Raw genomic sequence first — 144179 nt, forward strand, 5'->3', positions numbered from 1 at the left:
AATATTTGTGTGCGAGCCAGATGCAGCCATCAAAAGAGCCACATCTGGCTCACAAGCCATAGGTTCCCAACCCCTGCAATAGCCACTGAGAAAGTAATTGTATGAGTATTTGAAGGAAAAATATTTCTCAAATGATGAACAAGAATAATTAAAAAAAAAAAGAATAATTTCTTAGTGTGGCCACTATGAAAAACAGTATAGAGTTTTCTCAAACAAATTAGAAATAGAACTACCTTATTACTCAGCAATTCCACTCCTGGATGTTTATCTGAAGAAACTCAAAACACTGACTCAAAAAAATATATATACCCCCCCTATGTTCATTGCAGCATTATTTATAGTAGCCAAGATATGAAAGCAATCTAAGTGTCCATCAAGAGATGAATGGACAAAGAGGAGTAGTAGTACGTATATAAAATGAAATACTACTTGGCCATAAAAAAAGAATGAAATCTTACAATTTGCAACAACATGGTTGAACCTAGAGGATATTATGCTGAGTGAAATACATCAGACAGAGAAAAGCAAACACCATGTGATTTCACTTATATGTGGAATCTAAAAAGCAAAATAAATAAACAGACAAAACAGAAACAGACTCATAGATACAGAGAACAAACTGATGGCTGCCAGATGGAAGTGGGGCTGGGGGGCTGGGTGAAAAGTTGAAGGGATTAAAAAGTACAAATTGTCAGTTACAAAATAGTCATGGGGATGTAACATACAGCATAGGGAATATAATCAATAATATAGTAATAACTATGTATGGTGTCAGGAGGGTACTAGCCTTTTCAGGGGGTCACTTCTTAAGACATATAAATATCTAACCACTGTACTGTACACTGAAACTGATACAAAGTAATCCTAAATGTAAACTGTAACTGAAAATAAAATGGTAAATAAATAAATAAATAAATAAATAAATGATTTTGCCTGAGAGCAGCCAGATTTCCTGATGATTGTGTGTGTGTGTGTGTCTGTGTGTGTGTGTGTCTGTGTGTGTGTGTGTGTGTCTGTGTGTGTGTGAAGTTATTTTTATTTTTAAAATCCTGCTTTTAAAACAACTCGTTGTCATTCAGGTTGGTTGTGTTGTAACAATTCAAGTGTTTAAATTTTCCCTGTGGTTTGGCCCAAAGATGCTGCCAGCCATTAGACCCATGTGTGCCACATGACTCAAAGCTTCAGCCAGGACCAGCTTTGGGCTGGGCCTAGCTGGGCGGTCCTTCCTGCTCTTTTCCAAATGCCTTCAGTTTCAGTACATTTCTCCTGAGCCTGAGATTGGCATGAGAATCAGGAGGCCTAGATACTTAGGTATCCTTACCTCCCTGGTTCTTCTTCTCCAGTATCTCACCAATGTGGTTCCAACTCTTATGCTGCTATCAAACATGAATTTTTAAAAACACTATCTGTTCACAATAATCTCCAATTAAAAATATTTTCCATCTTGCTGTTGTCTAAAATTCAGCAGTCCTCAATCCTTTCAAGATTCTGGACCAGGCCCTGGCCGGTTTGCTCAGTGGATAGAGCATCAGCCCTGTGTGCAGATGTCCTATGTTCAATTCCCAATCAGGGCACACAGGAGAAGTGACCACCTGCTTCTCTCCCTCTCCCTCTTCCCCGTCTCTCTCTCTTTCCCTCCCACAGCCAGTGGCTTGATTGGTTCTAACAATCACCATGTCACTGAGGATAGCTTGGTTAGTAGGTTGGTTGGTTGGAACATGTCAGCCTTAGGAGCTAAAAATAGCTAGGTTGAGCATTGGCCCTAGAGGGGTTGCCAGGTGGATCCCAGTTGGGGCGCATGCAGGAGTCTGTCTCACTATCTCCCCTCCTCTCACTTAAAAAGAAAAGATTTGGACCAGTTATTAATTTCCCACATCTAGCCTGACATGCAGGCTCCTTGCATTCTGACGGCCCCTTACCTTCCAGCTCTCTGCCCCTTGTCCATAAATGGTGCCAACACCTTCTTAAGTCAGAACTCTGGGAGTCATCATTGCTTTTCCTTTTCCCTCATTCCTCACTCTGGATCTATGCCCAAGTTCAGGCTTCTTTTCTTACCAAATATATTTTGTCTTTGTCCCCTTGGCTCCATGTCCACTGCCACCATGCTGATCCACCCAAGCACTCCCGTGTCTAATCAGGGCTGTTTTATGACTTTCAAGGGCTCCAGACACGTTTTGCCTTCATGGGCCCCTGCATCCGTGAAGGAGTATAGAGGCAAATATGATCCAAGCTGGAGTCAGTGGTATTTATTTATTATTTTATGAGTTTTATTCTGATTTTAAAATAAATTAAAATGAAACATTTTCATCAGCCGCAGGCTCTGTGCCCACTGTGCCTGATGTGTGAATGGATCCTGCTCCTAACGAATGCAACAGCCTCCTAACTGGCCCTCCTGTTTACCCTCCTCCAAATCTATTCTTCTCATAATACCCAGAGAGATTATCGTTATAAATTGAATTGTGCTGCTCCCCTGGTTAAACACCCCTGACCGTGGCCTTATAAGGCCAGGGACTAAAGGCTTTGCATTATTGTAGATACAAATAAAGCTTCTCACAGGAACACCCTCCAGACAAGTGACTGGTTATGTTTGATCTATCTTCTTCCACACTTTCTTCTATGATACATGGAAAACATATACAAAATATTCATGATATATACTAAATATGTACTGTTGGATGAGCCTATTTCCTTCTTCATTAAATAAATGATACCCTCATGTCATTCTTCAACCTGCCCTTTTCACTCAACAATAAGGCTTGGAGGTAAGTCCATGTTGATGCTTATAGATCTTTCTCATTTCTTCTAACTGGTTCCCCATAATTCATAGTATGAATATGTTATAGTCAGCCATTTCTTTCCTAAGGCCCATTTTTTACCTTGACAAATAATACAACAATGAATGTGCTTGCACATGTGTTTCTCTAAGACAGATATCTTGAAGATTCATGATTTGTAAGATGTGTGCATTTTTAATTCACTATTATTACCCCTAGTTTGCCCTTCAAGCATCCACACCACTTTCTACTCCTACATGCATGGCATGAGTGAGCCCATTTCTTCAGTTTTACCAACACTAACCATCTCTAACATCCTCCAGTAACTCTTGCTGAAAGGGCCAGCAAATGATGAGCTTTAAAAATCTGAATCTGTCCTTAATTCAATTTCACTTATACATTCTTTTGACTAGGTGTAGAAGATGGGTTTAAAGGTATTTCCCTTTTGCACAAAAAGAATATTCTCTATTTCCCTTTTCTTTCCAGGTGGCTGGTGAAAAATCTGAATGTTAATCTAATTTTCATTCTTTCCCTTTGGTAAATTTTAAATTTTTAATTTTGTCCTTAATATGCTAAAATTTCACTACAAGAAATCTAAGTATAATTTCTTGTATGCATCCCACTTGGGGTTTGGTAGTTTATTTAAGCCTGAGAATTTATGTCTTTTCTCAATTCTGGAAATGCTGAGATCAATTTGTTTTTCAAAGCTCTCTTCCTTTCCCTTCTCTTTATTTAGTTTTTAATGAAAATACTACTAGACAGATGTAAGACCTTCTAAATCTATACTTACTTTATGTTTTAGAAGATTTTATGTATTCATTTTAGGAGAACAGAAAAAGAGAGAGAGAGAAGGGGGAAGGAGCAGGAAGCATCAACTCCCATATGTGCCTGGACCAGGCAAGCCCAGAGTTTCAAACCAGCAAGCTCAGCATTCCAAGACGACACTTTATCCACTGCGCCACCACAGGTCAGGATATACTTACTTTATTTTTTTAATATACTTCTAATCTCTTTATTTGGGGAAATTCCTTAGCTTAATTTTCCAAATAATTACTTAATTCTTCATTATGGCCATTTAGATAATCATACTTATGTTTGCATTTTATTTTTAATTTCAATTATTATATTTAACATAATCATTTAATAATTTATAAATTATGAATGAAAAATAGTTGTTTTAATTTCACTGATTATCCAATTGCTTCTTTTTTTTTTTTTTTTTTTTTTTTTGTATTTTTCTGAAGCTGGAAACAGGGAGAGACAGTCAGACAGACTCCCGCATGCGCCCGACCGGGATCCACCCGGCACGCCCACCAGGGGAGAAGCTCTGCCCACTAGGGGGCGATGCTCTGCCCCTCCGGGAGGGGGGGGGGTCGCTCTGCCGCGACCAGAGCCACTCTAGCACCTGGGGCAGAGGACAAGGAGCCATCCCCAGCGCCCGGGCCATCTTTGCTCCAATAGAGCCTCAGCTGCGGAAGGGGAAGAGAGAGACAGAGAGGAAGGAGGGGGGGGTGGAGAAGTAAATGGGCGCTTCTCCTATGTGCCCTGGCCGGGAATCGAACCCAGGTCCCCCTCACGCCAGGCCGACGCTCTACCGCTGAGCCAACCGGCCAGGGCCTCTTTTTGCATTTTAATCTGATCTGGTTTCCAATCTTTCTTCTCTTCTTTCATAGATGTTATCCCTCTTTTAGCTTTCTTGAGACAGCTCACTTTAAACTCCTATTGCTATGGTTCTACTCTTATTGAGTTTATTCTCTCTTTTCCATATGCAGGCTTTAAAATATGTATATCTATTTGTTAATTCTAGTTTGACGACGTTTTTGTGGCGGTGGTTCCTACTTCTCCCCACATTCCTCCTGCTACGGCCCAGTCAGTGTCCAGCTTCCAGACGGGAAAGTGAGGCTTCCCGCACTGTCCGAACAGGTTCCGATGTGGCCTCAGCTCCCTATGATAGACAGCGTCTCACTTCCTGCCCTCCTTTTCCAGGCCTTTCCCTTTTCTCACCCACAGCTAATTCCTTTTCCTGATTCTGAGTGCAGCTTTTCATTTTTCAATCTCATTTCTATGTCTTTATTGTTATTTCAGTGAGTTGGGTATAGAAATGGGAAATTTTCACATGTATTGAAATCCAGGTAACATAGTTTCTCATTTGAAAACACTACCTCTTCGCTACCTTACTCGCCCTCATTCTATTCAACTTAAATACCACATCACCATGACTTTGCTGACCACTTTATATAAATTAGGCCCTCTATTAGTCTCTCTCATAGAACTTTGTTCTCTTACTATCAATACATAGCACTCATCACAATTTGTAATTATAGATTCAGTTGTTTATCTGTCTTGATGATGACATGACATTTAAAAAATTATTTATATGTCTATTATTTAAAAGCATTTATTGATTCCAAGGTTCAAAAAATATTATTCAGCCCCTTGAATTATTGCAGTGAAAGAATAACACAAGTACACAAAATTTACTCTATTATTTGACACATGCAATAATTTAAAGTATGTGTAAGAAACAAGGTAGTGCTATGTCTATGTTGGGTGATCAGGGATTATTTCCCAAAGAAGCTGACATGTGAGCAAGATATCAAAAAATAAATAGGAGGAAGTTCTACAGAGAGATGAGGAAAAGAATATCATTAAAGACCAAGAGAGCCAGGTATATATATGTATGCAGGCATCAGAGAGCATGATGGAATCTGGAATACACAGCTAGTTAGGTACCAGTTCTAGACATTAATATGTCAGTATGTTGAAGTGTGTTGGCTGTGCGGGAGTATATAGAGGTAAAGAAACAGTCCCAGATGACAGTATCGTGTCAGTGAGGATGGGCTAGATTAGATTATCTGCAGTAACAAACAATACCAGAAGCTCAGGGCCTTCACACAACAGTTATTTCTAACTCACACAAAGTCTGCCATGGCCCCAGGAAACTCTATGGGGCAGCTGTCCTCCACATGTTGGCTCAGCACTGCAGGTTACTTCAATCTCATGACGCCTCATGTCAACATGAGTCAGGGGTCAAATGCTATTCTAAGACATTTTTTATTTTACTCTGTAAGCAAAGGAGCACTCTGGAAAGTTTGACAAAGAAAGAGAACCAGTAAGACTTGTATTTTTATGAGAGTGGGACTGAAGGCAGAGAAACCAATTAGGAAGTTGTTGAAATAATTCAGTGAGAACTAATGAAGCTCTCCACTAATGCAAGGACATGGAAAACGGAGGATATGTGCAATGATGGATTTGATAGTTATGTACATGTAAATAAAAGATACTTATAGGTAAGTGATTGATGGGATATGAAAAGAAAGAAAACTCATAAATCAGGATGCCATCTGGCTTTGTTTTCTGATTTGATGGTGATTCATGCACATAGTTGGTACAGAAGAAGAAGCAAGTTGGTAATGAAAAGAACAACCTCTGTCTGTTGTAATCTTCAGTTGGAGGCAGGAACAGACATTTGATTTGTAAGTGAGGAAACATGGGGATATTTAGGTTACAGAAATAGGTCTCTAAGTGATCAGTATAAAACAGGATTTAAAACTGCAGTGGTGGAGTATATGAGAAATATTCAAAAGAATGATTAAAACTGAGTTTCTGAGCTTCCTGGTCTCAGGAAGGCCATCAAGCTCCTAAAAGTGTATGCCAAGTTTTAAGAATATGTGCATATTTAAATTTTGGGGGGAAGAAGGCCCATTTCACAAATATTTACTAAAGTCTTTGTGCATGTCAAAGACACTATTCTTAGTACAGGGAATACAGCAGTAAACAAGAAATACAAAAATACTTGTCCATTTGGAGATTGAGTTATTCTAATGGGGTGGAAAGCAAGCAACAGACAAATAAATAATTAAAATATAGTATCTTAAGTGGTGATTAGTGCCATGAAAAAGAATGAAACAGGATATGGGTAGAGCAACTATGGGCGGGAGTAGAACTAGAAAAAACAGAGTGATCAAGGGGGATCTCTCTGAAAAGGTCTTATTTATTTATTTATTTATTTATTTATTTTTAATAAATTTTTATTAATGTTAATGGGATGACATTAATAAATCAGGGTACATATATTCAAAGAAAACATGTCTAGGTTATCTTGTCATTAAATTATGTTGCATACCCCTCGCCCAGAGTCAGATTGTCCTCTGTCACCCTCTATCTAGTTCTCTGTGCCCCTCCCCCTCCCCCTAACTCTCTCCCTCCCTCCCTCCTGCGTCCTCCCTCCCCCCACCCCTGGTAACCACCACACTCTTGTCCATGTCTCTTAGTCTTGTTTTTATGTTCCACCAATGTATGGAATCATGTAGTTCTTGTTTTTTTCTGACTTACTTATTTCACTCCGTATAATGTTATCAAGATCCCACCATTTTGCTGTAAATGATCTGATGTCATCATTTCTTATGGCTGAGTAGTATTCCATAGTGTATATGTGCCACATCTTCTTTTTCCAGTCTTCTATTGAAGGGCTTTTTGGTTGTTTCCATGTCTTGGCCACTGTAAACAGTGCTGCAGTGAACATGGGGCTACATGTGTCTTTACGTATCAATGTTTCTGAGGTTTTGGGGTATATACCCAGTAGAGGGATTGCTGGGTCATAAGGTAGTTCTATTTGCAGTTTTTTGAGGAACCACCATACTTTCCTCCATAATGGTTGTACTACTTTACAGTCCCACCAACAGTGGATGAGAGTTCCCTTTCTCCGCAGCCTCTCCAACATTTGCTATTACCCGTCTTGTTGATAATAGCTAATCTAACAGGGGTGAGGTGGTATCTCATTGTAGTTTTGATTTGCATTTCTCTAATAACTAATGAAGCTGAGCATCTTTTCATATATCTGTTGGCCATTTGTATTTCTTCCTAGGAGAAGTGTCTGTTCATGTCCTCTTCCCATTTTTTTATTGGATTGTTGTTTGTTTGTTGTTGAGTTTTATGAGTTCTTTGTAAATTTTGGATATTAGGCCCTTATCTGAGCTGTTGTTTGAAAATAACATTTCCCATTTAGTTGGCTGTCTGTTTATTTTGATATCAGTTTCTCTTGCTGAGCAAAAACTTTTTATTCTGATGTAGTCCCATTCATTTATCTTTGCCTTCACTTCTCTTGCCATTGGAGTCAAGTTTATAAAATGTTCTTTAAAACCCAGGTCCATGAGTTTAGTACCTATGTCTTCTTCTATGTACTTTATTGTTTCAGGTCTTATATTTAGGTCTTTGATCCATTTTGAATTAATTTTAGTACACAGGGACAGGCTGTAGTCGAGTTTCATTCTTTTGCATGTGGCTTTCCAGTTTTCCCAAAACAATTTGTTGAAGAGGCTTTCTTTTGAAAAGGTCTTATTTAGAAAAAACTAAAAGAGCTGAAGGAGTGAACTGTGTGGCTTTATTGGGGGTGTTCCAGACAATCTAGCTTTCATTAGATTCTCAATGATTCACCAGAAAGATGAAGAACCATTTCCCTGAAGTAAGAAGAAAGAGAACCAAGAAACAGGTAGAATAAGAGCAATCCTCTAAGTAGTGCTAGTGATGGGTTGTGGGATTCAGAAAAGATGTAAAGCCAAAAGAATATGATCCATGGGAAGAAAATGGAGTGAGGTCAAACGACTGATGTCATGGCAAGGTTGAAGTCTTGATATAGGGTTACTGAAGGAGCAAAAGACCTAGAAAGATGGGAGATGGTAGCTAGAGAATAGGGTATTATGAGCTTAAGATTTCAAAGGCAGTTGTAGCTATGGGTATATTATTTGGTTAAGATGAAATGGAAGAAATCATCATTGAAAATGAGGAGGTCAATGAGTAACATAACTCAGGACGTCAGGAAGAATTGGAAAGGAAAAGTAAGCAATGGTGCCTTGTGCCTAGATTCTTAATAAAAGGAATGAAAGATATAGAACCAATAGATTAAAATGAAAGGTCATTAACAGCGATGAGTAGGGTGTGACAGAGTGATGGAAGAGCAGGCAAATTTGGAAGAAGGATGGAAAAGTAATGTTCATAAAATAGCCATAGGGAGTTAGGAAGGGAGAACCCTGACTTGTCTATGAGCTGACGCCTATCTCCTGCACTGTCTTACTTCAGCTCTCCATTGGCTTTTTATGGCCTAGTCAACCCCGACTGTGGTTTGATCTACTTGATCCATGTGGCCTTAGCATCTGGAGACCCTCTGGGAGAAATATGACCAAATATGAATAGATAGCAATTATAATTGATATAAAATGAACTTAGGTAAGCAAAAGTAAGAAAAGTGTGGATGTTGTATTAGTTTTTCAGGGCTGCCATAACAAAATACCATAAACTAGGTCACTTGAATTGCAGGAATTAATTTTCTCACAGTTCTGGACACTAAAAGTCTAAGATCAAGGTGTTGGCAGGTTTTGTTTTTTTTTTTTGAGACCTCTCTCTTGGGCTCACAGATGGCTGCCTTTTTGCTGTCCTCATGTGATCATCTCTTTGTATTTTCTGTGTCCTGATCTCCTCTTCCTATGAGAACACAAGTCATATTGGATTAGGGCTCATTCTAAGAGTCCCCTTTTAATTTAATCACCATTTTATTTATTTTTTATTTATAAATTAAATTTAATGGGGTGACATTGGTCCATAAGAACACATAGGTTTCAGGTAAACATCTCTATAGCATTTGAATTGTTCATTGCATTGTGTGCCCATCACTCCAAGTCAAATCATTTTTTGTCACTGTATATTTATCCCTCTTGACTCCCTTCCCCTTCAACCTCCTCCCTCTGGTAACCACTTCACTTTGTCTATCTCCATGACTCTGTTTTTGAGTGTTTTTTTAAGTGAGAGGAGGAGAGATAGACAGACAGACTCCTGCATGTGCCCCAACCAGGATCCACTCAGCAACCCCTGTCTAGGGACAATGCTCAAATCAACCAAGCTATCCTCAGTGTCTGGGGATGACACTCAAACCAATAGAACCACTGTCTGTGGGAGGGGAAGAGAGAGAGAAGGGGAAAAGAGAGAGGAAGAGAAGCAGATGATCATTTCTCATGTGTGCCCTGACTGGTGATTGAACCTAGGGCCTCCGCACTCTGGGCCAATGCTCTATTCACCGAGCCAAACGGCCAGAGCTGAGTCTCAGTTTTATATCCCAGCTATATGTGAAATCATATATTTCTAAGCCTTTTCTGATTTACTTATTAATCGCCATTTTAAAGGCCCTATATTCAAATACAGTTGTAATCTGAGATACTTAAAGGGTTAGGACTTCAACATGTAAATTGGGAGGCACAATTCAGCCCATAACAAATGGTACATGTCTCAAGTTCTTAAGAACCCCCAGGATTCTCTCTTATACATCATCCCCCCACCAAGATTGCCATGAGGAGAAACAACCAAGCAGAAAACCAAGCACCCTGTGTTACCAGCTGGGCTAGTACTAGGTTTACAGAATCAAGCTCTTCAGTGAAGCTTGGTTAAATGACAAGGTTCCCTTTGGTCAGAAGTTTAAATGGAGCATTCCCACCTCCTACTACTGTAGTTTAAATCTTTATCTCCTCTCTTCCCACCCTTTGGCCAGGTGCATGAGAAAAAAGGTTAAAGAGAAAACCAAAATTACCTAAAAGAAGTTGCAAGTTGTTTTTTTCACTGAATGAAATAAGGAAGGCAGAAAGCAGAAGTTGATATGTGTGCCCAGTTGACTCACTTTCACTGCCCACTGGCAAACTTAGACTCTGGCTTGGAGAAGAGTAAAGAAGACAATAGCAATCAAGTTAGGCCAAGAAGTGGGGAAAGGGGAGACATATCCTCTCTTATATAGAGACTAAAGGAGGTTCTAGAACCCATAAGCACATGAAGATTTTGTATCCCCTTATTTGACAATACTGTGTGGTAAAGAGCCAGGCTGTATTGGCCAGGCAAAAGTCACACACACACACACACACACACACACACAAACACACTGAGTTTCTTTTTAAAGTAGTTAATCTCAATAGAGTGGCCTACAACCTAATACAAAAGAGCAGGGGAATATGGAAATCTGAGTTCATGGCTCCAGTCCCCCATCTAATTTCTATGCAATTCTAGGCAATGCTTATTTCTCCTCCAGGACTAAATTACCTTATCTCAATGTTATTAATTATGTATATAAAATAGAGACGATAATGTATGACCTTTTCTGGTTATTTTGAGAATAAAATGAGTCATAACAGGGGATATATTGATATTTCTCTGTTTTACCTTCGAGGTCACCCTCTTTTCAAACTACTTCGAGATCTTCTAAACTTTAATCTAGTCTTAATAGTGGTTCAATAGACACTATTCCACACACTGAAACAGAGGTGCCATGAAGTGTTTGAGTAGGGATACGCTTTATAGAAATAAAACAAAACACCTGGTTCAACACTATCATTGTGAATTAGAAACTTAAAAGCCAGGAGAATATACAAAATCTCAAGGCTCCACCTTGGGATTGGGCAGGACGTGGCCTCCATTCCCAGCATCTTGGTTGACAGGCCAGTTCTCCACGGGTCCACCCTCTAGACCAGGCATGGTCAACAGTTTTTGCCCCCGGGCCAGATTAGAGAGAAAACTTTTTTCACACACTGAACGAAATATTAAAATTAAAAAATGTTAAATATAAAAATGATTTGTTTAAGTAAACAAAATTTTATTATGTAATTTATTTATCAATAAATATAAGTGAGTGAAAAGAATTTAATATACAATGTTATTTTAATAAAATATATTTTAATATAAATATAATTACATACCGTATAAATATCCAAACTGTATCGCAATCAATTGAAACAATATTTAATTAATAAAATGAGCTTGAAAGGGTTATGTCTCAAAACAATTATTTCATTTTACAAACAGCCTGGACAGGTTTTCAGTCATCAACTGCAGCTATTGTCTATGCTACAATGCCACTTGATTCAGCACACTTGACCACAAAAATAACGAATTGTTTGACCTTGGGTGCGCACTGGCAAACTCCGCCTAAAAGAATGTGGGTTTCACATTGCCACTAAATGTCAAATGGTTCATATCGAGTACAGACGAGTACAAAAGTTGTAAATCTTTATAATGGAGTTTTTTAAAAAATAAAGAAGTATCGCGAATCCATTCGACCAATTATTAGAAGTTAACCCTAGATTAGTCACATGCGGAATTCTTTTCCACATATCACTATCTTCATAAATATTCCGATTTCTAATAATAAAAGATGCTTCCGCTTCTGAGTAGCTGAGATTTTAAAGTAGTGGAGAATATTAAAAATTTAATCGTGGGCCGCATAAACTCATTATGCGGGCTGGATCCGGCCCGCGGGCCGTATGTTGGCCATGCCTGCTCTGAACTGATGCTTCCAACACATAGTCATTTCCCTTTACAATCTTTTTCATATGCATAATAAATACTACCTATATTATTATTTAAACTTTTTAATTTAAGTCAACTCAATTTATTTTTAACTAAAATCCACATATTTGAAAATATGATACTGCTATAAATGTAACTAAGATAATAAATAAAAATTGTTACATTTTAATCTCCACAGGACTCTGAACCTGAGAACTGACTTTTCTTATTAAAAGGAAAAGCAGCATTTATGGTATAATTGCACCTGGGGCTTTCATTCTTATAATATCAGAAGTGAAGGAGAAATTTAAAAGGCAGGACTTATTTGGCATACGATGGTGTAATGCCGGTGGCCAAGGCCAGGCAGGTCCACATTGGATTTGGGCAGACAGTAGAGGAATTGCAGAGCTGGAAAGCATTGGGCCATTACCGTTTACTAGATTCTCACAATAGCGGGTGAGCAAACAGGCAGGGGAAAACCGCTTCTCACAGCAGCAAGTGAACGAACGGAAAAATGGCCCCTGTCAGTGGCAGGCAAGCTGTCCCCCAAAGGAAAGCACCTGTACGTAGTCTTACATAGGCTGTACACACATGGCTCTGCCATATACTCGTGCACTAATCATGAAGAGCGCTAGCGAGCAAGTCTAACACAACTGTCTTTCCAACAGAAGGTGATGAACACTCAGGGTCAGATCATACAATCTCTATCCCTAACCCCTGTCTTCTTCATTGCCCACCTCTGCTATATAAACTGTAAAACCTTTGAAGGTCATGAATGCTGTAGGATCCAGCTCTGGCCTATGAGACATAAAGAGAAGTACGCCTGCGGTGTACTTACCTGTGGTGGCGCAGTGGATAAAGTGTCTTCCTGGAATGCTGAGGTCGCCGGTTCAAAACCCTGGGATTACCTGGTCAAGGCACAATGGGAGTTGATGCTTCCTGCTCCTCCCCTCTTCTCTCTCTCTCTCTTTCTCTTTCTCTCCTCCTTCTCTCCTCTATAAAATGAATAAAGTATTTTAAAAAAAAAGAGAAGTACGCCCAATGCTACCTTCTCCTCTTCCTTCTTTTTTCCTGTTTAGATATTGACATGACATCTGGAGTTACTGCAGCCATTTTGTAACCATGTGTTGACAATAAAAGTCCCCAAATCCTAAGGATGGCAGAGCAGAAAGAAAACAATGTTGAACACCTGCCCCAGAATTACCTACCTCCTTACTTCTTGCTATGTAAAGAAAATAGAGTCTGTCTAGTTCAGCATTAGTCCAGGTTTCCCTTATCACTTACAAACACAATCTTAACTGACCCAGTGCTTGTTCATTCCATGGGTATGCCTTCTGCAGTCAGCTTTGCACCACTGGAGGTATGACTTTCCTGCTTTGAGAGAAACTTCTGGAAGATGATTTGCATTAGTTTACTAAAGCTGCCATAGTGAAATTCTGCAGACTGGGAAGCTTAAAGAGCAGAAATTTATTTTCTCACAGTTTTAGAGACTAGAAGTGCAAGATCAAGACATTGGCAGGTGTTTTACAGAAGTTCAAGATTAAGGTGTTCTTTTGAGGCATCTCTTCTTGGCTCACAGCTGGCCACCTTCTTGATATCTCCTCACAGGTTTTTTTGTTTTATGGTTTTGTTTTTGTTTGTTTGTTTGTTTGTTTGTTTTACTGTGTTGTCTGTGCCCTAATCTCTTTTTCTTATAAGGACACCAACTTTATTAGATTGGATCCCACCCCAGCCCCATTTTAACTTAATCACCTCTTTAAAGACACTATTTCTAAATAGTCATATTCTGAAAATAAATACAGTCGTCCCTTGCCACATCATAGTTCACTTTTCACAGTCTCACTGTATCATAGATTTTAAAATTGTGTATATATATATAATTTTGTATCACAGATTTTTCACGATATCGTGAAATTTTGCAGTATATAGGTATTTTTATATATTTATTATTTTAAATATTTTTGCAGTAAAATAAATATTTTCCAGCCTAAAAAAATTGAAAACAATATAAAAAATATAAAAAGCATTAATTAAACATATTAAAAGAATATTAAATCAAAATAAAATACGTAGTGAAAAGCAGATGAGCTGTAATGCTCTTTTTGGCTGTGCAGTACATTCATCTCATTGTCATACCTTCATCGTCATCAGTACTGCACAGCTAATTCATTATCATCTTCATCATTCAAGTTGTAGTATATTTACTGGTGAGTATCCATATAGAACTTTATATGTTGTTAAAATTACATAGGTTTAAGAGTGTAGAAAGTGTTTAAGAGCACAAGAACTGTTTATAAGAGTGTGGGAAAGGTTAATAACAGTGTGGGAAAGGTTTATAAGAGTGTGGGGAGGGTTTATAAAGCCTTAATATATATAAAAAAATAAAATAAATATAAGGTCACTACTTTGCGGATTTTCACCTATCATGGGGGTTCTGGAAGCTAACTCCCATGATAGATGAGGGACCACTGTAAATAAATAGTCATATTCTGAGGTGCTATGGCTTAGGGCTTCAACACATGCATTTTGGAGGAGCATGATTCATCCATAAAAGAGCCTAGTGGTTTATTTTTTTTAATAGAGACTATTTTTCCTTCCCTGAAATTTTGTAGTCACATAACAACATGGCTCATTCAAAGTCCACGGGTAGGATCAGGAGTTTTCACTGAGGGGGAAAAGTCCTGAATTTAGGGTCAGGAGGCCCAGCTCCAAATACTGGTCATCCTCTTACTGATGTACTTAATCTCTCTGAACCTCAGTGTCATCATCTGTAACAAGGTGGCAATATTACATGTACCAATATATATATGTGGCAGTAACTGGCATAAATTAAGAATATTTCATCAAATCTAAAATGCCATCAATTATAAGATGCACCATTTATGCTATATGTACCCAAAATGGCAAGATTGTGCCATGGGAGTCATGGAAGTTTTAAAATTACAGATTTAGGAGCCTCACTGAAAAGTCATGAATCTGGGATGAGGTTTGGGAATTGGTATTTTTAAGTTCCCAAGATGATTCTAGTAATCCAATAGGCTCTGAAGCAATGGCTTTCAGCATACTGTCAATCCATGTGTTAAATAACCCACATTTTAATTCTAAGCTATGATCTTTGGGGCTACTTATTAGATTTTATATATTCTATAGGAAACTTGGATATCAGACTTTGCCAACAAAAACCCATTGCCCAAATTCCTTACATTTTCTAACACATTCATGGAATTCCAGAATGTCCTGTCTCACGAGTTGCATATAATAAATACTTCAGTGGAACATGTAAACTAAGTCCTTTCTAGTGGTAGGAATGCTGTAGCATTTACTCTCTTTGTAGTAGTCTGATCCCTAACCCTGACTATAACCTGGGGACTGAGTCAACATCTGCCATTCTATACTTTTATGATTCTAAAGGACATATTGTTAGTGCCTTGTATGCATATTTTTAAACTTTTTGGTGAAACATTTAAAAAAATTAGTTAAATCCGCTTTAAAATTATTGTTCTGAATATCTATGTTTGAATCCCAACTAATGTGATGCTGTTATGACAACAAATAAAGCCAGCGCCAAGATTAGAGGACAAGCCTAACCTGTGGTGGCACAGTGGATAGAACATCAACCTGGAGTGCTGAGGTCACCAGTTCAAAACCCAGATTTGCCCAATCAAGGCACATATGACAAGCAACTATGAGTAGATGCTTCCTGCTGCTCCCCTACCCCTTTTTCTCTCTCCTCTCTCTAAAATCAATAAATAAAATCTTTAAAAATAAATGACTAAATAAATAAATGTGATGTGGAATCTTAGATGGAATCCTAAAAAAAAAGGAATAGAATTAGGCAAAAATTAAGGAAAAAGAAAAGATTAGAAGGCCACTCTGGACTCTTCAACTTGCTTCATAGGTCATTAGCAACCCAGCTGACCACCTGCACTCCAATAGCATCCCTTAGTGCTCAAGCCCACATTTATATGAGTTCATGATCTCAGCAGAGTTCAATCCCTTGATTTCACAGTGGAGCAAACTAATGCCTCTCTTCCCTCTCCCCTGGTCAAGAACCTAGGTGACCTGCCCAAGGTCACATACAAGTTAGCCTACCAGTATGAAGCCCAACTTTTAGACCACTTCCTTTCCATTCCCACATCTGTTAATGATCCCATGGGGAGTTTTTATCAAAAGCACAGGACAGTATCCCCAATGTAGTCCAATCCAATGGGAAACGTCCCTGATGCCCACCCAGATCATTCCTGGGCCACATAATTCTTGTTTTTATGCAGATTTCATCAGAACCTTGGCTCACTCCCAGGGAGGCACATATCAGGTCTGCTGTATATTGGCGGAACTTTGGCTTAGAACATATTTCAAATGCCTTCCATTAAACATTGGCAGCCTTGAACAAACATGGCCAGGAAATTATTCCAAGAGGCTCAATTGCTCTATGACGTTTTACAAGGAGAATCTGATGGCTTTCCCTCCCCAAGCTCTGCCCTCCGTGCCCAGGACAAATGACTGCATTTCCCTGTAAGTGTCCTAAATTCGGAGAGGGCCAGCTCAGCTACAGCCTGAATGGAGGGAATGTCTTTAATAGGCAGGGCCCTCTGCACAGCACAGTGTGCCTTGCGCCAAGTTCTTTCTCCTTCAGTTTTAAAATCCTTGTGTATTCCAAGAGAAATGTAGTCCATGTGTTTCTGATTCATTTACACTTAAATCATTACAATGTTTTGTCAGAGTTATTTGATGTCTAAGGAACCTGTAAGTCTGCTTAATGGGACTTTTAAAGGGTCGTTTTTAGTTTTTCTCCCTGAAACACAAAGCAACATTTTGTTGAAACGGTGCCTGAGGACAAACCTCTTCTCTCATCCCATGTATTTGCACCCACATTCTCGACCACAGCCTCTTACTAATGCCAGGCTGGGCAAGGCTGACATTTGAAAGTGTTAAAATAGTGAAACTGGAGAGAAAATGGAGCATGGAGAATTTCAACGAGATTCAAGCCACTGTTTCCTAAAATGTGTCGAAGCACGGTTGACAGTGCTTGCGTGTGCCCCTTGGTCAGAGAGGGTGGTAGCCCTTTCTCGGGTACACTGCTGGATAGCTGAGAAAGCATTCCACAAGTATAATCTCATCTTCAGCACAGCTGGCTTAGGCAGAAAGGAAAGACCATAACTACGTCTGACTGAGTCTAACACTGTTTACCAAATGCCTGAAATTGCGTTTCTCTGTGAATGTTGTGCGTACTTGAAACGTCATGTGCATTCTGATCCATTAGTGAGAAGCAGTACAATATGAGAAGTGAGGGCTTAGATTGTTCTCTCATTGCTTTCTGGCTGTGTGACCTTGGGTAAGTTAATTAGTCTCTCTGGGCAGTTTCATCAGCTGTACAATGGGGACACTATTCCTAATCACCTATATATATAAACCAGGCAGAGAAAGACAAATACCATATGATCTCACATATATGTAGAATCTAATGAACACAATGAACTGAAGAACAAAATAGAAATAGAGGCATGGACACATGGAACAGATGGACAGTTATCAGAGGGGAGGGAGGGGAGGAAACTGGATGAAAGGTATAGCCAAAAAAAACCCCATATATATACATAACACATAGATGCAGAAAATAGGGTGGCGATAGCCAGAAGGAAGAGGGAGGCGGAAGTAGTGGGAGGGGACAAGTGGGGGGAGGGAAATGAGACGGAAACAGACTTTGTTTGGGGGGCATGGAGTGGGCAATGCCATGTGTGGAGGGTGTTATACTGAGTGGTACACTTGAAACCTGTTTGGTTTGGTGACCATGTCATTCCAATAAATTACAAATAATTTTTTTTAAAAGATGATTGGAGGGAATTGATATATTATTAGAACAGTGCCTGGCGCATAGTGCTCTCGTAAATGTTAACTACTGGTCGTAGCAGTAAGGAGTAACAAAGAGCTGGGCGACTGTGGTAAGTCATGTAACCTCTTCGAGCTTGTTTTCTCACTTATAAAGTGAATATCATGTAATGGTATGACCCTCACAAGTGTGGGGGAGTGACTAAGATGACATTTGTGCATCTCGCTGTGCCTAATGAAGAAAAGGTTCTCAGTAAAATCTAGTTTTTATACCCAGTTGGTTGTTATTGATGTGAAGGGAGTGCTTTTTTTATTAGACCAGCTCAGCTTAGATTTGGTCCTAATTTCTCCACAAACCTGCGTATAGACACTCATATAGGACTGGCTCTTCTTGCACCCCAGGGTGCGGGGCTGTCTCACTGTGGAGGATCCTCTCCGGTCGTATTAGACCTCCGTACAGTCTGAGCTGGTACATAGCACAAGTTCTGTGTTTAAGTGGAAAGAACAGCGAGCCAACTGCAGGACCTGTGCTCCTCACATTCTGAGCCAGTGGCTCTGCTCACAGGAAAACCTGTAGTGTTTGCCCGCAGACTGTGGGATCTGTTTTCTTTCCCAGTAGAGGTTGGAATCACCTTCTTAGTTGGTTATTTCTGTTTAGTTGGTGTCCTTTTGCCGATGTCCTGAAAAAAAACTATAGCCATCTGGCAAGGGAGACTGAAGAGAAATTAGACTTTGTCCCCCTCCACCCTACACACACACACACACACACACACACACACACACACACACACGGTGACACAATACCTAATTGAGCCTCTCAGTTATTTTCTCTCAGGGACTGGAGCCAGCCACACAGGATAAAGGAGGGAACTGGAGGAGCAGATCTCTTAAGGAAGACAGATTCTGTTCTGTCAGGCTCCTCTTGAGTGTGTGTAAGAGTGAGTTAGAGGAGAGAGAGAGGGAGGGTGGGAGGGAGAGAGGAGAGAGAGAAAGGCAGAGGGAGAGAGGGGGAGAGGGATCTGTTGCAGGCAGGGGAAGGCGTGACCTGAATGGAGAATGCCAGCCAATTCCAGAGACACACAGGGACCTCAGAACAAAGATAAGGCATCGCTGACACCACATCGGGGACGAGCTCACAGACAACTCAGGCTGGGGAGACCAAGACCAGGCAGGCAGGAGCACCCAAGGCAGGAAAATGAGGTGAGTGCCAGGGCAGGAGTGGGCATGGGTGTCCCTTCAGGGACCAGGTGTCAAGTAGCCATGGAGGGTCTGACCTTGTCTCTGGGCTAACTCACCTTTGTGTCCTGTGGGTGGCACAAAGGGTTTCTTATCAATCCTTGGGGCTCTGAGAGGGAGACGCAGGCTGGACGCCTTCCCTGGGACTCTGGAGACAGGCAACTTGAAACGGGAGACTTTGTGCAAACCGTGCCCCGCGCTGCCGAGGCTCAGGTTTCTCCTCTGCCAGCGCAGGATGCTGCCTGCTGGCGAACAGGACTTGCCTCCTGTTGCCCACAAGGCTCTTTTTTTGTTTGTTTGTTTCCCTCCTCTGTACGGAGCATTGGTTTATCTCTCTCAACACTTTGTGAGTTAGATATGTGTTTTATGTTTATTTGTTCTGACCGGAAAGAAACCAGCTTCCCACAGCTCAGCTTCACAAGTTGGCCAGTGAAAACCTCAATTTAGAAAACTAAAAACCTGTCCCTGTGTTACAATTCCCTATAAATTTCTGAATTTCTCTCTGAAATCAGAGGCAGCTGGTGGCATGAATCAGGCTACCAATTGCACCAAAGGGCTCTTAAAGAGATACCACTTTTTCTTTTTTTAAGGAGCCTTTGGAGTTCTGAACCTAGGACTTTAAATTCTTATTGTTTCTATGCTCTTCAACATTTCCTCTTCCTCAGCCTATACTTAGAGTTACTTGATCCCCACCAGACATTCCTAATAAGTTTTCCTCTGCAAGTCTCAAAACCCTACCATAGTTATTTTTACTACTTATAAGTATATATAATGCTGTTTAAAAAAAATACCAAGAAAAAGAAGAAGAAAAGAAAAAAGAAAAACACCCTTTAGGTGTGTTATATCCCTAAACACCTCGTTTCCCATTAGCTTTCTTCTCATTTGAAAAAGGGGTTCTATTTGTTTCTCTTCTGCAAAGTCACCTAGCAACTTCTCTGGGTCTGAGGTCAATGAGGGGCTTCAGACTGTTAACTCTTTGAACTCAGATTACCTGTGATTTAGAGAGATGACTGGGTCTTTAAGGTTAATACAATCTTTCTGTTATTTTTAAATCCATTGTAAGTTTAGATCTGCCATCTAACTTCATTTTTCTTCCCCTAAAAGAAATGAAATTTATGCCGTCTACATGGAATGACAATTTGATTGATCTGTCACTGTTTGAAACCCACCGTACGCCCAGTGCCCCAGTCACACCAAACTACAGGGCTGAGGAAGAGTTCTGTGTCTGCATATACTCATTCCTTAGCTCAGGACATCACTTCCCCTTATTTTCTACCTAGGGTCCGTAATTGTCCCAGGCGGCTCAGACATGACCTCCCTTTCCCGAGCCACCCTCCCCAGAGAAAGCATCCCTTCCTTTGTGCTGTCTCTGTCCTATGGGGCTGCATCTCTTCTAGTCTTTATAATCTTTCCTTGTTTAAATGTAAACCTCCTTTTCCAAGAATGAATGTTTTTAAGGTATAGAATCTATGTCTTGTTCATATTTGTATACCCAGTACCTAGTATAGTATCTGTTTGCTATTAGGCATTCAATATATATTGGCTGAATTGAATTCAGTTGTTAAATAGCAAAAGTACTATTGGAAAAAATGCTCCACTAGAAGTTTTCAAAGAGTCTTGCCTCTTACAGAAGGGCACTTCAGAGTTTACAGAACACTTTGACAGGCACTGTTTTATCTATTCTTCAGATTTTGGATAAGGTAAGGAATTATGGAAAAGTGAGGATAAAAGCAGTGGACGATTTACCCAAAGCCATACTGATGATTTTTGAAAGGCTCAGACTTAACTTGGGTCTTTGGGCTCCAAGTCCAGGATTTCTTCTAGTATAGTCTACCACAGTGGTCCCCAACCTTTTTTGGGCCACGGACCTGTTTAATGTCAGAAAATATTTTCATGGACCAGCCTTTAGGGTGGGATGGATAAATGCACAAAATAAAATTATAGAACCGGCGTAAAAACTGTGGTATTTTTAAATATAATTGTCAAACTTATGAGACAAGCGTCAAAAGTGAGTCTTAGACGGATATAACAGAGGGAATCTGGTCATTTTAAAAAAATAAAACATCGTTCAGACTTAAATATAAATAAAACGGAAATAATGTAAGTTATTTATTCTTTCTCTGCAGACTGGTACCAAATGGCCCACAGACCGACACCGGTCTGCGGCCCGGAGGTTGGGGACCACTGGTCTACCAGACTCTCAACCAAGTATAACACTCAATACTGGCAGCTCTCACTCCCAGCTGCACATGAGAATCATCTGTAGGGCTTTAAAGTGCCAAGGGCTAGACCTCACTCCAGACCAATTAAACTACACAGAGTCTGTTGAGGAGGAGCTTTCGTATTAGTATCTCTTTAAAAAAAATTTACATAAAGCCATGGGATTTTGAATTATTTTTCACAGGATTAATTGCTTTGGCCAGATGCCTGGGCATATGGGCATGGACCCAGCTTCTTCTGTGAGCTTTGCTTATTCCCTTCCTCTGTTGAAACTAATTCACCAGATGGTATTGGGTATGACATATAACCTCTTGAGGTATCCTTTTCATCATCTGTCAAATAAGGGTATTGTCAAAAGAATCTATACAGTCCCTTCCAACTCTTCTACTCAGAAACAGTCTGGGTGTAGTGTAGTTTGAAGTGGAGGGAGTGAATGGAGAGGATAGAAACTACTACGCATTGCACAATCACTGATCTATGCAGGCATTTTTATGCATTCCCAATACCCTGCTCCTACAGTGGAGCCTCTGAAATCCCAGCTTTAGACATTACATTTGACATTTCAAGCAAATGTAGCTCAACTTTTTTGATTAGCTAGAGAATAGATAGCAGGTGTTAGGAATTGTACAGCCGGTGCCTGGTGTATACGAAGCCAAAAACACTCTGAGAGTGTGATGAGGAATAAAAGCCGCCACTTACATTCTTTGATTTTCAGCCCCTAAAGTAAGCAAGCATATGCTCAAGCCCATTATGTGCACAGAGATATTTGTTTCATATGTTCAACCGTTTTGAGATGCAAACAAAATAGAACAGAAAGCTTCACAGCCCTTCTTCCCACACTAACCAGTTGTCTACCACACATGGTCCTGGGCCCCTGGGACTGTCAGCAGCCAACCCTTGAGAGACCTGTCTTAGGAGGCTCGGAATCTCCTCTATGTGGCCTGTAAAAAGCAGACTGGAGAAAGTTGACCTTTGAGCCTTGCATAATCTGGATGCTGCTATTGCAGGGACGTCCAGTTTGGGAGCCAGTGCTCACTTCTAACCCTGCTTTTCGGGAAGCAGCAGGATGGAGTAATTTTAACTAATGTTTGCCTAGGGCTGGACAGTTAGCAAAGTACTTCCCAACCCTCCTTTACTCGGAGAGCAGCCCTGCGGAAAGTCATCATTATCGCCGAATGGATGAAGAAACTGAAACCTTCCATGATTTTTCCAAGCCAGGTCAGATAAATGAGGTCAAAGCCTGAACTTGGACCTAGTTCTTCTGACCTAGGCCAGCACTTGCCCCTCCCCAGGCAGTGTTGAACCAGAATGCCCTGCCCTGCTGACGTTGGTACATTTCCTCCCTTGAAAATGGGGCTGCCCAGGCCCTGGAGTGAGAGCTTCTAGACTCAGCTTTTGTATGAATCGGAGACTTGGACTTATGCCTTTCCTTCTCTCTGCCTCTGAGGTGCTTCCTCCATCAGATTGGTTTAAAAAAATATTGACCCTGGCAATTGGATTAAAACATTTTGTTTCCTTAGTTGCATCTCACATGTTGCTATTGTAGGGGCATTGGAAAAAATTTAAATGACTTTATTGTTTTCTTTTTATTGAAAAATAGTAAAGGTACTTCTGTGAACATTTTGTATACACACAAAAAAATTAAAAACATTCAGATTCCCACTTCAGTGATAACCACTGTTAATAGCCTGCTGATATTCTTCTAGGCCTTTTGCCCTTACCCTATTTACCCTTTATGCAAATATTATATGAGAAAACTAGATAATCTGTGTATATAGTTATCTTGTGTTTGCACACTTAAAAATTCATGTATATGCATAAATGCATATATACACATACATGCATCTATATGCTTGGGACAGAGGGTTGGGGAGCTTCCTGATTAGCAAAGATGCAACTATTAATTCTAACATGCTGGTATAAATTCCCAGCATTAACTTTTTGGGCTATATAAAACTATGGCCCCACTTTCACTTATTCATTCATCCATTCAATCATTCAGTAATCATCTATTATATGTTAGGCTCTACACTAGGTTCTTTATATTCATTATCTTAAATCAGTGGTAGTCAACCTGGTCCCTACCGCCCACTAGTGGGCATTCCAGCTTTCATGGTGGGTGGTAGCGGAACAACCAAAGTCTAAATAAAAACATAGATTTAACTATAGTAAGTTGTTTTATAAAGATTTATTCTGCCAAACTTAACAAAAATCCTACATAAAATACTTGGTAAGTAATTATTATTATATGCTTTAACTTTCTGTAACTCTGCTTTATAAATTTTATAAAGTAAAGTTACTTCCCTACTTTATAAATCACCATTACTGTGGAACCGGTGGGTGGTTAGAAAATTTTACTACTAACAGAGATACAAAGGTGGACGGTAGGTATAAAAATGGTGACTACCCCTGTCTTAAATGCTCATGTGAGTTCTATAATTAGAGATTATAATCCTTATTTTACATATGAGGAAACTAGAGCTCAGAGAGACTAATTACCCAAGATTTCATGGACAGTAAGGAGAAGAATTGGGATTTGAACTCAAAGACATCTCAGTTCAGGGCTGTGCCTCTAAAGCAGTGCAGTGTGGTACATACTCTAATGCCGTCATGGCGAACTTTTTTATAAAAACCACCCACTTTTGCAGTGCTGGTCAACCTGGTCCCTCCCGCCCACTAGTGGGCATTCCAGCTTTCATGGTAGGCCAGTCGCAGCGCTGTTTGATTGCTCCGCTACAGCTGGAATGTCCACTAGTGGGTGGGAGGGACCAGGTTGACCAGCACTGCAAAAGTGGGTGGTTCTTATAAAAAGGTTCGCCATCACGGCTCTAATGGAAGCATGTACTACGGGGAGCTGTGGAGTGAAGGATACTCCATAGCCTGGGAGGCTTTGAGCTGGAGGGTGGAGGAGAAATAAGAAGGAATGATCATGGCATGTACAAAGGGGCCAAGGCATTGATGGGCATGGTGTGCTCCCAGAATGGCATGCCAGAGCATGGCTGGCACTGAAATGAAGGCAGATCAGCACTAGATCTAACAGGGCTCATCAGTCATCCCGGCACAAATGCTTTACCCTGACGGTACAGTAGAGCGGCATGGTCACATCTGTGTTTTAGAAAATCAACTTTGGTGGAAGATTGCTGAATGGTATAAAGTGGGGGCAGGGAGATCACTTAGGATACAATAGCAATAGTCCATATAAGAACATTTAAATTAATTGACCATGACCATGGGGAGCAGAATAAATAGGGTTTGGGGAAAGTTGATGAGCCAGGCTTGGGACGTTTGAGTTCAAGGAACTTAGGTCTTGCTGGAAAGTGTGAGAGGTGGGATGGGACCAATCTATTAGATCTCTGATGTGGTGCATATTGACCATTAGGATTTTGACCAGTCTTGGACTTTCTGCATCTTTATTACATCAGCCATTCAGGCAAGATAAGTTTTATTGAGTTTTCCTTGATCCTTATGCAACTCCTTTTTTTTAAGATTTTATTTATTCATTATAGAGAGGGGAGAGAGAGACACACAGAGAGAGAGAGAGAGACAGAGAGACAGAGACAGAAAGGGGGGGAGGAACAGGAAGCATCAACTTCCATATGTGCCTTGACCAGACAAGCCTAGGGTTTCATACCAGCAACCTCAGCATTCCACGTCAATGCTTTATGCTTTATCCACTGTGCCACCACAGATCAGGCCTCTTTTTTTTTTTTTAAATGAGAGAAGGGGAGATAGTGAGACAGACTTCCACATGCATGTCGGCTGGGAATCACCCCCACAACCCCCATCTGAGGCTAGTGCTCAAATCAACCAAGCTGTCCTCAGCACCTGAGGCCGATTCTCAATCCAATCAAGCCACTAGCTGCGAGAGAGGAAGAGAGAGAAAGGGGAGGGGGAGAGAAGCAGATGGTTGCTTCTTTTGTGTGCTCTGACAAGGAATCAAACCCAGGACATCCATATGCTGGGCTGACACTCTATCCACTGAGTCAGCTGTCCAGGGCCCTTATGCAACTCTTTTAACAATCCATGACCTTTCGTTCCTACAGTTGGAAATAAATTGGAGGATTTTGATCCTTTTATAAGAACACTTAGCAAGAGGGAAACAACTTGTTTTACTCATTCTTTCTGAATTCAAAATTTTGCATACCTTAATTAATTGTGTTAAATTTCTTTAGGGTACAGCAGATCCCATCACTGAGTATAAGTTTCATCCCAATATTACTATGTTACTATTACCTCCATTTTAGAAAATGGGTCCTGGCCAGTTAGCTCAGTCAGTTAAGAGCATTGTCCAGAAACGACAAGGTTGCGGGTTCAATCCCCAGTCAGGGCACACATGGGAAGCAACCAATGAATGCACAACTGAGTGGAACAAGAAATGAATGTTTCCCTTCCCACTCCCCTCTCTCCCTTCCTTTCTCTTTCTCTATCAATAAATTTTTAAAATATTAATCCCTGGCTGGATAGCTCAGTTAGTTGCAGCAGCATCACGGGGCATGGAGGTTGCCGGTTTGATTCTTCGATCAGGACACACACAGGAGCAGCTTGATGCTCCTGTCTCTCTCTCCCTGCCTATCTTTAAAAAAAAAGTGTAAGAAAAGAAAATGGAAGCATTTATAATTCTTAAATGAAGTTGAGCTAAAGAAATGATAGCAACTTTTACCTCATTACAAAATTTACATTTTCAACAGAAAAAATAAATGTTTCAGAATCCAAAATGTGGTATTTGATGGGAAAGTTTAATACTATTATAAAATCTTCAAAGAGCACAGCTGGAAGAAACCTTAGACGTCACTGAGTTACCATCTTCCTGTATTACAGACTGGATAAGCAAGGCCCACAGGGAACAGTAATGAAAGCAGGTCAGTGGCAGAGACGTGCTGAGAACTTGGTTGGTCTCAGGGTGGCTGATTTAGACATATGGCGAGGACCTGCCTCCATGGCGAGGACCTGTCTCCATGGCGAGGACCTGCCTCCATGGCGAGGACCTGCCTCCATGGCGAGGACCTGTCTGTCTCCATGGCGAGGACCTGTCTGTCTCCATGGCGAGGACCTGTCTCCATGGCGAGGACCTGTCTGCCTCCATGGCGAGGACCTGCCTCCATGGCGAGGACCTGTCTCCATGGCGAGGACCTGCCTGTCTCCATGGCGAGGACCTGTCTGTCTCCATGGTGAGGACCTGTCTCCATGGCGAGGACCTGCCTCCATGGCGAGGACCTGTCTGTCTCCATGGCGAGGACCTGTCTCCATGGCGAAGACCTGTCTGTCTCCATGGCGAGGACCTGCCTCCATGGCGAGGACCTGTCTGTCTCCATGGCGAGGACCTGCCTCCATGGCGAGGACCTGCCTCCATGGCGAGGACCTGTCTGTCTCCATGGCGAGGACCTGCCTCCATGGCGAGGACCTGTCTGTCTCCATGGCGAGGACCTGCCTCCATGGCGAGGACCTGTCTGTCTCCATGGCGAGGACCTGCCTCCATGGCGAGGACCTGTCTCCATGGCGAGGACCTGTCTCCATGGCGAGGACCTGCCTCCATGGCGAGGACCTGCCTCCATGGCGAGGACCTGTCTGTCTCCATGGCGAGGACCTGTCTCCATGGCGAGGACCTGTCTCCATGGCGAGGACCTGTCTGCCTCCATGGCGAGGACCTGCCTCCATGGCGAGGACCTGTCTCCATGGCGAGGACCTGCCTGTCTCCATGGCGAGGACCTGTCTGTCTCCATGGTGAGGACCTGTCTCCATGGCGAGGACCTGCCTCCATGGCGAGGACCTGTCTGTCTCCATGGCGAGGACCTGTCTCCATGGCGAGGACCTGCCTCCATGGCGAGGACCTGTCTGTCTCCATGGCGAGGACCTGCCTCCATGGCGAGAACCTGCCTCCATGGCGAGGACCTGTCTGTCTCCATGGCGAGGACCTGCCTCCATGGCGAGGACCTGTCTGTCTCCATGGCGAGGACCTGCCTCCATGGCGAGGACCTGTCTGTCTCCATGGCGAGGACCTGTCTCCATGGCGAGGACCTGTCTGCCTCCATGGCGAGGACCTGCCTCCATGGCGAGGACCTGTCTCCATGGCGAGGACCTGCCTGTCTCCATGGCGAGGACCTGTCTGTCTCCATGGTGAGGACCTGTCTCCATGGCGAGGACCTGCCTCCATGGCGAGGACCTGTCTGTCTCCATGGCGAGGACCTGTCTCCATGGCGAAGACCTGTCTGTCTCCATGGCGAGGACCTGCCTCCATGGCGAGGACCTGTCTGTCTCCATGGCGAGGACCTGCCTCCATGGCGAGGACCTGCCTCCATGGCGAGGACCTGTCTGTCTCCATGGCGAGGACCTGCCTCCATGGCGAGGACCTGTCTGTCTCCATGGCGAGGACCTGCCTCCATGGCGAGGACCTGTCTGTCTCCATGGCGAGGACCTGCCTCCATGGCGAGGACCTGTCTCCATGGCGAGGACCTGTCTCCATGGCGAGGACCTGCCTCCATGGCGAGGACCTGCCTCCATGGCGAGGACCTGTCTGTCTCCATGGCGAGGACCTGTCTGTCTCCATGGCGAGGACCTGTCTCCATGGCGAGGACCTGTCTGCCTCCATGGCGAGGACCTGCCTCCATGGCGAGGACCTGTCTCCATGGCGAGGACCTGTCTGTCTCCATGGCGAGGACCTGCCTCCATGGCGAGGACCTGTCTGTCTCCATGGCGAGGACCTGTCTCCATGGCGAGGACCTGTCTGTCTCCATGGCGAGGACCTGCCTCCATGGCGAGGACCTGTCTCCATGGCGAGGACCTGTCTGCCTCCATGGCGAGGACCTGCCTCCATGGCGAGGACCTGTCTCCATGGCGAGGACCTGTCTGTCTCCATGGCGAGGACCTGTCTGTCTCCATGGCGAGGACCTGTCTCCATGGCGAGGACCTGTCTGTCTCCATGGCGAGGACCTGTCTCCATGGCGAGGACCTGTCTGCCTCCATGGCGAGGACCTGCCTCCATGGCGAGGACCTGTCTGTCTCCATGGCGAGGACCTGTCTCCATGGCGAGGACCTGTCTCCATGGCGAGGACCTGTCTGCCTCCATGGCGAGGACCTGTCTGTCTCCATGGCGAGGACCTGTCTCCATGGCGAGGACCTGTCTCCATGGCGAGGACCTGTCTCCATGGCGAGGACCTGTCTGCCTCCATGGCGAGGACCTGCCTCCATGGCGAGGACCTGTCTGTCTCCATGGCGAGGACCTGTCTCCATGGCGAGGACCTGTCTGCCTCCATGGCGAGGACCTGCCTCCATGGCGAGGACCTGTCTCCATGGCGAGGACCTGTCTCCATGGCGAGGACCTGTCTGTCTCCATGGCGAGGACCTGTCTCCATGGCGAGGACCTGTCTCCATGGCGAGGACCTGTCTCCATGAGTGTCAGTTGATCTATTTGTGTCTTTCAGGTGGCTCCCCCTTTACCATGCTCTGTGCTTCTCCTTGCTGAAGGCTTTGGCCCACACTGTGGAGCTTAACAATATGTTTGGCCAGATCCAGTCGCCTGGCTATCCAGACTCCTATCCGAGTGATTCGAAAATGACTTGGAATATCACCGTCCCAGAGGGATTTCGGATCAAGCTTTACTTCATGCACTTCAATTTGGAATCCTCCTACCTTTGTGAATATGACTATGTAAAGGTGAGACCCCCAGTGGTCCTGGGCCTAACTGGTCCAGGATCTCTAGAACCTGCTAGGAGTTAGAGAAGCCTGGCTGAATTAGATGCTGTGTTTACCCTCCCGTGTGGCAGTTCCATGAAAGAGACATACAAGGTTACAAAGTTATAAATGAAGGTTAGATGGCATGAGTATACAAACCTAGAAAGGACCATGAGGGAAACTGAGGCTAGCAAAGTGTAGCTCAGCCAGACACAGCTTTCCTTTTTATTTCTGTTCTCAGTCTTTAATGTTTTGACAATATCTGCTCAAAGATGACCTTTAATTCACAAAAGCAGAAAAGACCAGGGACCCCAAATAAGCATTAATCAGATAGAAACAAATCCTTATTATGTCCAAAACTGAGGTATTAGAAAGCGTTGTCCAGTTCCTTAAGAAATGATCAAGAGCTTGGGAAGTGAGAGTATGTAGTAGCAGACAGTAGGAAGTGAGGTTAGAAGATGTATTGGAGAGAGATTCTGCAGGGCTTGAATATGATATCAAGGATTTTGTATTTTTGTGTGTGTGTGTTTGTGAAAGACACAGAGAAAGATAGAGAGAGGGACAGACAGGTACAAACAGACAGGAAGGGATAGAGATGAGAAGCATCAATTCTTCATTGTGGCACCTTAGTTGTTCACTGATTGCTTTCTCATATGTAAGCCTTGACCAGCGGGCTACAGCAGACCAAGTGACCCCTTGCTCAAGCCAGTGACCTTGGGTTCAAGCTGGTGAGCCTTGCTCAAACCAGATGAGCCTGCACTCAAACCAGCGACCTTGGGATTTTGAACTTGGGTCCTCTGCATCCCAATCCAGTGCTCTATCCACTGTGCCATCACCTGGTCAGGCTGATTGCTTTCTCATATGTGCCTTGACCGGGTGGCTACTGCAGAGCAAGTGACCCCTTGCTCAAGCTAGAGACCTTGGGCTCATGCCAGCAACCTTGGGCTTCAAGCCAGCAAACTTTAGGCTCAAGCCAGTGACCATGGGGCTATATCTATGATCCCATGCTTAAGCCAGGGACACCGCACTCAAGCTGTGAGCCCACACTCAAGGCGGTGACCTCAGGGTTTCAAACCTGGGTCCTCTGTGTCCCAGTCCAACACTCTATCCACTGTGCCACCACCTGGTCATACAAAGAGTTCATATTTTACCAGAAAATGGTGTAGGCAAAGGTGGGGGTCACTATCAGAGGTGAATATAAAAACAATAACAACAATACATGAAAGAGGGGCAGGAAATAATCAATACAATGCTTCCTAGAATTTAGAGAGGAACCCACAAACAAAGCCATGGATGAGAAGGTGTCCTTTAAAAGTGGGGCTAAAAAAGTTGGAATACTTTTTTTCTTTAAATTTTAGAAATATGGTTGGAGTACTTCTCAGAGATCAATTTTATTAAGGTTTGTATCTGTTTCAAAAAAATAAAAACCTACCTGACCAGGTGGTGGCAGAGTGGAGAGAGCATTGACCTGGGATGCTGAGGACAAAAGTGTGAAACCCCAAGGTCGCCAGCTTGAGCACAGGCTCACCAGTCTGAGCACAGGCTCAGAGATGTGACCACATGGTCGCTGGCTTGAGCCCAAAGGTCACTGGCTTGAAGTCTAAGATCATTGGCTTGAGCCCAAGGTCACTGGATTGAAGTCTAAGATCATTGGCTTGAGCCCAAGGTCACTGGCTTGATCAAAGGGTCAATGGCTCAGCTGGAGTCCCTTGGTCAAGGCACATATGAGAAGTAATAAATGAACAACTAAAGTACCACAACTATGAGCTGATGTTTCTCATCTCTGTCCCTTATTGCCCTTCTCTTTGTCTCACTTGCTTAAAAAAAAAAAAAGAACAATAAAAACCTACATTCTCTGGCTTCCTGGGAGAGGTTCTCATCAAACCAATTTGAGTAGACTTTGCATATTGTTCACATTATTGTAGTCTCACTTTTCCACAACCAGTAATTCAACAGGAGTCAACCTTGTATTAACCAGGATGTTTGATCAACAACAAAGTAGTGAGTTTACAAGGTACATTTACACTTATCATCTTATTCAACCTTTAGAACAATTCTATGAGGCAGGTACTACTTACTATACCATTTAACAGATCAAGAAACAAACCCAAGAAGGTGAAGCAATTCACCCAAGGTTGTATAGCTAGTAAGTGGTGAATTAAGGTTCTAAACCTGTACGTTGTGACTGTCAATTCCATGCTTTGTTGGCTGCACAAGCTGTGCTCCACTGAGCCCCAGAATCCTGCAGGAACTTACGGGGTCACTGGAGGCACGGGAGGCCTAGTAAGTGGGGCTGTGAATTCCTACCCTGCTTAAACTCATTTTAATTGCTGGTTGTTGCTTATTTATGTTGGGTCTGCATCAAAAATCTCACTTGCAAAAAGGTTTCTGTGGCTTAAAATCCTTCCAAAATTAGCACACCATGGCAAAGTTTCTCAATTTCAGTGTTATTGGCTTTTTGAGTCAGATAATTTTTTGTTGAGGAAAGCTGTTTTGACACTTATAGGATTTTTAACAGCATCCCTGGCTTCTACTCTCTAGATGCCAATAGCACTTCCCCCTCCAGTTGTGACAATCAAAAATGCCTCCAGACATTGCCCACATCCCCAGAGAAGCAAATTCTCCCCATTTGAGAACCACTGCTCTAAAGGCTGCTGCCCCCTTTTGGATGTTTGTGCTAGAGACTCTGAGAAATTAGGGATACAAAAGATCTAGTCCCTTACAGAGAGAAATGAACTCAGAAAAAGAGCCATTGCACAGAATGGGAAAGAGTAATGACAATATATGACTGACAAATGGAGTCAACCTCTCAGTGTCACAAGGACTAGTCAGGGGCTATTCGCCAAGACCCTAGGTGTTCATCATCCTAAACAGAAGTTTCTGACAAATAGGCCAATTAGCTCATTTAGAATATAATCTAGCCTCTGTTAGAACCAAACTCTATGAGAGGATATATTATGGGTGGGGCATTAGGTTATTACAATACCCCAGCCCATTTCCCCAACTAATGCCAGTCATAAAACCAAAGCATTCTTGAAAATTTAGGTCGGAAAGTGGACTTAACCAGAGAGAAAATGACCAAACATTGGCTTAATAAGACAGTATGTTCCATAAATTTAGGCAAAACTAGATGTAAACTTTTCAACTTCTTTTTTTCTCTACTTTCAAACATATCAGCTGTAAAGCCAGTAGCCACGGCCAGCAGTATCACAGCCGCCTGGCCCATGCAGGTTCGCATAGGATGGTAATGAAACAATGGAGCCAAGAACTGGTGGGCCATTAGCTTTAATCCTAGCTTGCACCTGGCGGGCAAGAAATACACACAGTGGGAAAACACTTCCTTTTCCATTCAGGGCTTCCAAAGCCACTGACTTATCTGAGTTTTCCTAGGATCAAAGTTTTCTACCTCACCAGCCTTATTCACCTCTGTTTTCCATCTCCTTCTCTCTGCACAAACTGGCTTCTCCCTCAGCACTCCGCCATCTTGGCTGCTGCTTCTGGCCTCCTCCATGTTGCCTTTCTCTGCTCTCCTACAGCATGGGCTCCTCCTAGAATGTAATCACTCTTCTTCCGGGAGGGAACAACATGATCTCTCTTCCTTTTAAAATCTTTTGGCACAAAAGCCCTTACCCAACATGTATTAACATAATCACGCCCATCCCAAGCAATCACCTGGGTGACGGGCTTCCATGTGGGCAGCTCCATCTTTAACAAAGTGAGCATGATATATTTTATCTGCCCAACATCAGCCATCTAGAAATCTTGTCAGTAAATACACTTGTTTTTATTGGTAGCTGAAACCTTATGAGCAGGAACATTACAGAATTTTTTTTCTTTAGCTGTAACAGTGGCTTATTTTCATTATTTTCTCCTCTCCATTCCTAGCATTGACTCTTGGTTCATATGCAATGAGCAACCATTTCTCACAAGTTTCCTCTTGTTCAGACAGATGCCAGGTTTGACCTTGTTCAGACTCCTTTATCAAGATGATAAACACTCAATAGAGGACTTAACTTATTCCTTTGCCCCAAATAAATTCAGTCTCCTGGCAAAGCTGATTAAGGAGATGACATCAGCTGCATTTCATAGTGGAAAAAAATGACAAGGTACTTTTCAAGGGCAACAATCGAAACTGAAGACCTCTTCTGACACTGAATTAAGGACCCTGAAATACATTTCTACCTAAAGCTTGGCCTTTCTGGCTAAAGAATATTTCAGAAATTGAGTGATGGTTTCTATCCAGGGAGGTGAGACACCTTCTTAAAAGCCCAAAGAGATGGAACTAAACTTCTGGAAGGGCAACATGATCTTGAGTTTTTGCCTGGGTTTCAAGAAATGCTGGTTCTAGTCCCAGAATTGCTATAATTTCCAAATGACTGGGAGTGGATAAGAAAATCTTACAGCACTCTCACTGCTCCAAAATTAGGCTTCTAACCAAAGAGCAGTCTGCTTGAGGCAATGCAGAGACAGAGCAGCCTACCTAAAGGGCCCTGCAGTCCTTGTATCTCCGATCCAGATGCATGTTTCCAAAATCTTTGGAGGAAGGGATTTACATATTGGGCAGGAAGGCCAAGATGCATTTCTCTGCTTGGGCTCGCCCAACTGTACCCTTTCCAGAATGCCAACCCAGCATCAGTATTAGACTCCCTGTAGAGGCTCCATCGACCATGAGGCCAGAGCCAGCCTCCCTTAGCAAGACTGTGCCCTGGGCAGCCAACCAGGGGTTTAAATGGAGACACGCCCTGTGCCCTCGGCCACATGTGCTCAAGAGAGTTCCTCTCCTGGAGTCAAGAACTCACAGAATGCCAGGCTGCTGGGGCCCTCTGGAGACTAATCCAGATCAATGTTTTTGTTATTGTTGTTTTTCCAATGTTATCTCCCCAGCAAATGTTTTTGTCTAAGAAATCTTCTAGTAGGCTCGATTCAGAAAGCAGAAGCGGGGCTGCTCAGGTTGAAGGTGGCTCTGAAGCTCACTTGGTTCACGCATCCCCCTTGGCCACTCTGAAGGTCACAGCTTCAGGAATTACAGCTTGACTATTGCTTAAGTTCCCATTAGACACAAGAGGAGACTGAAGCTCAGAATTCAGGAGAAAGACTAGTACTCTGGCCTCTGAACTCCCAAACCCAGAAGCCTTCTACCTATAGTTGAATCCCATTCACTTTTTCTAGTTGCCCGCCCCGCCCCCACTTCTCCCCCAGACCATGTGTCTTTCTTGGCTACAAATGAGAAGGAAGCCTTTCCATTTCCATCTGCATTAAAAATGAGCCTACCACACCACCCCTGGATAAGTTAACACCCCTCTTTAAAATTTTGGTTTTTCATCTGTTCCATGAGAAGGTAAGATGATAAGAATCTTCAAGTTCCAGCCCTGGCCAGTTGGCTCAGTGGTAGAGCATCGGCCTGGCGTGCAGAAGTCCCAGGTTCGATTCCCGGCCAGGGCACACAGGAGAAGCGCCTCTCCACCCCTCCCCCTCTCCTTCCTCTCTGTCTCTCTCTTCCCCTCCTGCAGCCGAGGCTCCATTGGAGCAAAGATGGCCCGGGCGCTGGGGATGACTCCTTGGCCTATGCCCCAGGCGCTGGAGTGGCTCTGGTGGCAACAGAGTGATGCCCCGGAAGGGCAGAGCTTCGCCCCTGGTGGGCGTGCCGGGTGGATCCCGGTCAGGCACATGCGGGAGTCTGTCTGACTGTTTCTCCCCGTTTCCAGCTTCAGAAAAATACAAAAAAGAAAAAGAAAAAGAACCCTCAAGTTCCTTAAATTCCAGAATTCTAATCCTAATCCTTCTTGCCAGAACTTTCCAGATGTCCCCACCACACCTTCATCCTCCAGAAACTGGTAGGTAGTAAAATGTTACAACAGCCACTTCTCAAAGTGGCTACTACAATAAGGGCCTGCAGTTTGCTGGGGATCCCTTAGTGACATGTCATTTAAAGAAAACTTGTAAACATGTCATGCCACTGCTGTCCTTTCCTAAGCTGTTTTATTTTATTTTTTTTATTTATTCATTTTAGAGAGGAGAGGGAGAGACAGAGAGAGAGAAAGAGAGAGAGAGAGAGAATGAGAGAGAGAGAGAGGAGAGAGACAGACAGAGAGAAGGGGGGAAGAGCTAGAAGCATCAACTCCCATATGTGCCTTGACCAGGCAAGCCCAGGGTTTCGAACCAGCAACCTCAGCATTTCCAGGTTGACGCTTTATCCACTGCGCCACCACAGGTCAGGCTCCTAAGCTGTTTTAAATGTCACTGATTTCTTTTTGATGGGATACTCTCCCTGCTTTGAGGCTTAGTCACTGTGTGACTAAATTTCCTTGGCAGACTTTGAAGTGGGTTTAAAGAGCCCTCCAGTTCACAGGAACACTGTCAGCCCAGCCCAAACCCACAGACCACCTTCCCACCCTGGCCCATCAGGGTGGTGATGACCACACGGCTGACACAGCACACCAATAGCTTGAAGAGCTGCACCCCAAGGCTGTGGTCCAGGTGCTCTCATTTTGTGAAAATTCCTCTCTCCTGCCTGATTTCCCGTAGTCCTTGGTCTTCAAGGCACATGCATGACAGCACCTGCTTCCTTGGAATGTGTCTACAGTGTCTGACTCCTGCAGTGCACAGATGAGGCCACAGATCAGAGCTGGTTAACGCCGCAGGTGAGGGGCAGGGCACCAGTGTAGGCCAGGGTGTCGGTAGGCCTGGATTCCTGTGGCCATCTCGACTAACTAGGCAAACCTTGGTCAAGTGACTGCTTCTAGTGGGGACCTTGTTTCCTTCTCTCTCAAATACAGGGACTTGCACAAGACGGTCTCCCAGGCCCATCTAGCCCTTATGCACCTGCATCTAAGACCTCAGAAACCATACTTCAACTCTATCATCATTATGACCAAAGCCTAGAGAAGGGCAATTCATTGGCCAAGGTCACACTGGAGCCAAAATGTATGTCTCAAGATTCTCAGTCTTTTTCTTCTTTTTTAAAAAAATTAAATAACAGTATAGTCTCATCTTGTGGATGCTTAGGTTTTTTAAGTGAAATGTAATATAACTATAATGTAAGGCAAATATTGTCTCTAGTTAAATTTACTCAATCTCTTAAATATAGTAGAGCACTGTTTTTTAGTATATCCAGAAGGGACTTTTATTTTCTCTCAGAAATACAACAAATTATTGTTTCTTTCATTGAGCATCAGATGAAGTAGTCGACTGTGTTTAGAAAGGAGCCCCAGAGCAGTAGTTACTGAAAGAGATACCTAGAAACCAGAACAACCAAGGGGACAGCATTTGCACACATCTATTTTCAAGTTCACTCCATGGCATCTGTTCATTGGAAAGGGAGACAATAAAAACCTGCATTCAGTTTTCATCTCTTCTCTCTTTTACACATCGAGTACATATATATAGCTCAGTTGGTGTGTGTTAAATGCTCGTATAATGGAACACCACTGTTCTTCTGTTAGCTCTATATCCTTGAGGGGTTCAGCATGTCTTCCTTTCTGTCCACTGTTAGCCTTAAGTTCCAATTCTTATTCTTCTCACCTAGTCTATGGCAATAGTCTCCTAAATGTCTACCAGCTGTTTGTCTCTCCTTATCCAGTCCACCCTCTAAATGTGTCCAAAGGAAAAATGTTGCTTTGAGTGTGCCACTCTCAAAATCGTTCAATGTCCCCCCACCATCAATGGAATGAAGTGCAAGAATCCAATTGATAACCTGCCATAAACTGGACACTGCAGCAAATATAAGTAAGATAGTACCTGTCCTCAAGGAATTCACAGTTCTGTAGCATCTGATGAGACAAGTATATAATTAATGAATTAAAGCTAGGCAATTATACTGTCTATGAGGCAGTATATAAGTTGAGGTATGGTCATTTCTGGGTGTTCAGGAAGACTTTGGAAATAGTTGACGTTTAAGATAAGTCTTGAAGGGTAAGTAGGAATTTAGTAGTGCAATTCCCTAAACTTCTCAATCTCTCTAAGCATTGGTTTTGTCATCAGTACAGGAAAAAGAAGTTTATAATGATACAGTACTTTTCTCAAAGGTTGTGGGATGGTTTAAATGAGATAATGGCTGTAAGTAAAATCAACACTGACAATCAAAAGGCAATCATGCTGAATGGTTTAGAAATCAACTTTAAAGCCAATCAGACCGAGGGTCAGGTCCTGCCTCCACCTCTTATTGTAAAATGGGGATAATAACCATGCCTATCTCATGGGCTTCTTGGGAATATCAAATGAAGTAAATGCTTTCATGGTATATGTTCAAGACGTGTGTGATTAGCTCAGTAACTATGATTGCAGTGGTAATGATGGCAATGGTATGAGTAGTGAAGTGCCTGCTGGTATCAGTGGATGCTCAATAAACGTCAGGTTTCTCAACTACTCTGATTCGACCACTAGCTGGCTAGCCATGACTATGCTCTTGTCTGGCAATTTATTGAAAGATACTTTGAAAGGACTGTTCAAATGCAGAAGCTTATTTCTCTCGTGTGTTTACCTTGTAGCAACACAAATTTATGGCAGTTCAATCTATTGCTTTGCTTCATTCCTATAAAGTAGGGAAAGCAGGGATCACTGCACCTAATTTAAAGAAAGGAAAGTGGAGCACAGAAAGCTTAAATGGATTTGTCCAAGTCTCAATAGAAAGCCAGGTCTCAACTCCTGGTCTTTGTACTCCCAAATCAGGATTTTGTCTTTAATTCCCAGAACAGGTTTTATCATGGAAGGACCTTGATCTGCTTCCTGAGTGTGCCTTTTTCTAAGGCAACACTGCCTGTCAGGGTCAGCTGGTAAAAGTTAGTAAAAATGGAAGAACCTTGAGGGTCTAGACTTTGTTAAAGAACTCTTTTATCCCTATCTTGAGAAGAAAAATATTTTACGAAAAGTAATTACAATGGTATCTGAACTATAAAGGGTGGGAAATGTTCAATTTATTTGTTTGTGGTTCATAAGTGCTAATGGTGAACTCAAGGTCACTCCACTAGACAGACTGTCAGCCTCATAAGTTCAGGGCCCATGTCTGAGTTTTTTCCTCAGCAGTGAGCACAGTCCTGGGATAGAACAACAACAGAAAAGGTGTATGTCTTCTGCTAGTGAGCATAAAGGGAAGGACTGGTACAGGAATCAGTCATTGACTTCGGCTGAGACACTGGGCAAGTTACCTCTCTGCTTTGGTCCTCAGTTTCCCCGTATGTCCAGTGAGAAAACTGAGCTAGCCAGCCTCTGCAAGCCCTTCCAGTCCTGGCAGTCTGCACCTAGCAGTCCCCGCCCTCCCCCAGGTCAATCTGCATCCTGCTGCTTAACTGAGAGAGGAGCCCCTCCAGAGGCCCAGCTCCCGCGGACTCCTCTGGCCCCGCCCCTAACCTCTGTGCAGAGCTCTGTGTTTGCTCAGCACGTGCCCTCGACCTTCAGGCTGCGGCTGCCCCCAGCCACTGCAGCAGCTCTGCTCATTCTGCCTGAGTGGACAGAAGGCCTTGAACCCTGAAAAAAATGAAATGAGAAATGGATAAATGTTTCTCATGAATTTTAATTGTATTCTCTGGTGAGATTCTTTCATGCCAGAGATGCCAGCTCCCAAACACCAATGCTAGCTGGTTCAGAAGAATCAAGAAGTGAAAATGAGCTTCAGAAAAGTGTGGGGGGAAAGCTAATTTTATGCAGGAAGTGCAAACAGCACAGGCTATGGAGTGATGAAAAACAGAAGGAAGGTCACAGCAGGCTGAAGCAGGGTGTGCTCAAGCGTGGGGAACAGGAGGTAGGGGTGCTCTGAGGTGCAGGGTCCCTGGTGTGCAAATCCACGCACTGTGTGTACACAGGCTGCTCTCAGACACACCCTAATAAAAAGCAGAACTTGAATTTACTTTGGTATGCACAGTCATAGAGGAAAAAGTGAAGGGACAGTAGCTATTCATTGATTCAATAAATTTATTTATTGAACATTAAATGTAATCCATAAGTAAATTAAATAGTGAGTCTTAAGGTGATACGCAAAGAAATTAAACAGAGCAGGGTGAAGAGGGGCCCTGTGAGGCTGGGTGGGGGCTATGATTGGAATATGTTGGTCAGATGAATCCTCATTGAGAGGGTGATTCAAAGAAGCTGAGACAGTGAGCCACGTGGCTTTCTGGCAAAAGCATTGCTACCAGCAAGAATAGCCAGGGAAAGGCTCTCTGGTGGAAAGCGGCTGGCATGTTTGAAGAAGAGCAGGAGGGCAGTGTGGCTGGAGCAGGAGGGACAGGGACAGGAAGCAAGAGAGGTACAGTGGGGAGCAGGGAAGGGTAGCATGATCAGGGATCTGGGAACTAATTTTCCTGCTAAATGCTGATGGGCAGTGTCAGACTTGACAAGCTGCTTCCACACCAATGTTTCTCTCATTTGACCTCTTGACTCTTAGAGGGCAGAATTAACGTCCACCTTGTATGTTTGTGAACTCAGCCTGAACGCAGAGGTGTGCTTGTGAATAATAACCACTGGGTGTGGACAGGGCGGGGAAGAAGCCATGCACAATAGCACACCACTCACCACTCTTACACTAGACATTAATATCTCAAGAGCATAGATAACTGTAAAATGCTCAAGTAGTCAGGAGGTGATGAGTTTTTATATCATTGATTTTTAATGTATATTATTTGTATGTAAGTTTATGAAACGTAATTTTTCATGATGGCTATGTATAACAGTAGGGTCACCAATAGCCCTAAAATGTTGACAATTGGTTCCTGTAAGCTGGTACCAGCCAGCTCCAACCATCCCTCCCTAGGGAGGATAAAGTGACCCATGACATATGCGTGGCAAAGCAGTGACCAGAACCCAGGTTGTTGGTCTCTATTCAAGCTCTCACGGAGGGTTTCCATGAGAACATTTAAGGAAGTACAGTAACTTTGGGCCGGGATGGGGCATAGGAACACCCCAATTCACACATTCCTTGGTGCTGCTGGGTGAACCTGGCCCCTGGCAGGTCCCTTCTCTCTACTCAGCACTTACTCAGTCAGTACCTTCATTCCAGTCCAGACTGCAACACACCTTGAGCCGGGCTGCGGGCTGCGTGCTGCGGAAGAACAGAGCAAGGCTTTGTTTGTAGCTGTCTCCAGCAAAGCTCCTGTCCCGACTCTTTGGGGCTCAGCCTCCCGTGTCTGAGGGGATTTGCATGTAAATTGGCCTAAAGTCAAGGAAGGGTCAGGTGGGGATTCTGAGCCATTTAGGGGCCATCAAGAGTATAAATCCTTCCTGGCCTGCCTTCCCAGCCTTGATTCCCAGACTCTGGACACCCACCCCCCTACCTCCAGCCCTGCTCCTGCTGAGATGCTGGGCACTGCCAGTTTCCCACCTGCGGGAAGCCTGCTTCCCAAGCTCCCAGTCCCCTCTCCCCAGCCAGCTCTTTCGCCTCCGTGTGCTCAAGCTGCCTGATTCCATCCCCTGTGTCCAGAGCCCTCCCTGCGAATGGGCGAGCCCAGCTGAAGCAGGGGGTGTCTTAGACTCTAAGGACCCATGAGGGAGCTGTGTGTGGTGATGGTGTCAGCATGTGCATGTACACAATTCCATCTGAGGGGCTTCCCCACCTCTGGTACACATTTTTACTCTGACTAACAAAATAAATAAGAGCACTGTACTGAGACTATCAGCATACCTGGACCCTGATCCCGCCTCTCATTAACTGGCCATGTGACTTTGAACAAGTTGTTTCACTTCTCTGAGCCTCAGTTTCCCCAACTAAGAAAGGAAAGTGATAGACTTGATAGCCTTTAATGTTTTCTATCTCTGACATTCTGTGGTTCTCTGATTCCAATGACTGAGCCAGGGCTGGAGACAGGACATGTGGAGTTTCTCTCCAGTCCGCTACTCCTGAGATGCGTGGCCTTGAGGACGCGCCTCACCTCTCTGGGCCCTGAATCACAATGTCTACCTGAAGTGCATTCGTTGCAAGACTGCCATCACAAGCAGTGGTGGGATTCAAATAATTTAACAATGGTTCTCGACCCTAATAATGTTTTAAGTATAAAAAAAAGAACCAATATACTGAAAGGTAGTTTATTATCTCATGCATTTAATACTTAAATAAGAACAATAAAAGAGGTACACAAAACTAGATTGTTATTAGAGTTTTAAAATATTAATGGAAAATATTAAATAATACATGACAAAAACAGTAAAACTGTTATTTAAGATATTTCCATATGGCTTCTTGATTGGCATCTTCACTTGCAATTATTTTCACAATTGTGGATGGAATGAACATTATTACTACGGGTGCTTAGAGTACGCTGTTATACAGATGGACATTAAAAAAGAATAAGGAATATAAATTTGTGATTTCCACATTGGGAAGCTGCCCAGGCACCCACCTTAGAGACAATGCTGATTACAAGTGCCATTTTAACAATTGGTTCTCTGAACTCAACAAAAAATTAAGTATTGGTTCTGCCAAACTGGTGTAAACCGGCTGAATCCCACCACTATTCCAGCTCCTCTTAAATGAGGCCATCTTGCATCCCAGATCCACCAGCTATGCTATTTTTATTTTCATGGCTTTCAAACACTTCTGAAATACAGTACACACACACACACATGCACCCACATATTTTTTTTTTCCTAGTTTCAGGTTCTTGTCTGGACTTAATATCTTTAATGTACTCCTTTTCATTATTTTTAACTATAATTTGAATGACTGGATAAAGTGGCAAAACTGGGCTGTTAACCCCTGGTGCAGCCCCTGGAAGTGATGGACTTGAGGTGAAGGTGACCCCAGGAGCACAGAGTCAGGAGTCGTGGGCCTGGGGTTGTCACTGAATCGCTGGCCTAAATTCATATATCTAGGAAAATACTTTGAAACACAGGAAAGTAAAGAGATTCTTGGACTTAATACTGTTCTCTGATGGATGAAAGCTTTTAGAAATCCCTTATATATTTCAAAATAAGGGGAATATCCCTTCCCTGTCACCCATCTCCCAGGATTGTTAGGAAGCTTGTGAAGTGCAGAGAGCCAAAGGGGCCTGAGACGCCGCCTGCCAGACAAGGAGTCTGGGCTGTGCGGCCTCTCTAGGTTCCCCTTCTGCTCCATCAGCCTGGGACCTGTTGAGCTCATGAAAAGAGAAGTCAGTGATGGTGCTGATGGCTTTAGTGAGATTAGAAAGAGAATGGAACCTGGAAACAAAAAGATATCCAGAGACAGTTCCAATCTCTGCATTCTCCTGCAAATACATGAAATTGCCCATGACTCATTTAGCTGGGCTCCCAGAATGGTGTCATTTCAGTTGGCTGCATCCCAGTGGCCTGTTCTTCTCACTCATTTACTGGATGCTGACGACAGTTTAGGCACTTTTCTAAATGTTTTACATATGTTGACTCATGTTGTACTTATAACATTTCTGTGATACAAATACTCTTATTTTCACTGTTTTACAGATCATAAAACCTGTATTCTGTGTGTGTTAGTTTCCTAAGTCTGGCATAACAAACCAGGTGGCTTATAACAAGCTTCTTGTCTCATAGTTCTAGAGACTGGAAGTCTGAAATCAAGGTGTTGGCAGGGCCACGCTTTCTCTGAAGGCACTAGGGAAGAACCCTTCTCCGCCCCTTCTGGTTTTGGCACTCCGTGGCCTTCCCTGGGTGTGGCGGCTTATCTCCAGTCTCTGCCTCTGTCTTTATACTTCCCTCTCTATGTATCTCTGTGATCAACTTTTCTTCTTCTTACAAGGACACCAGTTATTGGATTAGGGTCCAACCTAATTGAGTACAATGTGATTTTAATTACATGGGCAAAGGCCTATTTCCATATGAGGTCAAGTCAAGTTCAAAAAGACTCAAACACATCTTTTTGGGGACTATAAATCAACCTACAAGAACGTTCAAGTAATTTCCCAAACATCTAATAAAATGGTAAAGACTCATGTTTCACTAACAAAGATGAGGTCCCACATGAATCAGTTTCAGTAAAGAGTTATATCAAAAAACAAGAAACTTAAAAAATGGAAAGCAGTTGCACAATTCAACTCATTCTCTTGAGAACCAAATAAAAAGAAGCAGATGTTCTTATCACAAATATTTTTAAATGTTTAATCCCTCCCTCTACTTCTCTTTCTTTCTTTCTCTCTTTCTCTCCCTCTTTCTCTCCTCTTCCTACCTGCAAAAGTCTTCATGAACTCCTCATCAGAGAATTCTTGTTTCTCCCTCATCCATCCACCTACACCAACCCGATATCTTCTTGTCTTAGTGACACAAGCATAGGATAACCACAATAGAATTCCCTTTGAAAAACGGGATGAACAGGAGTCATCACAGTTACTGATCCACAGTAATCTGAAAGCCAGCCAGACCCAGGTTGTCTAATCCAGAGACCAGCTCTGCCCCCTGACAGGGTTCCCCCATTCCTCACTCTTTGGTTCTTAGCTCTGCCCTCTGGCTTCTCAGCTTCATCCTCTGGGACCTTCTTCCTTTTCCATAAGAAATGGCCCATTTTGCAGCTGAGTAGATCTTTCCACTTATCTCCTGTGCATTGAAACTTGGGGTCGAGACACCTCTTCTTATTTTTAATTGTCTCAGTCATTTATAGTCCAAGCTGGTTGGTATATCTCTCTTTAAAAAATTATGGTGTCTCATATACCAGAATATAGTCCACTCCATTAGACAAAAACAACACCCACAGTTCTTTTCAAAATAGGCCCCTCTCTCTACTTTCAAAAGCATGTTTGAGTGCTATGAGACAATGCTCATAAGATTCTTCAAAGCCCCTTTTTCCAGCTGATAGGGAGTACTAGGCACTGACTTAAATCTTTTATGTTTTAATGAAGGCTCTTACAGCCAGATATTTGACATAATTTTTATCATGAAGCCATATATTGCTCTTAAAATATCTTGCTCGTATAGAGACCAAAGGTGAGAAATAATCTTATTTTCCAACCCAGCTAGTCCTGTCCCCTCTGTATTTCCTCTAACTTCTGCTTGCATACCAAAGACTTGCTTCTTCCTGCAGTACTTTGCTATATACAGCTAGAAGCGCGCACTGGCACTAGCAACTTTCTGCACAGAGATCTCCTCAGCCAGATTCATAGATTTATCACTATCTATTTTTCTACCTAAGTTGCCACAGGCAAGTAGTTTTGCCCCTTGTCTCACCAATACATCACTTTTTGTCAAGACTCCTATAGCAGTTTCCTCACCTCTAGACAAACTGAAGTCACGTGTTCTAGTTTCTGTTACTGCACCATCCTACCCCTGATGCCAGTAACAGTATCTGTCAGAATGCAGTCAGGAGAGCAGTTTCTATGAGTGTTGTGAGACAATGTCTATTCATGGGCATTAGAACTCATATAATCATAGGAGGAACTGGGAAAGTGAGGGTCCCAGCTGTTCATAGACAAGGAGGTGGAGGATCATAGAAAGGCTACTAATCAGTTCTCCAGAAACCCTAGAATGGGTGAAAATGATGGTATCTGCAGAAGAATCCGATAATTAAATCCATCTAACAAACCCAGGTTGGACAGTGAAGGGGGAGCCTATGTGAAAAGATCTATAAGAAGCTATTAGCTCTGAGTAGCTTCACCCCCTGTGGGTCCACCTACAAGCACCTGGTGGTAGGTCTGAGCCACCATTGGTCATCAGAGCCAGTAGTTGAAAAGAAGGCCAGGATGCAGATAGAAAAGAGTGAACATAAGTTATGACCTATTGGATATAGCCACATCTGTTTATTTCTGTATCTGATCACAAAACAACCTTCAGAGAGTAAAGAGCTGTTGTGTTCTAAACTCACACAAGTTCCCCTTTTGGCCAATACTATCCTGGAACTATACAGGGAAGGAGACTCTGAGGAACATAGTTCCCAGATTAACTACTGACAACAGGGCAATCCAGCACTGTCTTAAATATCTGCCTAAATTAACTCTGAAAAGCTCTTAAGGGCCCAGAGGAGATAATCAGAAAGCCTTCAGGATGTAGCTTCTGGACAAGGACAAGCAAAGCCTTGAGTCACTGAGTCTGTAAAACAGCCTTTGTTAGTTGGCCTCATGCCTTAGGAACATAAAAGTCATTGGCTATGGAATCATTATTCTGCAGTTGTGGGCCAGGAGCCACTGCTCGTTAAATAATGATTTGTCTGATTCATTTAGGTCATCTGGGATTCAGATTTCTCATCTATAAAATGAAAACTATCACTCCTAAGCTATGTTCTCCATCCATTGCTCCAAGGAACTAGTGGGTGACTGTCAGTGTATTTGTTAAACTCTGATAACATTATGGACATGTGGAGAGCTACTGTAGCTGTCCATCTACAGATAGTTGGACAACTTTTCTGCTACCCTGCCTTGGTTTTGCCAAGGAGTTTTGTGTTGTTTCTACTGGGGCAGAAAATTCATAGAAGACAGACTCTGACTTCACCTCCTTAGATCTCTCTTTTCAGCCTTCTGTCCTCAATAGAACCCCTTTCTTACAGAAGGTGGTAGTGTGAAGAGAGAGGTGGCTGAGATGCAGAATACCTCCAGGCCAGCAATTCCCTCTGCCTGGATGCTCTCCCTACTGCCCCTCAACCTTCCAGCTACTGTTTCTACGGGCCTCAATCCTACTCACCGTTGGGTCCCAGATCAAAGAACACTTTACTTTCTCTTCCTAAATGTATTCTAATTCCTCTCATCTGGATGCTTTTTCTCCCCCCTTTTTTTAAACTGCTGGGACTTCCTACCTTTCATTGTAATAACTATTCTCTGACAATGTCCTAATACATACACATTTGAGGACTTATCTTATTCCCAGAAGAAGAAAACTTGCAAATTAAGCTCATACAACAAATAAATAATTTCTGGCATTCTCCAAATTATAGTCAGACAGAAGTTGACATATCAATAATTGTTGAATTAAGTTGAAAGAAAACAAATTGAGGGCATGCGTCCATGTATTGGTACCCTGAATGACATTAGCCTAAAAGGACATGGTTGCTCATGATAAGATATAGAAAAATGAAGAGTCTGTGATCCCCAACCAAATGGTTCTTGGTTTTTTATTATTATAAATTTTGTGTCTTCATGTGATAAGGTATTTCCCTTCATCATGTTAATATAATGGCCCTAGCAATGGGACAGTCCAAATAAGAGTCAGAGCTCAGTCTTCCACCTGTTCTCAGAGGTAAATGATTTTTATAGAATTTTATAATTCATAGCAGCAGCTGCAAATATTAACCAAGGCCAGTGACCGCCTCTGTTTAGGTTATGGCTGGAACTGTCACTGAGCCACATCCTCTCTGGGAGACAGTCCATACACCCAAGATAAGATTTCAAGAAGCCCTTGAGCCAGAAAAGTTGTTTGTCAATGTCTATGTCTTTTGTCATGGACGCTCTGGGTTGGTGGGTTTATTTTTCCAAAGTCAGAACAGTTCCAAAAGCAAAATTGATAGCAGGAAATGCTTGTGATTATCTCTCTACTCTTAGCAAATCACTTCCCCTCTCTAGACCTCAGTTTCTTCAAGAAGAGGGGCAAGGGAAATAGCTCTTAAAGCCCCCTCCCTCCTAGCTTTGATATTCTGAGCTGCAGGATGAATTCCCAGGGCTCCAGGGTCTTTTCTTTCTTCCTTCAAAAGGTGTATATGGCTCAGATTTTCCCATGGGTCTCAGCTGGGGCATGCTTACCTGTTCTCTAAAATAGTGTCGCTCTGCAGGTGATGACAATTTATCTGCCATCATGAAATGGTCCCTAAGCCTGGAAGATATGAGGAGGGAAATTATTTATCGCAGACATTCATTAAATCTTGCTTTAATCCAAATTATCTCCAATTGGTTTCACTTGAAAGTGTCGCCTGACCAGGCGGTAGCGCAGTGGATAGAGCGTCGAACTGGGATGCAGAGGACCCAGGTTCGAGACCTCGAGGTTGCCAGCTTGAGCACAGGCTCATCTGGTTTGAGCAAAAGCCCACCAGCTTGAACCCAAAGTCACTGGCTCCAGCAAGGGGTTACTCGGTCTGCTGAAGGCCCGCGATCAAGGCACATATGAGAAAGCAATCAATGAACAACTAAGGTGTTGCAACATGCAACGAAAAACTAATGATTGATGCTTCTTATCTCTCTCTGTTCCTGTCTGTCTCTCCCTATCTATCCCTCTCTCTGACTCACTGTCTCTGTAAAAAATAAGAAAGAAAGAAAGAAAGAAAGAAAGAAAGAAAGAAAGAAAGAAAGAAAGAAAGAAAGAAAGAAAGAAAGAATCCATGCTACAGGTATTATAGAACCCAAAAGACTTTGAGGATACCAAATTACAGGAAGGAGGCTGCTGAGTCCAGAAGTGTTAATGTTCTAGACATCACTATTTATTAGTAATTGCTTTTATATTTTACGGTTATCGACCACAAACAAGTTCAAGTTCATCAGATTCTTTAACAGGAAGCAATTTGTGTGCTGAAACTCCTGTTCACCATCTTCTGGTAGGTATGGATGGATCTTTATGTATGGATAATATGACGTGTCAGAATACTAGTACAGGTGTGTCAAAATTGGAAGAGAACACAGAGTTCATCTCTTTCAAACCCCTGTTTCGTTAGGTGGATAACTGAGAACTAAAGAGGAGTTGGCCCTATTAGTTTATGGTAGATCAGGAGTGGAGCTCCGGACCTCTGCCTACACGTTGCATTCCTCCAAAGCAGTGGCCACCAAGACAGCGCACTCCAGCTCATACAGCTACTCCGTCATAGCAGGAGCCCTTCCCAGGCCCACATTCTAAACCTGTTTAGTCTTATTTTTATTAACTTCTAAGCAGAGCAGTTTAACTGGTTTCTATTCTAAAACATTTCATCTAGTAAACTCATAAAGATACAGGAAATAAAACAGTACATAACAAAGACATTAGAAATGCAAAGGCATTACAGTATGGGGATGTTCGACGTGGGGCAGAAGCAACATCACACAACACAATATCCCCAAGATGGTTGGTGTTTACCAAAATGTCCCTGGGTCCCCAAGAAAACATTAGTGTGTTTCACCTAAGAAAGAGTGAATTTGTATAAAACCCTTTAAAAAAAAATTACACACACACACACAAAGGTTAAAAAACCTTTTAAAATTCAGTTAAATAAAACTTCAGCTATCTGGAAAACCCAGATAATGAAAATAACAAACCATCTGCAATGCTCAAGGAAGACATTTCAGCTGCATGCAGATAGGCACATTCTACAGTAATAAGTCTGGTGCAAGTTTGGCTAGCATCTACAGAAAGAAGAAATAAATAGCAAAGCCATGATCTCATCTTCTGTTTACACTTCAATTCCCAAAGTTAGTGATTAACTGTCCTTGTGTTTTGTTGCCAGGGCAAATTGTTTTTCTTTAAAACTCCCAGTTATTTTAAATAAATAAATCATTAGTTTCAAAACAGAAGTGTCAAATGTCAAGATACTCTGACATACTAAACTAATTAATAAAACAATGAATTCATTAAAATCTACTAGAGATAAGCAACCTTTGAGAAGTCTCCTTTAATGACTTTGAAAGGCAGCAGAAATCATTCTTGGTGAGAAATTTTTCTTATGCATCTTGGCTAAAACATCAGTCTAGAAGTTGCAAACACAAATACAAGCTTAGGTTAGGTGTAAACAACAGAATCATGGGTAGGCCAAGTATTTGTGGTCAAAAAAATAATACCAACCAGCTGCCATACTGTGCTTCCCAAACCAACACATGCAATCAACTTTAGGCAACTAGTTCAAGATTTCTGCTTGGGCCTCTGAATTTACACAGGGCCTTTGGCTCTTCCAATTCTTATAGCAAATAGGCAATTTTTGCATCTGAGTCTTACCACAAACATACACAAAAATACACCATTTCTGGATGATTCCAATAGTTTTGGTATTATCAACACTACCTATTAAATATAGATCTGATGACATGACTTCCCTGTTCAGAAGTTTTCAATATCTTCCCTTCACTCACAGAATAGTCACTTATTCTTATGGCATTCAAGGTCAATCATAATCTAATTTCAACCTGTCATTGTAAGTGTATTTCCTACAGTCCCCACAGGCTACCTGGCTTCTCATTGTACTCAGAATGGGTCTTGTACTTTGAGTTCTTGATAACAGATAACTGCTGTGTGTCAGGTCCTGTTCCGTACACTGAAGACACATCTGTAAAGAAAACAGTAAATCAGAAAAAGCTAAGAACTGTATGATTTCACACATAGGTGGGATATAAAAATGAGACTCATGGACATAGATAGAAGTGAAGTGGTGACCAGGGGGAGAGGTATGTGGGGGAGGAGAATAGAAGAGGGGGTTGCGGCAAGGGTGTAAAGAGGGACGAATATAAGGTGATGGAAAATGATTTCACTTTGGGTGATGGGTATACAGCAAAATCAACAGTTCAAATGCTATAGAAATATTCACTTGAAACCTATGTACTCTTATTGATCAATGTCACCCCATTAAAGTTAATTTTCTAAATAAAATTTAAAAATTTAAAAAAAGAAAGAAAATAGTCTTGGTGTCCTGCAGCTTAAATTCTAATGGGGGTATTTCACCGCCTCCGAGTGCATTCCCAGTGTTAGTTTTCTATTAAACCACTTGTCACGCTGTATAATAGCTCTCTGTGTGTGTCTTGACTGTCTCCCCATGCGCAGTTCAGCTCCATGTCCTGTTCATCCCCATCACCTGCTTTGCCCAGTGGGAGGCACACACTGAATGCTCAATGAATGACTTATACTGTATATAGAGATTTTATTTTTCCTTTAGAAATGTGTTGTCTCTGTTGCATATAGAATTCATCTGTGAGGTTATCTACTGTTTTTGAATTTTAACACTGAGTTATTTTCAACAAATAAGTCATTTGGTTGTCAGTAGGAATAACAAAGCCATTTGGTTGTCAACAGGAATGACATAGGTCAAGCTATTTCTGATGGACTTCAATAAAATGAATGAAACAGTGATTGGATGGCCGCTTTGACTTAACCTATAATGTGTGTTTCCTTAAATTCTAAAACCCCTAATCCCCACCCTTTGGGTTTCCCAGGCTGCCTGGTCTGTTCCTGGGCAGCCCCACCCTCTTTCCTACTGGACACCAGCAGAGAAACTAATTTGAGAAGCTGCTCATCTTTGTCCCTTTCTCTTTGACCTCACAGGTGGAAACTGAAGACCAGTTGCTGGCAATCTTCTGTGGCAGTGAGAACACAGACACAGAGCATACTCCTGGCCAGGAAGTGGTCCTCTCCCCTGGTTCCTTCGTGTCCATCACTTTCCAGTCAGATTTCTCCGACGAGGAGCGATTCACGGGCTTCGATGCCCACTACATGGCTGTGGGTGAGTGAGAAGTCGGGGCTCATCCCAGGTCTCCCTTTCTCAGGAAAGATGAAAAGGGCCTTGTGCTTGCTTTTCGGCGATAAGCACCTGAATACTCAGCGCACAGATTCTACCATGAATGCCTGGCTTCATTTGCTCTCACGTCTATCTGCCTGATGACTAGTGACATGGAGCATCTTTCTACCTGCTTGTTGGCCAATTATATATCCTTCTGTGGAAAAAGTATATTTAAAATTTTTAAGTGGATTCAGAACATACCTCTTTTTTATCTCTCTTCTTCTAATGCTTGGGACAGGGCTAGACCCCTATTAGCAACATAGAAAGAGAGGCCGCATGGAGTAGCCCATGCTCTGGGGCCAGCCCCCCTGGGATTGAATGTTGCCTCCACCACCTACTATCTGTGTGACTTGGAGTAAGTTATTTAGTGTCTCTAAGTCTCAGTTTTATCTTGTAAAGAAAGGTGCTAGTAATAGCCCTGCTTGCTGTGATACAATCATTAGAGGACAGTGGCACCACCAGGAGTCAGGTGCTTGAGTTTGAACCTGGTTCTGTACAAGCTTGGCTACGCTTCTCAGCTCTCTGAGTTCCAGTCTGCTCATGTAAACAAGTATATTGGCTACTTCTGGGCTTCATGTGAGGGTTAAATGATGAAACGCATGTACCTCCCAACATAGCGAAGAGCCCCTGCTAAGTGCTCTGTTCACGGTGGCTGCTGTCCTCATCGTCCACATGGGTGAGTGGCCTGAGAGTCTCTGCCTGCCCCGCAGATGTGGACGAGTGCACGGAGAGGGAGGACGAGGAGCTGGCCTGCGACCACTACTGCCATAACTACATCGGTGGCTACTACTGCTCCTGCCGCTTCGGCTACATCCTCCACACGGACAACAGGACCTGCCGAGGTGGGGCCTAGCAGTGATCCTTTCATCACCGTTATGTGTCACATTTCCCAATCAGATTAGGGAGGCTCAGAGGAAATGCAGGTATGTGATGGGAACAATTAAAAAGAAGCCAGAGAGCTGTGCCTCTAGGTACCACACGGATGATGCTGAGGTGCCCAGCAGCCCTCGCCTCTGGGCCACCTTTCTTCCTGGGCTGCAGGAATCTTGGCCCTTTTCTCCCCATCTCCTTTTCCACTGCTTACAACCAATCTGGCCAAGTTAAGAGGGAGAAAAGGTTTTGCAGTCCTCTCTCCCTGAGCCGTGAACTAGGACTCACCCAGAAATTCCTTTTTCTCTTCCTTTCCAAGGCCCCTAAGTTCCTCGGTGATAAAGAGAACGTCAGTCCAAAGGAAAGGAGAGGGAGGACAGAGGCACCGACAGGGACAGCAAGGAAACATCTCATTCTTGCTATCTCTGTTTTCAACTCTCATCAACATGCCTGTTCTGCCACAGGCTCTGCACTGGGCAGAGGCGGACACACGGGAGGGTGCCACTGCTTCCCACAAACGCCACCCTGGCTGGTGGGTAACAGCCACACAAGCAAATGGTAAAAAGTCACAAATGCTACACAGGAAGTATGGGCACAGCACAGTCAGCCCACGTCCCCCTGCGGAGTGGGCAGGCGCTTCTCAGAAAGGGTCACCCTGTTGGACATGAGAGAATAAAGAAAGGAATGCATTACAGGCAGAGGAAACAGCTTCTGCCAACCTCCCAGGCCCAATAAGATCTGGAAGGTCTAGAGAATTAGCAGTGGAGCCATGGGACGGCAGGGTAAGGGTCTGTGGTCTCGAAAAGTCCCTTGGAGGCTGAATGAGGAATCACTGGAGGAGGACAAGGCTAGAAACAAAAATTCTTTTCATTTCTCCTTTGAAAGCTTCTACTCACTTCTGAATAAAATCCCTATATGACTCCTCAGTAGAGAGCAGGCACATACAGAAGTTTTCTTGTAGAAGGTTACATTTTCTATGGTTTTAATTCAGTATGTTTTTATTGAGTAGCTAGGATATGCTGAGTACAGTGGAGGCTAAGAATAAGCAAGGTTTTTTTTAAATCTTTTTCATTTTTACCTCTGCCTCCAGGAACTTTTTAAGACATTATCTTCCTAATCTTCCTAATATCTGCCCCTGCCCAGGAAATTTTAATACCACTGATATACTGTATATATTGTTTATGTACCATATGCCCATCTATGTACCATGTATAAAGAGAGTAAGATTTCCCCCCACCAAGAACCAATTTTAACCCCCTTTGGGGCAACACCATTGCCATGGAAATGCTTGGAGTAAAAAATGAAAGCAGATGGGAATTCATGTGACCTTGATGTAAGCCTTGTTCGATAGCTCAGAGCAGTGGAAGGTGAAGTTAGTCAAACCCCCCTTTTCTGCACCACAGTTTACTCATCTGCAAATGAGCAGGATGAACAAGTGCATAGAAAGAACTGACATCCTAGATCTAGGATGGGTCAGCTCAAGAACAAAGGTTCAATGGCAAATAAAAGGACCTCAGCAGAACTAAGCCACGGTCAGGACCCCAGGACACTGAGTACTTGATACAGAAGAGGCAGCAGGGACAAGGCAGAATCTCTGAGCTCAGGGGACCTACAGTCTAGTGAGGCAAGAGAATCCAGACACATATATCGCGTAATGGCAAATAGTGGTGAGCAGCATGAAGGGAAACGAAGCAAGGCCGGAGGCCAGGGAGTCAGGGTGTGTGGGATGGATCAGGCAGGCTTTGAGCAGAGACCTAGTGGAGTTCTGGGCTGAGTGGAGAACAGGACAATAGCAGTTCAGACATCTGCTCCCCACCCCCAACCACTCCATCTCAAGCCTTCTGATCTTAGATCCCCTACTCCTCCGCAATGCCAGAGAATTTGATGAAAAGGCTTCTCATGCTCACTGACTTTGAGTCTTGACTCTGCTTATTACTAGGTGTGTGACCTTGGATAAATCACTTCCCCTCATTGAACTTCAGTTCCTTATCTGTGAAATGGGGATAGCAATTCCTTTCCTGCCTGCCTCTAGGGACCCCTGGGAAACCATACAGTAACAGATAAGAAAAGAGTACCGTGGCCATGGTGTGGTGTGTCGCTTTGATCTGGTGTGTTTCCCGCAGTGGAGTGCAGTGACAACCTCTTCACCCAGAGGATGGGCGTGATCACCAGCCCTGACTTCCCCAACCCTTACCCTAAGAGCTCCGAATGCTTCTATGTGATCGGACTGGAGGAGGGTTTCATGATCAGCCTGCAGTTTGAGGACATTTTTGACATTGAGGACCATCCAGAGGTGCCGTGCCCCTATGACTACATTAAGGTAAGCCTGTAATGCACCTTTGCCCTGGGGATGCTGGAAAATCCTGCAGAATTGGGAAAAATAGTTTTCTTGCCCTCTACCTTCTCCCAAGACAGGGACCAAGCAGCTTACTTTCCAAAAAGTAATTATTTAAAATAACATCTACCAGCTTAATCAGATCCTGTCTAGGGATCCTTTCTGATCTCAAACTAGCCACTTGGCTGCCTACAAAATCCCTTTAGCCATGTAACATTCCATTGTCATAAAGTGTACCGGGGTGAAGGTCATGGGACTGCCTTAGAATCCTGCCTGCCAGAGTTTCAAGGAGCTCTGCTGTGAGCCTTAACCAGGTACTTAATCTCCCGGGGCTTTGCTTTTTCCCCTCTCCACAGTAAGGGTGACAAGGTGAAAGGATCATCCAGGATTGTAGAAGTCATTAAATTAGAGTTGAGGTTCTCATCCTCAGGGATGGAAGGAAAAGAGTTATTAAAGGCATAGGAAAGACCCAGGACTGGGAGATGGGAAGTCTAGATCAGCTAATAGTATATTTTCCCCTCCCCCACTCCACTGTCTCTATCCTAGTCCAAACCCATTATCTCCTGGTCAACTGCAAAGCTTCCCAACTGGTTTCCTAGCTTCTGCCATCGCCCTCCACAGTCGGTCCTCCGTAACATCCAGGCTAGTCTTTATAAAAGTCAGATCAGACCAAGGTTACACTTGCAAGTAAACCAGCTCCTCAACAGGATGTGGTCCTCGCCTGCCTTTCAACCTCATGCCCTGGCACAGCCTCCGTTCCAGTCACACTGGCTTCCTTCCTGTTCTTAATACTTGCCAAGATTTTTCCCAACTTTGGCCTTGACTTTCACGTATGCTGCTTCCTCGGCCTGGAAACTCTTCTCCCCTCCTCCTCTAATAACAAGCTCCTGCTCATCCTACCTGTCTCAAATCCAACGTCATCTCCTCAAGGAGGCCTCCCCTGGCCACCTAGTTAAAGTATTATAGTTATATATCATATCAATAGTGAATTATATAGGTTAAGTAGATTTTACTACATAAATCATAAACATATAACATTTATTTATTGTTAGACTTCCCCAACTAGACTGCAAGTTCTTTGAGGACAAAGGCCTTTTCTATGCTGTGCACCTGGATAGAAGCTCTGCCGCTTTCTGGTCCTATTGGGTTCATCTGTGAGCAGAGGCTCATTAGCCTGCCTGTCCACTGTCAGGGCCATTGTAAATGTAAATGGGGGGTGTGGAGATGGAGCGATCTGCTGAATGGTAGCGCCCCCTAGAGACGTGAGTGAATGCTAGGGTTCACATGAAGGTGTCCAGAAAACCCCAGCGCCGTGTGGAGGTGGTCCCTGCAGCAGCCACTGCTCCTCTGATGTGACCCTCTTTTTCTTCATCTTGCTCCTCGCAGATTAAAGCTGGCCCAAAGGTTTTGGGACCCTTCTGTGGAGAGAAAGCCCCAGAACCCATCGACACCCAGACCCACCACGTCCTAATCCTATTCCGCAGTGACAACTCAGGCGAGAACCTGGGCTGGAAGCTCTCCTACACGGCCACAGGTAACACGTGGTCATCGTGCTCAGCCCTCAGGAGTGGTGGCTAAGGGGTAGGGGTACGGGCCTACGACTCCACTGGCGTTGTGGCGGGACTCCCAGTTCTGCTGCTGAGTACACCAAGGTACATTCTCTCTTCTGACTCAGTTTCTCATCTATAAAATGGGGTGAAGGGCAGCAATGATGGTGTGTTTGGACTGTCTGTACTTCAGAATCACAGGGAAGGTTTCAAAACCAAAACCTGGATTTCGAACTGCATCCCCTCACACCATGATTCATGGGGCCTCGAGAGGACCCTTCCGGCTTCAGCCCTCTCCCCGTCTGAGTCGGGATTTGCCGGTGGGCCTAGAGCTCGGAAGGTTCCATTCTGGCAGTTTGCCTCCTTGGGTTGCCCCAGACTGACAGAGCCCACAGGCTTCATTTCCCAGGACCCCAAGGCCCAATCCCTGATAGAGCCATTGGACCCAAAGGGTTTGCAATAACTTGGAAAAGAAGAAGGTAGACCTCAGCGACAAGACCACAGCTGGCCATGACTAATCTAATTTATAGACTCCAATATCCGGGCCTGGCCTGCATTATTAAATTCAGTGCCTGGTTCTGGGGAAAGAGTGAAGAGAATATTAACAGAAGAAAGTTTGTCCGGGAAAAAAAAGGCAGGGATAGCCCCAGGCCTGGGAACTCTGTCTGATTCAGCCTTCTGAAGAGAGGGCTCAGAGGCATACAATCACAGTCTGACACTCTGAGGAATGGTCTTGGCAAGAAAGAGCAATTGGCATCACCCCAGGTACCCCAGGAGTGCAAACTACACCTGATTAGTAAAAATTGTAATGGTATAAATTTTGATTGACTATGAAACTACACTTCCATTAATTAGATGAGTCCTGTAGTGAAAAGTACAGGTTTGGGAGGTAGTGAGTTCCCTGTCTCTGTAGGAATGCATATAGATGTTTGATGTCTACTGTGCAAGCTGTTATAAAAATAAAAATAAAAAAAGCAGACGAGGATTGCACTCAATGACATTTAATGTGCCTTCCAACCTTGTGTTTTGATGAAGTGATCTGGCCAACCACTTCATTTTACAAATGAGGAAATAGAGGTCCAAGTGGAAAAGTGGCCTGCTCGAGGTTCCAGTGAGTCTCCTTCTGGGCTTATTGGGTCCGGGCCCCTAGGACCCAGTTCTGTGGCTTTTCCACACCAATCCCACTGGGCAGTCTAGGGGCTGGCCTACTGCTGCAGATTTTCCTCATTTCCTCACCTGCTGTTATTCCATCGCTCCCTGCCAGGGAAAGAGTGCCCAGAACTACAGCCTCCTGTCCACGGGAAGATTGAACCCTTGCAAGCCAAGTATTTCTTCAAAGACCAGGTGCTCGTCAGCTGTGACACAGGCTACAAAGTGCTCAAGGTACAGGGTCCTGTCTGGGGAGCAGGAGCCACCAGCAGAGAAATCCTCCAAGCCTCCCAGCTCAGATGGGCTTCCAGCTTGTGACAGTCGCTCCACAGTGTTTTCTTCCTTCCCCATAAACCTCCAACACGCTCCAGAAATTCCAGTCTTCTGAAAACTCAAAGCATGTGTCTCAGACTCTTGCTTCTGGAAGTGGCACAAAAGCCTTTTAACAGAGTGTGGGCTGGTTTGAATTTCAAAAATCTCAATTTACTCAGCCCTACAATCAGGGCAAACAATCTTAACAAAGTTGAGGTTTATTGGGGCAAACAGGGATGAAAAGCAGACATTTTAAACCTGGAAACGCTGAGGTTGCCGGTTCAAAGCCCTGGGCTTGCCTGGTCAAGGCACATATGGGAGTTGATGCTTCCTGCTCCTCCCCCCTTCTCTCTCTCTCTCTCTCTCTCTCTCTCTCCCCCCCCCCATCTATAATGAATAAATAAAAAAATCTTAAAAAAAAAAGAAAAAAGAAAAGCAGACGTTTTAGAGGTGGCAGGCCTCTGAAACAGTGGTTCTCCTAGGAATCACCTGCTTAACTTAAAAAATAAAGCCACCTTCCAGGCCCTCCTGAGCTCAGTGAAAGCAACACTCTGGGGTGGCCCCGGTGATTGGCCGTTCTCTTATGTTGCCCAGGTGACTCTGCTGTGAGCCAAGCCAGGGACCACTGCTCTCAAGGAATGGTTCTCAGGGCGGAGTCCCTACTGCAGCATCACCTCACTTGTTACAAATGCAAAGGCTTGGTCCCCAGGCCAAACCCACTGAATCAGAAACTCTGGGGGCGGGGCCCAGCAAGCAGTATAAAATCCCCCCCCCGGGGTGCTGATGCTTGCTCAGCAGGGTTAGGGTTAGGGTTAGGGTTAGGGTTAGGGTTAGGGTTAGGGTTAGGGTTAGGGTTAGGGTTAGGATGCTGATGCTTGCTCAGCAGGGTTAGGGTTAGGGTTAGGATGCTGATGCTTGCTCAGCAGGGTTAGGGTTAGGGTTAGGGTTAGGGTTAGGGTTAGGGTTAGGGTTAGGGTTAGGGTTAGGGTTAGGGTTAGGATGCTGATGCTTGCTCAGCAGGGTTAGGGTTAGGGTTAGGATGCTGATGCTTGCTCAGCAGGGTTAGGGTTAGGGTTAGGATGCTGATGCTTGCTCAGCAGGGTTAGGGTTAGGGTTAGGGTTAGGGTTAGGGTTAGGGTTAGGATGCTGATGCTCACTCAGGCTGCAGAGCCACTGCTCTGGAAAAGGAGTCAAGGGGATAGTTTCCCTTCAGAGACAGTTGCACAGACCTGTTCTCACCCCCAACTACTGACTCTCTCCAAGGTAGGAATGGGGAATATCAATTCAGCATCTATCTCTCCCTTACCTTCTAGCTTGCTCTTGGAAGCTTATGCTGGAAAAATCTGTTTAGGACGCCCAGGTGTGTAGTTTGAGCTGGTTTTACTGGGAAGCCACCACCGGCCCCACCTCTCTTCCTTCTCCCCACACCATCTTCATGTTCCTTCCTAGGATAATGTGGAGATGGACACATTCCAGATCGAGTGTCTGAAGGATGGCACGTGGAGTAACAAGATTCCCACCTGTAAAAGTAAGAGAACAAGATTGATTATAAAGACAGTGAGCTCCTTAGCACTGGCGGGGTTGGAGCAGAGACCACACAAGAGGACAGCTTGGCAGGTGCACTTTAAGAGAAAAGAATTCCACAGACACATGAGGTTTGGATAAAAAGGGCTATTAATCTTTCTTTCAATGATAAGACATTAGGATTTCAAAAGAAATTTCTTGTGGGTCCAAGTTTACTTTATAAATGCTAATTTTGCCTCTGTCTGCGGACAGGTTGCCAAATCGTGTGTCTCCAGGTTTGACACTAGCTCTGGCAGTAGTTAATTCAGAAAACTATTTTGGCCCCAGAGCCCGGAGCCGAGCGACCTTGCCAGTCTCTATGTGGCCGTCAGCCACAGCCAATATATCTGGGACAGCTCATGCTTTAAAGGTGTGAGGTCAGCACACTGGGTGTGTGTGAAGCAGGGCTCTTTGGATCTAGAGTTCTTGCCTTGTCTCTGCTCCTAACCTACCCTGTGACCATAGACAAGATTCTTCTCCTTAACTGTAAAATAGAGAGTTTGGGAGCTTTAATATTCTAGAATATATCATAATGGTTCTAACATAATGTAGTCCATATAAATCATCAAGTGAGCTTTGCAAAAATACAAATTGTCAGCCACTACGGCCTGTCCTTCTACCCAGATAATTTCAGTGCAAGACTTGTAAGGACCACAATTCTAGGAAACTCATCTATGACAGCAATGATGAGAGGAGGCATAGAAACAGAAAAGGAAGGAAAAGGAGAGAGGGAAGAAGGGATGGAGGACTTCCTTTAGAATGGAGAGGGAAGAAATCAAGGATTAGGACCGGTCTTACCCCCCACCCCCACCCAGTTTACCTCCCAGAAGCTTCCGAGTGGTGTCCTTGTCCCACCTTCTCCTAAGTGGCTCAGATCCATTGGGCCATCAGGTCCGCTCCCACTGCCTCAAGGGGACACCACCAGGGTGGGGCCCCCTTGAAGCAAATCCCAGGCAGAACTTTGGAGTAGAGTGAGCTTGTTTTTCGTTTTCCTCTTTTTTCAATGTGATGATGTGGCTGGAGTCAGAGCCCAGAGTTGGAGGGCGGGGGGCATTTTATGGCTTCAACAAAAAGTTTCAACAAACATTTACTGGATTCCTGTGCAGAGGTCTATACAGAATTCAGATGCAAAAGACAAGGTCCAGACAGGGAGGATCTTAGACGTCAGCAGACACATCTGCACTTCCTCCTCCTCCTCCAGCCTCTGGCTCATGTGCAGGGCTGAGCCTGAGTTCTCCCCAAGCAGGGGGTTCAGAGGGAGGAGGTAAAGGAGCATGTGGGGTGTAGAGGATAGAATGTGGCTTAGGAGTCAGAAAGTTCTAGATTCAAATCCAGACTCAAACAGTGGAAGGTCCCTAAGCAATTTACTCAGACTCTTTTGGCCTCAGTTTCTCATATTCCTGACTGTTCTGAGGACTAACTGTGCTAATGTATACCTCACACCTGTGGAGCACCAGGAGTAAGTATAAACTCTTTTATTTATCACTAGGGAGAGGTGTGATTTCTCTCATTCACACTTTTGGAAAGTAGGAAACTTTAATAATAATTTTCTTCCCTGATAAAACACACACACTTCTTATTAGAACAGAAGTGTTGATAGAGTTGGGCACTGCTATATTCAGTGGTAATCTTTTTTATGACTTTTTTTTTTTTTTTTTGTATTCTTCCGAAGCTAGAAATGGGGAGAGACAGTCAGACAGACTCCCGCATGCACCTGACTGGGATCCACCCGGCATGCCCACCAGGGGGCGATGCTCTGCCCCTCCGGGGCGTCGCTCTGTCGTGACCAGAGCCACTCTAGCGCCTGGGACAGAGGCCAAGGAGCCATCCCCAGCGCCCGGGCCATCCTTGCTCCAATGGAGCCTCACTGCAGGAGGGGAAGAGAGAGACAGAGAGGAAGGAGAGGGGGAGGGGTGGAGAAGCAGATGAGAGCTTCTCCTGTGTGCCCTGGCCGGGAATCGAACCCGGGACCCCTTGCACGCCAGGCCGACGCTCTACCACTGAGCCAACCGGCCAGGGCTTTTATGACTTTTGTTAGTATACAAAACAATGCCTGTCGTTTTGTACCAAAGAAAAGAGGAATTTGTTTTTCTCCCTAACATGACCTGGTTTTCCTAGCACAGCCTGGATTAGGACTATTAGAATCACTGTTTAGATACGCCCAGCATCTCTGCTTGTTCACTGAGTTGATATTTATTGAACACCTCTCCGTCCCAGGCATGTGCCAGGTCCTAGGGGAGATGCAAAGATGAACAAGACTGAGAAGCTGAAAGGCACCAGGCATTGTAGGGAGAGGGGTTGGGAACTTACAGGAAGTGTGTGTGTGCTGTGAGGACACCTGCACCGGAACAGGAAGTAGAAATTAAGGGTTGTTGTCCTGACCCTGACGCCACCTTGCTGTAGTGACCCTAGATAAGTCCTGGTCCACTCTGAATGCCATCTGTCAAACAGGGTTTGGATCAGATGAATGTGAAGCTCACTCGAGGGGCAGAATTTTATAATTCTCATGAGCCAGCATTTTATGACTGTGCAAATTCTCTGGATAGTACAAATTCCACAACGCCAAACTGTCCTTCACACTAGCTGTACCTAAACTGTGCATTCTTAATCAATTCTGGTGGAGCGATTTCTGTATTTCCTGCATAAACTGCTTCTGCTTTGCTTGCTAATATTTCTCTTTCTCTCCCTTCTTCTCTCTGCTTCCTTTCTCTGGACCCACTGATCCCTCTTTGATCTTCACCATGGTGACAGAAATCGAAATGGATGTGGAGAGCGAACTCAAGTCAGAGCAAGTAACCGAGTGACTGACAGAACCCCACGCAGTGCAGACATCCAAGAATGGATCACTCCAAGACTCGGGCCCCAGAGCTACTCCGCCCCACGACACCCACCAACACTCCACTCCCCATTTCACTGCGGATTAGAAAGAATGATAAACAAGGCAACATAGTCTCAAGCAGTTGAAACTCCTGCATGTATGAGAACAATTCCCCTTTTGTGGGTTCATCTATTATACAAATATTACTCTAGAAAATAATAAAAAGACAATGGGAGATTTTTTTTTAAGCACCTCTAAGTGGACTATATTCTTCTAAAAAAAAATGACTTTGGTCCTAAAGACACAAGATTTAATAATATGCAATCACATGGCCTTAGGTTGACCAGGTCAAAGTAGGCCCTGATTTTCAATCCACTCCACATTCCAAGTTTAAATAGGCCAGAATGCCTGTGAGTTTATGACTTAAATATTTTTACCTGTTGCTACTTTCTTAATGTAAGTAGGTAGAACTAGAAATAACTCATATGGCTTAGATTTTTAGAGTCTAGATTTATCCTCCTGTCTGAAAGTTTCCCTTCCACCAGAACTAACAGAGGACTGAGAGTCTATCACCAGGGGTTCTTTCTTCTGGAGCTTACATGTTTTGCATTTCTGAAAATTCACTGATTAAAGTTTTTCAAAAGATAGGTCTCATACTTGAAAGCCCCAGTCCTCAGCTCAGGTGCCATGAGACACCACTGAGTCATAAGTAGTGATAAAGACTGTGGAGCGGCAGCCAGCCTGCTGGAAATCTCTGCTTCATTCGGCCTGAACAAAATCTGGATACACGTATCAGAGAAGCTTTGCATTGCATTGTGACCGTGAGTCAGTTTGGTGATGAAATGGCCTCTGGAAGAAGGCAGACTCCTGCAAGGGTGGACAAAGAGCAGCCTAAAGTCTGCAGTGCCAGCCTAGGGCAGAGTGCCCCTACGACAGACATGAGATGGTCACTAAATCCAACTGCCAGCTGAATTAATATTTTTAATCCCATAAAGTATAACAGACATTGCACTGGGTGTGGCTGAGAGAATTATAATTTAGGCAGATGGTTTGATATGGAGCCAAATGATTGTAATACTAGGTAACATAAGATGCATACATCAGAGAGAGGTCAATAAATAAAGGACTCAGCAAAGTACAGAAGGAGCCCTATCTGATTAGAAGAATGAGGAAAGGCTTTCAAGAAAAAGCAATGGTTAAGGCCTCAAGATGGCCAGAGCATGGAGGAGACACAGGGTTTCCCATGTGGGGAGAACGGCATGTGTGAGAGAGGTACAGGAAAGTGTCTGTGTCATTGCAGCATAAATACACCTGGAGGAAGAATGGGGATGAGGCTGGGTGAGAAAGTGGGCCATCCCCGGACCGAGCCACCTCTGAGTTCTCTAGGAAGTTCCTAAATTACAGCAAAGTATGCTCAAGAGAGCAGGTCAAGAAAATTATGTCTGGCCCCAGCTGGTTGGTTCAGGGGTAGAGCATCAGCCCAGCATGTGGAAGTGCTGGGTTCGGTTCCCAGTCAGGGCACCCAGAAGTAACCATCTGCTTCTCCACCCCTCCCTTCTCTCTCTCTCTCTTTCTCTCTCTCCTCTCTTTCCCTTCCACAGCCATGGCTCAAATGATTTAAGTAAGTTGGCCCAGGTGCTGAAGATGGCTCCATGGCTTCACCTCAGGTGCTAAAAATAACTTGGTTGCCAAGCAACAGAACAGTAGCCCCAGATGGGCAGAGCATTGCCCCAAAAAGGGCTTGCCGAGTGGATCCTGGCCGGGTGCATGTGGGAATCTCTCTCTGCCTCCCCATCTCTCACTTAAGAAAAAAAAATTTTTTTTTAATAAAAAGAAAAGAAAAATGTGTTTGAAGGAAATAAACGGTAGCAAATGATGACAATGGAGATGATGCATTGGATGGTACATGACATCTCAGAGAATAATGAGAAAGGGAGGAGAAAAGGAGAGCAAGGGAATGGGAAAGAGAAAGGCACTTTGACCCCAGAGTGTGAGAGTGGCCAGAGCAAGCTTTAGAGAAAAGAATGAACCACTTCCTGAAGCAAAGAAGATTGATGAGCTAAGGAAGCAGGGTTTGAATATAGCATCTCTGATGGTGCTGGGCCAAGCTGCTCAAGGCCTCTCAAAAAAGCAGGTGGCCTGACAAGTGGTGGTGCAGTGGATAAAGCGTCAGCCTGGGACACTGAAGACCCAGGTTTGAAACTCTGAGGTCACTGGTTTGAGCACAGGCTCACCAGCTTGAGCTTAGGGTTACCAGCTTGAGCGTGAGATCACAGAGATGACCCCATGGTTGCTGGCTTGAAGCCCAAGGCCACTGACTTGAGCAAGGGGTTACTGGGTCAGCTAGAGCCCTAGGTCAAGGCACATATAAGAAAGCAATTGATGAACAATTAGGTGCCACAACTATAAGTTAATGCTTTTCATCTCTCCCTTCCTGTCTGTCTGTCCCTGTCTGTCTGTCTCTCTCTCTCTCACTTAAAAAAAGAAAACTAACAAAACCAATGAAGTGGTCTCCAGACTACAGAAAGACATGGCCCTTCACCTGCTACCGCAGACTTGGGGAGAGGGCACACCCCTTCCTTGCTCACTCTACTCAAGCCTCAGTGGCTCCATTTTTCACTATGGATCACCTCCTCCAAATGTTGTAGGACCAGCTCTAACAGCGGCAGAGTTACTTCTCTAGTGATGTAACAGACCCTCTACCCAGAAAATTTCTCACCAGTGTTGGCCACGTTACACAGCCTGACCCCCTATTTCTCACCAGTGCTGGCCACGTTACACAGCCCGACCCCCTATTTCTCACCAGTGCTGGCCACGTTACACAGCCTGACCCCCTATTTCTCACCAGTGCTGGCCACGTTACACAGCCCGACCCCCTATTTCTCATCAGTGTTGGCCACATTACACAGCCTGACCCCCTATTTCTCACCAGTGTTGGCCACATTACACAGCCTGACCCCCTATTTCTCACCAGTGCTGGCCACGTTACACAGCCTGACCCCCTATTTCTCACCAGTGCTGGCCACGTTACACAGCCTGACCCCCTATTTCTCACCAGTGCTGGCCACGTTACACAGCCTGACCCCTATTTCTCACCAGTGCTGGCCACGTTACACAGCCCGACCCCCTATTTCTCACCAGTGCTGGCCATGTTACACAGCCTGACCCCTATTTCTCACCAGTGCTGGCCACGTTACACAGCCCGACCCCCTATTTCTCACCAGTGCTGGCCACGTTACACAGCCCGACCCCCTATTTCTCACCAGTGCTGGCCACGTTACACAGCCTGACCCCCTATTTCTCACCAGTGCTGGCCACGTCACACAGCCCGACCCCCTATTTCTCACCAGTGCTGGCCACGTTACACAGCCTGACCCCCTATTTCTCACCAGTGCTGGCCACGTCACACAGCCCGACCCCCTATTTCTCACCAGTGCTGGCCACGTTACACAGCCTGACCCCCTGTTTCTCACCAGTGCTGGCCACGTTACACAGCCCGACCCCCTATTTCTCACCAGTGCTGGCCACGTCACACAGCCCGACCCCCTATTTCTCACCAGTGCTGGCCACGTTACACAGCCCGACCCCCTATTTCTCACCAGTGCTGGCCACGTCACACAGCCTGACCCCTCACTATGTCTAAGGCCCACTCTGGAACTCCTCCAATCTGGTGTTATGTGTCAGGTCTCAAGGCTGCCTTGGGTGAAATGCACTGCTAGACCAAAGTTCAGGGAAACAAGAGTAATACCGAGATCCAGGCACCAGTCAATGGCATTTTAATGCCATTGTGGTCCCCTCAGACCACACCTCTGCTTTGAGACTCAGCATAAAATACATTTTAAACTATTGATAGCTTTCCATAATAAATATTATATCCTTTTGCTGTCCTAGTGCTGACCTTCAGGGATTCTCATCACAGGGTGGAAGAGTGTGTCTAGTTTGTGTGAGCAAAGCAAATGGGAATGAGCTGTCCAGATGGGCTAGAGGCCAGGACAAAACACTAAGCAGATCTCCTGGCTTTTGCCTTCCTTGTGGGTAGAAGGGACTTGCATTTACTCCCATCCTTTACCCTCTGCTCCATCCTGGAAGGCCTTGGATTTAGCTGTGTTTTAATTTGACAACTCTGTTCAATCAAACAGATGAATTTGGAGTCCTAAAGTGAGAAGGCTCAATATCTGAGTATCATCTCAGGGGTAACTCGCTCCCTCTCTGTTCCCCAAGGTGAGCAGATAAAATTCAGGAAGTAGGAAACTGGAAATCCTACCAGGGCCTTGGAATGCAGTCCTCTGAAATTATCGGAAGATTGACAACTAATGTCCACCCTAACCCAGCTAATATTGCTTATAGGTAGTTTCAACTAGAAAACAGGTCCTTAAGAACTGTTAGTTTGGTTTATTTAAAAAACACTGAGCACTGAGTTTAAGTTCAGGTCTGTTTCCCTCACCACAACTGTGTGACCTGAGACCAGTCAAGTCTCTCCTCTGAGGTCATCTGTAAAGACGATGTTCTAGGTCACCTGCCTTTGTAACTATGAAGCACTGTGACTCTTCTGATTCTTCAACTCCGGCAGATGCTGTTAGACCTAAGATTAGGATTTCCATAGAAATGAACACCATCCTCTAATGGAGGCCCACAAACAGACTCTGACAGTTTGGGTCCTCTACCTCTGACCTGTCTGCTGCAAGCTTGTAATAGACAGTATCAGTGCTGGGAACTCCCCTGAGACATGGTTGGACCGTCAGCCGCCCTTAAGACCACATCTGTAGGGCAGGCATCTTTGGTCTTATCCTACAGCCAGCCCCAACGTCCAGCCACCAGTGATTGGAGAAAACAAATAGGTGAAGACTAAAAGTTGGTCCACCCTGACCCCCCCCCCTTCTGACTTCTGAGCCAGCAGTGTGGGGCTGTGCTGAGTTTCTTTCTGTTAACCCTTTTTCTTTGCTAAGTTCCAATGTGAGCACTTAATGGCTCTTACTCAGCATGTGGTTGGCTCTGGAAAAACTGAATATTCTTTGGTTCTTGGCAGCCAGAATTTTCTTGCTGAGCCACAGGCTTTAAACTGGGGCAGAAGAAGCTAAGAGGATTGAATAATAGATCTGCAAGTCAAGAAAAGGGCCTTGGTGGGGAAGAGATGGGTCTGTTTAAATCTCAGCAGACCTGTCCTTGCCCTGAAATTGACATCAGGCCAGGTGAGTTGACCACACAGTCAATTTCAGAAAAGACTCCCAAATCAAGGCCACCAGTGACTGCTCAGGTTGTGGCCTCCATAATCCCAGGGGCATCATTCTCCTAGACGGTAACATGGCTTAGTAAAGTTCTGTGCAGTGCACAGCCTGTACATCTGTGTGAGACAGACCTACCAGATGGCCCCAAGAAAAGAGCAAAGTGTCACTGAGAGACCTCACTCTCTTCTCTCTCAGTTGCAGACTGTGGAGCCCCGGCAGAGCTGGAACATGGGCTGGTCACCTTCTCCACAAGAAGCAACCTTACCACATACAAATCTGAGATCAGATACTCCTGCCAGCAGCCCTACTACAAGATGTACCACAACATCACCGGTGAGCCCTGCTAAACTATAGTGAGCCCCTCCCACTACACTCCCTCTGGTCTCGGGGTTGGTGGGGTTAGTTGGGGACTGAAACAGCCAGTCAGTTGGCGACAGTTTAGGAAGAATAGGGAGGAAAAACCCCTGGGAGACATGCCTTGCCTCTCTCTGGCTCTGGCCTGTATCCCAAGAGTTAGGCCACATGGCAACCCTATATCCACACTCACAGCCTCCCACAGAGAAGGAACCCTCAGGGAGATGAGAAGCTTCACCAGTTCTGCCTCTGCTGCAGACTAGCACTAAGAAAATTTTTCTAATTTCTCAAAGCCTCCAAGTTCTTACCGCAAAAAGGGAGCAGTAATATAGCTCACAGAGGTACAATAAGACTCGGATGAGATGTAGACAGGAGTGGTTCGATAAAGAGTGTGTGAAGTGGAGGAGAGAGGGGAGGGCAAGGTGCCACTGAGCACTGTGTGAATCAAGTCCTGCATAACTAACGATGAGAAGTGCCTGCCGGGGGCTGGGCAGGGCCAGGGGGGAGGGAGCAGCCCCCAGACAGGCAGGAATCAGATTGCACAGAGCCTGGGACGCATGTGGTGTTTGTTCTTGATGGCACTGGAAAGCTATTGATGATATTGAGAAGAGGGAGACACGGTCGGATTCCATATTAGAAAAAGCCTCCAGGTTGCAAAGAGGACTGGCTCAGAGGGAATGGTATCGGAAAGACAATCTGGAAGACTTACAATGATCCACAACAGAGGGATTAAGAATCCACATCCATTTTTCATGTGCTTTAACTCAACCATTTCCTTCCTTTTCTTCAATCTTTCCTCACTCTCCCAGGTATATATACCTGTTCTGCCCAAGGAGTCTGGATGAATGAAGTCCTGGGGAGAAGCCAGCCCACCTGCCTGCCAGGTACCTCACCCTCAAGCCTTCGGTCTCCTGTTTGAGACCTTTGGGCCGCAGGTGCTCTGGATGTAAATGGAGTGGAGAGTAGGGGACATGATGCTTTGATTGTTTTTTAAGGTTCCTCCAGAGGGTCAAAGGTCCAAGAAGCCTAGACTCACACCTTCTCAAACCAACCAGTCTCTATATTCACCTGTTCTATCAGGCTAGGACCATCTCCGTCTCCCCTCCCTGCAGCTCTGCTTCCTTTGCACTGTGAGTTTTTTGACCCACAGTTTGTGTGTGTCAGGAAAATATAGAGAGCGGGTACCTCATCCTCAAGTGCTTACCATGCTGTAGAGGAAACTAACAACGTCAGCCAAATAACTACAAGACAGAGTAAGTTCTTTCAGCCATCAATGTAATCAGGTCTTATTGACTGCTGCCTCCTTGTGGCTCACCCACTGACCCACTTTAAGATGAAAAAAAAGACTTGGTAACAAGCAGTGTCACTGTGAACATTGACTTAGGGGATATATTGTGGATAGTTGCATTAACATTGAAAGTATGGATAATTTGCATCGCAATCATGGTGTATATATGTATATATTAAAATTGACTTATTAAATGCACACTGTAGGATTCAAAAATAACCCACAAAAATTAAGTCATATTCATAACATAGAAATTTATTCTTTAAAAAGCAAGAACAGCAATAATTGAAAGACAAAACCATTCAAGACAGCACTGAGGAGCAATACTGTTCTGTGTGTTCACTCCAACTGTAGAACTTCACAGCATGGTTAAGCATTGAGTGGCACGTGTATCTTACTGCATTAGAGTGTTAGGTAGACTGAGATAGTGTTATTATTTGACTGCTACATTTTAATAACCCTCCATATTACTCAGTAGGTTTCTAGATGTTAGATTAGACATTAAAATGGAAAGGCTATGGAGTCATCTACCATTATCCTTAAGAACTGAAGAAAGTGTTAATATTTGGGAGTCAGTTTTGGCCTCACAGGAGCTATGAGACCCCAGAGAAGGAGGAAGTGACTGCATGTGGTTGTCTGGGTGTGGAGAGGTGAGGATGGGTCAGGAAGACTTCACATAGGTAGGCTTTAAGCTTAAGAAAGAATACTTCAGGAGGTAAAACAGGGGAAAGGTCAACCTACTCACACCCCACTGATCCCCGCCATCTCATTTAGGCTTAACTAGAAGGACACCCAAGGCTTTATACAGTTGGCAAAGCCTCAGAGAAAATGGGAAATAGTGAAGCTGGAACAAACTGGAGAGTCAAATCCTTATTTTCCAAAATACTATGTGGGCCAAAGAAAATAGCACTGCTGATAGACTTCATCCTGGGAAGCCATGTTGCAACCTCTCTAAGGGGAAGAGGCTCTGAGCTGGGAGTCAGGGGCCTGGGTCCTAGTCCTGGTGCCATCATTTCCTAATTGTGATCTTTGATAAGTAATATTATCTCTCTGGGGCTCAGAATCTATAACTCAGAAGTAAGGTAGCAGAACCATGTAATCCATGACATCTGATAACTTTTAATGGTCATCACCCTCTATATTTATACAAGGCATCTTGGATATAATGAGTCATAAAATTATTTTAACACTTGGCGTTGGGCAGAACCATGGTGTATTATTGAACCAGGACAGAGATTTATATATTCTCCTCTCCTAAACCACTGAGTTTAAATCCAGAAACAAGCCAGTATAGAGAAAACCATTTCATCAATCATCATAATATCTATCTTTCCAAGAAAACTGTTAAACAAATATTATTTACCCCTTATTTTATACACAATAAAATTAAGAATGGGTTTGATTTATCCAAGGTTGCCCACAGAGAGTTAGGGGCAGAACTGGAAGGTAAACCTGAGACTTTTAATGTCAACACAAGCAATGCTGAGCCATTCTTGATTCTGATTATATTTGATGTCACCTCTTGAACCTAAGATTTTAGAATAGTACATTTTTGTGTAAAAAGCCCTCCCTCAGTACCTCCAGTCTTCTAGAGCACAAGTCTGATTTCTATATAGCTGAAGCAATAGTATTTCAAGAAGAGTCCTTTCTCCCAAGAAAAACTAGATGTAGAATGGTTTTAGCCAAAAAAGAATGGCCCCGTTTTCATGAGCCCACTCAAAGGCTTGTTGCGTTATTCAACCTCTTGGAACTATAAGAGCAGATCAGAAGAAAAACAGTCTTTTGTGGTAAAGATGAAGCTGGACTTACTAGAAACAGGCTCTACCTCTGGCTCTGCCACTAATGACATTGAGTATGTCTCTTTTCTTCTCTGAACCTTGGTTTCTCCAACTGTAAATTAGCTGTTCTACAAGCTTTTCCAACTCTGACATTCTGTGACCTGGGTTATGCCACTGGCACCTTGGTTGGAAAAGATACCATTCAGCACCGGCCTTGTGATCATGGGCTAAGCCACAGGCATTTCTTTCACCAGATGAGGGCCTTTTGGCACTAGATGAGTCACTGAGCAGTACTAATCACAGACCTGCCTTGGGATGTCACCTTGTAGGCTGCTGCTTGTAATTGGGAGTCTGGCTTCCAACTGTCAAAGGCCAGACCACAGAGAGTTAGTAGAGGCCAGCTCACATCTGGCCTGGTTTGAACAACAGGGTGCCTCAGGACCACGTAAGAAGCATTTGGCATCAGGAAGAGGAGCATCTGAAAAGTATTAGGTTTCTGAAAGCCTGACCTCACAAAGTTACCAACAACACTCAAATGTTCTTTGGTCTTTAAAAGATTGTTGACAGTTTCCAGGGCCAAGGAGTATAGCCTGGCCATTCGCAACCAAGAGAAGGCCCACACTCACCGAGGCTTACCTCCCAGGCCTAAGAACCATGTTGGGAAGGGCCCATGTGAACCTGTTCTTAGCCAGCGGGTCTGGTACGGAAGACCTTTTGCTCATGAGCCAGAAGTGTTTGGCTACAGGAGGCTGGTGGTGCATGTGCATGCTCGGGGTACACCTCAGTGGAACGAAGTTTGATCAGACCTTTCTTCTTCCCCTGAAGGTACTACAGGGATCTGGGGTGCAATGATGGGTGGCTCAGAACAGGGCCCATTCATCATTGCTTGTAGATTATGCCACCTTTCCCTGGCATCCATTCACTGCATGAGTCCTAACTACTAGAGAAGAAAAGGTTAGAGGGCACATCATGTGCTCTTTACATGCAATGAGAAACTGAGATATAGGATAAGACTTTGATCTCAGAATCTAATGGAGCCCCTGCTACTTATCTTAATAGCCATGTGACCTTGCGCTAGTCACTTAACCTCTGGAGAGTTTTACTCACCTATCAAATGGGGCTGTCCAGGGCAAATGAAATAAAAATTAAAGGAATTTGGAATTTGAAAGATCCTTGGAGATCATCTTGATTAACTGATTAGCAGATCAAAAATTAAAATCTAGAGAGGGCAATTAACTTGCCCAGAGTCCCACGGGCCACAGGGGAGAAAAGCCGGGTCAAGGCCTCGGGTGTCCTGGTTCCCAGTCCAGTGTTTGCTGTGTCCTGCTAAACAATCTTTTAGTTCCCTTTCATCTCTCAAAGCCCATGACCTACTGTTTTGAGAAGTTTTCCAAGTGCCCACAGTAAAAACTATTTCTAGAATATGAGATGCCTTTCTAGAAGAGAAAGGGGAGAAGTGTTAGAGATAGGCCTGGCCCAAGATGGTCTAGGCCAAAAGTGATCCTGGCTAGAAATGGTTCAAGATGGTAACAGTCTATGTGTAAAATGGTCTAGTCCATAGGTGGCCCTGGCTCCAGAAGGTCCACATAACAGGTTGGCCAGACTAGAAAGACTTAGGCCACACATGACCCCACATGGGGGGTGGGGGGGTCGTGTGTCCCCATGATGTAGAGTAGGGTCCTGTGGTGGCATAATCTACAGTGGGCGAGAGGTGAATTTCTCTTAGTGGCTCTTTCCACGTGGCTCACCTGACCAGTCTCTGTCTCTTGTCCCCACCCCTCCTCCCTACAGTGTGCGGCCAGCCCTCCCGCTCCCTGCCCAGCCTGGTCAAGCGCATCATTGGGGGGCGGAACGCCGAGCCCGGCCTCTTCCCGTGGCAGGCCCTGATTGTGGTGGAGGACACCTCGAGGGTGCCGAATGACAAGTGGTTCGGGAGTGGAGCCCTGCTCTCCGAGTCGTGGATCCTCACGGCAGCCCACGTGCTGCGCTCCCAGCGCAGAGACAACACAGTAACGCCAGTCTCCAAGGAGCACATCACCGTCTACCTGGGCCTGCATGACATGCGGGACAAGTCGGGGGCTGTCAACAGCTCGGCTGCCCGAGTGGTGCTCCACCCAGACTTCAACATCCAGAACTACAACCATGACATAGCTCTGGTTCAGCTGCAGGAGCCCGTGCCCCTGGGGCCCCATGTCATGCCCATCTGCCTGCCAAGGCCCGAACCCGAAGGCCCGGCGCCCCACATGCTGGGCCTGGTAGCAGGCTGGGGCATCTCCAACCCTAACGTGACCGTGGATGAGATCATCAGCAGCGGCACGCGGACCTTGTCAGATGTCCTGCAGTATGTCAAGTTACCCGTGGTGCCCCACGCCGAGTGTAAAACCAGCTATGAGTCCCGCCTGGGCAACTACAGTGTCACCGAGAACATGTTCTGTGCCGGCTACTACGAGGGCGGCAAGGACACGTGCCTCGGGGACAGCGGGGGGGCCTTCATCATCCTGGACGACTCGAGCCAGACCTGGGTGGCCCAAGGCCTGGTGTCCTGGGGGGGCCCTGAAGAATGTGGCAGTAAGCAGGTCTACGGGGTCTACACGAAGGTCTCCAACTATGTAGCCTGGGTGTGGGAGCAGATGGGCTCCCCGCACGGTCTGGGGGAGCTCCAGGTGCAGCGGTGAGCTGGCCGACCTCCACAGGGCCTGCCTGCCTTACCCCCAGCCCGAGTGAGGCTCACTTCCGACAGCACACTCCATGTTACTCACCAGACCAGATGGGATGGAACATGCTGCTCCCACCCTCCTGAGACAGGCCAGGTCCCCGAGAGGCCACAGAGTGCTACAGGGGAAAGTCTACACAAGAGCCCTGGGTCCACGGCCCGGGCAAGGGCCTTCCCCTCTCCGAGCCTCACTGTCCTCGGCAGTACGTAAGCCAGGCGTCCGGGCCAGTCCTAACACGCCTCTCTGGGACCGTGTTACCCCAGCGGCCTGACTCACCCCTATCCACCTATCAAAGCCACTGTCAGTGTAACTGGGCCGGCCTGACTCACCCCTATCCACTTCTCAAACCCACTGTCAGTGTAACTGGGCCGGCCTGACTCACCCCTATCCACTTCTCAAACCCACTGTCAGTGTACCTGGGCCGGCTGTTAGAACATGTTTCCTTATGAAGAGCTGAACTCTGAGTCCACATATTTTCCCAGCTCTGTCCTCTGGGCCCAGACAAGTATGATTCCTTCTCCAGGAGAAAACCATTCAGGTTTGGGGAGATGGGGACCATACCCCGAGGCCCCTCTCTCCTAGTGTGATCCCTGCAGTACTCTGACCCCTAGGTCTTTTCCCCAAAAGCTTCTCACAGTCCAAGCCTTAGGCTTTATGTTCTCTGTTAAAGGGATTTCAAAAGACAAACACAAAGCTGGGAATGTTTGGGTGTCCGGGGGAGGAGAATAGCAGTGGGAGGCTCCCCAACCCAGTTAAATCCCTATTGTCAACTCAGAACACGTCATTTGGGACCATATGTCACTCTCGGATCCCAGCTAACAACAGGGGTGTCCACACCTGCTGCTCCAAACAAGCATGAAGCAACCTTCCAGCCTTGAATTGTATCATCTGAAAAGGTTCCCTGAGCCCCAGCCCCAGGCTTGGGGACTCATCTGAGTTGCTCAGCAGAAGAGAAGGCCCCCGCTGTGCCCACTGTGCCTCTGGGGAGGAGAATGGAAGAAAGCCGGGCTAAGGACACTAGGAGTGACCTCATCCCACCATGCTTCCCCGTGTGCCGGCATCTGAACTCTTCAGAGAATCCACCAGCATGGATGTTCAGAGGGGTGTATCCCTCCAGCTTCCAGGGATAGAGTAAAAGGCCGCAGGCTCGCCCAGGAGAGGCACTGAGAAGAGACAGAGAGCCGAGAGCCCTGGCCTCCAGCCCCAGCTCTGCCCCCAATCGGCTGCATAACCTTCGACAAAGCACTTCCCCTTGTTGGGCCTCAGTTGCTCCATCCATAAAAAAAAGTCATTAGCTCCCCCTCAGGGCCTCCTGGCTCCAGCACTCAGCACTTCCGATCCTCAGAAGCCTCTCTCTGGCCCTCGCAGGGCCGATGGCCCTCCTGGGACTTGCCACCAGAGAAAGGCAGGCCGAGAAGCCCCCAAGAGGGATGCCGAGAGAACAGCTGGGAAGAGTCCACTTTTCCAATCAGTCCATGGAACCACACGCCTATGTCTATGAACGCTGCATGTAGAGGATGCTATGTATTGTATATTTTATATCACAAGCGCTCTGCTCTGTAAGGTGCCTCTGCCCCTGTTTCTCCTGTCAGGAGTCTAAAGTGGAAATAAAACCTCTGTGGATAATCAACAATCTTCATGTGGGGGGGTTGCTTGTGGTTCATATGTGTTTGTTTTGACTCTTTAAAAAATAACGTGCCCCTCATTAAGCCAAAACCACTCCCAGTATAGAAAAAAGTACAACTTTTATCACCTAGACATCACTCAAGCAAAGGTGACAAGGAACGGGGTGGGCTGTGGACAGGGGCCCTCTCAGATGCTGCACATTTCTTCCTTGCATTGCCTGCTATGTAAGTCCTTGACTTCAAAGAGCTCAAGCTAGCATGCAAGGCAAAAGGAGTTGAGTGTTATAAAATGAATGGACATTGCAGTAATCCGGGACTTTAAAAGGAGCAAGACATCCGTATAGCTGAAGGGAGTCTGGGAGCTTGGCAGAGAGGTAGCAAAGGCCGCCCTGGGAGCTGGAGGGGACGGGCAGAGAGGACCAAGGTCGAGCAGGAAAGCACGCGTGGGTGGAGTGGGAGCAATGGTTATTCAGGGAGAACAGAGTCTCGAAAGCCACACGATGTTTGCACTCTGTCCTGTAACTAGTGGTTCTCTAATTTGAAGTACGTCAGAATCATTTGGAATGCTTGTTAGAAAATGCAGATTCCTGGGTCTCTCTCCCCGTGGAAATTCTGCATCAACAGGTCTGAGGGTGGGCAGCATAGAGTGGAAAATGGCTTGTGGGAGGGCCTGAGTTGGAGCGGCTGGGACGCTGCTGCAATCACTCTGAAGGGAGATGGTGAAACCCACCAAACCTAGAGCTACGAGAGCACAGATGGAGGGGCGAGGAGTTTAAAACATTTTAGTGTATTTGTAGGGCTTGGTGTCTAGGCACAGAAAGAGGCAGGTGCAGGGTGGGGGTGCAGCACAAGCTAGCCAGTTAGTGAGGGCTCACTAGGGTGCCTTCATGCTGTGCCTTCGTTTGGAATTTGCATTATAACGACAATGTCATGCTTTTTACATTGTTGAGAACCAAAACAATTCTCTGTTCTGTTTTACATTTTATATGTAGCCGGTTTCAAGGACAATCATGTTTTGTGTTCTATTATATTTCTTTCCTGTAGATATTTTGACTGTGTGTTGTGACATATTGACACACTGAGGGGTCAAGAGGTTACATGCAAAGCACCCTGTGGCATGGAGTGGAAGAGACACATTATTCTCTGCTTCCCCTGGTGATGTTTTACTGGTTTAATGACTGAATGTGGGGGTGATAACAAGGGAGGCAACAAGATGAGGTCAGTGCAGACATTAACAGATGCCCGAATAACAAAGAAAAGGTTAAGGGTAGAGACCAGGGCTCAGTTTTGCTGTGCTTAAAGAGTTTATGAGCAATCCAGTGGGAGACATTAGGAAGGAGATACAGTGGTACCTTGAGATACAAACAGACCAACATACAATTTTTTTTTCAGAGACAGAGAGAGTCAGAGAGAGGGATAGAGAGGGACAAACAGACAGGAACAGAGAAAGATGAGAAGCATCAATCATCAGTTTTTCGTTGCAACACCTTAATTGTTCACTGATTGCTTTCTCAAATGTGCCTTGACCATGGGGCTACAGCAGACCGAGTAACCCATTGCTCGAGCCAGTGACCTTGGGTCCAAGCTGGTGAGCCTTGCTCAAACCAGATGAGCCCGCGCTCAAGCTGGCAACCTCAGGGTCTCGAGCCTGGGTCCTCCACATCCCAGTCCGATGCTCTATCCACTGTACCACCACCTGGTCAGGCCTAACATACAAATTTTTTAAGATATGAGCTGCAACTCGGTCCATATTTTTGTTCGAGATCTGAGTGAAATTCCGAGATATGAATCATGATTTGGGAAGCTGCCACTAGTTGGCACGTTGGTGCACGGGTCCAGTATCAGCAGTTTGATATACGAGTTGACTGATTTACGAGCTTGGTTACAGAATGAATTAAATTCGTATCTCAAGGTACCACTGTATGTCAAAGGAGGTGGTAAATTAGAGATACTGATTGGAAGTCCAGCAGTGTATATAGGTGGTATGATAGATGGCATGAGAGGAGATGGTATTATCTACTGGAACTTATCAGAAAGAAAGGGGAGAAGGGGCGAGGACCAAACAAGGGAAATAGCAGCATGGGGAGCACAGAAAGAAGAGAAAGAAGAGACACAAAAAAGAAGGATCAGGAACACAGGAAGAGACGCCACGGAGGAAAAGTGTCAAGGGAGATGAAAAGTAGTTAACAGTGCAAATGCCACAGGATAGTCCAAAGGATCACCTTAGGCTGGACATTCCCCAGGGACAAGGTCCCAGTCTCTATTGTCAATTCTGAAAGAACAGCCAGGGAGCAGGCATCACACTGGTGTTTAAAGCCCCTAACCCTCTCTGTCCGCTCCTCCTTTCTTCTCCTCCTCCTTCTCTTCTTTTTCTTCTTCTATTCCACCCCCTTCCCTTTCCTCCTCCTCCCGCCTCCCTTCCAGGCTTCTTCTCGGTTTTATCTCTTTCTTGAGGCAGGACACTGCACTGCCCTTACATTCTCCCTCCTCTATGACTTATAGTAAAAATTATATGCTCAGTTCTCCTGGTTGTGTTTCCTTGAAACCTATATATTTTTTTTTACAATAGTCCAGACTTTGGTTTGGGCTTTGCTCTTTCAAAAGTCAAAGCTATATCTAGTCTCACCCAGAACAACAATGCTCCAGCATCAATAGTGAGGAGTCACAGGACAAGACTTCCTAGGCATGAAGAATACAAAATTTCCAATAACATCTTCCTATCATTTATGGGCCCAGAGCCACTCTATCTCCATCTATGGTTGTGGATCTACTAAATATTCAAATGGCCACTTTACTTCCAAGCATGTGCAGAGCATGGTGCTTCTTCCTAATTCCCGTCAAAGGAGAGGGGAGGATGTAGAGACTGTCAACTCTTCTTCCCAGAAGCTTGGATATAGAAGGGAGAAGCAGGAGATACTTTGAATCGTATGGGAAGCAGGGAGGGTAGAAGTTTTATTTTAGGATAAGAAGTCCTGACCATGTTTTGGAGGTATAGACAAAGTAGAGATGCAAAATACAGGAAAGGGATAAGAATCCCCAAAGCCAGGTCCCCAAGAGTTTGGAAGTGAGGAGATACAAAGCCCAGAATTGGTTCTGAAGAGCAGAAAGTCTACAGGAGAAGTGAATGGAGAGAGGGATGGTTGGGCGTTTCCCACCCAGTGGACTCTGAGCACATCTGCTGGGAGTGGGATCAGGAGGTGAGCTTAGGGAGAGAGAGATAATCATAGGCTCACATAACTGAAAAGTCTATACCAAAGGCTTCAGCTATGCTTAGATCAAGGGACTTAAATGTCAGGATACAACCTTCCTCTTGCTTCACTCTTTGTCTTCCAGCTCTGCTTTTCTCTGTTAGTAACATTATTCTCAGAAGACTCTCCATGAAGTGATCACTATCAGATCTGGGCTTATAGCCAATAGCTCAACAAGTCCAGCAGAGAAAGGCCTTCTCTCTCTCTGATGCACTTAGCAAAACTCTCAAGCTTTCATAGGCCTGACCACGGTTACATGCCCATCTCTGAGCAATTGCTGTGAGCAGAAGATGAGAGGAGTTAGTTAGGTCTGGGTCATATTCCTACTCCTAAAACCAGAGGTAAAGTCATTCCAACTCAGGATATATGGACTGGGAATAGGAGAAGAACAGATTCCAGAGGAAAATTGCCATGCTGTTGCTGAATGGAGCAATGAATGCTGGGAGATCAAAAAATAACAGATGTTTTTTTTGTTTTGTTTTGTTTTTTGTATTTTTCTGAAGCTGGAAATGGGGAGAGACAGTCAGACAGACTCCCGCATGCGCCCGACCGGGATCCGCCCGACCGGGATCCACCCGGCACGCCCACCAGGGGCGATGCTCTGCCCACCAGGGGGCGATGCTCTGCCCCTCCGGGGCGTCGCTCTGCCACGACCAGAGCCACTCTAGCACCTGGGGCAGAGGCCAAGGAGCCATCCCCAGCGCCCGGACCATCTTTGCTCCAATGGAGCCTTGGCTGCGGGAGGGGAAGAGAGAGACAGAGAGGAAGGAGGGGGGGTGGAGAAGCAAATGGACGCTTCCTATGTGCCCTGGCCGGGAATTGAACCCGGGTCCCCCACACACCAGGCTGACGCTCTACCGCTGAGCCAACCGGCCAGGGCCAACAGATGTTTTTTTTTGTTTTTTTTGTTTTTTTTTTTAATTTTTATTTATTTTTATTTTTTTTAATTTTATTTATTCATTTTTAGAGAGGAGAGAGAGGGGGGGAGAGAGAGAGAGAAACAGAGAGAGAGAGAAGGGGGGAAAGAGCTGGAAGCATCAACTCCCATATGTGCCTTGACCAGGCAAGCCCAGGGTTTCGAACCGGCGACCTCCAACAGATGTTTTTAACAGAGAGTAATAAGCTCTGGCAAAGGGCGAGATGGAGCCAAGAGTGTAACATGTCTCTCCCTCCCTTGGCTGCAGTGTGTGGGCTCCCCAAATTCTCCCGGAAGCTGATAGCCAGGATCTTCCATGGACGCCCGGCTGAGAAGGGCACCACCCCCTGGATTGCCATGTTGTCACACTTGAATGGGCAGCCCTTCTGTGGCGGCTCCCTTCTAGGTAAGAAAAAGGTGGAAGGGGTGGGGAATCCAGAGTTAGGGGCTGGGGTGGAAGCAACAGCACCTGACCCTCTTTCTGTAAACTGATCAACATTTCTTCATTGAGAGACACTGTCTACACTAGTAGCTGGACCCAGAAGTACAGTATTATAGAAAGAGCCCTTAACTGGAGCCAGAAGACATGAGTCTCTACTCTAGCTGGCTCCTTTAGTCAACAAAAACCTACTGAGTCCTGGGCAGTCTCTGGCACTTGGAAGTATCAGAGAGTCAGCCCCTCAAAGATGGATTACTACGCATGGCTCAAAGGCAGGATGTGTCAGGGTCGTGGGATCTGGGAGAATCGGAAAATTCATCTTGCAGAAGTTAGGTAGGGAGAGTTACAAAATCCTTAAATGCCCTGCTTAGGAATTTAGGTTTTTATTCTGAACACTAATGTAGGTTTATAAGCATGTTCTGGAAAGTTCTCTCCAAGGGCAGTGTAGATTGGTAAGGAGGGTGTCAATCAAGAGACCAGGGGTTCAGTGAGGTGGCTATGGCAGCAGTGGGGAAGGAAGTCATTAGCTCCGGAAAAAGAACAGGGGGCGAGGGATGGAAATGGGGCAAAGTCAAAAGCACTGGGAAATAGAATCATCAGAATAATTCTGTAATGGATTCAATGTGGTGGGAGTGGGAGAGAGGGGCAGGACGGGAACGGCAGATAGATCTTTCCGCCACAATTCGGTCCAGATGATCTAAGGTCCATTCCAGCTCTGACATCATAAGAAAAATTACTAGCACTCTAGAGTTGACAGCCAGTTCCTGGTTTGATCCCATCACAGAGGAAGGAGGTCTGAATGGTCCATGACTGCCCGGTCAGCTCCTGGGCTGCTGGCCCTGCCTCTCCCTGACCCGCCTCCTCCAGGGTGCTGTAAGGTGAGGACAGCTCCCATTCGGAATCCCTGGGGAGGCACCAGGCTTGGACCAGGGCTGCAGTCCAGATGCCCTGCGATATGTGAAATGGCGACCAGGTGTTAGCCCTCCTCTGCTAGCACCTGCTCCTCACATCCCCACAGACACAGAGATGAGAGTTCTCACCCTATGGAGCCTCCCAACGGGCCACAGAGAGTGAGTACAAGTGACAGGGGCAGCTCTGTGGGGAGTGGGCAGGGGAGAGGACCAAGGAACAGAAGGGGGAGGGACAGAGAGACAGAACTAGAAGGACAGAGATAGGAAGACACAGAGAGAGATACAGATAACACACAAGAGAGACCTGGAAGATGAGAGCGTGAACTGAAAAGAGATAAAGGAGAAAATAAAAATAAACAAATATGACAAAAGAAAGAAAGAAAGACAGGTAGGGCATGAGACACCCAAGAGAGAGGAGAGCTCAGAAAGACAGAACAGGAGGAAGGAAGCAGGGAAGAAAGGGTCAGAAAGGAAGCAGAGAGGTGGTGGGAGGGGCGGACAAGGGGCGGGGAGCGAGACCGCTTCAGCAGTCACTGCTGACTTCATTAGCATGTGGGTGAAAGAGATAGATCGTGTGTCCATGGTTTTAAGAATTAGATTGGTTTTCTTAAGCCTTGAGGTTGTTAAGTTCAATAATGTTCAAGGCTTATTTGTATCTACCACATATTTATTCCCTCTTATGTTTTGAAGATGTTAGGCGTTTGCTTCTCTATCCCTTCACGCTCCACCCGACACAGTTCTCCTAATCTAGACTCTCTCCTCCTCCTGGTAGTCAGTCCCATAGAGGTGGTGCTGGGTGGGAGAGGGCAGAGGAAGCAGGAAAGGGGCTGAGGAACAGGGGAAGGAGGGAAGGCACCCCTGTTTCAGTGCCCACACTGAAGGCTAAGTAGAGCCTGGCTCATGGACTCCAAGAGTATTTGCAGAGCTGGGAGGCAAAGCCACATCTCTGGACTCACCATTGCACACCCCTGGGTGCATCCCAATGGCCCGGAGCCCTGTTCAGAAGGAGGTTCTCCTACCTGGCTTATCACCCTTATACACCTGGAAAACTTGGCCAGTAGTCGCTTGCTGCGGACAGAGATAAAAAATGCCTCAGGGAAAGAGGGTGGTCTGCATGGAGCTCCACTCAGAACCCGGTAGCCAGAGCACCTGGCTTCTTTTGAGAAGGCCAAGTAGAGCCTGGGACCTGCTCCAGAAAGGTACCTCTGCCTGGCACTCTGAACTCCGATCTGCCACCCCACCCCCCAGACCTGGTGCCTTCCTTTCTGTATGGCTTATCCTGGTTATGCCCCTACCCTAGGTTTAGGTATTTATGCTTTATTGTTTGCTTTCCCTGAAGCAGTGGTAGTCAACCTGGTCCCTACCGCCCACTAGTGGGCGTTCCAGCTTTCATGGTGGGTGGTAGCGGAGCAACCAAAGTATAAATAAAAAGATAGATTTAACTATAGTAAGTTGTTTTATAAAGACTTATTCTGCCAAACTTAGTGAAAATTTGACATAAAGTACTTGGTAAGTTATTATTGTATGCTTTAACTTGCTGTAACTCTGCTTTATAAATTTTATAAAGTAGAGTTACTTTCCTACTTTATAAATCACCATTACTGTGGAACCGGTGGGTGGTTAGGAAATTTTACTACTAACAGAGATACAGAAGTAGGCGGTATGTATAAAAAGGTTGACTACCCCTGGCCTAAGGGTAGCCCATGAACACAGGGTTTTTGTGGACCCACCTTGGGCTCTCCAGAGCTCACCAACCTTGTGGGTTTAAGGGAACCCTGAAACCCTGTTTAACATGTTCAGCCTCAGCTTTGGTTGGAATAGGCAGATAAATCACAGATTTAACTCCTCATCTTCAGATTTGGATATGAGTGTCTGACTTGGGGCTTTGAAATACCATGGAGAAGGGTACCCTAGAGTGGTCTGAAGGTCCTCAGCTCAAGACAAGTTGGGGCAGTGCAGGCATTGTGTGTGCACAATTCTGTTCTCAGGTACCAACTGGATTGTGACCGCAGCGCACTGCCTCCACCACCCGCTCGATCCAGAGGACCCAACCCTCCAAGACTTTTATCTGCTCAGCCCTTCTGACTTCAAAATCATCGTGGGTGAGTGAGGGGCAAGCTGAGTCCTGAAACCAGTTGTGGTGCTGGAGATGGCGTGTGTCTGCTCACTTGTTCATCAGGACAGGATACCTAAGATGAAGAACCTGCTGGGACTGGAGTCCAGGGACCTGACTCCAAGCTCAGAGAAGTGATCTCTAGGTGCAGGGACCATGAGCAAGTCATTGAAGTCTAGGCCTCAGTTTTTAAAGGGAAAATAAAAAGCCCACTCTAGATAATTTCCAAAGATGCTTTAGGCTTCTGTAAAGCCATGGTTTCTTTGTTTGTTTGCTTTTTTAATGAGAGGAGGGAAGGCAGAGAGACAGACTCCTGCATGTGCCCCAACCAGGATCTACCCTGCAAACCCAGTAGGGGGCAATGCTCTGCCCATCTGGGGCCATTGCTCCATTTTTTTTTTTAGCACTTGCGACAGTGGCCACATATCCATCCTCAGTGCCTGAGGCCAACTTGCTCGAGCCAATTGAGCCATAGCTGTAGGAAGGGAAGAGAGAGAGAAAAACGAGGTGGAGAAGCAGATGGTCACTTCTCCTGTGTGCCCTGGCCAGAAATCAAACCCAGGACATCCACATGCCAGGCCAACACTCTACTACCACAGAGACAACCATCCAGGGCCAAAGCCACGGTTTCAAGTGGATCATGCACATACAATCCATGTTCCCCTTCCCAAGACTACCAGCTGATTCAATCCAGTTCCCTACTGACACTAAGCCAAGATCTAAGGATACAGTAAAATTAAGATCTAGTTCCTTGCCCTGACCAGTTGGCTCAATGGTAGAGCATCGACCTGGCATGTGGAAGTCCCGGGTTTGATTCTCAGCCAGGGCACACAGGAGAAGCAACCATCTGCTTCTCCACCTCTCCTCCTTCTTTCTCTCTCTCTTTCTCTCTCTTCCCCTTCTGCAGCCATGGCTTGAAAGGTTCAAGCAAGTTGGCCCTGGGCACTGAGGATGGCTCCATGGCCTTGCCTCCAATGCTAAATTGGCTGGATTGCCAAGCAACGAAGCAGTGGCCCCAGATGAGCAGAAGATTGCCCTGTAGGAGGCTTGCCAAGTGGATCCCATTTGGGGTGCATGTGGGAATCTGTTTGTCTGCCTCCCTGCCTCTCACTTAATAATAATAATAAATCTAGTTTCTTCCTACAAGGAGCCTACGGTCTAATAAAGTAATAAAATATAGGCACAGAGACCTCTACAATAAGAAAAAAAATCAGTAAATTCTTCATGAGAAAAACAGATAAAGTGGCATGAGAGTTCATAAGAAAAAGACTTCTAACTGAAGAATCTAACTGAAGATTTGGAAAGTCTTTCTGGAGCAGGCAACAAGATCTAGGCATTGAAGGGTGATTATAGGATTTGAACACATGGTTATGAGCATTGGAATGAGTATTGTAAGGCGATGAGATCAGCTCATGAAGAAAGACAGCAGTGCAAACCCATGAGAATACGTGGGGAAGAGCAGGTAGGGCAGGATTGCTGGGAAAAGGTGTGAAGGGGAGTAAAAGAGTTAAGGCTGAAAACATAGATTGGATGGGACAGGGAGCTGACAGGAAGCAAGTTGTGACCTTATTTTCTGTGTCTCCATTACCTCCATGCCTCCTCACGTGCCTTCTTCTTGCCCAGGTAAACATTGGAGGCACCGGTCAGATGAGACTGAACAGCATCTTAGGGTCAAACACGTCTTCCTCCATCCCCTGTATAACCCCAGCACATTTGAGAACGACGTGGCTCTGGTGGAGCTGTCAAAGGGCCTGGTGCTGAATGACTTTGTGATGCCCATCTGTCTGCCAGACAAGCCCCAGGAGGAAGGTACTTCTCCTCACCCCTGGCCCTGCCTCTGCAGAATAGCAGGTGCCTCCACAGAGACTTGGCTCTGGTACCAGCTGATAGTATCTGCATGATTCTTCAGCTGCCTCCCATAAAAGAGCTAAGTTAGAACTTGTTCCAAGGCAGCACATAGTACACAGGCAGGCTTGTCCGACACTGTAAGAACTACACTGCTCACAAAAAATTAGGGGATATTTTATAGCTTCATATTCATTTTGAAATATCCCCTAATTTTTGTGAGCAGTATATATTCATGAGATAGGAAAATAGAAACCAGACCAGTTATTGTAACAGAGACTCTAACACAGGGTGTTGAAGGCATGGAGAAGTAATGGGAGAATGCTGAGAAATAGAGATAGCATTTGCAGGAATAAACCACCACTCCTGGGGCTCAGGGAACAAAGGGAAGAGAATGGAGTTACAGAATCTAGAGGCTTGAACAGGGACCCTATGGAGCGAGGACTCACTCTGCCGAAGAGGCCCTGTGCTGATGGTGTTAGGGAAGACAGCAGGAACCAACCCCACTGCTGGGGTAAGAAACCACTGCTAAGGCGATGCCAACAGTAATGGAAAGCCTTCCTGGAAGTTTCTCCTGACAAGGCAGAAGTACCATCTCAGAGTCTCATCTGTATCATTACAGAATAGAGTATGGAAGGGGAGTTCAGAGCCGACGGACAATAGCTCAATCGCCAGTGTAGACGCAAATCCCTATGCCTCCACTTCCTAGTTGGTTGACCTTAAAGAAGTTGCTGAACCTCGAGTCCCTTACTTCTATACTGCAGGCAATCCCCCGTGCGGTGGGTGTGCTATTTAAATGAAATACTATACTCAAGTGTATCCAATATAGAGCGAGAGGCCAACCCGGGACAACTGGCTTCCCTTTTATTCCGTTAAAAGTTCAGTGGCACCATGTCACAGCTAGATCCCTTTAGTTCAAAGGCACTATAAAAAATGGCTGAGCCCTGACCGGTTGGCTCAGTGGTAGAGCGTCGGCCTGGTGTGCAGAAGTCCCAGGTTCGATTCCTGGCCAGGGCACACAGGAGAAGCGCCCATCTGCTTCTCCACCCCTCCCCCTCTCCTTCCTCTCTGTCTCTCTCTTCCCCTCCCGCAGTGAGGCTCCATTGGAGCAAAGATGGCCCGGGTGCTGGGGATGGCTCCATGGCCTCTGCCCCAGGCGCTAGAGTGGCTCTGGTCGCAACAGAGCGACACCCCGGAGGGGCAGAGCATCGCCCCCTGGTGGGCAGAGCGTCGCCCCCTGGTGGGCGTGCCGGGTGGATCCCGGTCGGGCGCATGTGGGAGTCTGTCTGACTGTCTCTCCCTGTTTCCAGCTTCAGAAAAATACAAAAAAAAATGGCTGAAAGGAATCTGAGAAGTACTTAGGTGGGTGAGCCAACAAGAAAGGCCCAGGTGTGCCTCTGATTCTTCAGGTGCCATGTGCCCACCATGTACATTCATTAACTTATTCAGCACTCGTAAAAGCTTATGAGGTGGTCCTCTTTTCCAAACTGGAAAACTTGGGGCCAGCAAGGCAAAGTGACTTAACCAAGAACAGCTTGTAAGTAGATTTGGGGCTAGAATCCAGGTTTTTCAACTTGAAGTCCTGTACTGTTTTCAGGATCCAGGCTTTTTTTAAAATAAAGAAATAAATGCTCTATCAGTTCCCAACCCACTCCCACGTCACTCTGAGACTTGCCAACTTCGTGGACTACTAGGATATCGGAGCTGTGGGGTAAGAAAGTTTAAAAATGCTAAGCCCAGCCTCTTCATTGTATGGACAGGAAAACTGAAGGTCAGAATGGCAGGGGGCGTGAGGCTTGCTAAAGGCAGCATAGCAATTTGTGGGTGAGGCTGGACTTTTATTCTTCTCACAATTATTGATTGAGCACCTACTATGTGCAAGCACTCTTACAGGCATTGGAATACAGCAGTGAACAAGACAGATGAGATGCCTGCTCTCACAGAGCCTAGGTTCCATGCCGGTAAGAGTGGGAGAGAACAGACAACCAAACAAACTAGCTAGAGATTTACAGAAATGGATGCTAAGACCTCTGTTGCAGGTAACCTCCACCCCAGCAGTCTTCTTCCTCAGTAAGTTGCCTTTCTCTGAGGGAGCAAATCAGCCCTTCCTCCTCAGGCGGGGATGACAGGTCTGCAAGATGCAACCTTCTGAAAACTCCACAGACAGCCTCTCAGCTCCCACCATGTCTTCTCTCCTCTAGGGGCCATGGTCATCGTCAGTGGCTGGGGGAAGCAGTTCTTGCAAAGGTTCCCAGAGACCCTGATGGAGGTGATGTTCAACTTTTGCCCTACAGAGAGTGACACTTCTGCCCTGCCTGGGGCCCTTCCTGCTCCATGTTGCCCCTTTGGGACTTGGAAGCTTAGTTGAGAAAGATACCAGGGGCTCATATTCACTTCAAAGTTCACTGGGACTTTGAATTTCCAAGCTTGATCTGTTTGCTCTGCATGTCATAGGTCTCTAGTCTCTAAACATTGTTGACTATTTCTGTAGCTTATTAAAGGCACAGCTCATGGAAATTCTTGCAGAAAACAGCAAGCTTGGACACCCAAAAGGATGACCCACCTGTACATGATAAAGGTCCACATAGCAAACGAAACAAGAATGGGACAAAAAATAGGCTCTTGAGAGCTGCAGTCGTGGAAGTAATGATTTGACTGTTGCATTTAGAATTTTACATTCATCTCATTACATAAGAGAACACTGAACTAGAAATAAGGAGTGATGACTCCAAATCCTAGCTCCTACTAACTTGCTGGGTGATCTTAAACAAGTAATTTGCCTCTCTAGACTATAGTATAGTATCTAGTATCTCCAGCTACAGAGTCGGGGTGACACTAGATGTCCTCCAAGAACTGCCTGGCCCTAACATTACCAGGTTCTGGAACTGCCACAACTAGCTTCTAAATTGTTCAACATACGTTATTTCAGTGTACTTTAAATTTTCAAATTTGCAGCAACCATTCCTCATTCATTAACTCCTAGGCTTTTGTTTGGTTCAACCCATGGACTAGCTGCTAGGTATGCTGGGGATGAGAGGACGGACCTCATCCCTGGCCTCCTCGGGCTGATAGTCAAGTGGGAGGCACAGAACGTAATTATCAATGTGATGAATGTAATGAGGGAGAGTGTGGAATGGTCCGGAATGTATGACAGGGAATCTGACCTCATTTTAAGGGTTTGAGAGGGCTTCCCAGAAGAAGTGGCACCTGAACAATAAATAGAGGTTAGTCAGACACTTGACAGTTTGCTGAGGATATGTGCTCAAACCACCCTGCCTGACTGTGTCTCTCCTCTTGCCTGGGAAGGCCATGGCCCAAAAGGGACCTGAATGTCCTCTGGTCGCCTCCCAGCAAAGGCCAACAAGAGCTGTACTTTGGGACCATATGACCCATTCAGTTATTGGTTTGGCTGACTTAGAGTCACGTTTCTTTGTTTTATTACAGACATCTATGCCAACATTAGCCCCAAGCTGAATCAAGACCAAGTATATAAATACTGACTAAATATAGTCAGTATATAGATACTGACTACGTTCCAAGTTATGTAAGATAGAAATGGACAAGATATGGCTCCAGTGTCTAGAAGCTCATTCTATAGTGAGGGAGGACGTAAGTAGATGCTTGCTGCAAGGCGAGCACAAGTAACCCGACATCTGTACAGTGGTTGTAGTTTACAAAGCACCATCCACTCATTCATCTCCTCATTCATCTCCTCCATGTGATTAGTACATCAAATATCATGACTTCCTAGTTCAGATGAGAAAAAAAGAGTCTCAGAGGCAAGGTCGGAAAACACAGTTATTAAGCCACAAGCCCCAGGCCCCACAGCCAGTAGTGGTGGGGAAAGGGATAAGGAGACTGCTTACAGGTTTTACATACATTGCCATATTTGAAATAATGCATGCACTAAGCAAGTATTATCACCAGTTTACAAATGAGAAGACTGAAACTCAAAGAGGGTAAATGACTTGCACACGGTCACACAGCAAGTTCATGACTGAGACTATACCTGCTCATGGATCTCCTGATTCTCCATTCAGTGTTCCTACATCTTCACTATAGGGCAGTTTCTAAGACCAGGTCTAAGGGAGTCCCAGGCTCACCCAAGATGCAGATGGGGAGAGCCAGCTCTAGGAGCTGTCAGAACACAGGGACTCTCAGTCAGGAGTGGGGACCCACAATGGCTTTGTGTTTCAGATCGAAATCCCAATTGTTGATCACCACACCTGCCAGGAGGCTTATTCCTCATTGAAGAAGAACGTGACCAGGGACATGATCTGTGCTGGTGAAAAGGAAGGTAAGGCAGAGGCTGGCATGCCACCGGGCACCACCAGCCGGAAAGTGGCGCAGAGCCCAGCAATGGAAGGGCTGGAGACCTTGGAGTCTGGTAGACTGAACAGTGGAGGAGGGGGAGGGAGGTCATAAGAGGAAGGATTCTACTGGAGAAACTGTGCCAGAGAATAAAGTGCTAAGAACTTCCCATCATTCCCTTTTCCAAGTTCAATTTCTCACCTTCGAAACAAGAGAGTCCTTCACCTGCGTTTTCTAAAATCACTGAGCTTTGAGGAAGCCTGACCTAGAACTGCTTGGAGCCTAGGTTTAACTCAAATTATCTCCTTGCGCCCCCTCGTGCCCAATCTTCTGAACTACAAGTCAGCGGTGGAGAGAAGGAGACTCCTTTGGATTTGGAGCTAGAGAAGGGTACAGGTTACGTTAATCTGCCTCTCTCTCTCTCTCTCTCTCTCTCTCTCTCTCTCTCTCTTATTTAGGGGGTAAGGACGCCTGTGCGGGCGACTCTGGCGGCCCCATGGTGACCCTGGATAAAGAGAGAGGCCAGTGGTACCTGGTGGGCACCGTGTCCTGGGGTGACGACTGTGGGAAAAAGGACCGCTATGGAGTGTACTCCTACATCTACAGCAACAAGGACTGGATCCAGAAAATCACCCACACGAAGGATTAAAGTCAGTTTTCCAGCACCTTTCAGTGGTCAGTCAGCAGCAGAGGATAATTATCTGATGCAAAACACCCTCGCCCTTCACCCACTTCATTCAGCCCGTCCATTACATCTCAGCCCCCTTTTTTCTCTCTTTAAAGAAGCAGAGTAGCTGAGTGAACAGAACATAGGGCTGAATCCAGACTCTACCATTTACTAGGTTTGCAACACTGGGCAGGTGACTTTACCTCTTTGGACCTCAGTTTCTTTGTTCATATTCTGGAAATGGGATACCTTACCTACCTCATAAAAGTTTGAGGAGGATTGAATGAATTAATATATACGTAGCATTTAGCACAGTGCAGGCATACACTAAGTGCTCGATAAATGTGACTTAGCAGAACGTCAGTGTAACTACCAGGCAGGCAAAGTTCTCTTACAAATCCTGGCTGGGTCTTAGGGCTGATCAGTGTGTACCCTTCCCCTCAACCTTGACCATCTCTTTCATTTGCCCCAAATGCTCTATGCTTCTTTGCTATTGTGTCCCTTTCGCAACCCCAATCCCCTTACCCCATAAAAAAGTAAAAGAGACAAGGTTCTTCGTCGTATAGCATATCCCACAACAATGCATGAGCTAGACTCTTTATTGTGAGAGTGCCTGTGAGAGGCAGGGCAGGGAAGGAGCCTGGGAATGCTCAACTAGGAAGCCAGACATCAGGTTCTAGAACTGGCTCTGTCCCCAGCTCCCCGTGTGACTCTTCCCCTTATCCTGAACAACCCTCCAGCTCTGACAATCTAGGATCCAGTGAAGCCATTTTTCCTTAATGAGAGGAGTCAGAGCCAAAGCAACCAAAAGGCCGAGATTACCTTAGGGTCCAACAGAGTTTTGATGCAGACAAAATACTGCTGCTGCAGCAACACCCACTTTTGTTCACCGTACCCTGCTTCCCAAAGCTGTAGCCCAGGCCAGGTGCTAGTGGAGGGATCTTCCCTTATTCCTGAGCAGAGCACCTGCTGTAGGCCTCAACTTGCTTGCCTTCCTGAGCACCTAATCTGCATAGTTAGCCCTGATAGACTAGACTCAGGCCCCTGGACCCTCCCTCGCTCACCCACAGCTGACCCCACAACCATTCTTCGGATTCCTCAGCCCCGTTGCTTACTCTGCACACCCTAGTCCCACATGATCATAAGTGTTTCCCATGCAGAATTCCCTCGGAGAGACATCTCCTCTCTCAGGAAGCTTCCAGCGACCTCATCCCCTCCAGGATTCTGAGATTTCAGCCCTTTAAGAAATCAGAAGCCCCAAGTCTCTGCCTGATTCTAATCAAACTGGTCTTCACGGGAGACTTCAGTTCTTGACCTGCACTGCAGCTGCTGAAGTCACTCAGCATGTTTTGCTGAAGGAGACACAAGGAGCGAGATGCATGGACACTAAGCCTTAGGCTGAATGCTCAGGGATAGCAGTTCATAGCCTGTTCCTGGCTCTGTGAGCTCCTCATTCTACCTCTCTGCCCTGCGTTTATTCTGTAAAAAAGAGATGAGTGGTACCCAACTCGATCAGACATTTGTCAAGCAAGCTGGAGCTCTATTTCATACACCAAAGAAGAAGTGCAATGTTAAGTTTTGGAGATGTCCTAAGGCCTTCCCAAACACCATGCCTTCCTGACTCGCAGCACTGCCTGGAGTCCCTGAGTACCACTGGGCTGTGCTGACTGCTCTGGAGACTGTGGAGATGAGAGGAACATGACTCTTTCCTCCAGGAGTTCCCACAGGGGAACTGACACATAAGCTAGTGACCACCATGAGCAGACTGTTGGAGCAGCACACACTCATTGGAGGAGGGAACATCAGGAAGCCATCTATACAGGAAGGTATCCGGATGATACGGGTCAGCAGCTGAACCTTGATGAGGTTGGGTATTTCCACAGGTAAGACAGGCAAGGCCTTCCAGGTAGAAGGAGAGCAGAGGCAATGGTCCCTCAGGCTTTCTTCAGATTATACTGTCTTCTCTTACAAAAATAGCGTGTCTGATAAACCAATATTCTGATTCTGCACAACAATGGGGTTTAGCCTCAAGATTTGTATTCAGATATGGGTTTCTACTGCTAATTAGGAGAGCATTCCTATAAAGCCTCTCCAAAGTGGTGTAAAGTGAAAAGACGATTAATTAACTTAGGGCACACCTTGCTAACTGATGCACAAAATAAATGAAGATAAAGTACAGAAGTTTACAGACACAGTTCAAAGCTATGGCACCTTAATGCTGAGAGGCTGTGTGTGGTTCCCAGGGAGGGAGCTCAGTGGGGCCACTCTCGCTGCTCAGTTACATGCTGCTTCTAGAACAGCAGGCTGCAGAACAAAAGGGGAGTGCTAATTTGCTTTTCACCTTTTCTCCTAAAAATGAAAAGCCTCTTCAAATTTCTTTTGGTTAGTAAAACAAATATTGATGTAGGTCTTTTATAAAAGCAAGAAAAGGTAAAGCAAACTTTCAAAAAGTGAAGGCTATCTGCACTGACTTCTGGCTGGACACAGTTTATTCCGTCTATTCTCCCAGGTGCAGTTTTATCCTTATTCTGAGGAAATGTCCAAATGTGCTGCATAAAGTTATATCAGCCCCTGAACTTCTGTTAAGGTCCAAGAAACCTGAATCTCTCACCATCATAGAAGCAGAGGGTTGAAGTGTCTGTTAGGATCTTCTTGTCTGACTTCATGACCTCTTTCTTGAATATTTGTGGAGATGGGAAATGCTGCCTCCAAATGCAACTCATTCCGACTTCAATATGAGTCACCTCTTAAAAAGGCCTCTTCTATGCAACCAAAACCCACCTCCCTAAAATATAGTCCTTATATCTAAAGCTATGATTTCATATTGTGAAGGTTATTATCAATAACAATCATGACAATTCCACTAGCAATAGAAGCTGTTGTTCTTGTGGGTGACTACACATCTGTTCCAATAAACATCTGCAATGAGTCAAAGCATCCTGTTTGGCTCATATGGTTTTCATGTGTTGATGGTTCCAGTGAGTTGTGTTTTTATTTATCAACATTTCTCTGTATCTGATTAGAATCTCTGTACATAAAGAGAGAGAGAGAGAGAGAGAGAGAGAGACTATGATGAGAAGATTGTGTCATCAATACAATAGCATGTCTTAAGTTTTGAAGGTCAGTTCTGATTAAATACCTTGTCCCACTGCTCCTGGGATTATCAGAATATCACAGGATGCCAATTTTGCAGCATCCCGATTACATTTCTTGATCGTCATCTGTACCCAGGATAGAAAAAAACATTTTTTGATCCAGTGTTCAATTGTTTAGTTCAGAAAATATGGCACCATATTTATAAGTGGCCTGTTATGGATTGGAGTGCTTTCTTTCTGCCATGAGTTAATATTTTCAGGTCATAGGAATCTAAGAATCAATGCCACCAAGAAGTCCTTCGAGCAAAGGTAGGCAAGAATCAGAGACAAGAAATCTGTTCCACTAAGACAGCAGAGATGGCGGCCAACCTGGATCTAGAATGGGTCTTGAAACCATGACACGTAAATTCTAATGCAGCACAAGTTGAGTCCCTTATCCACTTAATTTCTCCATCTATACTGCCCACAAAAATTAGGGGATATTTCAAAATGCATATGAAGCAATACAAAAAAAGAAGCATTTGATTTTTTTTATTAAACAAGAATATCAAATAAGCAAACGACAAGTCAAAGAAAGTTGTTTGATTTTGCAAATGAGATGCAAAACCAACTTTTATTTCATTGGTGAAAATACACTGTAAAAGGCTGAAAGTACTAGCGTATCTGCACGTTCCCTGACCCCCTAAGTTTTGTGAGCAGTATATAAACTGTCTGAGAAGTCTTTGCCCTACATTTCCCTGAGGGTTGTTGCATCAGAAAAATTAGCAGATAAGAAAGAACTTTGGCAACTAAACATATCTCACATATTAAAAATTCTATAGGACATAATCACTAAAATTTCTGAGCATTTACTATCTGATTGAGACTACACATTTCTCTAATTTAGTGCTGTGATGAAAGTACAGTGTGTCCGTAAAGTCATGGTGCACTTTTGACTGGTCACAGGAAAGCAAAAAAAAAGATGATAGAAATGTGAAATTTGCACCAAATAAAAGGAAAACTCTCCCAGTTTCATACCTATTCAGTGCAGTTTGATGTGGGCTCACACACAGATTTTTTAGGGCTCCTTAGGTAGCTATCCCGTATAGCCTCTACAGACTTGTCACTGACTGATGGCCTACCAGAACAGGGTTTCTCCACCAAACTGCTGGTTTCCTTCAACTGCTTATCCCACCAAGTAATGTTATTCCTATGTGGTGGCGCTTTGTTATAAACACGCCAATATTCATGTTGCACTTTGATCACGAATTCAAATTTAGCGAGCCACAGAACACACTGAACTTTCCTCTGTACTGTCCACATCTCGACCGGCATGGCCGTGGGCTGCTCCGCTGTATACACGGTGTTACCTCATCATCTGCGCCTGCACACATGTTGCCACATCATCCTACAGAAACTGGGAGGGTTTTCCTTTTATCTGGTGCAGATTTCACATTTCTATCGTCTTTTGTTGCTTTCCTGTGACCGGTGAAAAGTGCACCATGACTTTACGGACACACTGTATTATTATTATCTCCATTTTCCTGGTGAGTAAACTGAAGCACAGCGAGGTGGAAAACGTGGCCCCGCCTGGAAAGAACATGCCCCAGAGCATCAAGCACACATAGTGTCCATATTTTGGGTTCTAATACTATTCTCCATTAAAAGAAACTCCTTGAAGAAATGGCTGATCCTAAGACCAGGGCAGGTATGGGTAATTTTATGGTAGAAGATGAGCCTAAAGCATCTTGTATTAGAAAGTAGAGAAGTCACAGAATAATGAAGGTGTGCCAAAAAGACACATCAGACTACTGAGGGAGCAGCAGTGGCCAAAGCTGGAATAATTTGAAGAATAAAACAAATAAAATACTATTGAATTATAATCCAAACTATAAAGTAAATATTCATGAGCCTATACTTATATGAATTATTGGATAAATAAATGGGGAGAATAGATAAATCTCCCATGGAAAATGCCATATAATTTATGTAAGTAATTTGTTTTAAAGGAAATGGAATACCATTAAGTGTGGGCTGCACATAGTGACATCCTCCAAAGGGTCTAATATGGAAAGGGGAAAGAAGAGAAACCTGACAAACACTCCTTTAGCCAAGTGATCCCAGTTAACGTCAACAGTGATGTCGTGTTGATAGTATGTGACCTGATATGCTGAAATGAAAGTGGCACTATACCCTTGTGTTTTTCCTTCCTCCCCAAATCTCAACCCCAGTCCAAACATGATAAGCATATCAGAAAAAAATCCCATTTGAGGGATATTCTAAAAATATTTGACCAATAACCCTCAGAATTGTTAAGGTCATCAACAATAAGGAAAGTTAGAGAAACCGTCACAGCCAAGAGGAGCCTGTAATGGATTGAATTGTATCCCCCCCTAAAAAAAGATATGTTGAAGTTCTAATTCTTGGTACGTCCAAATGTGACCTTATTTGGAAATAGGGTCCTTGAAGTTGTAATTAACTAAGTAAGGCAAGGTCATATTAGAGTATGGTGAGTCCTTAATCCAATATGACTGGTGTCCCCATAAGAAGAGGAGACATGAGACACAGACACAGGAGGAAGTACATCACGTGACAACAGAGGCAGAGATCAAAGCCCTGTAGCCAAGGATGGCCAAGGACTGACAATGACCACCAGATGCTAGAACAGGCAAGAAAGGATTCTTTCCCACAGATTTCAGAGGGGTCTTGACCCTGACGGCACTTTGATTTAAGACCTCCAGCACTTCTGTGAGATAATGCACTTCTGTTGTTTTAAGCCAACCAGTTTGGGGTGCTTTGTTATGGCAGCCCGAGGAAATTAATGCACAGCCCAAAAGGGAATAATGACCAAATGCATATGGTTCCCTACATGGCACCCTGGAACAGAAAAAGGACATTAGGTAAAAACAAAGGAAATCTGAAGAAAGTATGGACTTTAGTTAAGAATAACATATGAATACTGGTTTATTAATTGTGACAAATGTACCATTCTAATGTAAGATGTTAATGATAGGGGGCACTGGTGAAGGTTATATGTGGACTTTATGTGCCATCTTTACAACTTTTCTGTTCATCTAAAACTAGCCTAAAATTTAAAGTTTATATTTAAAAGTATGACACAGGCCTGGCCAGTGACTCAGTGGATAGAACCTCGGCCCAGTGTATGGACATCCTGGATTTGACTCCCAGTCAGAGCACACAAAAGAAGCAACCATCTGCTTCTCCACCCCTCCCTTTCTCCCTTCTCTCCTTCTTCCTCTCCCACAGCAGTAGCTCAATTGGTTCAAGCATAGCCCTGGGCTCTGACAATAGCTCAGTTTGTACAAGTGTGTCAGCCTCAGGCACTAAAATAGCTCAGTTGATTAGAGCATCGGCCCTGGAGGGCATGCCGGGTGAATCTTGGTCAGGGCACATGCAGGAGTCTGCCTCACTATCTCCCCTCTTCTCACCTAAATAAATAAATAATAAAAAGTGTGACCCGAGATCTCTCAGTTAGGAGATGGGGGACTGGGATTTGAAACCCATTCTGATGGACTCTGGAGCTCATGCTCCTACTGCACTGGTTCTACACCAAGGCCCTCCAAGTAGCCTGATTACAGGAGTCACCGGGGAAGTTTTCAAAAATACTGATGTCTGCGTCCCAGCCCCTGAGACTCAAGTATAATCTGTCAGGAGTAAGGCCTGAGCATTGGGGTTCCCCAGATAATTCTAAGGTGCATACACTTTGAGAACCACATTTTTAGGCTAGCCTGCTGATGTGTGACCCCCAAAGAATGCTGGCAGCCTCTGTGACCCAAGTGTGGGTCTTTGGCTTAGGTCACACAGCTAGCAAGGAGCAGAGGCAATGTGGCACCCTGCAGCTCCAGGCCATGACCCAGAACTTTCCTGTGACTCTCCACAACACCCCCAATCAGAAATTCCTGTATCTGTGTTTTCCTGGAAGGAATAGCCTCTTTTCCTTTGCAGTGGTAACCTGAGGAAGAGGAAGGTGTTCCAGGCCAGCGGGGGGGGGGGGGGGGGGGGGGGGGGGGCTGGCGGGGTAGCGTTTGTGAAAACAAGGAGGTGAAAAGATCGTGGTGTTTGTGGGGAAACGAGTGACTTGGTTTCCCTGGAGAGCCAGGCAAATAGGGAGGAAAAACGTCTGAAGTCTCAGCCTGGGATGCTCAGCTTGGTTTGGAGAATAGCGAGACATCAGAGGTCTTGGGACCAAGGAGAGACATGATCAAATGAAGCATTTGTACAGAGGAAGCTGAAGGAGAAGAGGCTAAAGGCAGGGAAACTTAAGATGGCGATGAACACCAGGCCAGTGACCTGCTGGCCCTGAGCAAGGGCAGGCCGTGGAGAGGGAGAGCGGGCCTCTGCTACCTGGAAAGCCCCTTCTAACAGATTCCCAGCCTTTGTTAACACTTCGGGGCGAACTGGTAGGGAAGAGGAGACAGAGCAAGGAGCCGAACCTACACGTGGGTCTGGTTTCAGGCCGCCGCTCTCCCACGCCGGCTGACATCGCATCTGTCTCCAGAAAGGAAGGACAGGGGTCTTTGAACTCGAGGGAAGGAGAAACACAAGGCTTTATAACCATCTCCTGTGTCTGTTATGTGTTGGCTTTTTTTTTTTTCTTTCAAGAAGATAAGAAAAATGTCATTTGGATGCAAAAACACAGGCTTACTTCCCAGAAATGAGCTTCTGATCACAGGAAATAGAGCCAGAACCCTTTCAACACTCAGGCAGATCACAAAGGCTCTGAGGGAGTTCCCTTTGAGGAACGGGATGTTAAGACAAGACAGTGTTATGACAAGAAGGTGTGTCAAGCCTAGACGGTGCCCAGGGCAGCATGCTGAATGATGAACAGATCAGTGTGGGTGGGAGCACAGCTCCCCCAACAACATCTGCCAGTCCTGGGGGGGGGGGGCCTCTGCAAAGGAAGAAGTTGTGATCCCCAATCCATAACAACAGTCCAGCCCCAACCAGAGCAATCTCCGGGGACTTGAGGGGTACACGTAGCTGCAGTCAGGCCCCAGTCTCAGAAGTCACTGACCTACTTTGGAAGTGAGGATCCTCATCTTCCCCTTGAGTGGTTTATCCTGTGGCATTATTCTATCTTCCCCATCTTCTGGGACTATCTGGCTTATTTAATCATGCTCATTAAAGGCTCATATGTGGCCCAGGCCTGTCACCGTGATCCAAGACAACAGAATCTTTCCTTCAAACAACTCTGACAACATCTCTCTTTTGTCTAAGTTTGCATGTCTAATGCCTAAATCTATGTTGTCAGCCTAGGCCTCCCACTAAGTCTTTAATTTTAATGCATTTTAAAATTATGAACTACTTCAAACACACTGAGAGAAACAGAGACAAAAATCTATGTCCTGCTCAGACTTGATGAAATAACATGTCCCAGGCAAGGAGCAGAGGCAGAGTTCCAAGGAGTAAGTTGGTGCCATGGGAGAGAGGGTGCTTTGGACCAGGGGAAAGAGTTCTGAACTCTGACCTTGAAAACAGGGGCTCCTGTCCAAGCTCTGCTACCCAATGGCTCTGAAAGCTCAAGTGATCATGCCCTCTGTGCCTCAGTTTCCCTGTGGATTTTTCTTCCTTTTTAACCTCTCTACATGGACAGCCACGGGGCTCTGTAGAAATAATCTCAGCTAATTTGAAGACATTGAATATTATATAAATATTGATAACTCCAATGTTATCTCTAGCTTGGGCCTCTCCACTGAACTGCAAGTATGAGTGGTCAACTGCCACCTCGGCATTTCTCCCATTTAGTGTCTAACAGAACGCCTGAAACGTCTCCAACTCTACAGCTCCAAAACTGAGCTCCTCCTACTGCCCCCAAATCTCTTCCTACACATCATTCTTCATCTAAGGAAGCAGTAACTCTATCCATTCTTCCAGTTTCCCAGGACAAAAAACACTTAGGGCCACTTTGACTTCTCTATCTCTCAGACCCCATGTCTGAGTCATCAACACACCTTCTCAGCTTATCTTTAAAATAGATCCAGACCCAATTCCAGTTGCTACCGCCTTGGTACAGGCCACCACGCTGGAATACATTTCTCTCATTACTCCATGATTCAAATCCTCTTGTGGCTTCTTGTTTTATTCATATTAAAAATCTATGTCCTAACAATAATGTATGGTTCATATGCTCTGACCCTCATTATCACTCTGACCCCCATTACCACATAGTAATGACTACTAAGCCTGAATTTTCCTCCAGCCACACTGGCCTCTGATATTTGAACATTCCATCTGCTCTTACTGCAGGGCCTTTGCACATGTCATTCTCCTTACTAAGTTTTTCATCAATGAATCTTGAAATAGGTAATATATTATGTCCTCAAAATATTACTATGACCCTATGAAAACAGAAGTGAAAATACTGGGTTTATTTTAGAAATGAAGAGATAAAATACAAACTGAAATTCCATTAGTACCACCCAAGTCCTTGTATAAGGCAGTACAAGTAATAAGAAAATGTACTTTAAAAATAACAATAGGCCCTGGCCGGTTGGCTCAGCAGTAGAGCGTCGGCCTGGCGTGTGGGGAACCCGGGTTCGATTCCCGGCCAGGGCACATAGGAGAAGCACCCATTTGCTTCTCCACCCCCACCCCCTCCTTCCTCTCTGTCTCTCTCTTCCCCTCCCGCAGCCAAGGCTCCATTGGAGCAAAGATGGCCCGGGCGCTGGGGATGGCTCCTTGGCCTCTGCCCCAGGCGCTAGAGTGGCTCTGATCGCGGCAGAGCGACGCCCCGGAGGGGCAGAGCATCACCCCCTGGTGGGCAGAGCGTGGCCCCTGGTGGGCGTGCTGGGTGGATCCCGGTCGGGCGCATGCGGGAGTCTGTCTGACTGTTTCTCCCCGTTTCCGGCTTCAGAAAAATACAAAAAAAATAAATAAATAAAAATTAAAAAAAAACAATACATATATACATATATACATAATAAGAGAGAATGTAAAGAACTAAACTGGTTTATGAAGTGTATTTACCCTCAAGGTCAGGCGAAGATGCTGGCTGAGGGGGAGACATTAGCATTACAATGGCCCTTCCCAAGCAGAAAGGTAATTAGCAATTTCACAGACAGCTTCCCAGCACCATTTTTAACAATAAAAGTGAGCAAACTCAGAAGATACAAATTTTACAATCTCAGCCCAAAAATCATCATTTTTTTTACTAACTTTTGGCTTTTTTGCCACACTTTCCTCACTTTCACTTAAAGGCCATTTCAACAAAAATCTTTCCATGGAAGTTTGTTTCTTCCTCCCTTTCAGAACGTTCAGCAGGCCATCTAGTGGACGGTGGTGGAAGCTTGTGATTCAAATATCTGCTTGTGACTTAAAGTAAAAAATCCCTTAAGTGACTGCTTGTCTCTCAAATTCCTTGTGATTTAAAGTGCTCTTGTATCAAGGTACCACTGTACTTTAGAGAAGTCTGATTAGAGTAAGACTTATAAAAGTTTGTTTTCAGATCTTGATCAATTGTCTCAGTGGTAGAGCATTGACCTAGTATGTGGATGTCCTGGGTTTGATTCCCAATCAGGGCACATAGAAGAAGTGACCATCTGCTTTCCTACCCTACTACCCCTCTTCTCCTCCTGTAGTCATGGCTCCATTGGTTTGAGCACATCGGCCCTAGGCATTGAGGGTGGCTCTATCAAGTCTCCATCAGAGGTGCTAAAAATAGCTTGGTTACAAGCATGGCCCAGATGGGCAGAGCATCAGCCCCAGATAGGGTTATCAAGTGGATCCTAGTTGAGGCACATGTGGGAATCTCTCTCTCTATCTCCCCTACTCTAACTTAAAAAGAAGAAGAAAATGTTTGCTTCTAGAAAGAAAAGGAAATAAAGTTGTTATGGCTATTCAGTTAAGAGGGTCAGCTTCTAAACCAGGGGTCCCCAAACTACGGCCCGCGGGCCACATGCAACCCCCTAAGGCCATTTATCCGGCCCCCACCACACTTCCGGAAGGGGCACCTCTTTCATTGGTGGTCAGTGAGAGGAGCATAGTTCCCATTGAAATACTGGTCAGTTGTTTGATTTAAATTTATTTGTTCTTTATTTTAAATATTGTTTTTGTTCCCGTTTTGTTTTTGTTTTTACTTTAAAATAAGATCTGTGCAGTGTGCATAGGGATTTGTTCATAGTTTTTTTATAGTCTGACCCTCCAATGGTCTGAGGGACAGTGAACTGGCCTCCTGTGTAAAAAGTTTGGGGACCCCTGTTCTAAACCAACCTAGGCAGACTGAAATCCTGCGGTAACAACTAGATGACCTGCTGGAGGGATCAAGGTCAGGGCACCCTGATGCTCAAGGATAAATAGAACTAAGCTGCAGTCTGTGACAAGGTCAGAGCTAGCAGGAATCCTTCATATCACTTTCCCTCTTTGCTTCACAAATGAGGAAACTGAGACAGGGAGGAGGGAAAAGACTGTCACCCAAGATCAACAGCCTAGATAGCTACGTGATGGTTAAACTAGGGCTGAAACTTTGGTTTCCCAGCTTCTACACCAACTTCACCCACCCTCACAAGGAGGCCCTATCACCACATAGCCAGACAACAGGAGGATTTCATTTCCCTGGTGCATGTGACAGTACCCACACAATGCCAAACAAAAAAAAGACTCCAAAGGAAACTCCTTAGCTAGGAGTCCTACAGCGAACCAGAATGGGACTTGGAAGAGAATGAAATTCCTTCTGGGGTATTTCAGCCAATGGAGTGGAGCCCAGAAGTCACTGCTGTTTTATGTTTAGGGAGATTTTTTAAATATCTATCTTTGAAGAATGAAGAGGGGTTACAGTGCTGCTAGAAAAAAAAGTCATTGCTTTGAAGTATGTATGAGGAATAGAAAAAAGTGTGTGTGTGTGTGTGTGTGTGTGTGTGTGTGTTATAATAGACCAGGTCTCAGCCTTGTGCTGGGAAATTAACCCTTGCCTCCATTTTTTCCTAAAGTATTTGCCAACAGAGCTGAAATCACAAAGAGAAAGAGTCCTTCAGAATGCAAAGGGGGAGGGCTGACAATTGAAATGGAAAAGGGAAGAAAGAGGAAGAGTAGGTGCTCTTTATCAGTCAATATCACACACAATATATTATTTATTCCTTACCTCAGAGCCCTCCAAAGCAGATAGTGTTATTCCCATTTTGATGAAAAGGAAAATAGGAGCTTAAGTAACTTGCCTAAGGCCATATAACCAGTATGTAGCACAGCCAGGAATCAAGTGTTTTTTAACCCTAAATTTCATGATCTTCCCTTACGTAATGCTGAACTATGGTGTTCAAGTTCCTTATTTTTTCTAAACTTCAGTTACACATCTAAGACATAGGGCCCAAGATTGAGGTAGCTCTCATCTGTCTTACAGCCCTGATGACACTGGGGAACAAAATTTTTTTTTCATTTTCTGCTGCATGAGGTTTTAGAGCTGTTTCTATATATTTCTGCATCACTGATTCCAAATCTGAAATCTGCCTGACCAGGCAGTGGCGCAGTGGATAGAGCGTCAGACTGGAATGTGGAGAACCCAGGTTCGAGACCCTGAGGTCACCAGCTTGAGCGTGGGCTCATCTGGTTTGAGCAAGGCTCACCGGCTTAAGCCCAAGGTCACTGGCTCGATCAAAGGGTCACTTGGTCTGCTGTAGCTCCCCCCCCCCGGGTCAAGGCACATATGAGAAAGCAATCAATGAACAACTAAGAAGGAGAAGGAGCCACAATGAAGAATTGATGTTTATCATCTCTCTCCCTTCCTGTCTGTCTGTCCCTATCTGTCCCTCTCTCTGACTCTCTCTGTCTCTGCCAAAAAAAAAAAAAAAAGCCAAATCTGAAATCCATTTTTTGGTACATGCTCTAGTTTTTATGCAATTTTAATTTCTTTTTGTTACAGTTAATGCCATGCATTGATTTTTAAATTGGAGTTAATGGGCAACAACTCTTGGATTGAACATAACCACAAGGCAATTAATGTTTTATAAATATCACTTTTACATAATTGTAGTTGTTTTTAAATGTAAAAAATTATTATCTGATAAAAAAAAACACCCTCTTATTTTGTTTTAAGATTGAATCATGGCTTCTTCGAGTAGGTGTAAATGTAAGAATAGTCCTGACACCTTTCATTATATATGTGGCTGTTACACACTTCAACGTCAAAGGTGCAATTATTTCATCATTTGTGACAGGTGCATATATTGCCTATTTTCAAGTTTCCCTTGGCAATCAAGACAAGAATTGGGCTCCTCATATTGTGTGTCATAATTGTGAGGAAATGCTTCGTGACCAGACAAAAGGAAAACTCAAAGGAATGCCTTTTGGTATTCCCATGGTTTGGCATGAACCTAAGGACCACAGCAGTGACTGTTATTTCTGTCTGATCCATACAAAGGTCATTGACAAGAAAAAATGACATATGATTGCATATCCTAATATTCCTTCAGCAATATGACCTATCTCACACTCTGAGACACTCCCGGTTCCAGTTTTCAATGGTTTTATTTCTTCTAAGGACGAAGCAAGTGAACATGGTGATCAAGTGTATTTTGATAAGATGCATGAGGAAATGGTTGTAGAATCTGAAGGTTCTTCTTCTGATGCCAAGCAATCATTAACCCCTCAGCAGTTTAGCTAACCCAAATTGAATGACTTGGTAAGAGATTTGGGCCTATCAAAGAAAGCAGCTGAGTTATTAGTCTCCAGACTTCAAGAAAATAATGTACTTCACCAGTCAGGTAAAGTATCCCATTTCAGGAAGTGTGATCAAATTTTTGTGGACTTTTTTTCTAAAGACAAACATTTTGTTTACTGTCAGGATATCAGTAGTCTTCTCAGCCAGCTAGGTGTTACCCTTACAGTCTAACAGAATGGTGGCTATTTTTTGACAGCTTAAAATGAAGTCTGAAATGTGTTCTCCTACACAACGGTAATGTTTATGCAGCAGTTCCAATTGATTATTCAATCCATCCTTTTTTTATTTTTTTATTGATTTTTAGAGAGAGAGGAATGAGAGAGAAAGAGAGAGAGAGAGAGAGAGAGAGAGAAGGGAGAGGAGCAGGAAGCATCAACTCCCATATGTGCCTTGACCAGGCAGGCCCAAGGTTTCAAACCGGCAACCTCAGTGTTCCAGGTCGATGCTTTATCCCACTGCACCACCACAGGTCAACCCATCTGCAAGAAGATTATAATCACATAAAAATTGTCCTCGACTTTCTGAAGTAGAAGGAGCATAACTGGATCATTTGTGTGGATCTTAAAATGGTAAATTTCCTGCTAGGCCAACAGAGAGGTTTCACGAAGTATCCTTGCTTTCTGTGTTTGTGGGACAGCCGAGCTCGGGAGAAACACTGGACACAGAAGGAGTGGCCAAAACACGAAGCTCTGGAAGTAGGGATGCAAAATATTGTGAATGAACCTGTAGTTAATCGAGACAGGACCATTTTTCCCCCACATCACATCCAACTTGGCTTAATGAAGCAGTTTGTTTGTTCAGGCTTTGAATAGAGAAAATGAATGCTTTCAACATATTATTTCTGCTTTTCCTGCCTTGTCTTTAGAGAAGATAAAAGCAGGTGTATTCGATGGACCTCAAATTCAAACCTTCATACGTGACAAAGAATATGCCAGGAAGATGAATAAGGAAGAGAAAACAGCATAGCCGTCTTTTGTGGCAGTTACAAAGAACTTTCTTGGCAACAAAAAAGCAGAAAATTATGAACTTCTGGTTCAAAGGATGCTGTTGGCTTTCCACGACATTGGATGTAACATGAGTGTTAAGATTCACTTCCTGAACAGTCACCTTGATAAGTTTCCTGAAAATCTTGGAGCTGTTAATGATGAGCAGACTACTGCTAGAGTATCAAACGAGATTGTTCTCAACAAGTACACAAATACAAGAGCTACAAATGCAAATTTTTGCCTGAATAGAATTTAAATAAGTTTTGTGCAAATTTTATGATTAAAATAAGTGTTTTAATATGTTCTATTTTGAAATTGTAGACAAATTCTGATGCAAGCATATCTTTTAGTGTATTAGTATATTTATTGCATTATATAAAGTATTATATTTTCACAAAGATGGTGCCCAAGAACATTCTACTTCATTATGTTAAACTAAATGTTGAAAATTTTACAATAAGATAAAAACCTAAAATCTTGAATTGCAAAAAAATTGTAGCTTACAGAGAAAAACCAATGCCAGATTTGAGATCAGCACACTCGAATTAGGTAAGAACAAGTGTTTTTGTGGATGCAACAAAAATTGTGTTCCCCGGTGTGATTTATGCACTTAATCTGCTAAGAATTGACCTTAGTTAGTAATCTTCTTGGTTCCCAGTGATTCTGACCCCAGGAAGAGTTCTCCCATTGAGCTGGTCCCTGGTCCCAATGAGTTTGAGGGAAGTGATCAAGGTAGCACTTCCTGTTGACCCCAAACTGAGGATTTCAGCCTCTGGAACCACAATTCAGTTCCTGTAGGTCTCCTCTGGGCTTGAACATCAAGACCAGTGTTGCCTGACCTGTGGTGGTGCAGTGGATAAAGCATCAACCTGAAACACTGAGGTTGCTGGTTTGAAGCTCTGGTCTTATCTGGTCAGGGCACATATGGGAGTTGATGCTTCCTGCTCCTCCCCCTTTCTCTTTCTCCCTCTCTCTCTCTTTCTCTCCCCTCTCTAAAATGAATAAATAGTTAAAAATAAAAAGATTGGTGCACAGGAGCCCCAGGGGGATAGGCTTAGGATCTCAGAATGTCCCTAAGGAGTTCATTGATAACAACCAGGGAACATCTAACAAGTTCATTATGTGGCATGTGGCAATGTGTACAAAGAAAGAACTGTCCCAGAGAAGTCTTTGCCAAGACAGGGCTAAGCTGGTGAGCAAGCCTAGAACCCCCCACCTATAGCCAAGTATAAGGGACAATAAGGGAGACAGAGGGGGACCTCCATAGATTGTAGACATCTCCCTACAGAGCAATAAGAGACTTAATTCTTTAGGAAAGAGTTCTAGACTAAAACTAAAACTAGGTGAGGGTTGGACTCCTTGCTCATACATTATCTGGCAGTGAAACCTGAGCTAAGTGATTTCCATATTCTGGCAGGGAGTATAGCCATAGACAAGTAATTGTAACAAAGTTTGGTAAGCATCTGGCAAGGGTTGTAAAGCCAATATGGAGACTCTCAGGACCAGATAAATCCAATGTAGCATGCAGGAGCAGGAAGGTTAAGTCCCTAGGGTAGGGAGTGGGAGTGAGCAAGGAAGCTGAGCCCTAGTCCTAGATAATCAAAGATAAGTCATCAAGGACAATCTCACGGCTCATTATTACAAGACCAGGTGCCAACCAATGCCAGTTCCTCAGTTAAAAGGCATTATACCAGGCAGCACAGGTGTATTACCTGGGAGTCTTATTCTATCTCATTCAGATGCTCAGGACTTAGGTACTCTGATTCTATTGGTCTGAGGTGGAGGCTGGGCACTGATATTTCTTTTAAAGCTCCCCAAGATTTGTCAAGTGCAGTCAGGGCTGAGTATTTCTGTAGTAAGCAGAGATCTCTGTGAGACAGGGCCTGTGCTTAGTGCCTACTGGATCCCAGCACCCAAGTCAGGCCTTGCCAGATAGAAGGTGCTCAGGACATGTGGCCTGAGCAAAGGGATGGATGCTGTGTGACTGAAGCAAAGGAAGTCACCAGCCAGATACTAGAACTAGAGCAAGGGAAAGAATAAGACTGATCTTATACTGGTTCCCTGACCAAGGACTGCCTGCATCCCACCTGACTATGCACACAATTGGCCAAGACCTTGAAGCTGGAGGTAAATAAAGCCTTACAAAGGAAAGAGAGGGGATGGCAGTGCCCATCAGCTTATTACGGATCAGGGACAGTATGGCGAATCTGAAGTATCCATTAGTGACTACTAAGCCTGAACGAAGATATCCCATCTTTATTAAAGTATTCCATCATTGTATAAGTGGTCCTCTCCCCTCCAGCACTTCAGATAGTAATGACTTTCCGTTAAAAAGGCGAACATCGGGGGAAGTGGAGGAAAAGGAGTCAAGTTGTTAAGAGAGAAGTGAATAAGGAACCTCAGTGCAGGGTGACATCCCACCTCCTGCTCTCTACCTCCACCCATACCCAATTCCATGCTCCTCTTAACAGAAAGTCTTCTCTCCTTGCATTTTAAACCATACTACATTCCATTTTATAGAGATGTAAGATCCTCCCACATGTCTATGCACTGTATATGGACACATGTTTTTTGGAGGTTTTTTTTTTTTTTTTTTTTGCAAATGACCCCCATCCATGTGGTTCTAAGCGGACAGTTGATTTTTGGTGAGAGGGCCCATGCATGGCCAATGTGAGAAGACCTCTCATCTAATGTTTCATCAAAGAGCTCAGGAGGCCAAGGACCTGCTCCTATGTCCCAGCCATCAGAACTTCTGAGAATGAGTCAAACTTGGTCCCTGAACTCTGAAGACCCTTTGTTGTAATGGGAAGTCATTATATTTGTTTCCTAGGGATTTTGTACTTTGATTCTAACACTACCTTCTAATCCTCCCCTAACTTCTCTACCAGTTCAAATAGGATGGGTGGGAAGCCTAACTCTATGGGACTCCACCCCAAGCAATGCAACATCTCTGAGCCAGGCAGACCCCAGAGTTCACCCTGAGAAGAGGGAAGCTGGAAGCTGGGAGCCTGAAAAAGATAAGTGGGGACCCTGTGGACCCAGCAGCAGAAGGGCAGCCTAGTGCCCCCACCTCTCTCTCTTCACAGGGAGCTTTTGCCATGTGCATAGAAGCAGAGCTGTGGCTGAGGCTCATACACTAGGCAGATGCTAATTTAAGGCTGCAGCTCCAGCTGTGGGAGATAATGAGGGTTACGGGTGAGGATTAACAAGAAAACAAGGATACTCATCACTGTGGAAAGGTCTTTTGGGATCACCTAGTCCTGTAATTTCCAAACTTTTATTTAAAGCTTTTAACCTTTTTCTTTTTTCAAATTTTTTAAATGAAACTCCATCTAAGATGGAACTGTTCTTATTAAAGCAAGAGGAGAAGGTAGGAGTTGGGATGGGTGGTTTGACCAGGATGGGAAACCCACTCATTCACTCTACATTCCAAATTCAAAAGTCCCTGAGGCAACTATGCAGAAATGTGGGGCCTGGGTTTCATCTTATACAACCAATGATCAAGCCCAAACCCATGATAGTATAGACGGAAAAGCTAGGTGATCTCTCCAGGTGACCCTCTGAGTCCGTGGTGGCACCTGTGCTAGAACCTTCACCCCTCCCACTAGCTGGCTGGTGCTCTGGCCCTTGGTGGGTCCCTAGAGTCCCCTGGGGCCCACCAAGAGAATCTTAGACTGAGCTACGGAAAGAGAACTGCAGGTAGATGATCAGCAGCAGGACCGTGGCCCAAAACAAGCACCAGGGGAGAGAGCAGAAGTTGTAGCTCGAACTTGTTTCAGCTTGTGGTTTAGAGGGGCTGGGCGCCGGCTTGAAGGTGTAGGTGGTCGCCTCCTCTTCCAGCAGCTTCTGGCTGGGCTTCCAGTGCACGATGCCCTCCTGGCAGGCCTCGCAGAACTCACCGCGGTGCCGCCGGTTGTCTTGGCGGCTGGCCACGTGGATGCGGTAGTGGCCACCACGCTCGCCGTAGCACTGCTCGCGCAGGCTGGTGATGAGGTTGTCCACCAGGCTCTCGATGTTCTCCTCCAGCATGCTGGACTCGTCCAGCCGCGCTGTGCCACACTCGTAGCACAGCTGCTTGAAGACGCGCATGCGCACGGAGCCCGCGCGCTGGCCCCTGTCCAGGTGCATGTGGAACAGGATGACCACGTGGGGTGACTGCCAGGTGTGCCAGCACCAGGAGCAGTGGAACCTGCGGGGACGGGTGAGAGGTAGGAGGAAAGGAAGGAGTGAAAGAGGTGGAAACAGCCGCGGGAAGCTGGTCAGGGTCGGTAGGCAGAGCATGGAGGTGGTATGTATATGGCCCCCTGGGTTCGTTAGTTTTCCCCAGGTGGCTGCCCAGTCTGCCCCATTGTGTGAACTGCTGGGCCCAGAGCGAGTTCCTTAGGACGCACCTGGCATCCAGCAAACGCTAGTGCCAGTCACCAGGCCCTCCGCATCTGTGCTCTGCAGAGGCCTCAGCTCCTGCCATCCCAGTGCCCTCAGGCCTTGCCCTTAGGCCTCTGGCTCTGGGCATTTCCCCTCATCTGCAAAACATGCAAGTGCACTCGATAAGCAGTGATGGCCCACATCATACAGGAATCAATCGCATGATCTATCTACACATTCTTACCTGTCAACGCTGACTGTGAACAGGCTAAACCCAAATCTGGAGAAAAGGAAACTTATCACTTCTCAGCCTCTGACCAGAGACAGGATTAATGCATCCCAAGGCATGGAAGCGCAAACAATCTATGCCCAGAGCGAACTCGCTGCGGCCAGCTGGGGCAGGCTGGGATCAGAGGTCACCAGCTGGGCTGGACTACCCACAAGCTCTCACCACTTAGCCTGGCAGAGTCTTCCCAGTTTTGAAGAAGCTCCTGGGCTCTGCCAGGGAGGTCCAGCCTTTTGCACTCCCTGCAAGTGTCCAGCTGTTCGTACCTCTCCCATCAGCCAATGAAGGGCTTCACTTTCATTCTTACCTCTTCTGTTTTACTTACATCTTTTGAGGACTGTTTCTCTCTCTCTATGACTAGACTAAAAAACTTGGACTACAAAATGTCAAGACCTCAGAAATAACCTAATTAACCCTTTGTGGTACTGTGAGGCAGAGAGAATAAAAAAGTAATCCAGCCCTGGCTGGTTGGCTCAGCAGTAGAGCATCGGCCCGGCGTTTGGAAGTCCTGGGTTTGATTCCCGGTCAGGGCATACAGAAGAGACCATCTGCTTCTCCACCCTTCCCCCTCCCCCTTCTCGCTCTCTCTTTCTTCACCTCCCACAGCCATGGCTCGAAATTGGCCCAGGGTGCTGAGGATGGCTCTGTGGCCTCCCCTCAGGTGCTAAAATAGCTCAGTTGCTGAGCAACAGAGCAGCAGCCCCAGATAAGCAGAGCAGTGCCAGGTAGGGGGCTTGCTGGGTGAATCCCAGTCAGGAGGCATGTGGGAGGGAGTCTGTCTCTGCCTCTCCACCTCTCACTTAATGAAAGAAAAAGAAAGAAAGAAAGAAAGAAAGAAAGAAAGAAAGAAAGAGAAAGAAAGAGAGAAAGAAAGAAAAGAGTCTATAAACACAAGCTAGTTAGATGCAGTACCTAGCACAATGCAGATGCCCAATAGATGCTTCTTGAATTGAGTTGAATAGACTGAGAAGTAACGCCTTGCTTCTGACCCTCAGGCAACACCCCTCAGCCTCCCTTTCTTATGTCCTAAAGGTAAGTTTTTACACAACTGACCTGTGGATAAGAGTGATGGAAAATATATATTATTGTACATAAAATATATTGTACATACCTAGGAGCCCTTATTGAAGTGAAGATTCTGATTTAATAGGTCTACAATGACATGCAAGTTCTTCATCTTTAACAAGTTCCAGGTGATTTTGATACTGCTTGTCCATGAAGAACAAGGCAAGGATCTCTAGGCTAACCCCTCCTTTCGCAAATGAGAAAGTGAGTTCCAAGAAGGAAATTGAATTGTTCAAGGGCCAGTTTCTAGCGCACTTCTGGTGTTCAGTATTTAAGTCAAGCTGAATTAAATAGATTGAAACGGAACTGTCCCAGGACAAGAGCACTGGACCCCCAATAGTCTTCAAGCCCTCCTTCTCTTAACCACTTTAAGAGATTATTAAAATCTTAGAGTATGTAAAATGTCAACAATAATGAATCTATTCCACCTCTTTTCTATAAGGGAAACTTGAACTCAGAAAGGGGAGGTTAAACCCTGGCCAGTTGGCTCAGCGGTAGAGCGTCGGCCTGGCGTGCGGGGGACCCGGGTTCGATTCCTGGCCAGGGCACACAGGAGAAGCGCCCATTTGCTTCTCCACCCCCCCCCCTCCTCTCTGTTTCTCTCTTCCCCTCCCGCAGCCAAGGCTCCATTGGAGCAAAGATGGCCCGGGCGCTGGGGATGGCTCCTTGGCCTCTGCCCCAGGCACTAGAGTGGCTCTGGTCACATCAGAGCAACCCCCCGGAGGGGCAGAGCATCGCCCCCTGGTGGGCAGAGCATGGCCCCTGGTGGGCGTGCCGGGTGGATCCCGGTCGGGCACATGCGGGAGTCTGTCTGACTGTCTCTCCCTGTTTCCAACTTCAGAAAAATAAAAAAATAAAATTAATAAAAAAAAAAAGAAAGGGAAGGTTGCACAGATGCTCAGTGGAGGAGCAGGGATCAAATTCAAGTGTCCCTGCTCCCAGTGAGGGACTCTTTCTCTGCCTCCAGTCTACACAAACCCAAGAGGGAGACTGACTCTTACTTAGCACCTGGCTTCTTCATGTCTCTATCTCTTCTTGGAAGGTGCCCAGCAGCTACCTGCAGGGCCCCTACTTACTGGACTACTCACCTGCCTGAGGCATGCAATTCCAGGTACTGCTTCCAGCCAGGGGCCAGCACATTGTGCTTAAGGTTGGGGTCTATGATGAGGTCCCAGCTGTCAGCAGGCTTTGCCACCTCCATCTTCTCATAGAAGATTTTCTTCCATTCACCTGTGGTCACACTTTTGCACATGGTCTCGTCAGTGGTGAGGGAGGGCAAGCTCCACCTGAGTGAGAACACAGAGAGTGAGGGCAGCTGCAGGGCAGGGCAGCGCAGTCTCCACGGTCTAAAAATCCTCATCTACAGGACCAGGAGGAAGCAGGACCCAGCTCCCTCCTTTGTCCGCAGTGGAACCTGTTTCCACGGCAACCATGCAGGGAGCCAGAGACAGAGCTTAGGGAGAAGGAAGTCTCCGAAAGGGTGTTTCAGTGCCCAGAGGCTGAGAAGGCAGGGTTTGTGGGTCTGAGTGACCCAAAACAGAGTGAGGGTCATGAAAGGAGGCTGAGCTCCCTACCATCTCACTCTGGCCTGCTAAGGGCACATGAAGAGGAGGACCTGGCAGCTAGCTCAGCTTTACCTTGCTGCCCCTGGAGGCACCGTCAGCATTTGGATGCTATGGTAACCATGATGCCTTAGGGAGCCAAAGAGAAATAAGATTTAAAGAGAAGATTAAACCTGTTAATAGATGCAGAAATAATAATAAACTCTCTCTCCACGCCCCTGTGCATCTTGTGACCAATTCTTTGCCATTTACAAAAGCTATTGAAGGTCTCTTGACCCACAATTTTTATTGCCACTGTACAGAGCAGGAGCCTGGGACTCTCCTAGCTTATAAATGGCAGAGCTCGTATCTAAATCCAAGTTATTAAGCCTCTCCCAATTCACTATTCATTTCACACATACCCACATGCCAAGCTCTCTGCCAGGTGGTTGCAACTGGGTATGTACCCCCTAACCAGAACGCAACAGGATATGACAGCCATGCACAAGAGCTGCCCTGTGCACAAGGTGGAAGCATTGCATCAGCCTGGCAGGAGCAGAAAAGATGATTTTCAACCTCACTATAGAAGAGGAACACTATTCATGGAAAAAGCAGTCTTTACGATAGGTGCCTCTCCTGATAATTTTTTAATAAATTATTTTTAATAAAAGTCATACAGGTTCATTGTAGAAAAACTGGAAATATAGATAAAATAAAGCAAAAGTAAGACTATTCCTAATACCCATGCTCAAGATTATCACTGTTAATATTTATGATATACACACCTTGCCTGCCTTTCCCTGTACATGTATGTGAGTATATATGTGAACATGCATATATGTGTGTATACATATTTATATATATATACATTATGCATACCACACTGTGAATTATTTTTTTAAGTAACAGTATGTCATGAATATTTTTCTAGGTCCTTAATATTATTCCATCTTGTAGGCTGTTTATGTTCTGTTATAAGGTTGGGCATGATTTATCTAGTCAGTCCTCTATTTGGGGCATGCATTTTTTTTCAATCTCTCATAATTACACTTTTGCTACCTAGTTGTATAAAACTTACTGAGAAAGCTCATGGACCTGTATTCCAAGCATCAGAGACAATGCTCCCTGCAGGTGGAAAGCATGTCTCTTGACTCTCTGCAGAAGCTTTGTGTGGCTAGAATCTAAGCAGGCTCTTCAAACAGTGTGACTATGAACAGCCTGCAGATCCTGAAGTTTAGGGATGGAAAAGAAGGTTCTAAATCTGTGATCTGGTACTGGAAACCATCTTCCAGTTGCTCACCCTGCCTCTGTATGTATGCCGATGCCGATGACATCCTTTATGTTAGCCTCAGTTTATTCATCTTAGCAATGGAATAATTAGGAAGCAGTATCTATAGTAATTAAAAGCAGGAGCTCTGGTATCGCTTGCCTAGGTTTTTTATTGGGGGGGTTGTTTTGTTTTGTGGGTTTTTTTTGTAATTTTCTTATATCTTCTTAGATAGCTATTCTAATACATTTAATGTGTATATTTCATTCTGCCAAACCAAACCTGTGTTGATGTTTTATATGAATATATTTTAAATTTGTATAGTAACAGCAATCACTATATTGTACTCACCAGGTATCAGGTATTGTCCTAAGTGCTTACTACATATTAATTTATTTTATCTCAACCTCTATAGGTAATTAATAGCAGCTACAGCTCCATTTTGCACAAATGTAAGTTAAACAGAGAGGTAAAATAACTTGCTCAAGATTCAACAGCTAATGATTAATGGAGCTGGGATTTAAGCCAATATGACTGTCTCCAAAGCCCCAGCTTAATCACCACACTGCCCAGCATAGAATCTAAGAACAGGTGCTAGATAAATGTGTCTTTCTACCTTATTATCAGCTGGAGAGAGTCATTCCAGACTCTAAGAATTAAAATTCATATCCGCTCAGCAAATGGTTCACTAGGCCACACTGAAACCACAGCCCCCAGAAAGAGAAGTGAGGTGTATTTGATCAGTCAGGCTCCCCGATCCCACTATGAATGTCACCTCTGCTACTGAACCTAATGGAGCCACAGTGTGCACAGACTTCTGATGTCCAGGATAAATATTTCATATCTGAAAGAAAAACTCAAGGTGAAATCTTACCAAAGGAAATGCTATCCACAATAGTGTATAAAAATAGTGCATAAAGCCACCTCTAGGTACACAATTCCTGCGAAGCCATCACTGTGTGATGACAGGCACCTGGTTCAGTGGAAAGAGCACTGAACTAGAAGTCAGGAAGTATAAGTATGTATCTCAGCTCTGCTACTGACTGGTTCTATGACCTTGGGCAAATCATTTCCCTTGGTCTCAGTTTGTCCATCTGTTCAATAAAGATTAGAGTATAGGGCAATGCTGAGGTCGCCTCTGACTGTGGCCATATTGGTTGCAAAGAGCTTTATACATAGAAGCCTGAATCCCTGGAAAGCAGAAGGTAGGATGGGAGCCACTGGATGGAGGAGGGCAGCTTTTCCTGAGGCACTGTAGGCTGTGCCTGGAGTCAGGGTCTGTCTCCCTGGGGGCCTCTGTGTATCTAAAAACTGAAGAGGCATCGCTCCACTAGCTTTGTACTGGACACAGTAAGGAGGACAGAAATTAAATCAGAGCCACTGAACGCTAACACTGGAAAAGATTTTCAAGTTCATTAAAATTTTTATCCTTCAAGTCAGTATTCTTGCCTCTGCTTTAAGGCAGTCAAAGCCCAGGGAAGTAAAATGACTTAACCAGCCTCTGAAGTGTGATGGGAGATGTCTCAGGTCACAGTCACCAGCCAAGGTGAGAATGGAGGCTGAGGACATTCCCAAAAAGGGGGTGAAGCTGAGAGAAGCTTATAGAACTTGTTCTGGAGCCAGAGTGTATTACCCGACATCAGGAACAAAATTTTTTAGAAGAATTTTGCATTTGTTGCTACAATAAACATTATGATGAAAAACAAGAACACAGAAAGCAAGAGTCACCAGAGTTGTGTGTGTGTGTGTGCGTGTGTGTAACCAGCTGATGCAATTCCCATTGGCACAAATTAAGTTTAATTTAGAAACTGAGCATGCTATACAGAGGCCAATGTAATGCATCCTTCTGTATAGCAGAATGTTTTATCCAATAAAATAATATTTCTATCAAAACAAATAACCCTATGGTATTGCAACTTACTCTCTATCAAATGAACTCTGATGCCTTGAACTCTAAAATTTTGAGATTGCCAGTCTAGAGAGGTATCTTTGAAGCCAATGGCCTCACCTTGGCTAATTTCTTAAGTTTGTGACATGAATAATTTAAGTCCATAAAATGGTTTAATACTAAATTCCAACTAGAAAATAAAGTGGTTAAAAACAAAAGAAAGAAAACCATGTCTCTAATTTGTTGTTTGGTTCAGTAAGAAATATTTTATAAAACTTCTATCAAAATGTTGCAAAAATAAATATTGTCATTCTTGAAATGATAAATTAATGAAAAGTGATTCTTAGATAAGGATAATTCTAAATCCCTAAGGGACATTTGGGAAGGGGGAAGAGTCTGTCTGGGAGCTGGATCAATGACTAGAAATTTGTACTGGCACTCAGTGCCCAGGGAACCAAAACTTGAGTGTGCCTAACATTTCCACAACAAAGAATTTTCCTTCTCAAAATGCCTCACCCTTGGTGAGCCTAAACAGTAAGCTCCATAATCTACTTACATCATAGCATTTGACACAGCCAGCCCACAGCAAGCAGTCAGTGAATATGAACTATTTTAGAGGGGGAGGATGTGTTGTAGCTTTTCTGTCAGAGCCTCAATTTAAATAATTTATGAAAGTCTGCATTGCCGGAACACCTCTGCTTGTTTTATTCTTTAAACATGAAAGCTGTCATTAAGAATACCTAATATTGAGCTGAAACATAACTTCAGGAAAAAGACTATTATTTATCCTGTTCTCTGACATAATTTTCTGAAACAGCAAAAGCAAAAACAGTCTCTATTTGTTCATCTGTGTTTGAAAACTTTGAAACACATATAAAAATGGGGAAGAAATGAAACTCCACACACTCATTACCCAGCTTCAACAACCACCAGCCTTCTGCCACTCTGTAACATTTTCTTTAATATAATATCTAAGACTTTCTTTAAAATAATATGAGTGGGGGTAAAGATGAATCATTAACAATGAATTGATCATTGTTGACTCTGGGTTGTGGATATGTAGGCATTTATTATACGTTGAAACTTTCCATAACAGAATGTAAATAAATCAAATTTTTTGCATTTGCTCATTGCCCTCTTCTAATTTTTTGCTTTTAAAAATGTAAATGCATGTTTTTGTGCCTTGTACCTATTAGCTTCTAGTTTAACCTTTTGTGGTCTGAATTTTTCATTCACATGCCTCTTTCTATCATTGTAATAACAACCTTATAAATACAAGAGAGTTTAAACATGCCCTCTGGCAGCCTCACATACACTTACCGACAAATGTCTGTATTTGTAGTACACAGTGCGCACATGCTATGTAGGTAATTCACAGTTCTATTATGCAGATGCCTAGCTCCTCAGGCCAAAAGAGCCTTCCATTAATGGAACTAGACATTCCTGGAGAACCATGAAAGTTAAATAAAATTTCATTCATTCAACTTCTATCCATTAAGTTGCTAGACGATGCACAATGATAAATTACTCTTCACTCTGCTCTCTGAGACTAGTGTTCAGGCAAATTTTATAATGTTGATAAAAATAAAAGATCATAGGAATCCCTAGCATCTATATTAGTGCTCAGCATGTGGTAGATAATAAATTTTGTTATGTGAGTAATACATGAGTGCATTGCTCAATATCGTGTTCTAATGTGCAGCCTCCCAATATAAAGAGGTAACTTTTAAACTTAGTGGGAAAATGTAGGGAGAATTTACTCTTCCATATTTGCCCTTCTAAAGCCTCGAGATTTGATCAGCTTTGGTTTAGAGGTTAATTTGGGAATTTAACTGTAACTTTCTGGTTGCTATATCTGATATAGGTGAATGGAACTGGAGAGTCATGCAGTATGCAAACAAGACAAAAGAACAGGGAAAAAACAGGTGCATCTTTCATAGCCAGTCCCATTAGTTGCTAAGTCAATTGCTTTAAAAAACAAACAAACAAACAAAACAAAACACTCCTAGTTCCTCTTTGAAGCCAACACTGATCTTTCTAGGATCTAAGTTAATTTCATTGTAGACCTAATTCAGGAGAGGAGAGTAAAGGGGCCCTCACTTCTCAGCCACGTGGGAGCTGAGAATCTCCAGACTCCAGATTCTCTCCTAAGTGTCCAGAGAAGTTATCTTCCTCAGTACCCAATTCAGATCCAGAGCATGACTCCTATGTGAATGAGAGAGAGAAGTTCCAGGGAAAGAGAGCCTATGCCAAGCTGGGTATAGATCAAACCTACTTTGGGGTTGGGTGGCAGGATATTCATTGCTAGACAGAACCTGGAAAGAAAGTAGGAAAGTGAGCCCTCAGGCCAGAACGGTGGACTGAGACCGGAGGCTGGTCCACAGGCAGCTATAAAATCAGTCTTCCTGCCGGCTGTCTGGACACCAGCCCCAGAAAGCTGCATTTCTCTGTCAGCTGCTAAAAGCCAGCCAAGCTCCTGCTCAGGACGCCCTAGTAAGCCCTGCTGGAAGGAGATAGTTCTCACACCAGGTAAAAGTCCACGAGGCGAAAGCTGAGTGCCCACGGGGAACAGGTCTGGAAGCCCAAGCAGATAAACACAGCAGCCTGGAACCAGCCAAGTCTGCAGCAGAGTGAGCTCATGGGCCGTAGTGACCCCGGCATTGCCCTACATGGCAGCCACCTGTGCCTGACTAGTCTTGAGACTAAAAAAAGCGTTCATAGCCTTTTTAGATTAAGTGGTACATTTACTATTTTCTTTGGACTCTTGGTCATTGTGTGACTGAATTGCATTTCAGACATCTGGGACCATGATTCTGGAAGCAGCTGGCATCTGGTATGACCAAGTGCTGCCACATGCCCCTACATATAAACATGGGTCTGACTTAGGTGTGAGGATGATACTCAGATAGTGTATATCTACGTATATACACTCTCAGAACGACAGGAGAATGATAGTACTAGCAAGAACTATGTGGAAGAAACAAGAAAGAGAAATGAGAGGTCTGTATTCTGTCACTGACTTGCAATGTGACCCAGAAAACATGGCCTGTCTGGTCCTACATTTATATCCCTAAAATTGGTTAAATTGCACTACATGTCTGTAAGTTTCTTCCCTCCCCTAACAATTTGTGGGCCCATAATGTATAAAATGCCTATAGTTACGGTGTTTCGTATAATAATAAAGGCAGGATTTCCCTTCTCAAAACTGCTCTAGCATCTTTGAAATATATACAAAGAACTACTTTCTCTTTTCCCAAGGAAGAGATATTTCTATGCCCATAATTTTCTTATTAAATACTTTCTGGGCCCTGGCCGGTTGGCTCAGCGGTAGAGCATCGGCCTGGTGTGCGGGGGACCCGGGTTTGATTCCCGGCCAGGGCAAACAGGACAAGCGCCCATTTGCTTCTCCACCCCTCCCCCTCTCCTTTCTCTCTGTCTCTCTCTTCCCCTCCCACAGCCAAGGCTCCATTGGAGCAAAGATGGCCCAGGCGCTGGGGATGGCTTCTTGGCCTCTGCTCCAGGTGCTAGAGTGGCTCTGGTCACAACAGAGCGATACCCCGGAGGGGCAGAGCATCACCCCCTGGTGGGCAGAGCATCGCCCCTGGTGAGCAGAGCGTTGCCCCTGGTGGGCGTGCCGGGTGGATCCCGGTCAGGCGCATGCAGGAGTCTATCTGACTGTCTCTCCCTGTTTCCAGCTTCAAAAAAATGCCAAAAAATATATATATATATACTTTCTGAATAAATAAAGACTGATGAAAACCTAGAAAATTCCTCGATTTTTAAATGACCAGAGTTATAAAATAACCATCCCCTGATCCTGATGCCTCTAGGTTATCTCTTTGCCTGAATCAACGTGTCCTCTAAGGTTTTCTGTTCAAGTCAACTCAACAGAGTCTACAAAAGAAGAATGCACAGGTGTGTTAATCAAGCCCTGTTCTCACACTTTGGGGCCACCGCACTGGGCTATTAGAGTATTTCCCCATGTATAAGACGCTCCCATGTATAAGACGCACTTCAATTTTGGACCACGAAATTTGAAGAAAAAAAAAAGTATTACATAAACTTATTGAACTCAAGTTTTATTCATCATAAAATTTATACAACTCCTCATCACTGTCAAAACTGCCATCCATTGGCTTGTCCTCATCTGTGTCTGATGACGAATCACTGTCTTCCACAATGAGTGCAAAAACAAGCTCTAAAAAGCAGAAAATGCAAGTAAAAAAATCTACAACCACTGTATAAGATGCACCCAGTTTTTAGACCCCAAATGTTTTGAAAAATGGTGAGTCTTATACATGGGATGGAAGCAGGGAGTTTCTATGTTCTCTATAGCAGCCCACATTTTCCATCTTATATTTATAAGAACTGCTAGCATTTAGTGAGCACGTAATATATGCCAAGGAGGCACCCTGCTAAAGGCTTACATTTTATCATCACATCAACCCTGTAAGGTAGATCTTGTTTTCTTGCCTCTCTTGGATAACTCAAATAAGCCTTGAAATGGTTCAAAAATTTGCCCTGGGTCACTTGGCCAGCAGGTGGTAAAGGAGAGATTTGAACCTGGGCAGCCTGATGACAGTGTCCACTCTCTTAACCACTGTGCCAAGTAATGGCAGGATTATCTGTCTTTCCCCAGGAAAAGGTGAGCTCTCTCAAGTCAGGTTTCTACTCTGGCTTACTCACTGACACATCAAGTACAGCATCAAAGAAAGTTGGCGTTGAATGAATGAGTTCCAGTCCTGCCACATGAGAAGAGTTCCCACCTGTTCCTTGTGAGAATATTCCCTCTCTCTTCTCGGGCATGACAAACCTTTTCTGGCGCCTCTATTATACTTGCCATGTTATTTTGACTATGAGTGAGCTGTGACCACAGCAAAAATTCTAATAGTTCACAAGCCTCTTAAGGGCAGGGCCATGTCTGCCAGAACCATAGGGCTCGTCTGAGAACCCAGGCTGATTCTCAGGAGGAGAGGAGGGATCTTTGAGTCCTGTGAAACACAGCGGCACTTTCTGCCATCAGGAACCTCTACTCAGATAGGAAAACTAGGTCACACATTCTTGGTGCTTCCTAACCTTACAATGAGGCAAAGAAACACATCTGCAAACTTCCTTTCCACGTGCTGAGAAACCCACCACTTAGAGATTGCCGAGGGCTCGATTATCTCATTCTCACTCGGTGTTAAGAAGCAGCAGTGTGTTCCTTAGGTAACAGTATCTATAGACATTTTATAGATTACTGAGCTAACTAATTCATCAAGTGAAGGGGACATTTGCTAACACATTAGAATCCATCACTGTAACTCTTGGGCTCTTCCTACTAACTATCTCAGTATCACACCTGCTGTGCAATAATGCCACAGGCTCAGATATCCCAGGCTTATGAGAGATGAAGACTGGACTCTGGAATCAGCTTGTCCACACTCAAATCTTGGCTTCAACTCTTCCTATCTATGTGACAATTGGCAAACTGAATTCATCTTTCTAAGTCTCAATTTTCTATCTATAAAGTGAACAAAATAATAACTTTTGAGGATGAAATGAGATAATAATGTTTAGAGTACTTAGGATAGTATTTGGTACACGTACTTAGTAAATGTCAAGTAAGTTTAGTCATCATTAGAGCATCTCTGGGCTGGAATGGTCTTAAAGTTCATCTTGGTGACCTGCCAATTCTGAAGAAAGAATGTTCTCTTCAACCTTGTCTGCATTTTCAGCTTTTTCTTGAATAATTCCTCCTACAGTCAACTCACTACTTCATAACCAGTTTGATTTGGACAAAGCACTATCATTCATCAAACTCTTTCAGTGAGTTGAGCCATCTGTTTTCCTGTTTCATTCATATGGTGATCTTAGATTTGCCTTCTGGACTCAGGTTGACTAAGTATTACAGCACCCGCCCCACCCCACTTTATAACACCCTTCAGATACTTAAAGGCAGCAGCTACTACAATCCTTCGAGCTTTCCCAGCCCTCCTCTCAAGGCACAAGCCTCTGGAATGATTCTGTAACTAAACTTCCATTAAATAAAGATTGCTAAAGTCACGAGCTCTCCCAGGGGTACCTCCACACCTGCACTTCCCTGCCATCTTTTGGGTAGTAATACATGGAAACATCTCCAGGGAAAGCCCCTTGGACTTCTATGCTACTCCATTCTACCCATTCTATGCTTTATCCCAAGTCTTTAAAAGACTTTTACTTTGAGAAATTAGGACTTCTTTATTCACAATGCCCTGGTGCTTGAAGACTTGAACAGACTTTAAAGTACTTCCAAATGACTCCCTCTGTTCACATACATTCTTGCTCCCTTGACCCCTCATCTCTACCTGTCAAAATCTGGCCTTTCTCTCATGCCCAGTTCAAAGATACTTCCCCCATGGAGCCTGCCCAGATTTTCTGCTAATACTATCTCCCCTTCTTGATATTTTGCTCATTATCTCTGTACTTTGTCTGAAGGCCAAACCCACGTCCGACACCCTCTGTCTCATTTGTCACTGTGGCTGCAGAATGAAGGAGTTGGTCAGGTGGCTGAATGGAGAACACCCACCTTTGTACATCTCCTGCATATCATTCCAGATCTCCACCCACATTCCCTCCTGTCTGCAGATGCCCTCATCCCTTAGCTGGGAATAGCAGGAATGTTGATGGCTCACTGGGAATAGACCTTCACAACCAAATTGGGGCACTCTGAAAAGCTTTCTCAGTTTCCAAGCTCCCTAAGTAACAGTTGAGTCTCAGTTGCAACCATATTGCATGACAATTTCTTGTCTGGCCAATCCAGCCTTCCTCACCTCCCTATAGATGCAACCACTGAGAGTGCTTTTTCAGTCAGTTCTGCATGCAACTCACAGCTCAGAGCCTGTTTCCAGGAAACTCCTTCTAAAAGGCACTCTTCGACTCTGCATAGGACATCACTACTGCCTCATACCTGGTGCACCTTGCCTTCCTCAACAAGCCTCAACAAGTGAGCATGGAACCAAAGGAATATGATGTAAGACATGAAGTCAGAGGAAGGAAGAAAAATTTCCCCAGGAGGTCCAGGAACTGAGAGGACCTGGAAATTAAGACTCCAACACACCCGTCATGACACAAATGGAGAATGAGGGGAAGATTTAAAGATGTCCCCCACGTCAAATTTAGTGGGGACTATAAACAAAGGGATAAAGGGAAAATAGGGAAAGTAAGAAGCAGAGGAGGGAATAATGGGGCTGAGGGGGCAATTAGAGGGGAAGAAAGAAGAGAAATGGTGTGGAATAGTGAAAGACTCAGAGAGGCAGGGAGCCACAGGAGGAAAGAAACGGAGAGAAAGGAAGGGAGGCAGATTCTTCTAAAGCAGGCTTTTGGTTCCTATGGTAACTTCTTTTAAGTTTGTACTTCCTTTACATCATTAGAGTATTACTATGCTTTTCTGTGTCTTGTTTTATAGATTGCATTTGGATCGGGAGCTTATTTTCATTTGGCTTGATTTGGTTTTTTGTTTGTTTTCCTATTTGCTCCTATTTGAAAGAAGTTCCATGGAGGTTCAATGTTTTCCAGCAGACAGGAGGCACAGGCCCACCCACTCAGATCACACCCTGGACTGAGGTCACTGTCCTGTGGACATGCATCAGGAGTAACTCACCAGACCAGGAGGAATCCTTCACTTCTTCCACTGCCCATCTGTGTGACTACGGAGAGGGGATAAGTTTGGACCACCTTACAGCCATTCATTACACAGAGGCACAAAGAAAAGAAGCACAGTTCAAACAGGTGTTGAAAACTAACTTCTATTTTTATTGCCATCTTTCAGAGAGGTGCCAGTTGGGGAATTGCATTGTATAACACAAAACAAAGGTTCTAAACTTTCTTTGCATCAATCCATTTCGCACTTACCATAACTGCTGTCCCTCTAAGATCTTTTACTTTTTCTTCCTCCCGAACCATGCAGCAACCCATCCCTTGCTGGCTCTCCTCAGTACCTCCCCAAACCAAACCTGCTGGCTTATTAATTCTCCATCAGGTCTGTGGGCACAGCAAGGCATGTGCCAGGAAGGAGGAGTGGACACTGCCCCCAGCTCCTCCTCTGCCTGGCTCTGTTTATACTTTGTGCCAGGAAGAAACTAACACAGACTCTTCCTCTCTTTTCTCCTCACTGGGGAATTGGATGTGGTGATTTAGAGATGAAGGGTTGGCATGGCCTGGAGAGAAGGATGGAGGGAGGGGAGTGTCAAATCTGTTTTCCAACATTATTATCATAACCAGCTTTGCCATTCTATTTCAAGATGTAAAGTTTCTTTTAAATCTCCCCACATCTCAGTAGGAAATTTCCCAGACACTGGCAAATGGTCCATCACCATGGCTTTTCGCCAGAGTTATGCTGTGTCCTTTGTGTGTTTTTGCACATTTTTGTGGGAAGTCAGTTTGTAAGTTCCCCCAGCTACTGCAAATAGAAGCTGTAAATCCAGGGTCCCCAAACTTTTTACACAGGGGGCCAGTTCACTGTCCCTCAGACCATTGGAGGGCCAGACTATAAAAAAAACTATGAACAAATTCCTATGAACACTGCACATATCTTATTTTAAAGTAAAAAAACAAAACAGGAACAAATACAATATTTAAAGTAAAGAACAAGTAAGTTTAAATCAATAAACTGACCAATATTTCAATGGGAACTACGGGCCTGCTTTTGGCTAATGCGATGGTCAATGTCTGGTTCCATATTTGTCACTGCTAGATGTAACAAGTGATGTGACGTGCTTCCGGAGCCGTGAGGCGTGCATCCCACGTCACTGGAAGTAGTACTGTATGTGAGCGATGCCATGCTTTGCATCTCTCACTGACCACCAATGAAAGTGGTACCCCTTCCGGAAGTGTGGCGGGGGCCGGATAAATGGCCTCAGGGGGCCGCATGTGGCCTGCGGGCGGGCCGTAGTTTGGGGACCCCTGCTGTAAATCCTCTCTGGAGGAAAGAATCCTGAATTCAGGCCCCAGGTTCTCCACAGATGGAGGTCAACTAAATAGAAGATTACAAAGGACTATCCTCAGGGAATGGGTTCCTGGACAGCCCTCAAGGCCACCAGGGACCAAACTCAAAAAGCTCCCTTCTTAGGAAAGGCCCCTGTGCAGGGGAAAAGTAGATGTTCCCTGTGCTTTGACCATGGGCAAACTGACCTGTTTTTTGGACTCTCGCTTGATAAAGTTTCTGTTTAATACCTTGGCTATGCGAAAAGTCAGGCTTCATTTTCTATTGCTGTGGGGTTTTGTTTTGTTTTTTTAGAAATTTTGCCAGTGGTTCATATAGTTTAATCCCAGAAAACCTAGATTTGTACTTCAGGATGTAGTGGACATCTGGTATGACTCAGCCTTGTCTGACAGAAAGAGACATGCCTACATTGTAGGTATGTGGATGGTGTCAGTTAGTACCTAAGCTGGTACAGCCAAGTTACCATGGTTTTCACTCCATAAGATGCACTTTTTTTCTCCAAAAGTGGAGGGGGAAATGCCCATGTGTCTTATGGAGCGAATGTACATTTTTTTTTAGCTGCTGTGGGTTCCCTGACAACTAGAAGAGTATTTGAACATTAAAGTCTCTTCTCATTGTTAACAACAGTGCTAATGGTTGTTAATGCTGCTGTTGAGTTTGCATTGTTGAAATATTATTGTGGTATACTTTATTAAATATTTTAACACACCATTTGGTTCAGAATATTTTTTTTCTTATTTTCCTCCTTAAAACCTTAGGTGCATCTTATGGTCAGGTGCATCTTATGAAGCAAAACAAAAAAAGAAAAAAGTAAATCTGTATCTAGTTTATCTATAAATGCATTAGATGTTTTCATTATGAAGGCGTGATGCTATACTCCACACAGCTTCAACTCCACATGGTGTTACCTTCAAGATGAATATTACAAGAGCCAGAAAAGGTACTATTGTATACATGTGAAGTATGTGTTGAAATGCATATATGCTTCTAAAGATATACTTGCCCATGTAAACATATATCTATGTATATATATGAAGTATAATTTACATGTAAGCATATAGGTTTATGTGTAATCTATGACATTATTCTAAGATCCAAAGAGACTATCTATTTTCAGTGTCTAGAGTAGCAGTCAGTATGAATGCCACACCAATACATAAGTGGTAAAAATTTCTTATGAGATGACATCTCCTCAAAGCCAGCCTTGGGCTTGTCCATTAGCCAGAAACATTTGGCTGCCCAGTGCCAGGAGGACTGATAAAATTAGCTAGAGGAAGAAGAGGCAGACATATCCTAAAAATGCCTAGGAGCCGAGTCTAACTTCACTGCTTTTCAAATGAAGCAACTGTCAGAAAACTCTACGTCCTAAACCTAAAGTGGCTATAGCATCTATTAGATCTAAGTTCTAACTGATGTGTGAATTTCTTTCCGCATTGAATTAGTTATCTATTGCTGTATAACAAATTATCCTAAAAGTTCTTGGCTTAACAACAATAAAGTTATCATCTCACACAGTTTATGTGAGATAATATAATTTAAAAAATAGCTCTGCTGAATCCTTTTGGGTCATGGTCTCTCTGAGGTTGCAGTCAAGATGTTGACCAGGGCTGAAGTCATCTGAGAGTTTGAGTGGGGCTAAAAAAATCTCCTTCCAAGGTGGCTTTTTTATGTCACTGGCTCTCGGCAGGAGGCTCAGTTTCTTGTCAGATGGACCTTCCAGAAGGCTACTGAGCATCCTATGATCTAGTGATTGGCTTCTCCCCAAAAGAGTGATCCAAGTAAAAGTGAGGTGGGAACCACATGTCTTTTATGGCCAAGGATCAGAAGCCAGAGTCATTTCCACAATATCCCATTGTTTGCATAGATCAGCGCTATTCATGGATATTGCTACACAGGGCATAAATATCAGGAGACAAGAATCCCTGATTGCCATCTTGGAGCCTGGCATATTCAACAAGAGGTCTCCCATCTCTGCCTAGATGTTTCCAATAGTGGGAGCTCATTCCACAAGGCAACCTACTCTTATGACTGACAAAAACTTCTCTCTTGCTTTGAGTTGTGAATACTACTCCTGTCTTTTTTACTTTTCTCTGTATATGGAGGCTCACAAAACAGTTCTAATATCTCTTTTTTAGTAAAACAATCCTTCAGATATTTGAAGACAATAACCCATTCCTCTGAGTCATTCTAAGCCAGGGGTCAGAAACCTATGGCTCGCAAGCCAGATATGGCTCTTTTGATGGCTGCATCTGGCTCACAGACAAATCTTTAATTTAAAAAATAATAACATTAAAAATATAAAACATTCTCATGTATTACAATCCATTCATTTCCTACCGCTCATATTCATGGTTGTGGGTGGCTGGAGCCAATCACAGCTGTCTTCCAGCACAACACCAAATTTTTATTGGATAATGCATAACAAACGTACACGGGTCATTGTAAGGTCAGGAAGTAAACTTCCCTCCTTTTAATCAAGTAGTCAGCTAGCTAATTGCAGAAACCCTTTTGACGAAGAATTTGGCTAAAAGAAAAAAATATGAGAAGTATAGTACTTTTCAGCAGGAATGAACAGAGGAATTTGCCTTTGTGGAGAAAGCAGGTTCTGCAGTGTGTCTAATATGCAATGATAAAATTGCATTGATGAAACTGTCAAATACAAAGTGGCACTTCAACACACGCCATACTACATTTGCATTGAAATATCCAGTGGGGGTCAGCAGGAAGAAAGTATGTCAAGAGCTACTGTGCAGAGTGCAAGCTAGTCAGCAGCAACTCCATGTTTGGACCCAACAAGGTGACTGGAATTCGGCTAGCTTTGCTGGTGCTTTAGCAATTGTGAGAAACAGAAAGCCATTCACAGATGGGGAGTATGCCAAAACATTCATGCTTGATGTTGCCAGTGAACTTTTTGATGACTTTTCAGATAAAGACAAGATAATCAAATGAATAAAAGACATGCCTCTGTCAGCAAGAACTGTTCACGATCATACCATCATGATGGCAAATCAAATTGAGGCAACACAAGTGAAGGATATAAATGCAGCACCATTCTTTTCTCTCACTTTGGATGAGTCAACAGACATAAGTCATTTATCCCAGTTCAGTGTGATTGCAAGATACGCTGTTGGTGACACACTACATGAGGAAAGTCTTGCTGTTTTGCCTATGAAAGAGACAACAAGAGGGGAAGATTTATTCCAGTCTTTCACTGAGTTCACTAAAGAAAAAAATCTACCAATGGATAAATGTATTTTGATGTGTACTGATGGTGTTCCATGCATGGTGGGGAAAAACAGAGGATTCATAGCGCTTCTTCATAAACATGAAAAAAGACACATCCTAAGTTTTCACTGCATCCTACATCAGAAGGAGTTTTGTGCTCAGATGTGTGGCAAGCAGCTTGATGAGGTGATGTTACTGGTCATTCGAATGATCACCTTTATTGTTGCCCGAGCTTTAAATGATCACCAGTTTAAAACACTGCTGGATGAAGTTGGGAATAATTATGCTGGTCTGCTTCTGCACAGCAATGTGTGTTGGTTGTCAAGAGGGAAGGTGCTCAGCCGTCTCGCAGTTAGTCTGAGCAAAATCTGGAGTTTTCTTGAAATGAAAAATGTCGAGCATCCTGAGTTACCTAACACTGAGTGCCTCATGGAGTTCTACTATCTCGTGGACATGACTGAACATCTGAACCAGCTCAATGTGAAAATGCAAGGCGTTGGAAATACAGCCTTATCCCTTCAACAAGCAGTGTTTGCATTTGAAAACAAGCTGGAACTCTTCATCACTGACATTGAAACAGGTCGTTTACTACACTTTGAAAAACTGTCAGAGTTTAAAGATGCATGCACAGCAAGTGACCCTGCTCAACATCTTGATCTCCAGCAGCTAGCGGGCTTCACATCTAATCTCCTGCAGTCATTCAAAGTGCACTTTGGAGAATTTCGTGAATGCACTCGTCTTTTTAAGTTCATCACCCATCCACACGAGTGTGCAGTGGACAGCGCCGACCTGAGTTATGTCCCCGGTGTCTTCGTCAGAGATTTTGAGTTACAAGTTGCTGACCTGAAGGCCTCAGACATGTGGGTGAATAAGTTCAAGTCATTTAATGAAGATTTGGAAAGACTTGCATGACAGCAAGCAGAGTTGGCGAGCAAACACAAGTGGGGAGAAATGAAAAAACTTCAACACGCAGACCAGCTGATTGTCAAAACTTAGAATGCACTTTCCGTCACATATTACACAGTGCAGCATGTGAGTATTGCTGTTCTGACAATATTTGGCTCTACGTATGCATGTGAGCAGGCTTTCTCACATCTAAAGAACATTAAGACCAACCTACGATCACGTTTTAACGGATGGAAGTCTCAATGCCTGCATGAAGCTTAACCTCACCATGTATCAACCAGACTACAAAGCCATCAGCAAAACCATGCAGCACCAGAAGTCACATTAATGATAAGAAGTACTTTATTCATCATTGGTTAGCAACAGCATAACAACGTTATTAAAAAGAATTCAGAGACTTATTGTACTTTAAAAGTGTTGGTCTTACATAAAATGCACACATTTACTTGTATTCAGTGTTAAACATATTGTATGGCTCTCATGGAATTACATTTTAAAATATGTGGCGTTCATGGCTCTTTCAGCCAAAAAGGTTCCTGACCCCTGTTCTAAGCTATACTTCACTCCCACCCCTTAATTACTTTAGTCCTGTTTAGTGACACTTTAGGACAAGATTGCTTACCTTTAAAAAGAATTTAAAAAAAAAAAAGTGAAGGCAAGACTGACCTATGGTGGTACAGTGGGTAAAGTGTTGACCTGGACTTCTAAGGGTGCCGGTTCGAACGCTGGGCTTGCCTGGTCAAGGCACATATAAGAGTTGATGCTTCCTGCTCCTCCCTCCTTTCTCTCTCTCTCCCTACCTCCTCTCTAAAATGAATAAATAAAATCTTTAAAAAAAAGTGAGGGTAATTATCTCTTTCACCCACTGTTCCAGCCCTTGTTTCAAAGTCTACTCCTTTCTTACCCAAGGCATCTGCCCTGTGGGTGGTGTCCAGATGTCATCCCATTATCTAACAAAGTAGTCTTTTTCTTGAAAGCTAGTTGAAAACTTTATTCAGAATCTCTACATCTCTTCTTCCTGGTCTTAACTCAATCCTCTCCAACCAAGCTTCTATTTCATCAACCCCTACTAAGATCCTTCCTGCAAAAGTCATCAGTGATTTCCATCTAGCAAAATCCAGTGGTCAATTTTTAACTCTCATCTTACATGACCTCTCAATAGCATTGAAGGGACAATTTACTTCCTTTTTCAACTACTTCTAAAAATTGGATTCTGGAACACTAAGCTCTTTTGGTTTCTCTTCTACCTCACTGGCCATTCCTGCTCGGGCTTCTTTGCTGGCCCCACCCACTCTACCAGCTGTCTAAATGTTGACTGCCCCAGAGTTCAGTCCCCGGCCTTCTTTTCTCCTAGTCTCTCTCTTATGTAATCTCATTCAGTTCCATTAATTCAATGATGACTCCCACATGTATGCTTCTAGTTCTAATCTCTCTCCAATACTTATAAAGCAGCTGTCCACTGGACACATCCAACTGGATGAGTACTATGTATCTCAAAGTTAATGCACTCCAATAGAACTTGAGATGTGCTCCTCCCCCTGACTACTCTACCTCCACCCCTTCACTGCCAACTAAGCCCAAATCAGGAGTCATCCTGGGCTTCTATTTCCCTCATTCCACACACGCAGTACTTCAGCCTGTCCTATGGGTTTTATCTTCAAAATACACCCCAAATATGATGACTTCTCACAATCTTTACTATTTTGTGCAGTCCAGTGTCATCCCATTTCTTGCTAGGGTTTTGTGTAGTTTTTCATTGTACCACCCTGCTTCCACTTTCATCCTCTTAGAGTTAGTTTCCTACCCAGCAGCCAGAGTGGTAACATCACAATGTAAATTAGATCGTATCACTACCCTGCTCAAACTCTTCAATGCATTTCCATCACTCTCAGAGTCAAATCTAATTTTCTTACTATATTTATAATCTTCTACCGATCTTTTCCTCTCATTTCCTGCTACTCTCAGCCTCTCTCTTGTACTCTAATCCTACTAAACTTCTTCTTCTTTTTCTTTTTCTTTAGAAAGAAAGGCAGGGAGAGAGAGACAGGAACATGGAGCTGCTCTTGTATGTGCCTGACCCCAGGAATTGATCCACACTCTGGCATGACGCTCCAACTGACCTATTCATCCAGGGCTTGATTTTGTTTATTTGTTGATTGAGACAAAGAGAGGAAGGGAGAGAGAGGGGAGGGGGAAAGAAGCATTCATTTGTTGTTCCACTCAGTCATGCATTCATTGGGTGTTTCCCATGTGTACCCTGACCAGGGATTGAATCTACAACTTTGTCCTTTTGGGGCAATGCTCTTAACCAATTGAGCTAATGGGCCAGGGCCCATACTGAACTTCTTACTGTCTTCAAGTATGTCATGTTCTTTCCCACCTCCGCACCTTTGCCCTAGCAGTTCTTTTTATCTACACTCTTCCTCTTTTTTTTTAATTTATTCATTTTAGAGAGGAGAGAGAGAGACAGACAGACAGACAGAAAGGAGGAGCGGGAAGCATCAACTCCCATATGTGCCTTGACCAGGCAAGCCCAGGGTTTTGAACCGGTGACCTCAGTGTTTCCAGGTCGACACTTTATCCACTGCGCCACCACAGGTCAGGCTACACTCTTGACTTTCACATGGCTTGCTTGGTTACTTCGCTCACATTTCTGCATATCATCTTCTTGAGTGGCTTTCCATAGACCAGCTCATTACCCTCTATTTCTTTACTATTAATTTGTCTGCTTGTTAGTGCTTATCACTAACTAGAAACATACTACAACAGTTATTTTTCTATTTGTTTATTGTCTTTGTTTAGTTTTATATTCTAGTGCTCAGAACAATGTCTGACTCAAACATCAGTGGAATTAAAGAATGGAACACCCACTGAAATAAATTTCCTCAGCTGAGTTTCAGAGTGGGATTTAGTATCAATTAATAATATTATAAACGGTATATTTTTAAAAAACATTCTCTTAGTTGCCTGAGCACCTCCTAACTGTATCTTGACAAGTCTAGTTATGCCAAATTCCTTTCTGTTCTGGTGAAACAAACTTCATTAGAGTCAGAGCTGAGCTTGGTGTTAGTAATAAAAGCCTCTCCCTCAGCAGAGCCCCTTGCTGCTGAGAGGTGTGGTCTCTTCAGCCCCTACATGTAATTTGAGCAAACTGTTTTGGCAAAACTGGAGCTGTTTTTTCCAGCCTTTTGTTAGCCTGTAGGGAGTGAGAAGTGATACATACAATAATGTTGTTATAGTTGTAAAACACAAGGGGGCAGAAAATCCAACTCTTGCTTTTAAAAGTGAAATAGGTACTCTGATAACTAAAATTTGATGTTCAACAGATTGGGTAAGTTTCAGTATGTCCACACAATAAGAATTAGGCAGCAATAAAAATGAATAACTATATCTACAACTAGCAACATGGATGAATCTTACAAACATGTTTAATGAAAGAAATAAGACACAAAAGAATACACATGGTATGAGTATATGTACATAATGGCCAAAAATAGGGAATACTAAGCTATACTATTTAGAAAGCTATTTAGAAAGGTGGTCAAACTACAAGGAAATCAAGGACATAATAGTCACAAAAGTGAGGTTTGTGAGGACTGAGGAACTCATAATCGAGATGGCACATACCAAAGGCTATATAGGTCTTAGCAATAGTCTATTTTTCACTTGTTGCTAAAGTTACATAGGTACTCAATTTATAATAATTTTCTGAACTTTCATTAATGGTGCCCTTATTTCTGCATGTTTATATTTCACATTACAATGCCTTTTAAGGAAAAGAAAAAAGAAAGAGGTTAAGGAAGTGAGCAAGAGGAAACACACAGAGACTAGTAGAGAGAAATAGAGATTAAGAAGTAAAGTAGCAAAGAGAAACTTGGAGTTAGATAAGAAGAAAAGAGAGGGGATAAAAGGGAGAATACGGGGAAGAGATGAGAAGAAAGATAAAGAACCAAAAAAAGTCCAGTGAGAAACTTTTAATATGAGGGAGAATATATAAGTAACAAAGGCTAGTAAGAAAAGAGGAAAATAAAGAAAGAGAAGATAACAAGAGAAACAGATGGTGAAGAGAGAAAGAGATGAAGGATGGTAGAGACAAGAAAAGTCTAAAGGATAAAGACAGAGTTACTGGGAGGGAACATCAATCAGAAAATCAAGAACAAAGGGTGGGAGGGGTCAACCCTGAGCCCCCCAGGAGCCTCTGTCATGCAGTGGGCTGCAACTAGGATATGACATGGCAAAGAAATGTGCCAAGACCAGCAGTGTCAACAAAGAATTCTTCATCTGTAGATCTGTACCAGACAGACAGGGTTGGGGAAGTCAGGGGTGGGGCCAAAGCAGGAATGATGACCCCCAACATCCATCAAAAGCATGAATGGAAGTCCCATCTCGATGGACATTTTTATGTAAATTCTAACAGCACGTGCTCTCTCTTTGCCTGACTGCTTGCATGTTTACAACTTTCCGCCTGACCTGTGGTGGTGCAGTGGATAAAGCATCGACCTGGAAATGCTGAGGTCACTGGTTCAAAACCCTGGGCTTGCCTGGTCAAGGCACATATGGGAGTTGATGCTTCCAGCTCCTCCTCCCTTCTCTCTCTCTGTCTCTCTCTCCTCTCTCTCTCCCTCTCTCTCTCCTCTCTAAAAAAAAGAGAAAAAAAAAGAAGAGTAGAGTAGACAACTTTCCCTCCTTCTACCCACCCCAATCATCACACTCCTGGTCACTTGACAGGAATAGTGGACCTCAAGAACATGCTGAATACATTGCTGATGCCTTGGAGTCATTTGCAGTCTCCATGTTGGGGGAAGAGGTGGCACAGGCTAAGGCACATTTCACTCCATCGCTCAGAGAAAGATGTTCACTCAAAAGTACACCATGAGCCTGACCAGGCGGTGGTGCAGTAGATAGAGCATCAGACTGGGATGCTGAGGACCCAGGTTCGAAACCACGAAGTCACCAGCTTGCTCACGGACTTACCAGCTTGAGCACAGTGTCGCTGGCTTGAGCATGGGATCATAGACATGACCCCAAGGTCACTGGTTTGAGCCCAAGACCACTGGTTTAAGCAAGGAGTCACTCACTCTGCTGTAGCCACCACCTCCCCCCCTCTATCAAGGCTCATATGAGAAAGCGATCAATGAACAATGAAGGTGCTGCAACATATAGTGGATGCTTCTCATCTCTCCCCTCTTGTCTGTCTGTCCCTATATGTCCCTCTCTCTGTCTCTCTCTCTCTCTCTGTCTCTCTCTCTCTCTCTCTCTCTCTCTCTCCTCCCCCCAAAAAAGGACACCATGAGCCGGTAAGTTAATCAGTTAACTTTAGTTACCCTTCTCAGCATTTTATCACTACTCGCTTTTCTCTGTAACAACTGCTTCTTTGGCTCGGGAAAATTCCAAGAGTTATTCAGAGTTGGGGTCTAAAAGTTGGCGTTTTTACTTCTTATCTGATTTAGGTAAACTCTGTCTCTTTCTCTTGGCCAAGTGGTGTCTTTCCCATAAAGGTAAGTTATCTACAGACATCACTCTGGGGACCTGAATCCCAAATCTGATTTGTTTTATGAGGCCTTTCTCCTAAAGGAATCTAATAATAATTCTAGCTAAAATTCAAACCTTGGCCTGAGTCATAAAACATCACATTGGCCAAGGATGAGGGCATAGATGTTACCAGAGGGACAACCCATGTCCTCTCTAGGGCCATTGGGAGCTGTGGAGAAGGCGGGCGGAGGCAACTAAAGGAAGACATGCCCCCTGAGCAGGTAGTGGAGCTCCTGTTGGAGTCAAACCCAACTGCCACCCCCTTGTGCCTGAGGAGTTGGAGTTCTGCCAAGGTGTCTTTGCCAAAATGTACTTTGGAATCCATACTCTATTACTTCTTCTTCCCAAACTTCATGAAAACATGAAAAAGTATATAAATACCCGGTGATTATCTGCAACAGTGCTGGACAACAAGGAGTAACATCATCAATGGACCAGAAACTCAGACATTTTTGAAAGGTTGAAACTGGGGGGCTAGTCCACTGAAGGGGGGAGCCTATTTTCAGTCTTCCTTGGCAACTAGCAAGTTGGTATAAACCCCTGAGTAGGTCAGACCTGGAGGGACTCCAGCTGGACTGCTTTGTCCAGTACGGGAGAACTGACGGGCTAAGCCCCTTGTACCTGAATGGAAGGTGGCCGTGGGAAAGGGGGAAAGCCTCCTTTCAGCCTCTCTAGGCAACTAGCAGGTTGGTATAAAGCCCCAACTAGGTATAAAGCCCGACTAGTTCCCTGGAGGGAACTCCAGCTGGACTCCTTTATCCCGTATGAGATAGCTGACAGGCTAACCCCTTCCCGGGTTTATGGGTGGGCACTGGGGCCAAATGGAAAACACAAAGCTGGTGTGTTCCAAAAGGAATTTTTATTTTATTTTAATGGGGTGACATTGATAAATCAGGGTACATATGTTCAGAGAAACCAACTCCAGATTATTTTGACATTTGATTATGTTGCATACCCCTCACCCAAAGTCAAATTGTCTTCCATCACTTTCTAACTGGTTTTCTTTGTGCCCTTCCCCTCCCCTCACCTCTCCTTCTCCTTCTTCACCCCCCCCCATTACCATCACATTCTTGTCCATGTTTCTGAGTCTCATTTTTTTGTCCCATCTATGTATGGAATCATATAGTTCTTAGTTTTTTTCTGATTTACTTATTTCACTCAGTATAATGTTATCAAAGTCTATCCATGTTATTGTAAATGATCCGATATCATCATTTCTTATGGCTGAGTAGTATTCCATAGTATATATGTACCAAAGTTCTTTAATCCACTCGTCCACTAATAGACACTTGGGCTGTTTCCAGATCTTTGCTATTGTGAACAATGCTGCCATAAACATGGGGTGCATTTCTCCTTTTGGGACAGTACTATGGTGTTCTTAGGGTACATTCCTAAAAGTGGAATAGCTGAGTCAAAAGGCAGTTTGATTTTTAATTTTTATACACCAACAATGAACTGTCAGAAAGAGAAATTAAGGAAACAATCCCCTTCAATATTGCAACCAAAAAAATAAAGTACCTAGGAGTAAATTTAGCCAAGGAAATTAAAGACTTGTACTCAGAAAATTATAAAACATTGATAAAAGAAATCAAGGAAGATACAAACAAGTGGGAGCATATACCATGCTTATGATTAGGAAGAATAAACATTATTAAAATGTCTATATTACCAAAAGCAATGTATAAATTCAATGCAATACCAATTAAAATACCAGGCCCTGGCCGGTTGGCTCAGCAGTAGAGCGTCAGCCTGGCGTGCGGGGGACCCGGGTTCGATTCCCGGCCAGGACACATAGGAGAAGCGCCTATTTGCTTCTCCACCCCCCCTCCTTCCTCTCTGTCTCTCTCTTCCCCTCCCGCAGCCAAGGCTCCATTAGAGCAAGGATGGCCTGGGCGCTGGGGATGGCTCCTTGGCCTCTGCCCCAGGTGCTAGAGTGGCTCTGGTTGCAGCAGAGCGACGCCCCGGAGGGGCAGAGCATCGCCCCCTGGTGGGCAGAGCATCGCCCCTGGTGGGTGTGCCGGATGGATCCCGGTCGGGCGCATGCGGGAGTCTGTCTGACTGTCTCTCCCCGTTTCCAGCTTCAGAAAAATACAAAAAAAAAAAAAAATACCAATGACATACTTCAAAGATATAGAAGACATATTCCAAAAATTTATACGGAACCAAAAAAGAACACAAATAGCCTCAGCAATCTTGAAAAGAAAGAATAAAGCGGGAGGTATCACACTTCCCGATATCAAGTTATACTACAAGGCCATTGTACTCAAAACAGCTTGGTACTGGCATAAGAACAGGCATATAGATCAATGGAACAGAACAGAGAACCCAGAAATAAATCCACAGCTTTATAGACAACTGATATTTGACAAAGGAGGTAAGAGCATACAATGGAGTAAAAACAGGCTCTTTTATAAATGGTGTTGGGAAAATTGGACAGCTACCTTCAAAAAAATGAAACTAGACCACCAACTTACACCATTCACAAAAATAAACTCAAAATAAAAGACTTAATAAAGACTTAAATGTAAGTCGTGAAACCATATGCATCTTAGAAGAAAACATAGGCAGTAAGCTCTCTAACATCTCTTGCAGCAATATATTTGCTGATTTATCTCCACGAGCAAGTGAAATAAAAGACAGGATAAACAAATGGGGCTATATCAAACTAAAAAGCTTTTGCACAGCTAAAGACAATAAGAACAGAATAAAAAAGACAAACTATACAATGGGAGAACATATTTGACAATACATCTCATAGAAAATTAATAACCAAAATTTATAAAGAACTTGTAAAACTCAACACCAGGAAGACAAACAATCCAATCAAAAAGTGGGCAAAAGAAATGAATAAACACTTCTCCAAAGAGAACATACAGATGGCCAATAGGCATATGAAAAAATGTTCAACATCACTAATCATTAGAGAAATGCAAATTAAAACCACAATGAGATATCACCACACATAGGTCAGAATGGTGCTCATCAACAAAACAACACAGAATAAGTGCTGGTGAGGATGTGGAGAAAAGGGAACCCTCCTGCTCTGCTGGTGGGAATGCAGACTGGTGTAGCCACTGTGGAAAACAGTATGGAGATTCCTCAAAAGGAAATTTTATTTAAAACACCTGGGTGCAGGCTAGCTAAGACAGACTAAGCAGTGTCAGCCCCAAGGCAGGGATGGAGCAGGGTTTTTATAGGTGAGTCAGGGGTCTTAGAAAAAGCGGTTGACATCACTGCCTCTATAGATACAAGGTAATATTTCCTCATATGTGAAGTGGAGTGACACCACAGCTCCTCCAAATTGTTTACATCCCAGCTCAACTGTCTATTATCAGCATCTGTAGTAAAAAAAAAACGGCCTGGGCTGGTTCAAAGGTCCCAGGCCAGGGCTTCAGACCAGCCAATCCCGTCCCCCTCCCCCCCTCCCCCGGATTTGCGCTGCCCTCGGGATGGCGGCTGATCTATGAATTTTTTTTCAAGGAATGATGCAGATGAAATACAATTGAGAAACATCTTGACCAACCAGTCCTATGTAAAAAAAGGCCCTGAGAGAAAAGGAAGAGTTCTGCCAGAGTCTGAGAAACCACCAAGGTAGAAAGGCTGAGGGTAGAGGAGGCCCAAGGTCACAGGGATCGGGCAAAGGAAAGACAGGATAGAAAAGGAGTTGTGGGAAGAAAAATAGTAATCACTATAAACATAGATATGAAACTATGTAAGGTGACAGAATACTTCTTGAGAGATAAAGAAGTCAATGCAAAAAAAAATTAACCTGTATAATTTAATAATACTAAGTGGGCCCTGGCCAGTTGGCTCAGCGGTAGAGCGTCGGCCTGGCATGTGGAGGATCCGGGTTCGATTCCCGGCCAGGGCACATAGGAGAAGCGCCTATTTGCTTCTCCACCCCCCCCCCTTCCTCTCTGTCTCTCTCTTCCCCTCCCTCAGCCAAGGCTTTATTGGAGCAAAGATGGCCCGGGCGCTGGGGATGGCTCCTTGGCCTCTGCCCCAGGCGCTGGAGTGGCTCTGGTCGCGGGAGAGCGACGCCCCAGAGGGGCAGAGCATCGCCCCCTGGCGGGCAGAGCTTCGCCCCTGGTGGGCGTGCCGGGTGGATCCCGGTCGGGCGCATGTGGGAGTCTGTCTGACTGTCTCTTCCCATTTCCAGCTTCAGAAAAAATACAAAAAAAAAATACTAAGTGAACTTAATTGAATCACTGGGTACAAGATTGCATTAAGTGCTTTATATGCATTATTTCATTTACCCCTGATACTGCCTATATAATAGACTCCATCATAATATCTACTTAAAGGATGAAGAAATCAGCCTCAAACAGAACTTGGCCAAAATGACACAGCATCAAAAATTTTACTCAGGCTGGTGGGAGTCTGCAACCCATGCTTTTAATAACTGTACAATGTTTCCTCTCACAGAATTCCAATAAAACTAAAGAGTTCATGAGACAGGCAGAGAGTTAAGTGTCAGGAAACCTGTGTTTTAGAAACTACCCTTCCTCAACTTAGCATGCGATATTGTTCTCAGTCTTTCCACATGAAAGAGAAGGCGTGGTGTAATTAGAGCTCACAGTCTTCCAGTTTAAACAATTTGTGAAGCTGACCCCCTAGAGACTCTTTCAGGAGCGGCAGTTCTGCTTTGTGGTTTTGTTCTGTCTTGTCTTTTTAAAGGTTTATACTCAATGGATAAAGGAGAACATGAAAGTGCTAACGGATCCTGACCACAAGTAATTCTCCATTTAGTATTGGCCATTCTGGGTCTCAGGGCCAGGATGCAAGTAGAGCTAGAAAATTTCCCTTGAAAAGTGTCCTCATTGATTAAGCTTCATCCCCTCCCCTGGCCTTTCCCTGGCATCTCAGTCAAACGGAAAGTTCAGGGATGTGTGTGTTCCTAAATTAGGAAAGGACTCCAGTAGTAGGATGTCAGAAACCAGTCTCTGGAATTGTAAACATCTAGCATCTCTGAGGATGGGGTTTCAGAGTGGGGCAAAACTCCAAAGAACTAGCTAAAAGTCGGTTGGGAGAGAGGTTAGAATTCCAGATTACTTATTTTCATTCAAGCAGCCAGGTGACTATACGAACAAGAGGTTGACTTCTGGAAGATGATGAAGCAGATGGACTTGAAGCCGATGAACCAGAAGTGGCTGAGAGTAAGAACGAGTCAGACCACTCAAAGCAGAAGGAGTGTAAAGAACCTGCTTATTAAACTGCCTTCTTCTCCCACTTGGCTCCCAGAATGTAAATCAAGATTATAACTACCACATATTAAAATACAATTTTTTTAAGCCAAGAGATTCAATATTTGGATAGTAAAATTTTCAGTATTAGAAAATTATAAAAAGAAAATAATTTCCCCAAAAGACATACATGGATTTCTTGATTGAAGAGACCCAGCAGAGTTATGACACAACGGCTACAAAAGGAACCACAACAAGACAGAACGAATGTCGGAACAGCAGGAAAAAATGACCCTAAAATTTTCCCTACATTGGGAAAAGAAGCTTGCATACACAAGTTCAAGAATCAGATACTAAATTTCTCTGCAACAACCCTACATGCTAGCAGATGAAGTAAGGCCTTCAACATTATGAGATAAAATTATTTCCATCCTCAAATCTATACCCAGCCAATGATTTATTAAATTGAGAAAATTAAGTTATTTTAAGACATAAGTCTCAAAATACTTTTTGTCCTTTCAAGCACTCATTCTTATCAAACTACTAGAGGTGGTGTTATACCAAAATAAGAGAAAAAAGCAAGAGAGAGGAAGGTCTGAGCATGCAAAAAGCAAAGGACCGGACCCATGAGAAAGAGGAAGGAATTCTGAGTGCAGTGCTGCGGGGAAGTCCACGCCCTCAAGGCAGCCAGAGAAGAAATCCGTGGAACAGAAATCTCTCCATGACAGGCAGATTATAAGACTTCTCTTCCAATGTCACGATCTAAAAGTGCATTTGCATGGTTTCATTTCAGGTGTTTCCAGGAGGTAGGAAACATTGAAGTTCGTTATTGGAAGAAGAACTGGGGTAAATCAAGTTCATTTCTGAGGACAGGGAAGTTTCAGATGACGCACAAATGAGATGGAAACTACGGAGATAACAAAGACTGAGATGACATGTATCATACAGGGAACAGGAACCTGGAAGAATTGCCTTTTCTCCATTTAAACCAAGAAGTGGGCTATGGCTAAAAGCTTATTTTAGGTAAAAAGTCAGGGAAGAGTCACCACACCAGATATTCAAAAGAAAATACGCAGTAAGAAATTCCTCACCAGTGAAAATTCCTCACTGGCCACATGTCCCCATGTACTCTTTTCAATGTTCATCAATCAATATAATAAATTCTAAAATCCCCAACAAGTTCTCATGGCTGGAAGTAGGAAACTGCAATTGACTAAGAACTTCAGCAAGAGAAGAATTTAGTTTGAGGATGTCTGGTTTGAAAATGGACGTAAGGTTTCCATTTCTTCCTTTTCCTAAAAATCATCTTATAGAAACCAGGAAAATAAGAAACAGAAACGCAAACCCTTCCTTCAAAGAAACTAGTAGATTGATAAAACCTCTAGTCACAAAACTAGAGAAAACAAGAAAGGTTATAGAGAACATTGGAAGTCCATGAGGGATATGGGAGGAAAGGAAAGAGGATGTCATAGCTTTAGAGCTCAGAAAGAGGTCATACAGTATCCTTTCTAAGGCTGGAGCACACTCTGAGATGTAAAACCTAAAATCTTTTGTTTGTAACTGAGGGATAGAGTATATAGACAATGGCAGGTTCCCTGTACCTGGTTTTGATGTGAAAAGTGGAGAAGGCAAGTTTGAGTTATACAGACAAGACATAATCTCAGTCTACTCATGTGGCAGGGGGAAGGAAAGCCTTGCAGAGCAAAAAAGCCTTATAGCTGCCTTTTCCCATTATTAGGGAGAACTAAAGGCAAGAAAACTCATACTATAGAATACTACTCAGCCATAAGAAAAGATGAAATACTGCCATTTGTGACAACATAGATTAACTTTGAGAATAATATGCTAAGTGAAATAAGTAAATCACAAAAAGCTAAAAACCATATTATTTCACTCATATGTGGGATATAAAACTAGAACATAGACACAGACAACAGTATGGTGGTTACCAGAGGGAAAGGGGTGAAGGGTGGTGGGGAGTAAAAGGGTCCAAATACACGGTGACAGAAGATGATCTGACTTTGGGTGGTAGGCACACAATGCAATATACATATCATGTAGCATAGAAATCTATACTTGAAACCTATATGATTTTACTAACCGATGTCACCTCAGTGAATTTAATTTTAAAAGCTTCTTACTTAAAACTCAGAGTCAAAAATTATTTCTTGTCCCTTAAAATATTTGTCTGGCCACACCTCCATACCAACCCTCATAAATATCAAGTATAGGAAAACTCACCTTAGTCAAAAAAGGAGGTCATCAAAAGCAACAGTCTATGCAAAGAGCTATAAAAACTGAAGAAAAAAAACAGATTATAAAGTGCATTTATCAGGGGGGAAATTGCTTTGGCTGACTTGAAAAATATGAACATTTCACCATAAATTTTTTTAATTAAAAAAGGATTTGATTACAAAATTTAAAAAGACACGCAATGTCCCAGAAAAAGTAACACAGAGACATATTATAACAAAGCTATTGAACTTCAAAGACAAAGAATCCCTTGGGAGCTATGCAAAAATATTAAGTCATTTATAAAAGGAAAAAATAAGGCTGACCTCAGATATGCCCAGAGCAAATTTCCATACCAGAAAATAGAACAGCAACACTTATAAAATCCTCAAGAAGAGAAATTGTAATCCAGGAATATTTTAGTCAATTAAAATGTATTCAATTATAAAGGCAAAAAGTAAACATTGTGAACACCTGATGAGCTCCTCTAGGAAATACTAAAAGATGAGCTGTAGTCAATTGCACAACAACAGCAAAACCAAACTGGTGTTGAGATTAAATCTACTTTATTGTAGAAGAAAGATTAAAGCAAATGCAAAGATTATGGAAACAATGCAAAACGTAATGTAGTAATCCTGATAATGGAAATGACATATCTAATATTTGAGAAAAGAATTGGGAAAACAGTAGGTAAGAATACACACTGAATTCACTCATTCTTTATAGCAAGAAGTCAAAAGATTTTATTGGAAGGTGATAAATTAAGTAAAATAATGAAGATTTATTCATCAATACAGTGGTAAATGCTGACCTTGGCCTGTTGACTCAGCAGCTGAGCTTCAACCATGTGTGGAAGTCCTGGGTTTGAGTCTCGGTCAGGGCACACAGGAGAGACAACCATCTGCTTCTCCCCCCTTCTCTCTCTCCCTTCCCACAACCATGGCTTGATTGATTTGCGCACATCGGTCCTGGGCACTGAGGATGGCTCTGTCAAGCTTCTGCTTCAGGAGCTAAAAATAGCTTGGTTGCGAGTCTGGCCCCAGATAGGCAGAGCATCTGCTACAGCCGGGGTTGTTGGGTGAATCCCAGGCATGGTGCAGGCAGGAGTCTGTCTCTGTTTCTCCTTTACTCTCACTTAAAATATATATATATATATATATATATATATATATATATATATATATATATATATGGCCCTGGCCAGTTTGCTCAGTGGTAGAGCATCGACGTAGGGTGTGGATGTTCTGGCTTTGATTCCTGGTCAAGGATCACAGGAGAAGCACCTATCTGCTTCTCCACCCCTTCCTCTCTCACTTCTCTCTCTCTCTCTCACCTCTTACGGCCATGGCACCATTGGAGTGAGTTAGCCCCAGGTGCTGAGGATGGCTCCATGGCCTCGCCTCAGGCACTAAGAAGAGCTCAGTTGCTGAGCAACAAAGCAACACCTCAGATGAGCAGAACATCACCCCCTAGTGGGCTTGCTGGGTGGATCCTGGTTGGGGCGCATGCAGGAGTCTGTCTCTCTCTTTCCCCTCTTCTCACTGAATAAAAATTTTTAAAAAATACAATGATAAATGCTAAGAAAAACAGTAACTATAATTGAATAGAAGAGTGAAAGGAAAGAAAAAAGAAAATATATTAATTTGCAACTGTTCACAGTTAATAGATTGTTTAAACAGATGTCAAATTAAAGATTTTATCCTAAGTTATGGTTATAATAGTAAACTTTAGAGAAAAAATAAGTACTTTCTAATTAGGATAAACATACACATTTTTTAAAATTACAGAACACATTGCGTAGTAGATATTAAAACACAGAAACATAAGATAAAATAGGATGACAGAACTAAGATAGACATATTAGTGATAGCAAGTGGTGTGTTAAAAAATATTTAGCAACAGAACTCAGGAAAACAAAAACCTTTAGCTGATTTCCATGGTATACATACCCCTGTCATAGCCAATTTCAAGCTACAAAGCTAACATTACTGAATGTGAAGTTGAGAACCTATGAGCCACTGTGACTTGGCTCCAGCACAACATTGTTGAGAGCAGCATATTTAAATGAGCTAAGGAGAAAACTTTCATATTGATTACAAAGCAAAACCAACTTAGTACTACATACAAGAAACCTTCTTAATAATAAAGTTATTGAAAACTTTGAAAGTAAAATGGTGGGAAAATGTATACCAGGCAAAGGCAAAAAAAAAAAAAACAGGGAGAGGGGTCACTATCTTACATTCGTTAACATGAATTTAAAGAAAATATTGTCAAATGAGATGTCTCAAAGAGAGTTTTTTAATGACAAAACATACAAATAATAATTAAAAATAACAATTATGAATATGTATGCTCCAAACATCAATATCATAAACAAAAATTGCAAGAGTTATGAGGAGAAACAGATTAAAAGTGCATTAGTAAATAGAAATTCTATACTCTTGGTCCAAGAAGTTTTGGTTTTTCTTTAAGAATTTTTTTCCTTTTACTCAGTGAGAGGAGCGGAAGCAGAGAGATAGACTCCCACACGGGCCCTCACCAGGATCCACTGAGCAAGCCCACTAGGAGGCGATGCTCTGCGTCCAAGCTCTTCTTAGCCCCTGAAGCAGAGGCCATGGAGCCACTCTCAGCACCCGGGGCCAACTTGTTCCAATGGAGCCATCCAGGCAAGAGGGGAAGAGAGAGAGAGAAGCAAAAAGAGGAGGGGTGGAGAAGCAGATGGGCACTTATCCTGTGTGCCCTGACCTGAAATCAAACCTAGAACATTCACATACCAGGCCGATGCTCTACCACTGAGCCAATCGGCCAGGGCCAAGAAATTTCAAGTGAACAAAAATAAATAAGGATAGAGAAGGCTAAGTAGTATAATAATTTATTGATATATTTTACATCAAATTAAACCCCCTGGGAAATAAAAACAAAACAATTTACTTTTTTTTCCAAGAAACCATAAAAGAGAAAAGTCATGGAAATTGATTACATACTGGGCCACAAGAAAAAAAATTTTTTCTAAGTGTTTCTTTTTTCTTATAAAAAAATGTAAATAGGTAAATACTACAAACAACATCCTCTGACTAAAATTGATAAAGAATAAGGCCCTGGCTGGTTGGCTCAGCAGTAGAGCATCAGTCTGGTGTGTGGAAGTCCTGGTTCAATTCCTGGTCAAGGCACACAAGAGAAGCGACCATCTGCTTCTCCACCCTTCCTCTCTCCTTTCTTTCTCTCTCTCTCTCTCTGTCTCTCTCTCCCCCCTTCTCATGCAGCCATAGCTCAAATGGTTGGAGCAAGTTGGCCCCAGGCACTGAGGATGGGTCCATGGCCTCACTTCAGGTGCTAAAACAGCTTGGTTGCTCAAGCAATGGAACAGTGGCTTCAAATGGGCAGAGCATCAGCCTGTAGGGAGCTTGCTAGGTGGGTTCCAGTCAGGGCACGTGCTAGAATCTGTCTGTTTGCCTCCCTGCTTCTCACTTACTAATAGTAATAATAATAATTATAATAACAATAATAGTAATGTTTAAATTGATAAAGAATAAAAACCAAATATTTATAATAAAATTTGAAAACAAAATTTTTTTGCCATCTGGATATTTTGATCTTACAATTTGCAAGCAATTCTTGAGTCCAATAAGAATTCAAAATTAAAATTGCAGAATATATTAAAACTAATATAATAATTTTATTTCATATCTCAATCCATAGGTATAACTGTGGCTATGTTGAGAGGAAAATGTATAGATTAAATTATTGCATTAATAAACAAAACAGAACTTAAATAATTGAAGTGAGCATCCAACTTTTGAAGTTAGAAAAATAAAATAAATATAAATATAAAGAAAGTAAAGAAGGAAATAATAAAAGAAAAGATAGATATATTATAAATTCAAAATCAGGGAGAAAAAAATGTCAGAATATTTTTTAAAGATCCAAAAGCTTTGTAGAGCAGGGTAGTAAGCAATGAAATAGATTTTCTTTAAATCTCATTTTTAAAATGGAAAAATACAATTATATAAAATGAGATATAATAAAGGAAATCATTACAGACAAATAAACTTGATACATCAGACAACTTTGCTAAACTCTGTGCAACTAAATTTTAAAACCTGAATGAAATATATAATATTCTAATAAAATTAATTTTATTAAACTATAACTCACCAAAATCAGTTTAAATAGATCAGTTACTATAGAATATATTCAAAATTTGTCAAAGACCAGTCTTCCCAAAAATGCTATGCTATGCGATGACAGTTTCACATGGGGCTATTTCTGGACCAGAAAAGGTAATCCTGATGCTATCTGTACTGTTCTAGAGAGCATACAAAAAGAAAGAGTTTATACTTTGGAACTATTTTCCCCAAGAAAAAATGCTATGGAGGGGGGAAATAAACTATATAATAATTCCACTTATGAATATAAACATAAATGCTAAATAAAATATTTGCAAACAAAGCAAGATGTTAAAACAGGGGTCAGGAACCTATGGCTCGCGAGCCAGATGTGGCTCTTTTGATGGTTGCATCTGGCTCACAGACAAATCTTTAATAAAAAAAATAATAACGTTGAAAATATAAAACATTCTCATGTATTATATTTCCTACCATTAATGTTTATGGTTGCGGGGGGGGGGGCTGGA

General features: G+C 44.1%; 2 protein-coding genes across 5 annotated transcripts; one reads left to right on the forward strand and one right to left on the reverse strand.

The window, feature by feature from the left end:
* Positions 1 to 18880: 18880 nt before the first annotated feature.
* On the forward strand, positions 18881 to 91291 carry MASP1 (MBL associated serine protease 1). Of its 4 annotated transcripts, XM_066240898.1 has the most exons (17): positions 18881 to 19121; positions 28796 to 29027; positions 50103 to 50280; positions 51048 to 51179; positions 53331 to 53527; positions 54929 to 55076; positions 56354 to 56472; positions 58000 to 58078; positions 66352 to 66489; positions 67320 to 67394; positions 78348 to 78485; positions 81418 to 81531; positions 83166 to 83351; positions 85589 to 85656; positions 87585 to 87684; positions 88157 to 88373; positions 89526 to 91291. In XM_066240898.1, the coding sequence occupies exons 1-16, from the start codon at positions 19117 to 19119 to the stop codon at positions 88345 to 88347; spliced, it is 2100 nt and encodes a 699-aa protein (XP_066096995.1). In that variant the 5' UTR covers positions 18881 to 19116; the 3' UTR covers positions 88348 to 88373; positions 89526 to 91291. The 4 variants fall into 4 exon arrangements, with proteins under 4 accessions (XP_066096995.1, XP_066096994.1, XP_066096993.1 ...); XM_066240897.1 differs by having other exon boundaries at positions 88157 to 91291; XM_066240896.1 differs by lacking the exons at positions 78348 to 78485; positions 81418 to 81531; positions 83166 to 83351; ... (2 more) ...; positions 88157 to 88373; positions 89526 to 91291 and adding an exon at positions 71368 to 72957.
* Positions 91292 to 105186: 13895 nt separating this feature from the next.
* RTP1 (receptor transporter protein 1) lies at positions 105187 to 110364 on the reverse strand. The gene is made up of 2 exons (XM_066241184.1): positions 109899 to 110364; positions 105187 to 107283 (listed from the first exon to the last, which is right to left on the reverse strand). The coding sequence occupies exons 1-2, from the start codon at positions 110168 to 110170 to the stop codon at positions 106764 to 106766; spliced, it is 792 nt and encodes a 263-aa protein (XP_066097281.1). The 5' UTR covers positions 110171 to 110364; the 3' UTR covers positions 105187 to 106763.
* Positions 110365 to 144179: the final 33815 nt, after the last annotated feature.

Source organism: Saccopteryx bilineata, chromosome 8, assembly GCF_036850765.1.
Source record: "Saccopteryx bilineata isolate mSacBil1 chromosome 8, mSacBil1_pri_phased_curated, whole genome shotgun sequence".
NCBI classification, from domain to species: domain Eukaryota; kingdom Metazoa; phylum Chordata; class Mammalia; order Chiroptera; family Emballonuridae; genus Saccopteryx; species Saccopteryx bilineata.

Bases quoted from the DNA above. Each gene is read 5' to 3' on its own strand.
- RTP1 (XM_066241184.1), bottom strand. From the start codon at position 110,170: ATGAGGATTTTTAGACCGTGGAGACTGCGCTGCCCTGCCCTGCAGCTG. The intron at 107,284-109,898 runs GTGAGTAGTCCA...CCGTCCCCGCAG, and splicing joins GAATTGCATGCCTCAGGCAG to GTTCCACTGCTCCTGGTGCT.
- MASP1 (XM_066240896.1), top strand. The intron at 58,079-66,351 runs GTAAGAGAACAA...CTTCTCTCTCAG, and splicing joins CAAGATTCCCACCTGTAAAA to TTGCAGACTGTGGAGCCCCG. The intron at 67,395-71,367 runs GTACCTCACCCT...TCCTCCCTACAG, and splicing joins CCAGCCCACCTGCCTGCCAG to TGTGCGGCCAGCCCTCCCGC.